Source organism: Amblyraja radiata, chromosome 2 (assembly GCF_010909765.2).
Source record: "Amblyraja radiata isolate CabotCenter1 chromosome 2, sAmbRad1.1.pri, whole genome shotgun sequence".
NCBI classification, from domain to species: domain Eukaryota; kingdom Metazoa; phylum Chordata; class Chondrichthyes; order Rajiformes; family Rajidae; genus Amblyraja; species Amblyraja radiata.
In genome coordinates, this window is record NC_045957.1 from 133,510,186 (window position 1) to 133,628,595 (window position 118,410).

At 42.0% G+C, this 118,410-nt stretch overlaps 2 protein-coding genes across 3 annotated transcripts; one reads left to right on the forward strand and one right to left on the reverse strand.

The window, feature by feature from the left end:
* Window positions 1-4,283: 4,283 nt before the first annotated feature.
* On the reverse strand, window positions 4,284-55,596 carry mastl (microtubule associated serine/threonine kinase like). 2 transcript variants are annotated; one of them, XM_033016102.1, is made up of 13 exons: window positions 55,303-55,596; window positions 54,818-55,005; window positions 48,843-48,980; window positions 45,252-45,391; window positions 40,680-40,768; window positions 40,408-40,514; window positions 35,087-35,231; window positions 34,627-34,799; window positions 32,016-33,371; window positions 28,347-28,485; window positions 14,331-14,444; window positions 9,915-10,016; window positions 4,284-5,356 (listed from the first exon to the last, which is right to left on the reverse strand). In XM_033016102.1, exons 2-13 carry the CDS (start codon window positions 55,001-55,003, stop codon window positions 5,199-5,201), a joined length of 2,847 nt encoding a protein of 948 aa, XP_032871993.1. In that variant the 5' UTR covers window positions 55,004-55,005; window positions 55,303-55,596; the 3' UTR covers window positions 4,284-5,198. The 2 variants fall into 2 exon arrangements, with proteins under 2 accessions (XP_032871993.1, XP_032871998.1); XM_033016107.1 differs by lacking the exons at window positions 9,915-10,016; window positions 14,331-14,444; window positions 55,303-55,596 and having other exon boundaries at window positions 54,818-55,247.
* Window positions 55,597-70,830: 15,234 nt separating this feature from the next.
* yme1l1 (YME1 like 1 ATPase) lies at window positions 70,831-114,886 on the forward strand. Its single transcript, XM_033016114.1, has 19 exons — window positions 70,831-71,049; window positions 82,378-82,506; window positions 84,059-84,227; window positions 86,340-86,441; window positions 86,537-86,643; window positions 86,724-86,874; window positions 91,020-91,103; window positions 91,346-91,428; window positions 91,510-91,600; window positions 93,686-93,838; window positions 93,944-94,076; window positions 99,856-99,918; window positions 103,252-103,364; window positions 103,445-103,600; window positions 104,967-105,118; window positions 106,479-106,605; window positions 110,249-110,322; window positions 112,207-112,293; window positions 113,955-114,886. The coding sequence occupies exons 1-19, from the start codon at window positions 71,020-71,022 to the stop codon at window positions 114,105-114,107; spliced, it is 2,157 nt and encodes a 718-aa protein (XP_032872005.1). The 5' UTR covers window positions 70,831-71,019; the 3' UTR covers window positions 114,108-114,886.
* Window positions 114,887-118,410: the final 3,524 nt, after the last annotated feature.

The window sequence follows — 118,410 nt, forward strand, 5'->3', positions numbered from 1 at the left end:
GGGAGGGCAGAGGATTGGGAAGCATTTAAAGGTCAGCAAAAAATAACTAAGAGATTAATTAAGACGGGGAAAATAGACTATGAAAGGAATTTAGCGAACAACATAAAAACTAATAGTAAGAGTTTTTATAGCTATATAAAAAGAAAAAGGGTGGCTAAGGTGAACGTTGGTCCATTGGAGGGTGAGACTGGAGAGTTGTTGGTGGGGAACATGGAAATGGCAAAGTCATTAAACGAGTATTTTGTATCAGTCTTCACCATAGAAGACACAAAAAATATTCCAACGCTGGATAAACAGGGGGCGGTAGGAATGGAGGAGCTAAATACTATTAAGATCACCAAGGAGGTGGTATTAGGGAAATTAATGAGACTGAAGGAGGATAAATCCCCTGGGCCTGATGGATTACATCCAAGGGTCTTGAGGGAGATAGCGGTGGGGATTGTGGATGCATTGGTGATAATTTTCCAAAACTCCCTGGAGGCAGGAACGGTCCCAGTGGATTGGAAAATGGCCAATGTAACACCTATATTTAAAAAAGGAAGTAAACAGAAGGCGGGTAACTATAGACCGGTTAGTCTAACATCGGTGGTGGGTAAAATGTTAGAGACAATTATTAAAGAAACACTAACGGGGCACTTGGATAAACATGACTTCATCGGACAGAACCAGCATGGTTTTGTGAAGGGGAAGTCCTGTTTAACGAATCTGCTCGAATTCTTTGAGGAAGTAACAACCCGGGTGGATAAAGGGGAACCGGTGGATGTGGTATACTTGGACTTCCAAAAGGCTTTTGACAAGGTGCCACATAAGAGACTATTGCTAAAAATAAAAAATTATGGGATTGGGGGTAATATATTAGCATGGGTAGAGGATTGGCTAACAAATAGGAAGCAGAGAGTGGGGATAAATGGTTCATACTCGGGATGGCAACCGGTAACTAGCGGGGTTCCGCAAGGGTCGGTGCTGGGACCCCAGTTGTTCACAATTTATATAAATGATTTGGAGGAGGGAACCAAGTGTAATATATCAAAATTTGCGGACGATACAAAAATGGGAGGAAAAGTAGGGGATGAGGAGGATAGGAAGAGTCTGCAAAAGGATATAGATAAGCTAGGTGAGTGGGCAACAACTTGGCAGATGAAATTTAATACTAATAAATGTGAAGTCATTCACTTTGGGAAAAAAAATGATAGGGCAAGTTATTTTCTAAATGAGGAGGAGCTGCGTTGTAATGCAACGCAAAGGGATCTAGGGGTATTAGTACATGAATCACTAAAAGTTAGTATGCAGGTGCAGCAAGCAATCAGGAAGGCCAATGGAGTTTTGGCCTTTATTGCTAGGGGGATTGAGTATAAAAACACGGAGGTCTTGCTGCAGCTGTACACAGTATTAGTGAGACCACATTTGGAATACTGTGTACAGTTCTGGGGTCCATACTTAAGAAAGGATGTACTAGCCCTGGAGGCAGTGCAGCGAAGGTTTACAAGATTAATTCCTGCAATGAGGGGATTGACATATGAGGAAAGGTTAAGTAGGCTGGAACTCTACTCTTTGGAGTTTAGAAGAATGAGAGGCGATCTCATTGAAACATATAAGATCATGAGGGGCCTTGATCGGGTGGATGCACCGAGGATGTTCCCAATGATCGGGGAAACTAGAACTAGGGGACATAGTCGCAGAATAAGGGGGGGCTCTTTTAAAACTGAGATGAGGAAGAACTTCTTCACCCAGAGGGTGGTTAATTTATGGAATTCACTGCCCCAGGGAGCAGTGGAAGCAGAAACGTTAAATATATTTAAGTCTAAAATAGATGGTTTTTTAGCTGCCAAGGGGATAAGGGGCTACGGGGAGAGGGCAGGGATATGGACCTAGGTATGGTTAGTATAGTAAGACCTGAGTGATCTCCTGGACAAGTGTCGATCGCCTGGATTGGGGTCGGAGAGGAATTTCCCGGATTTTTTTCCCGAATTGGACCTGGGTTTTTATCCGTTTTTTTGCCTCCCCCAGGAGATCACGCGGTTCTTGGGGTGGAGAGGGGTGATAGCGGTATAAAGGGGAGGGTAGTGTCTTGTGTCTACTGTTTGTGGGTAAGTGTGTCTGTTTAGTGTTCAGCCATGAGCGAATGGCGGTGCGGGCTCGACGGACCTGGTGGTCTACTCTCGCACCTACTTTCTGTTTCTATGTTTTCTGACTGACATCATGTAAATAAGTGATCAAACACACTTGTACTTTACACTAGTCTTTAATGAGAACACAGGATTAAACACACATCAGCAGTCACTGTCTCGTCAGAAGAAGAAGGCGTTATTATAATTGGTAACTAAGGCGTGGCTAGTGGTATTGAGGTAGCTATATTATTGGTTGCATGCATAAACCATCTACAGATGGGTTATCTATGGCTCCTTGAAAAGGAACCACAAAATCGGGAATCAGAAGAACTGTGATGCCGTTGCTATTAATCAAATGTCCAATGAATTAGAAAAGCCGGTGATGAAGCAATCCAATCATGACTCTAATGAAAGTACTAGCAAACCATCTGAAGAGATGTTGAAAGAAGAATTGAAGTTCATGGATGTTATGAACTATTCAGTGAAAACTGATGGACACTGTTGTGAGAACTTACCTTTCAAACAGGAAAGTGTTAATCTGCCAAATAATCGTAGTATAGCAGAGCAACGTACCCAGACTTTCAAACAAAAGTTTGGCGAGAAGAGTAAAATTCATGAAAGAATCTCTTTGAAGAATAACTTTTACAAGGATGATTGCTTAAAATCTAGACTTACTGAGCAGGAAGCAATTCTACCAGTAGAACATCTGACTTCTCTTTGCAATAAGGGAGGATTTATACTTTCGAAGTGGGACAGCGACAATTGTGAAGACATTCCACTAGATGACAGAGCCAATGAAACCAGAGAGTTGGACTTGGACAGACCCGATCTGCCAATGGAGAGAGCATTGGGAGTTACTAATGTGGTGCAACTGAAATACGTTGACTCAGAAGAAAATTCTGCGAATGAAATTTCCAGAGAACTGACAGTGAACCGTTTCTTAAACGAAAAGAAATGGATCAATGAATTAAAATCTCTCTGCAAGCCAGACAGAGAATGGCCAAAGCTTGAGCTGGGATCTGAAATCTCTGCTAAAGATTCAGACATTAAATCAAACTTAACGGTGAACATTATAGTTAAAGATCCTGTTATTCTTTTGAAGGATTTTCATATTTCAACATTGCTGTTACAACACATCAATGAGTTGATCGGAAATGGAGGAAGACGTTTCATGCTCTCAAAGCTTTGGACTATTATCTTTTGGACTACATACTGGGTACCATGCCTTATTTTAAGGGTGTGGTATGCACAATATGACTTTGAATTAAACCACTGTTGTAATAAGATTAATAACTAAGTTGTGCTTACTTCTAGAAGGCGAAAGTGAAGATGGAAGAGCCAGAAGAATTGTGATTGCAGATTTATAGTGCATGCTATTTTTTCCTCGTTAGTTTAGTGGTTTAGTATCCCCGCTTGTCACGCGGGAGACTGGGGTTTGATTTCCCGACGAGGAGCTACAGGGTTTTAGTCCCTAACCTTTTGATTTTGATGTATGTTAAGCCTTTATGGCCACTTTTTTGATGTGTATTAGTAATCGCCTCATTATGTATTCAGAACAATTAGGGGCCGGTATGTAGTGCCCCATTTGGCCTGTTTTGCATGTCATTGTGGATGGCATGTGCCTTTAAATTTTAGACTGCCCGTTATAATGTGGGTGGGATTTATGACGTGTCTTTGGGCGTGTTTGCAGCTTAACTGCTTGCGCAGAAGTTTAGTTTTTAGATTCGTTTTGGAGAGACGATGGAGAAGGTTAATCCTTTGACCTTGTCGAGCATGTCAAGGCATGTCATTGTTACGGAGACATGAGGAGCTTTCTAATATCTGAAGTAATGAGCTGGAGTTCGAAGAAGATTGCCGTAACAAGTCGGAAAAACCTTGGATGTATCTTACTGTTTTCTATCTACAATAAAGAAAATATTAATTAAAAGACTGTGCTGAAGCTTTATGAATGGAGAAGCTCTGAAGGTCTCTGAGGCAGCTTGCATGCGTACCGAAGATATTCCCCTTATCCATTCTCATCCAATTAGTGGCAAGGGTGCTAATTACCTGAAAGATATGAAAAATCTGCTGCTACACACAGTACTTTAGTGACAAAATTATAAATACCAAGGTAAATGTTCAAACAACAGGCATCATTTAAAACTTGCTCCTAAGGTTTACAGAAATCCCAATGACACCCATTAATATATTTTTTTATTTGAATCACCATAGGTTACATAATCTTACAAAAAGGTCCATTGGAGTAGATTGTATAAATATGTTATCAAAAATGATATCAGTAATTGGCAACGGTCATTTGCTAATCTGTATATTCATAATTAATTAAATAGGACAAGAGGAAGCACTCACGGATGCACTTTGTGATCACTATTGGCCAAATGTATTATCTAGGAACTTTGGAGAAAGATTTAAAGCAGCCGACAGGCAAACAAACATTAATTGGAATGAAGAAATTAGCAGCTTTAATTCTCATTTGAGGGGCTTCAGGCCAGCTAATGCACGGAGCAGTTAACTCCATCCTTTAACATTTATTCAGCAAGATTACTGATGGGTGACTGACCTATAAATGAATAGTTCTGACAAAATTTTCAATTGGACCAGATGCACAAATGAATTAAAACATACATTTTTTGGACATACACATACAAACATAAATTAAAACAACATAATCTGTATGTAAAATAAGTAGTATTTAGTTGTCAATCATATATATAAAGTGCATCTGCAAGATTTGGAGGGGGGGGGGGGGGTAAGAAGAGGGTATACGCTGGAGAGATTTTGGAGAGGATCTGAAAGACTTGTCAGTCTGGTACACAATAACCAAAATTGTCTGGCTGTATGGAAAATTGCTTTGAATAAATGTCAAGAAATAAGCCGACAAAGAATTAGTCTTTATAAATAATGGCTTTCAAAATAATCTAGATCATTTTGAATAAATCAGTTGAAAATTTAAATGATAAATGTAACAAAAGATAAATCTTACTATTACCAAAACAATAATTACTATTAGGTTTAGTATCAATTTTATATTCAAGTGTGTGCATTTTGCTCTCACTCCCACGTGCCATCTAGATTTACCCAATGGGTGTGCTACAAGCTGAAACCTGACACAGTAAGGTGTTGTGCATTATTCCTGGCTTCAAAATACGTAGTATCTGTTTCATCGTCTGGTTGTGGGACAAAGGGCATGGGACAATTCTGCAAATTGTCCCAGTCGATATTGTGGAAAAGTGAATGCTTCTTGAGGTCTGAAAGAAAATTAAAAACGTGTCACTCACTTATTTCATTGAGATGAAATTCCATTATATAGAACAGGAGTAAAAGAACAGGCCATGATTGGATGAGTGGCATGAGAATAGATTACCAACATGTAGAGCTGCAAAAACAAGCAACTCTCTTGATTAGCAAGCCATTCACCCAAAACCATTCCTTTTTTCCACCTATTGTGCAACTCAGCCACGGTGCATATCTTGTTCAAGATTATTACTGTTACTCATCTTGATTACTGGAAGGACACATGAACCAATGTGTGTGAACTCGCACAAGCCACTGGAGCCCTGGTTACACTCAGTGGGCTACGATGGCCAGGCCAAGTAGTTCATATGTCTCAGGCACTCTTCTTGAATTCTATTATGGGAAGTGCTCATTAATCAGGTATTATACATTTAAAAGGCATTATACAAGCTGTTTTGCAAAAAAAAGAGTAACATTTCCATTGACTGCAGACACTATGATCCTTCATTATTCAAAGTGAAGAAATAGCATTCAGGATGATATTGTGAACCTCATGCCTGTGCTTCAGGAGGAAGCAGAGCCTTGTGTAAGCAGCAGAAGAGCACACAGCTTCACAAACGGATCAGCCCGTTGGTCACAACAAACCCCAACTGTGGAAGGGTCAGCGTGTCCTGAATTAGCCACATCAAAACTGTAGTGGAAATCAGTCATCCTTGATCCAGAGGGGTCTGTCTAAGAACAAACCCTTAGCCCATGTCACTGAGGATGACAAAGACAGCAGATGCGTAATCATTCTTAACAGTATCACCCCTCACTCCATCCCAGAGAACAATCTGGTGAACCTCCATTACACCCTCTATCACAACTATCCTGACCTGAAAATATGAACACGCATTGGCATTTCTTTACTGTCACCAACCCCAAATCCTAGAAATCTTTACCCAACAACAGGAATAAAGCAGCTCAATATGGTTCCAGGACTGAAGTTTTCCAGGGATTCCCACATCCCCAAAATAATATAAATAGCAGTATTTTCAATTCTATCAGTAATAGGTTGGACAGAGCCCAGCATGGCCTTATGAACCCGAAATCAGGTTTGACAGATCTGTTAAAATTTGTAAGATTTCAAGGAGAATAGGCAAAGGGGAAATGAGGGACATACTCAAAAGGTCTTTGGATTGTTGCCAAAGCTCTCTTGGGAAGAGAATTCCAAAGATTAACCTGAAGATTCTTTTCATCTCAGTCCCGACTCCTTATTTGAGACCACCCCTGCCTGGGAAAACATATCCCTGGATCAATTTTGTTAAAGCCCATTGGAACCATACTTGGTTCTTGGTTTCTTGGTCCTCCAAAATATTCCAAATGGAATTTAAACTGGAGGTGGTGAAGGGAGGGCTTAAGCCAGAAAGGGTTATTGGGAAGAAAGAGCTACTTTAAATTTAGTTGCATCTGGTTGGGTAACTATAGTTGGGTGGAGATTATTCCATGCTTTAATTGTGCGGGGGTAGAACATGCTTGTTTTAAAGAGATCGTACAAACTCCATACAGACATCACACGTAGTCAGAATTGACTTAGAATGCAAGATTAGTCTGCTTAATCTTTCCTCGTAGCATAATCCCTAAAATCCATCCTAAGAATCAAATTGTTGAACCTTCATTAGACTTTCTGAATCACAAGTATATCTTTTCTCTGATAAATAGACCAAAGTCTGGGGATCTCACCTGGGCCCGATGTATTTACAATAGGATTTGTATACAAGTGTAAAGGCATCCTCTTCTAATTAAGCCACTTATTCTCTACCTGCAGTTTGACTTTCAGGTTGCATACAAGAACCAAGTTCTCTACATACCTTTCAATCTCACAATTAAAAAATCTTTAGGTTCTTTATGTTTCCTCCACCAAAGTGAATCAATTCACAAACGTTTTATTCTATCCACCTCGTCCATGCCCATTTTCTTAGCCCGCCTACAAGTCCTGAAGTCATTTTGTATCTTTCATGTAGCTCTCATTACAACCCAGTTAACTTGAATATATTTAGTTAGTTCTCAACAATATCATTGGTACACGAGCTGGGGCATAGCATCAATGCCTACAGTGTTCTGATAATCACGCCTCCCAAGCCAATACTGGCTCTTTTACTCCTGCACTCCATTTTATTTTCATTAATCAATCCCCAAAACTCAAATTTTGTTTAATAAACTTATGTGGCACAAATCTCTACCCAAATTTCAGCGAGTGTATTCAAGGCAAGTCAAAGTTTTGGACGTTAATTGAATCAAGTGCCTTGGTTTGGAACAGCAAAGTGTTGTCAGGATAAAAGATCAGCCACTGAATGGCTGTTTGGCTTAATTGTTCTATTTCTTATGTTCTTATAACCTTTTTACTGTGTCTAGAAATCTTATGTTCTTTGAGTTAAATAGCATAAGCATTACTCTTGCATTTCCTGAATTGGTGGATACAAGTTTGGATCTATATGATTTCTCAACTACTAAAAAGGACATGTACAATCATGTCTTGAAGACACAAGAGACTGCACATGCTGGAATCCTGAGAAACACACAAAGTGCTAGAGGAGGTAAGTGGGTCAAGCAACATCAGGACAGGGAATGGACATGCAACATTTTGAGCCGGGACCTTCAGACAAACTGAATGACCCCGATTTAAAACGTTGCCTGTCCATTGTTTGTCACTGTTCCTCCAAAAATTACAATCATGTCCAACTGACTTTGCTCTATATTCAGAAAAAAATACCAGATTAATAGAAAAACGTGCTTTTGGACTTTACACCCCCTCATTTTCATTATGCCCATTGAAACATACTGCAAATTTGATAGATTTTATACCATCGGCAAATAAATACACTTCTTCCCCTGGGCATTATATATAATATTCCTTCTCTCCAGAGATGCTGCCTGTCCCACTGAGTTACTCCAGTATTTTGTGTCTATTTAATGTTAAATACTGTTACCATCATTACATCTTTGGCTAGAAAAGCTGAGCAATTTTTCAAAAATATTTAGCACATCAGACTTCCAATTAATGCTCATTCTAACACTTAAGTTAAGTATTTTAACTTGTACAAATAATATTTCAAATTAAGTCAAGGTGCCCCATTTTGCTACAATAAACAATATAACAGCCTCTGTCCCAAATCAGACTTGACCTCTGCATATATTTGCCCTGCAAGTGTAAACCGAGATTACCTCAGGAAGATCCAAAGATATTTCCTCATTAACCAGTTAGGAGGATTCATATTGGAACAAAAGGGAAGATGGTGAAAATGGGTCAATTCAGGTTCAGAAAGCAATAAGAAGTGAAACACTAATTGGATTGAGTGAAATATGCAAATTAATTTTTTTGAATAGCCAATATTTGAAGAAATGAGGCTAAATACTTAATTTATTGTTTTGATAGAAGTTGATCCTGTAATGACAAGACAATTTGGTGCAATAAGATTGACTCAATAAAAAGGAAACTTAAAAAATAGAATTTTTTACTGAGTTTCAAGAGAGAGCTTGATAGGACTCTTAAAGATAGCGGAGTCAGGGGATATGGGGAAAAGGCAGGAACGGGGTACTGACTGTGGATGATCAGCCATGATCACATTCAATGGCGGTGCCAGCTCGAGGGCCGAATGGCCTACCCCTGCTCCTATTGTCTAGTGTCTATTGTCTAATTCAGAAATAGGGCATCATTGCAACTCAGTTGGGACTGAAAAATTCTAGAGGACCATGATTCTTTGGAATTCTCCACCTCAATGTGATAAGGCTGAATTATGTAAAAAATATAAGAAAATATGAATTGGTTCCTGGGCCAGCTTACATTTAATCTCAAATCAAGCTTTTCTCCAGTAGATTAATACAGAAAGGCAAGTCTAGGCTTGCCTCAGGTTGCTGTGTATTGAGATAATGATTGACTATAACATTTGTCTACCATTTGACGAAAGAGGAAGCCAGATTGATTTAACTAAGGGGTATTGACAAATGGCCGATGCCTTTGATATGTAAAGTCCTTGTACCATATGACAAGATGCCTTTGATGTGACGCATCCTGTAGTAACCTTTATTTTCTGTACCTCTGACCATGACTAATGTTTGCGGAATGTGCTAAGGTGACAAAAAACACTATATAATACGATGTGATTCTGTTGTTAAGGGAAGTGGAATGAGGACAGTGAAGTGTCTGTATTGCTCACTTGACCGTGGTTCCTGCCACTTCCATCGGCCTACCAAACGTATTTTGAGTTGTCTGTTTATTAAGAAGCGAACCCGTTTGATTGTTATAAAAGTAACTTTTTCATTGAATGGACAATAGATAGGGAGAGAAATTGAGTGGAGTTCAAGAATCAATCATAATCTGATAAATGGTGGAACAAGACTCCTCCTATTTCTTGTGTTTTAATGCTCAAGACAGTAAGTGGCAGTAGCCTCACTGCAACTAAACTTTGATACAAACCAATTTGATTCTTCAAAATATCCAGCATCTCATTTCTGATATTTCTTTAGCTGTGAAATAATGACAATACGACCAATGAAATCTCATCAATTGTTCCAGTTCCCTTAAATTCAAACCTTTTAATCCAGCTCTTTTGAAACATTCAATAGTCAATAGAATCTCAATTGCATTTTGGGAATCTTTGGACAATTGTTCTTCACCTCCTGGCCACGGGATATCTGTAGAAATAAGCCCATAATTAACAATATTTCATTAAAAAAATTTAAAATTATAAAAACTTTTCTAAGCACTTCATATGGTCAGTAAACAAAATTTGGCAAAACAAAAAGATACTTAAAACTAATCTCTTTTGACTTAAAGGATATCCTTCGAGGTGAAAGGAATGGTTAGAAAATTTGTCTTTCAAGAGGAAATGATGAAGTCGGGTTCATTAGGGAAATGGTTATTGGTGGTGGATGAACTGGTTCTGGAAGAGATTTCCAGAGCTTAGAACCATTGTAGCTGAAACATACACAATGATGGAACTATAAGAGGCTAAATTGTAGCAGCATAGGATATTGGATGATTGTAGATCTGGATGCATGATATTAAGGGGCAAAGGATTAGATGAAAAGAAGGATGAGAATAAACTTGAGTGGTGGTGGGACTGGAAGCCAATGCAGGTCAACAAGATGGGTAAACGGAACAGTGTGACATAGAATCGATATGGCAGAGTTTTGGATCACCTTATGTATGATCAAAATGTAATATTGAAAATTAGCTGGGAAAAGAGTGTGAAAAAGTAAAGATACAACAGAAGTGTCCTCTTGCTGTAAATAGCTGCTCTCCACCATCAGTACATTAAGGAAAATTCACTAGTCTGAAACATTAACCACGTTTTGCTCTCCTCAGTAAACATTTCGGAAATATTAAAATTTCAGGATTTCAACCTTCAAATATTTTGTCTTTACGGAATGGTTCAAGACTAACTCTAGATTTTAGTACACAATTGAAGTGGTATTTCGGTACTGAAAAAGTATTATCCTTCACTGTAAATGCTACCTTTTTTGCCTGCAATGGTGATGGAAGCAAAATATCCCATTTAAAAGAAAGAAATGTTGTTCCTTGTGAGCAATCTTTGCACGAAATGCTTAGTCTAAAGGTATACCTAATAATGAGCTTTCGGCCTCGGCTAATAAAATGCTAGGCTATAGACTCTCGTTAGATTTTTCAGGCTCCATAACAGTGAAGCGACACTGAATTTTCAAATTGCTGTGCCATCAGTGGCGAGCTTCAAGTAGCTCATTGCTTTGGATCACTTGAACATGTTATAGAGAATTTTGCCCGAACAGTCTGTGACCCATAGCGCTATGTTTAAAGCCCATAGCGCTGTGGCCAGTAGCGCTATATTTAGAACCCATAGAGCTGCAGCCGACAGGAGCTTTGTTTTAATCCCCACGTGCTAAGCTGACAGCGCTTTGTTTAAACCTCTGCGCGCCAAGTCTGTAGCGTGTGTGTATTGCTTTACGCACCAGTCTGCGGCCTAGCGCTTTGTTTCAAATGGGGGGGGGGGGGGCTTGCTCGGATGCAGTCCCCTGTCATTGATTGCAGTTTGAATTGGCCAGGACTTACCAGCAGTTAGTTCATGTACGAGGAGGGTTCGTCGACGGGCTGAGTGGCAATCAGCACGGCAGACGGAGGCAGAGAGAGAGGGAGATGTGCTGCTGTAAAACGGACCTCGCGCATCCCGAGACAAGTATTGTTTTTGTTCTCTCTTGCCAATAAATCTGATTTGTAACTAAACAGAGGAGTGTGCCTTTTTTCTGTTCTACTCGTCTTCCCTTGTAACAATACATTACATCATAAGAACATTACATTATTAGGATTCTATTACTTGGAGCGCAGGAGGATGGGTGATTTTACAGAGGTGGATAAAATTGTGAGAGGAATAGATCAGGTAAACGCACAGAGTAGGGGAATATAGAACCAGAGGACATAGGTTTAAGGTGAAGGGGAAAAGATTTAATAAGTATCTGAGAGGTAACTTTTTCCACGCAGAGGATGGTGGGTGTATGGAACGAGCTGCTGGAGGAGGTAGTTGAACCAGGTCCTATCACAACATATAAGAAACATTTCGACATGTACATGGATAGGACATGTTTAGAGGGATATTGGTAAAACGCAGGTAGGTGGGACTAGTGTAGATGAGGCAAGTTGGGCCGAAGGTCCAGTTTCCATTTTGTAAGACGATCTATACATAACTAAAACGCTGATCCTGTGCTCTTTCAGTTTGCGTGGTCTTTCTAATTGCGCAAAAACGGTACGCGATAGCGCTACGATTTTTCGCCACCTCACCATTCCCCTGTGCTGCAAGTTTTGTTCCGTTCGATGGTATACTTTAAAAGTTATTAAGGTTTAAAAATCTTTAAAACCGCGCATCCACAGATTGGTCTCCTCTTCTGTCAGTCTGCGCTGTGGAGATTGGTCTCCACTCCTGTCAGTCAACACCGCAGCCGAGACAGCGATGCCCCTTCATGCACTATGGCCTCTCCCACCTCACTCAAACTCCTCTCTCCCCTCCTCACAGTAACTTGTCTACCGTCTCCCCCATGACAGGCGGCGGCCGTGGGGGGTTCAGTGGAGACCCTGGTCCTGTCTCTCTCTCACTCACCCCTCTCCCCCGCTCACCCTCTGCGGCAATGGCGGTCCCGTCTACCCGTCCCCCCGGGTGAATGGCTGCGACTGTCCATCTCCTCTGCTGCGGTAACTCACCCTCACGGAGATCTCCTCCACCAGCTCGCCGAAACCCGTGGTGCCCACCATGACGAACACCAACTCCATTCCCCCCCCCCCCCCCCCCCCCCGTGGCCGGGTGGCAGCAGCGGCCGGTCGGGGACGGGCCGAGCGGCGGCTGAGCCGGATTGGGCAGAGGGAGGGAGGGTTGCAGGGTGGCCCAACAGTTTGCGCTGAGTTTGAGTAACTCACGCACACACGATGCAAACTGCTGCAATCGTCAAGTCAACGGGATCTAAACTGCAGCTAACAATGAATTACCTGTGAAGGAAGGAACTGCAGATGCTGCTTTTTATGGAGGGAGGGAGGGAGTGACAGATGGTAGGGAAAAGGGAGGGAGAGGCGGGGATGGTATTGGTGGAGGAGAGGAGGAGAGGGGAAAGATCTTGGGGAGGAGAGGGGACAGATCCTGGGGAGGTGGAAGGAAGAGTGGGGGATTGAGAGAGAGGAGAGGGTATGGAGGGAGAGGAGGGGGTAGGGAGGGAGAGGGTAGGGAGGGAGAGGGTAGGAAGGGAGAGGGTAGGAAGGGAGAGGGTAGGAAGGGAGAGGGTAGGAAGGGAGGTGAGGATGGAGAGTGAGGGAGGAGGGAGAATAGAGGGAGCAGAGAGGGGGAGTGGGGAATAGAGGGCGGGGAGGGCAGTGGGGGAGGTCAGGATGGATAGTGGGGGGGGGATAGGGAAGGTAAGGAGTGGGGGGGGAGAAATAGAGGGATAGGAGGGGGTAGGGAGGTAGATGAATTATGGAGTGAGAGAGGGACTAAGGGTATGGGGAAAGGAGATAGAGGAGAGGTGAAGGAGGGATTGGGGAGGGAAGGAGGGGAGGGGAAAAGAAGAGGGAGAATGAAGAGGAGGGGAGGGAATGCTGGGGGTGAGGGGAAATGAGCCGTGCCTACGCTGTTAGGGGCTATGGCTGAGTGGTGGAATATTGCATTGGGGGAACGGGCGAGTGGTGGAATATTGCATTGAGGGAGCAGATCCAACAGGTCTGCACTTCGTCTAATCTAACTATCTATCTATCTTCTATCCTATTACTAAAATTCTCATCTTGACCACTTCCGGTCTGCATTGTGTTTAAAGTTGCGCAAAAACGATCCCCCATAGCGCTACGATGTTTCGCCACCTCACTCGCCATTCTCCTCTGCTGCAAGTCAAGTAGGTTTTGTTCCGATTGGTGAAATAGTACAAAAGTTATGAAGGGTTAAAAATCGAAAAAACGCCCCTTCCGGAACCCGCTATCAATAACGCAGCGAGGAGAATAAAAAGCTGAAGAGGTGGAGTGTGTTGAGCAGCTCGCGGAGACTGTGCAGCTCGCGGAGAGTGTGCAGCCCATGGACTGCTTCTGCGGTGACCAGCCGGAAGCTGTTGAGTTGACCCAGAAGCCTCTGAGTTAAGAGTGGGACCGGGATCAGAATCTGCTGCAAGAGGCCGAAATCTGAAGTTGTGGGGTGAGCGGAGTGCGAGCTGCGTCTGCTACGACCACCCCCCTTTTCCCACGCCCCCTTCCCCACACCCCACACCCCACACCTCCCTCTCCTACTCGCCCTCCCCTGAGTGGTGGAATATTGCTTTGGGAGAATGGGTTGCGTTGAGGGGACCAGGCCTCCCGTGTGACTGGGACCCAACTATGTGAGAATTTTACACACTCTTTGCATAAATGTATATACATACTGTATTGCATAAATATTATGTGACGATATTACATATTGTTTGCTTCTTTACCTTTATTTGAAGATGAGCAAAATGCACCAAAAAAGGATTTACCTCTGTTCAAGATATTCTGAAAGACTTGTTGAGGTGTTTCATCATTGAAGGGAGGAATGCCCGTAAGAAACTCAAACAAACAGACTCCAAGAGCCCACCAATCCACTGCTGGACCTAGGTCATCAAAGAAGAAAGATTATATCCAAATAAACACAAATGGTAGAAGTCAAAATATTGCATTTGGTGAAAATCTGAAACATGGTGACAAAAATAAACTTAAAATCCTCTCCACAGTTACTCTATCAAGACACCTCAGTCTGAAGGATGGTCTCGACCCAAAACATCACCCATTCCTACTCTCCAGAGATGCTGCCTGGCCCGCCGGGTTACTCCAACTTTGTGTCTATCTTCGGTTTAAACCACCTGGAGGCTGCGTACTCTCCCCTCTCCTCTCCTCACTCTACACCAACGGCTGCATCTCCACAGACACCTGTGTCAAGCTTCTCAAGTTTGCGGACGACACAACCCTGATTGGACTTATCCAGGATGGGGAGGAATCTGCGTACAGAGGAAGTGTCACAGCTGGCGTCCTGGTGCCGTAGCAACAACCTAGAGCTCAATGCTCTTAAGACAGTGGAATTGACTGTAGATTTTACTGTAGACCGGAGAGCCCCCCCTCCCCTCACCATCAACACACCACAGTCACATCTGTGGAGTCTTTTAAGTTCCTGGGAACCATCATCTCCAAGGACCTTAAGTGGGGGGCTACCATCGACTCCAGTCAAAAAGGTACAACATAGGATGTACTTCCCACGGCAGCTGAGGAAGCACAATCAGCCACAGGCAATGATGGTCCAAATCTACACGGCCATCGTAGAGTCTGTTCTCACCTTCTCCATCATGGTCTGGTTTGGCTCAGCCACCAAGCACAACACCTGGAGGCTGCAGCGAATCGTCCGATCAGCAGAGAAGGTTATTGGCTGCAACCTTCCCTCCATTGATGAACTGTACACTGCAAGGGCCAGGAAGCAATCGGGCAAGATCATCTCTGACCCCTCTCACCCTGGCCACAAACTCTTTGAATCACTTCCCTCTGGAAGGCCACTCCGGATTGTCAAAGCTGTCACAGCCAGACAGTTTTTATCCACGAGTATTTGCTCTACTCAACAGCCAAAAATCTGTAGCCTCCCTTTGATCTGGTATTTTGTTGGTTCACATGCTTGATCAATGGTGTTTTATCATTAATGTTTTATTATTATTAATGTTTAGTGTTTTCTGAGTCATTCGTAACTGTCACTGTATATCATGTTGTTACTTGTGGGCAGAGCACCAAGGCAAATTCCTTGTATGTGAATACTTGGCCAATAAACTTACTTACTTATCTGCAGTTCCTTCTTAAACACCTCAGGTTCTTCTGTTTCAATCAAGACTCCTCTTACCTTCTAAGATACACCTAATATTGGTGTCCATGTGTATGATGGAAATGGAGGAACAATGCAAAAGTGCAGAGCCTTGATATACGAAGTATTCAAGTACATCTCTTGGGAAAAATATTTTTAAATGTCAGCTCTTTACAAGTGCTGTAAAGAGCAAATTACTCTAGAGCAGAATAAAGAATGTAAATGTAGGAGCCATTACGCTTTAGTCAGTATTATTATCATGTCTGTTTTTTTAGTTTAAATTTTTATCTGCCTGTACTTTTGTAGGTGGGATTTGATACCTAGTAGGGGCGTGTTCTTTTGTTAGAGGAGCCTGGCGCAGACTCTCAGATTAGAAGTTTCAGTTTTGTGTCAGAGAATGAGAGGAAATAGTTGTTTACCATGATCTGGATGTAGTACGCTGAAAAGCTCTAGGTAGAGCATCACTCAGCACTGGAAAATTTTACAAGCCAATTAACCTACAAACCTGTACGTCTTTGGAGTGTGGGAGGAAACCGAAGATCTCAGAGAAATCCAAAGAAGATCACGGGGAGAACGTACAATCTCCATACAGGCAGCACCCGTAGCCGGGATCGAACCGGGGTCTCTGGCGCTGCATTTTGCTGTAAGGCAGCAACACTACCGCTGCACCACCGTGACTGCGACACAAACGTTACAAGTCAAGAGAGTTTATTGTTATGTGTCCCAGATAGGACAATGAAATTCTTGCTAGCTACAGCACAACAGAGAATTGTAAGCATAAATACAGAACAGTTTGGTGTGTCTATATAGCATAGACCGTATATACACACACACACACACATAAATAAACAGATAAAGTGCAATAGGCTGTTATAGTTCAGAGTTTGTTTGATGGTGAGTTTAATAGCCTGATGGCTGTGGGGAAGTTGTTCCTGAACTTGGATGTACCAGATTTCAGGCTCCAGTACCTTCTTACCTGATGGCAGCAGAGAGACGAGTGTGTAGCCAGGATGGTATGGATCCTTGAAGATGTTGGCAGCCTTTTTGAGGCAGCAACTGCGATAGACCACTTCGATGGTGGGGAGATCAGAGCTGGACTGGGCAGTGGTCACAACTTTCTGCATTCTTTTCCGCTCCTGGATGCTCAAGTTACCGAACCAAGCCAAAATGCAACCAGTCAGTATGCTCTCTACTGTGCACCTATAGAAGTTCGAGAGAGTCCTCTTTGGCATACCGAATCTCCGTAATCTTCTCAGGAAGTTGAGGCGCTGATGTGCTTTCTTTATGATTGCATCAGTGTGCTGGGACCAAGAAAGATCTTCGGAAATATGCACGCCCAGGAATTTGAAGTACTTGACCCTTTCCACCATCATTCCGTTGATATAGACGGGATTGTGGGTCCCTATCCTACCCCTTCCAAAGTCCACAATCAGTTCCTTGGTTTTGCTGGTGTTGAGAGCCAGGTTATTGTGCTGGCACCATTTGGTCAGTCAGTCGATCTCACTTCTATACTCTGACTCGTCACCATCAGTGATACGTCCCACAACAGTGGTGTAGTTGGCGAACTTGATGATGGAGTTTGCACTAAGTCCAGCTACACAGTCATGAGTATTGAGTGAGTACAGCAGGGATCTGAGCAGGCAGCCTCGAGGAGCTCTCGTGCTGATTGTTATCAAGGATGACACATTTCCACCAAAACGGACAGACTGTGGTCTGTGGATAAGGAAGTCGAGGGTCCAATTACACAGGGATGCGCAGGGACCCAGATCTGATAGCTTGGCAACCAGCTTGGAGGGGATGATGGTGTTAAACGCCGAGCTGTAGTCAATGAATAACAGCCTGACATATGAGTTTCTGTTGTCCAAGTGGTCCAGAGCGGAGTGGAGAGCCAGTGAGATCGCATACACCGTTGATCTGTTGTGGCGGTAAGCGAACTGCAGTGGGTCGAGGTTCTTGTCGAGGTAGGAGTTGATATGCGCCATAATCAACCTCTCAAAGCACTTCACCACCACAGACATTAGTGCCACTGGTCGATAGTCATTGAGGCACATCACCTTGCTCTTCTTGGGCACCTGTATTATTGATGCCCTTTTAAAACAGGTGGGAACCTCAGACGTGAGATGACATAAGAAGTTTTTACGTGATTTATATGATGTGAATGGAACAGTGATTAAGAACGGAAAGTTATGAGTTATTTCTTTGTTTTGTATTACTTCAATAAAAAAGCAATTAATCAAGAAACCATGTCTGGAAGATTAATCTTTGCTGTCTTATGTGTAGGTATGTTACAAAACTTACCTTCAGCGGCACTGGATAATTTAATTGCTAGAGTGAATTAAAAATCATCTTCTAAAGCTGTGAACGCCAACAATGGGACGGATCTCACGTACAGGACAAAGCAAGGTACGCCGTTTATTTTTACATAAAAATGTGCTTAAGATGCCTTTAATCAAAATTTCACATTGCGAGAAGGTGACTTGGGCCCCATCCGAACCGGCAGTATTTTTCCTGCCGACATGGGGTTCAAATTCACTGCAACCGCAACGTTCCAAACGATCGCGTTCCACAAAATCCCACTCGCAAGATGATTTAAATGGCCGTTAATTTACATGTATTAAACACTAAATTCCTTCCATTTGGCCTATAAATTCATGACAATAAGATTTAAAAATCATGTTATATTGTGAATTCTTGTGTGAATGTTATTTGGACACTTTAAAAATGTTAACCTTTTCTTAAGAAATGGATAGATGTTTAGATCTAGTAATTGAATTTTATAATTAGCTACAATTAGATAACTAACTATTTATATGCTTTAATTTCAGGTCAACCAAGTAAGATTGTTTCATATTTGTTTCAGAATCCTTCAATCTATAATAACTGAAAATTTCATTCAGTCTCTAAATTTTTAAGAAAGTTATGGGCTTTTGACTGTCCTTTATCACAGCTTTTGAGTTAAGTCAATGGAAAAGCAATAGGGAACAAGATACTAATTTCCGAGTATGAAAATGGCCATAACTTTTTTAATACTGAAGATATGAAAGGGAATTAGGTGTCAAATTAAACTTCTTTTTATGCTTTATCTGATGGGATAAATTGCAGACTTGATTTTTAAAATCCCCAAATTTTGTAACATTGCTATTATGTGTGTCGTGAGTGCTTTAGGCTATACCTTCAAATCATCTCATATAATTAATGGCCATTGAAGTTGGACTTTGAGAAGGTTGTAAAAACTGCCATTATAATAAGCATAAAACTGTTACTACCAGGAAGAGTAGTAGCCAAAGTTAATTCAACAGTGGACTGAAGAAGCTGTACCTCTGCCAGAGATTACAGCCTGAATCTTGGGAGGAAGAACTGACACAGTTGACTCCTGGATCATTAGAGGAAGAGAAGACTTCATTGACCGAGAGAGCCGTGAGTAACCATATAACCATATAACAATTACAGCACGGAAACAGGCCATCTCGGCCCTACAAGTCCGTGCCGAACAATTATTTTCCCTTAGTCCCACCTTCCTGCACTCATACCATAACCCTCCATTCCCTTCTCATCCATATACCTATCCAATTTATTTTTAAATGATACCATCGAACCTGCCTCCACCACTTCCACTGGAAGCTCATTCCACACCGCTACCACTCTCTGAGTAAAGAAGTTCCCCCTCATGTTACCCCTAAACTTCTGTCCCTTAATTCTGAAGTCATGTCCTCTTGTTTGAATCTTCCCTATTCTCAAAGGGAAAAGCTTGTCCACATCAACTCTGTCTATCCCTCTCATCATTTTAAAGACCTCTATCAAGTCCCCCCTTAACCTTCTGCGCTCCAGAGAATAAAGACCTAACTTATTCAACCTTTCTCTGTAACTTAGTTGTTGAAACCCAGGCAACATTCTAGTAAATCTCCTCTGTACTCTCTCTATTTTGTTGACATCCTTCCTATAATTGGGCGACCAAAATTGTACACCATACTCCTGATTTGGTCTCACCAATGCCTTGTACAATTTTAACATTACATCCCAGCTTCTATACTCAATGCTTTGATTTATAAAGGCTAGCATACCAAAAGCTTTCTTTACCACCCTATCTATATGAGATTCCACCTTCAAGGAACTATGCACGGTTATTCCCAGATCCCTCTGTTCAACTGTATTCTTCAATTCCCTACCATTTACCATGTACGTCCTATTTTGATTTGTCCTGCCAAGGTGTAGCACCTCACATTTATCAGCATTAAACTCCATCTGCCATCTTTCAGCCCATTCTTCCAAATGGCCTAAATCACTCTGTAGACTTTGGAAATCCTCTTCATTACCCACAACACCCCCTATCTTGGTATCATCTGCATACTTACTAATCCAATTTACCACACCTTCATCCAGATCATTGATGTACATGACAAACAACAAAGGACCCAACACAGATCCCTGAGGCACCCCACTAGTCACCTGCCTCCAACCCGACAAACAGCCATCCACCATTACCCTCTGGCGTCTCCCATTCAGCCACTGTTGAATCCATCTTGCTACTCCTGCATTTATACCCAACAGTTGAACCTTCTTAAACAACCTTCCATTAGGAACCTTGTCAAAGGCCTTACTAAAGTCCATATGAACAACATCCACTGCTTTACCCTCGTCAATTTCCCTAGTAACCTCTTCAAAAAATTCAAGATTAGTCAAACATGACCTTCCAGGCACAAATCCATGTTGACTGTTCCTAATCAGACCCTGTTTATCCAGATGCTTATATATATTATCTCTAAGTATCTTTTCCATTAATTTGCCCACCACTGAAGTCAAACAGGTCTATAATTGTTAGGTTTACTCTTAGAACCCTTTTTAAACAATGGAACAACATGCGCAGTACGCCAATCCTCGGGGACTATTCCCGTTTCTAATGACATTTGAAATATTTCTGTCATAGCCCCGGCTATTTCTACACTAACTTCCCTCAATGTCCTAGGGAATATCCTGTCAGGACCTGGAGACTTATCCACTTTTATATTTTTCAAAAGTGTCAGTACTTCTTTTACTTTGAAACTCATAGTATCCATAACTACTCTACTAGTTTCCCTTACCTCACATAATTCAATATCCTTCTCCTTGGTGAATACCGAAGAAAATAAATTGTTCAATATCTCCCCCATCTCTTTTGGCTCTGCAGATAGCTGTCCACTCTGTCTCTCCAATGGACCAATTATATCCCTCGTTATCCTTTTGCTATTAATATAGCTGTAGAAACCCTTTGGATTTACTTTCACCTTACTTGCCAAAGCAACCTCATATCTTCTTTTAGCTTTTCTAATTTCTTTCTTAAGATTCTTTTTACATTCCTTATACTCCTCAAGCACCTCATTTACTTCATGCTGCCTATAATTATTGTAGATCTCCCTCTTTTTCCAAACAAGATGTCCAATTTCCCTTGAAAACCAGGGCTCTTTCCAATTTTTACTGTTTCCTTTCAACCCAACAGAGACATAAAGATTCTGTACTCTTAAAATTTCCCCTTTAAATGTCCTCCATTTCTCTTCTACATCCTTCCCATAAAACAAAATGTCCCAGTTCACTCCTTTTAAATCATATCGCTTATCATCAAAGTTAGCCTTTCTCCAATCAAAAATCTCAACCCTAGGCCCAGTTCTGACCCTCTCCATAATTATATTGAAACTAATGTGATCACTGGACCCGAAGTGCTCCCCAACGCATACCTCCGCCACCTGTCCCATCTCATTTCCTAACAGGAAGTCCAGCACTGCCCCTCCTCTAGTAGGTACCTCTATGTATTGCTGTAAAAAACTATCCTGCACACATTTTACAAACTCCAAACCATCCAGCCCATTTACAGAATGTGTTTCCCAGTCTATGCGTGGAAAGTTGAAATCTCCCACAATCACTACCTTGTGCTTACTACTAATATCTGCTATCTCCTTACATATTTGCTCTTCCAATTCTCGATCCCCATTTGGCGGTCTATAATACACCCCTATAAGTGTTGCTACACCTTTCCCACTTCTCAGTTCCACCCAAATAACCTCCCTAGATGAGCCCTCCAATCTATCCTGCCAGTAGATCGATTGCTTGCCGTATTTAAAAACTGCCAGAAGTTAAAGTTTAAAAGCCTGTGGGATATTTTTTCTAGTCAGAAGGAATGCAGCTTAAAGCTTGTTTATTTTTATTTGAAGATTAGTCAGCTAGCGTAGAGCGAACGGCCTTGAAATTAATTGGAAGTTTGGGATTTCTACGATAAGGCGAGCTTAGATAGTGAATATTTACAAGATTCTGGCTAAGAAAACCTTTGAAATAATGATTGTTTTGAAGAAGCAGTACAGGCTGTTTTTTAAACTTGTATAACGATCTGGCAGTGATGTCTAGAAAACACCAACCCACGGACAGGTGAATACGAAGAGATGCCACAAGAGGGAGCTGTGGAGCCAGAAGAGAGAAGATTATGGAAAGAGAGAAACCAAGCGCACTGAAAAACAAAGAGTAGCCTACCTGGAAAGAAACAAATTATGGAAGCAGATAGCCACGAAAATTGAAATCCAGAAGAAACTAATGGAATCAGATGAGAACGCGGAGATGGTGCAATCTAATCTGGAGCAAGTATTCAGCCTCAGCCACGAGGTTGGAGAAAAGCAAAACTCATTGCTGGGTTTACAACTGCCTGAGGGAGAACTCGAAAGGCACACCCAGTGGTTCCAAGAAAGAGTGGAATTTTTTGATGATTTTGTAGAGTATGTGAAGAAGTGGTTACTTGAAATCTTTCGCAACCTACAGTCGGATGTTCTATGCAACAAGTGCTATGAAACAAGGAGAAGAAATTGGACCACAGGATAGTATTTCAAACGTCTCAACATGAAGATCTGGACGAAAATCTGGTTCTGTAGCCAGTTCAACGACATGGGTGTCTGCTCAAATGGAAGCCGAAGCTGATTAGCTGCTCTCTCGCTAGAAGCTGCCACATTGGAGAAAAAATATGAGATTGAGGAACAAGAAGAACAGCTGAAAAGGCAAGAAGAACAGCTAAAGAGAAAGGCTGAGGAACGAAGTGAATAGTTAGAGAGAGGCTGAGGCATGAAAGAGGCAGTTGAGGAAGGAGAAGGAACGACTGGAAATAGCCACGAGGCTGGCAGTTGCCAGAGCAAGGAGGGAGATATTGGAAGGCCAAACAAGATGCGACACGAGAATATCTCAGAAGGAGAGTTCCTTAATCCAAGAAGGAGCTGCTAAACTGGGAGTAACAGCTAAATCGAACCCATAGCCAAAGCCAGTTTGGTCTCGCGACTCAGAGCTAACATTGAGTGGGTGGGCGGTCGGCAAAACTTCATTTCAGCAACAAGGAGCTAGAACGAAGCAAACAACTTTTGGGCTGTCTGTTAAAGCTCGTAATAAGCCAGCGATCCAGCATCCTTCTCAGAGGCCCAATACACAGGCTTTTACAAGCCAAGATTTTCAGAGGCCTGTTCATCATCCATCTGCGCCTAGCCAGGGATCTCAAAGTGAATTCTATGAATTAGTGAGGAATTAAATGAGAATCAGCGAGCTCCTAGCTCAACACATTCTCTCTTCCACCTTACACCCAATGGAAATTCCCCAAGTATGATGGTGATCCTTTGCAATATGAAACCTTCATAATAGCATTTCATAAAGGAGTGGAAATAAACTACTAATGAAAGAGATCGCTTACGATTTCTGGAGCACTACACAAGCGGATATGCAAAGCAGCTTGTAATAAGTTGTCCAAATTTACCTGCAGAGGAGGTCTATCAAATGGCAAGAAAATTGCTTTAAGAACATTTCGGTGACGAACAGAAGATTGCTAATGCATACATGAAGGCCTATGTTTGGACAGCTATCAAGGCAAAAGATGTGAAGGCATTGCATGAGTTCGCGATATTTATTGGAGGTTGTTGTAGCTTGATGAGAAATCTCGACCACATGGAAGAAATGAATGTTGTTAGTGATATGAGAATTATCATTCTAAAATTGGTCTAAAAGCTTAGAGATAAGTGGAGGGATAGAGCAAGTCTGATATTGGAAGTAGAGTAATGAGAAGCCATGATCTGGTGAGTTTCATGGAAAGGGAAGTATGGTTAATGTCAAATCTGCACCATGGGAATATTCAAGATTCTAAAACAGCAACTGTTAAAGGTTCTACCTTTACTAAAACACAAGGAAGATCAGGACCTTAGGAAAGCAGTTTTGCTAACGCTATAATACCTGTAGAAACGACAGGAGGAATGAATGGAGATGCATCTACTATTGAGCAAATCTGTTTGTCATGTGATGAGGTTGGTCACACCATAAGGGTGTCGAAAATTCAAGAAGAAGGAATATAAAGAAAAAGGTACACAAAAATGCTGGAGAAACTCAGCGGGTGCAGCAGCATCTATGGAGCGAAGGAAATAGGCAACGTTTCGGGCCGAAACCCTTCTTCAGACATATAAAGAAAAGATGGACTTCTTAAAGGAGAAGGGAATCTGCTTTGGATGTTTGAAGAAAGGACACGTGGTTACAGACTGCAAGAGTCGTATAACTTGTAGTAAATGCAATCAAGATCATCCTGAATTATTTCACACTGAACAGAAGAATACGGAAAAGAAGCCGGAGCAAATAGAACAGAAGGAGAAGCCAGCTACTAGTGATGCTGTTACCTCACCTCAAATAAATGCACATATTGGGGCCGGGGTAGAAACCTGTATTTTCTCCATTTTACCAGTAAAGGTAAGGAACGGCCAGGGGAATACAGTGTTGCAAACATATGTATTTTTGGATCATGGGAGGTCGGCTACCTTTTGCGCAGTAAGCTTGATGAGAAGGCTGGACATTACAGGAGAAAGGACTAAGATTTTCTTGAGTACCATGAATGAGGAGAAATGTTGCAATAGTCATCATATTACTGGTATGGAAATATCTAGTCTGGATGAAGACAATTTTATATAAATCTGTTTCTCATCTAAATATACCTAAGCAAGAAGACTTGAAACAATGGCCTTAGTTGGTCAATTCTGGTATCGACCTACTAATCGGAACAAATGATTCGAAGGCATTGGAACCTAAAGAGTTTGTCAGCAGTCAAGGGGACAGACCATTTGCTGTAAGAACCCTATTCGGATGGGTTATCTATGGCTCTTTGAGAAGGAACAACAGAAGCAGGAACCAGAATAACCACCCTGCTGCTGCTGTCAATCAAAGATCTACTGTTAAATTAGAGGAGCTATTGATCAAGCAATACAATCATGACTTCAGTGAAAGTACCAGTAAGGAATCAGAAGAAATGTCCAGAGAAGAGTTAAAGTTCCTGGATATTATGTAAAGATGATAGACAGACACTATTGTCTAGACTTGCTTTTTAAACAGGAAAGTGTTAGTCTGCTGAATAATTGTCGCATTGCAGAACAGTGCACCCAGAATCTGAAAAGCAAATTTGGCAAGAATACAAAATTTCAAGATGAATATACATCTTTCCTAAAGAAAATGATTGACAATGATGTCGAAATGGTACCAACAGACCAGTTGAATCAAAGTGATGGAGAGATTTGGTATATTGCACACCATGGGGTGTATCACTCAAAGAAAGGGACCTTGAGACCTTTGACTGTGCTGCAGCCTTCAAAAGAACATCACTTAACTGTCAACTACTGCAAGGTCCAGACCAGGGGTGGGGAACCTACGGCCTTAAGGCTGCATGCGGCCTTCTAGGCCATTACGTGCGGCCTTTTGAATGAATCCAAATTTTGCAGAACAAACCCTTTTATTTTTATTAATATGTTTTTGTTCGTCTTTTATTATGTTTATTTTAATCTTAAAATGAACGTATTTAAAATACCAAAGAGAAAAAGAAGATTCAACGAAATTAGCATTTTTGGTAGATCTTTTTTGGAAATGGTAGACAAGAATATTTGCCTCTAATCCAACAACGACAACGATGGTCAAGGGTTAGAAGAAATTTTATTCCAGGTGATAGCGTTTTGGTGGTTGATTCTACTGCACCACGAGGTTCTTGGTTGATGGGAAAGATACTGGAGATCCTGCCAGACGTTAAGGGTTTGGTGCGTACAGTACGACTTCAGTAAGACCAATAACCAAGATATGTCTGCTTCTAGAAGGTGAAGGTGAAGATGGAAGAATCGCTAAAGAAGTCTGAATGCTAATGTATAATGCTTATTACTTTTGATTTTTGAGATATGACAAGCTTTTATAGCTCCTTTTTTAATGTTTATTGGTAATTGCCTCATTATACACGCAGAACAATTAGGGGCCGGTATGTACGAGCCATTAAGCTTAAGTCAGTATTATTATCATAGACAATAGGTGCAGGAGTAGACCATTCGGCCCTTCGAGCCAGCACTGCCATTTAATGTGATAATGGCTGATCATCCCCCAATCAGTACCCCGTTCCTGCCTTCTCCCCATATCCCCTGACTCTGCTATCTTTAAGAGCCCCATCTTGCTCTCTCTTGAAAGTATCCAGAGAACTGAGGCAGAGAATTCCACAAACTCACAACTCTCCGTGAGAAAAAGTGTTTCCTCGTCACCGTTCTAAATGGCTTACCCCTTATTCTTAAACTGTGGCCCCTGGTTCTGGACTCACCCAACATCAGGAACATATTTCCTGCCTCAAGCATGTACAAACCCTTAATAATCTTATGCGTTTCAATAAGATTCCCTCTCATCCTTCTAAACTCCAGAGTATACAAGCCCAGCCACTCCATTCTCTCGGCATATGACAGTTCTGCCATCCCGGGAATTAACCTTGTAAACCTACGCTGCACTCACTCAATAGCAAGAATGTCCTTCCTCAAATTAGGGAATCATGTCTGATATTTTTAGTTTTAGTTTTTATCTGCCTGTACTTTTGTAGGTGGGATTTGATACTGGTGTGTTCTTTTGTTAGAGGAGTCTGGTGCAGGCTCTCAGATTAGAAATTTCAGTTTGGTGTCAGAGAACGAGGGGAAATAGTTTTTTACCATGATCACGACACGCACGTTACGAGACAACATATCTTTATAAGAAGAAGTTTTTATGTGATTTATATGATGTGAATGGAACAGCGATTAAGAACAGAAAGTTATGCTGTTTCTTTGTTTTGTATTACTTCAATAAAACAATTAATCAAGAAACAAAGTCTGGAAGATTCATCTTTGCTGTCATATGTGTCTTGTGTGCGTTAGGCTATACCTTCAAATCGTCTCAGATAATTAATAGCCATCGAAGTTGGACTTCGAGAACGTTGTAAAAACTGCCATTATAGTAGAATTAAATGTTAAATGCTTAAAATATGAAATACATTTTGCAAGCCGGCTATAATACCATCACTAATAAAGTTCTGAAAAGAGCTGATAACTGTGACATTGTTAATTTTAATGGTTCAGATTTATTGCAGCAAAACTGAAACAACAGTACATTGCCTCAAAATGGTCTAGCGAGCAAAGTACTGCAGCCAACAGTAATGTCCTTCACATTCTCAATTAGCTAAATTACTTTTAGGCCCATAAACTCTTCCTTGAAAATATCATTCCTTTGACGCAGACAATTGTGCACGCCCCAACCCTACTGTCTGCTCGGAATGCTAAATCCTTCCCCTGCACAGAACCACATACACAGTGTGTCCTTACTGAAACTCTGATCTTCATCCTCTCTGGTTTATTTCAAAATATGATACTGGAATCAAACTTTGATCCATCCTTCTAAATTCATCACTTCCAGGCTTTGCTGGCATTAGTTTTCTGTGCATTACCAATGTGAAAGTGGCAGTATGCAAACATGTGCTTCAAGAATCAGGAAACACGTGAAGCAGAAGATTTAACGTGAACCTTTTGTAGATTACTAGATTTTATTATAGTCTTCATGCATCCATTTTCCTGTTAATTTATTTAACCTTTGTCTTTTCTCCCTTTTGCATTTACTTTATTTGATCGTCAATTTAATCATTTTCAGATTTCATCGAATGTCTTAATTGCCTCACCCAAAATACATATTCAATTCTAAAATAAATTCATGCTTTCATACTTAAACAGTTGGCATGAGATTCAATTCATTAATTTTAGCTCAGGCTACTACAGGTTTAAACTCTGTAATCTGACACTATGTGGTCCAGAAACTGCGATGATTTCAATCTGTAAAATAGATCCATACTAAGCAACTAATTATAATTAAATTATAAAAAGATCTAAAATTAACTAAGATCTGTAGTAAATTAATCTACTAGTGCAATTTTTGTGATCTCAACCAATAGTATTTCCGATCATTAGATGACTTGAGGTTGTCTTACTTAAACAGAACATGTCTCCTGCTCAGAGGAAGATGATCAGCGGTCCAAATTTTCTGTGGTCCAGCACCAGCCAGACTAGGAAGACTTAGATTATATTTATTTGCCTTTTTTAATTTAATTAAGGACTTGACTGGCTTTACATTTAGCTGAGACTGGGTCTGTGTAAGCAGTTTTAACTACTTTCTTCTTTACAAATATCCATAGAGCTACCGAGTATTTCCAATATTTTCTATTTTGATAGCATCAAGTTTCATGTACAAGATATTAAAAATGGTCAAAAGACAAATTGCTGGAGGAAATCTGCGGATCACCCGCCAAGTTTCTCAAGCAGTTTGGGTTTTGCTCAAGATTCCAGGATCTGCAGCCGCTTGTGTCTCAATTTAAAATGGTCGCTTCTCTTACCATGTGGCATCCTCAGGAGAAGTTCAGGGGCCAAGTAATCGGGTGTTCCCAGAATTCTATCCCACTCTGCTGGGGCCGGACCTCTCCGCACACTTTTGGGAGTTCTATAAGGAGTTTGCATAATCGCTGGCAGTGGAGTCTGAATAGTTACAAAATAGGAAAAAAGAACGAGGATCTCAATTAAATGGAACATGCAGATTATGAAGAAGAATGATCCTAGCAACTCCACATATTAAAATAAATTACAAGAACAAGATTTTCAGATGGATTAAAAAATGCCATTTCTACAAGTCAGGATTCACATATAGAAACATAGAAATTAGGTGCAGGAGTAGGCCATTCGGCCCTTCGAGCCTGCACCACCATTCAATATGATCATGGCTGATCATCCAACTCAGTATCCCGTACCTGCCTTCTCTCCATACCCTCTGATCCCCTTAGCCACAAGGGCCACATCTAACTCCCTCTTAAATATAGCCAATGAACTGGCCTCGACTACCCTCTGTGGCAGGGAGTTCCAGAGATTCACCACTCTCTGTGGTGAAGCATGGAGGGAGCAGAAAAGAATAATCAGTTTCCATGTATGTAATAAACTTGAAAGAGTTTCCTGCTAACCTACAAATAGTATAGGTTGGATTGACCTGCGCCTTCAAATTCAAACCGTGAAGAAAGAGCATGTGAGCGTGTATTAAAATTGAATGTAAAACTGTTGTCTAAATGGGTTTAGTCAGATGCCTGTCATGGAACATTAGTGTAATGATATTTCTTGCAGACGTCAAATCTGTAGCATTGTAAATATGGCACAAAAGTGGGTGGTATTGTAAATAATGGTTGTCAAAATTGCAGCAGGATCTTGATCGGTTGGGCGGAGGAATGTTTGAAAAGGAATGCAGGTGTTGCATTTTGGGAGCACCAACATGGGCAGAACTTACACAATGAATGGTAGAGTTCTGGGGGGGTGTTGTGGAGCAGAGGGATATAGGAGTTGAAAGTGGCCTCACAGGTAGCTAGGGTGGTCAAAAAGGCTTTTGGCACATTGGCCTTCATCAGGTCAGAGTATTGAGAGTAGAAGTTGGGAGGTCATGTTACAACTGTATAAGACGTTTGTGAGGCCTCATTTAGAGTATTGTGTTCAGTTTTGGGCACTATGCTATAGGAAATATGTTGTCAAGCTGGAAAGGGTGCAGAGAAGAATTATGAGGATGTTGCCAGGACTCAAGGGCCTGAACTAAAGATTGAGAGGTTGAGCAGGCTAGTTCTCTATTCTTTGGAAGGCAGAAGGAAGAGGGGTGATGATGGTTTGTACAAAATCATGAGAGGAATAGATCGGGTAGAAGACAGTCTCTTGCCCAAACTATGGGAATCGAGAACCAGAGGACATAGGTTTAAGGTGAGGGGGAAAGATTTAATAGGAACCTGAGGGTCAACATTTTAAACAAAAAAAATGTAGTGGTTGTAAGCAACATGCTGCCAGAGGAAGTAGTTGAGGCAGGTACTATTGCAAAAATTTAAGAAACATTTAGACAGGTACATGTATAGGACACGTTTGGAGGGATATGGGTGAAACACATGCAGGTGGGACTAGTGTTGATGGGATATGTTGGCCGGTGTGGGCAAGTTAGACCGAAGGGCCTGTTTTCACACTGCAAAACTCTATGACACTACATGGCAAAACAAGTACACTCCTTGATTGTGGCAGCACAGGTAGACAAGATGGTAAAGGCGGCGTATGGCACAATTGCTTTCATCGGTCATGGCAAAGAGTATAAAAGTGGGGAAGTCATGTTGTAGCTGTATAAAACTATGGTCAGCCACATTTTTAATATGGCGTCCTGTTCTGGCTGCCACACTAGAGGAAAGATGTGGACGTTTTGGCAAGTGTACAGAAGATGCCCACAAAGATGTTGCCTGGATTGGAGTGCATTCAGGCTGGTTGTCTATGTGAACTAGAAGCACGAATGTCACCTAGTACCTGAAGCCTCATCCACCATTTTATAAAATTATGGCTGATCTGGCTTTAACCTTGATGCTGCATTCCTATCTGTCACATAACTTTTTAACTTCTTGTTCATCAAGAATCTATTAAGCTTAAATATATGTAAAGACACTTCCACTACCCTTAGATTGGTTCTCCTGCATCCATGTCAAGACCCCTCAGGATTTTGTATGTGTCAATCAAGCCTCTACTTCTCCATGAAACAAATTTATATGCTTCTTCCCCATCACACCGTCCCAGAGGTACTCAATTAAGTCCTCATTTAATCTCCTAAACTCAAATGAGCTCAATAAATAGCCGAAAGCCATTGTCTTACCATCAAAATCCAGTCAAATAAAAATACAAACTGTGTAGTTCCTTTGTGATGCTTTCTCCACTAGAGGGAGATTTTAAACTAATGGCCCACTGATAGACACGCACGATCACAAAAACAGTATTAATGTTTGCTGTGCCATACTCATGTTGCATAGAAACATGCCCTTCAGCTAAACTCATCCACACTGATCAAGATGCCCCATCTAAGATGGTCCCATTTGCCTGCTTCTGGCCTATATCACTAAACCTTTCCTTTCCATCAATCTGGCCGAATGTCTTTTAAAATGTTATTATATTTGCCTAACTACTTCCTCTGGCAGCTCATTCCATATACCTACCACCCTCCTATTGAAAAAGTTGCTGCTCGGGTTCCTATTCAACCTTTCCACTCTCACCTTAAACCTATGCCCTCTGGTTCTTGATTACTCTACCCAGAGAATCAGATTCGGTGCATGGACCCTATCCATTCTCCTTATGATTTTATAAAAAGTTTTAGTTTATTGTCACATATGCTAAGATGGTGAAAAGTTTTTTTGTTGTGTGATATCCAGTCAGTGGAAAGACTATATATGCTTACAATCAAGCCATCCAGTGTACAGTTACAGGACAAAGGGAACAATGTTTAGTGCAAGATAAAGTAACCTCTCAGCATCATACACTTCAAGGAATAAAGTCCTAGCCTGCCCAACCTCTCCCTAGCGCTCAGGCCTTGGCAACACCCTCATGAATTTTCTCTGCACTCTTTCCAGCATAATGGCATTTTTCATATAGCTGGGTAGCTAAAACCAAACAATATTCGAGAAAGTGCATAGTTCCCGCGAGTGGGGCCTAACCCTCCAGTTGGCCTGGATGCCCACCATGGATGTCGACAGGACCCATGCCATGAGAGTGTGGAGGGACCTGCGAGCAACCGCCGAGAGCGAGGGTGGCCTGGAGAGCAAAGGATGGGTCCCAAGAACAGGTGGGGGAGGGGGGTGGGCTGGAGGAGGTGGAGGCATGCTGTCGGGTGCTGTGTCAAGCAGTAGATAAAACTGTTTGGTGAACTTCTGTAACTTTGTCGGGGCCAAAAGGTCGTGACACTTGTGTACTGCCAAGGCGAGGTCTGCTGCAGGATTTTACTGGGCTGTATGCAAAACAAAGTATTTCACTGCACCCAGGTACATGTGACAATAAAGCATCATTGAATTTACCATCTGTACATAGACTGGAAGAAACTTTGTGGAACTTTTCACATATCGTACAATAACATTAGCTAAAAATGCATCTTTATCCTTTGCATTCAATCCACATTGCCATAAATTAATTAGAGTTTTCCAGGTCCATTATTCCATTATTCATGTAACCAGGAGATAAGTTACCTGAAATGATCCAGTTAGCTTGTACAAATGGATTCTTGACAGAGGTGTCACTGCTTGTGGGTAACTCCCAGTACAAAGGGATGTATCCATTTTTTCTCTCGACTCCAAACTCATCCCGGTTTTTACAGATAAATCAGATTCATATATTGGACTGCAATAACTTCGGAACAGAACATTAGATTTATTTTGGTTTGAAGCCAGTGAATTGACAAGGAGTGAAGGACGAAGATCATGGCATATTTCTGCTGAATGGTTGGTGCACTTGTTACTGTCAGCACAGATAGGCTGGTGCTTTGAAGCTGCACAATAAGGCAGTATTTTATGCAGGGTGCAAAACTGGGGAGAAATATGGTCTTTAGTTGTAACCTGTTCAAACGAAGAATCTTTTGTGCTGACATCAAATGCTTTCTCATTATGAATTTCCGTGAAAGATTCTTCCTGAGCAGAAGAAGCTGAATATAAACTTAGACTTCTCTGCAGACTCTTATCATTATCATCAATCTGAAAACTTCTCCTGAGTTCACCTTTACAATCCTCCTTTTCACATTGCTCATCTAATTCAGTAAGTAGGTTTTTGGCTAAGGACGTATCAGGTGTTCTCTTTTCAGAGTTTCTGGTATTCCCTTCAAAGCACCCATTAGCCGTATCAGGGCTTTCGCAATTATGTATTCCAGAACCTAATTCCAGTGCATTTATTTCTCTAGTTAAACCTGTGTGAGGAATCGGTTGGAATTCTGGTATTTCGTATCCTCGTTTATATTCAGAATTAGCCTTCTTACTTTGGGGGTTAATTGAAAATGGGCTATGATCTACCTGATCAAATGTCCTCTTTGACTTGTTTGGCTTAACACCAATTTCCTCTTCCATTCCATTCCCATAATCATCTTGGGAAGCACTCAATGATATATCCATCAGGCTTCCTGGGAGAGGTAAACTTTCAAATGGAACAGTTCCTTCTGATGTTGTGTGGCAGAGAAGTTGTCCTAAATTCATTGGGTTTTCCTTTACTTTGTTTCTCAAAGTAGATGAAGTGCTTTGGGTACATAGTCTTTTGACTGAGCCTTTGGTCATTTCGGCTGTGGGTGAAGTATCTTTTTCTTCTTCTTTTGCCACACATTTGTAAAGGCATTTTTTGACAAGGCCTTTAACTGCATTGTTAAGAGGAGTAGCCCGAATCTGGAGATGCTCAGTCACTCCACCTGGCCTTCTTCCTGGATGGCTTTCATTCTCAACCGGAGAGACATTCATCTCCAGATCGTCTTTATGATGGACATCATTCTTCCTAAATGAGCTGCTTATAACAAACTTTCCACTGGTTGCAATTACTTTTGCATCAGGCTCTCCGATTTCTTTTCTCTGGAAAGACAATAAAATTAAAATTGTACAAAACAAAAAAAACTTGCAGACTTTGTACTTTACTCATAATAGCCCAATTGCTTCAAATACCAAATCAGCTACTTCTCACAACCATAGACACGTGGTGCCTGAGAAGAATGTGTTCCCAGTCCACTTCTATATTCCCTACACACTCATGAATGCACGGCCAAATTCAGCTTTAATTCCATCAACGTTTGCAGTCGGCATCACGGTGGTGCCCACAGACTTTCCACCGTCTATATTTCATGCTGCCTCGGAAAAGTAGCCAAAAGAAAAGACTTGTCCCATCCTGTTCCTCCTTCTCCCACTCCACAGAAAGTACAGAAGCTTGAAAGCATGCACCACGGGACTCCAGAACAGCTTCTTCCCCTCTGAGATCAGGCTTCTGAACATTTTTTCCATAAGCTAAGGTGCTATTTGGTTCACCTTTACCCCATTGAAGACATTGGACTTTGTCCATCAAAGTGATGCTCTACAATGCAGAGAACTAGATATTCTGTACTCTGTACCTTCTCCTTTGCTCTATCTATTATACTTGAGTTTGAGCTGTTTGTGTCTATGCAAGGTATATCTGATCTGTTCGGATAGCTTGCAAAACAAAGCTTTGCACTGTAACTTGGTACGTTACAATAATAAACCTTAACCTTGAGAATTATTGTGGAAGAGTTGTGGCCACCCATCCTCAGATTATGGTCTGTGGGTCAGAGTCAAGGATCCAATGGCAGAGGGGTGTGCTAATTCTTAGGCCTAGGAGAAGAGTTCTGATGGGATTGTGGTGTTGAAGCATATCTATTGTCAATAGATAGGCGTCTAATGTACGTGTCCTTGTTGTCTAATTGTTCCACAAATTAGTTTAGGGCCAGGGCGATCGTGTCTGCTGTCAACCTGTTGTGACAGTAAGCAAACTGCAGTGGATCAATGCTGGTTGGGAGGCTCGACTTAATGTGTGCCACCACCAGTTTCTCAAAGCACTGCATGATGGTGGATGTCCGAGCTACTGGATGGTAGTCATTAAGGCACACTATCTTACTTTTTTTTGGAACTAAGATATATACATAGGACGACTGACAATAGACACAAAGCTGGAGTAACTCAGCCCTACACAGGACAGGCAGCATCTCAAGAGAAGGAATGGGTGACTTTTCAGGTCATAACTCTTCTTCAGAGTCAGTTCCTTCCTACACATGACGACTGAAAATGTTGAAAATTAACAACCGAACTGTAAAAGGCAAACCTGCTGTTCTTCTTCCCACAGCGGACTCTTTAAACATCCTGACTCGGTGCTCGAGGGAATCAGACGTGATTGACTGCTGGCACTTGACTCTGCAATCTTTGTACTTAATTGGGCAAAATCTGGTGTCAGATATTTCACTGGCATGCTCGGACTGCAAGATGAGCTGTCAGCACCTGCAGAAGGAAAATACTCAATTGATCTATGTCAAGACAAGAGGTGCACAATCCAATTAAGAAAAAATTGACCAAACTTCCAAAATCAGAAGTTTTCATTTCTGAAATCAACACCACATATTTTTATTGTAAAGATGCTTGCACAAATTAATATCTACTTATTTTCATTGGTTATACCTTCATACTTCTAAAATCTGAGTATTTGTTTAAAAATCAAATAACACCACATTGTTTTAGTGTGAACATGCTTAAACAAATTAATATCCACTTATTTTCATTAGTTATACCTTTAGTTGCAAGACCATTGTTACATCTTTTGGCACTCTGTGGCAGAGGAGAACAAAATGATCCAAGGGAAACATTAACGTTGTTACATATCATGGGGCTCAACAGTGGCGATGCATCTTTGGATTTTCCTCCCATTGGCGTGTTCTATTTAGAAAGACAGAAATACCTAGGCATTTAACAACTTAAAGGGAAAACTAAATGCAAATACTAAAAAAGTAACTATCTAGTAAAAGTATAGAGCTTTTCCAAAATTTACAATTTGCATAATCTCGAGAATTCATTGTCAATTGTTAATAGGGAATTCAGACATTTTGAGCCGAAGCCTAATTTAATTTAGTTTAGAGATACAACGCGGAAACAGGCCCATCTTGCCCACAGAGTCCACGCCGACCAGCGATTAGATTAGATTCCTTTATTGTCATTCAGACCTTTCGGTCTGAAAGAAATTTTGTTGCCTGTAGTCATACATATAATAATAAATAACAAAACATACAATAAACACAAATTAACATCCACCACAGTGAGTTCACCAGGCACCTCCTCACTGTGATGGAGGCAAAAGTCTTAAAGTCTCTGTCTCTTCCCTCCTTGTTCTCCCTCTGCGCTGAGGCGATCCAGGCTTCCGTTGTTGTGGCCCCGCCGGATGATGGTGAGTAAGTCCCGCGGCTCAACCGTGCTCCGCAAACGGGCCGGTTCAAGCTCCGTGGCCCGGGGTGATCGAAGCTGCCGAAGATGCCGCCATGCAGTCCAGCGGACGCAGCTGTAGTTGCGGGAGCTCCGGAAAAACAGGTCACCAACCTGTGACCTGCGAGCTCCCGACGATGTCGTCCACTGGGCCCTCGGCCGAGCCCCGAAGCCGGGCCACCACCACCGGAACGCCGCCACAGCTCCGATTTCGGCCAGCCTCGCGTTGGTAAGTCCTGGCTGACTCTGCCTCCGGAGCCTCGAGGTTGGTCGCAGTTGGAGACCGCCAGCTCCGCCCACCATTAGGCCTCAGCGCAGACGCAGAGAAGGGGGATACGACCAGAAGAGTCGCATTCCCCCAAAGGAAGAGATAAAAAAACATGTTTCACCCCCCCCCCACACATATAAACTAAAATTTAACTAAAACAAGACAAAAGAAAACAACAAAAAAAGTAATAACAGACGGACTGAAGGCGAGCCGCAGCTGTCAACAGCGCCGCCACTTCCGGATGCCCGCACACTAACCATATCCTACACACTAGGGACAATTTTCAATTATACCAAGCCAATTAACCTACAAACCTGCATGTCTTTGGAGTGTAGGAAGCACGAGCACCCTGAGAAAACCCACATGGGACACGGGGACAACGTGCAAACTCCTCAGCCAGGTCAGGATCGAACCTGGGTCTCTGGAGCTGTAAGGTGACAACTCTACCGCTGCGCCCCTTCATTAAAAAATGAAAGCAGAATCTGAAAATGTATTTCATATTCCCTTTTCAGCTGTTTTAATCTTTATATTTAACCTACATCTGTCACTAGAGAACCACCGTTCAAGTTGCAGAAGTATAACATACCATCTGCTGGTCTGTTGGAAATTACTGGTGTCTCCGTTGCATATTTCTTTTGATTGCTCTTTGCACAACTATTTTTAAAGACGCTAGATTACAAAAACCAAGAAATTTCTGTCTGTTTCTTTCTATGTTTCAGAAAACATATTGCATTGGGTCATAATTAAAACGGAAAGTGCTGGAAATATTCAGTAGATCAGCATCTGCAAGAGGTAAGGAGAGTAAATATTTCAGGTCCACAATCATTCATCAAAATGATCCACTGTCAGTCACCAATTGCAAATTAATTGTTTTCTTTTCCAGATACTGCCTGACCTGCTGAAAACATTTATTATTTTTTATTTTATTTCAGATATTTAGTATCTGAATCAGTTGGCTTGTAAAACAGTAATGCCTGAAACAAGGTTTGTTATTTTAGTTAAAAATCTTTTACTATGTTTCTCCTGGAAAACAAGAGAAATTTGCAAAATCACATATTTAATACATCAAATCAAAATAATGTTTCTCCACCGCAGACTGCCATTTGGTCATTGTGTATCATTGATCTTGCAGTCACCCCAGGGAATTGTCGAAATTAGATCTGTGCCACAGACTTATCAAGTAATAACCTAGCACAATTGTACATGATCTTACTTCAGAGTTAACATGCCAGACTCTTCCATCATATTGCCATTCTACCTCCTGTCCCACCAGGAGAATAGGTCCTCCAGATGTATTAGAACAGTGTTTATATGTGAACTGAAGTGTCCTCAACATTGGATCTAGATCTCGAAGTTTCATAGCACTAGAATAAACGCAGGCTGGAAAACAGTCTCCTGATGATCATTTGTCTGTTTATGGATCAAAAATCTTCCAAATAGCACTGGGAGGAAAAATGAAAATAACAAGTACCTGGGCTTCCACTGTTACGCCGATGACACCCAGATCTACCTCGGCACCAAATCCCCCCACAACACCCCCCCCACCCTCCCATATCAACACCTGTCTGTCAGCTATAAAAACCTGGATGCAACATAACTTCCTCAAACTCAACAGCGATAAAACAGAATTCCTCCTCATAGGCTCCAAATCCACTCAGCAAAATCAATAACCCCACTCTCACCATCGACGGCACCACTGTCTCCCCATCTCCCCAGGCCCGCAACCTTAGCGTGATCTTTGATTCCACCCTCTCCCTTGAGCCTCACATCCGCCATGTCATTAAAACCTCCTTCTTTCACCTCCGCAACATTGCCAAAATCAGACCCTCTCTCACACCTCCCGCTGCTGAAAGACTCATCCATGCCTTCATCTCCTCCCAACTGGACTACTGCAACTCACTTCTCCTTGGCATCAGCTCCACCTACATCAAACGACTCCAACTGGTCCAGAACGCAGCCGCCCGGCTCATCACCCACACCAAATCCTGGCATCACATCACTCCAGTCCTCAAACAACTTCACTGGCTTCCCATCTCCCACCGGATCACCTACAAAATCCTGGTCCTCACCTACAAAGCCCTCCACCATCTGGCCCCCTCATATCTCACTGACCTCCTCTCCCCCTACCAACCCTCACGGTCCCTCAGATCCACATCAGCCGGTCTCCTCTCCATCCACAAGTCCAACCTCCGCAGTTTTGGGGACAGAGCCTTCTCTAGGGGCGCTGCACTGGCAGCAGCCTCTACCTAACAGTCTGTTATTTCAATCTTTTTAAAAATTTTTAGTTAGTCTAAAGTCTTGTGTTAGGGAAACTTTAACTTTTCTATGTGGGGGAGGGGGGCAGGGTAAGGGGGAAACCGTTTCCCAGTCTCTTCCTGGCGGGGACGCGACTATTTCTCCGAGTCGCGTCCTCGCCCCCCACCTCGCGGCTTACCAGCTGGATCGGAGCGGCCTTTCCTGCCGGGGACCGGGAACCGGACCAGGGCTGCTACAGCGGCGGCGCAGCGCTGGATTCACCGCGGAGCGGGCTTGTATCACCCCGGCGAGCAGTCCTGGACATCGGGCCGCCCGTAGCGGCAACTGCGGAGGGCTTGGGGAGGCCCTGACCACGGGGAACAATGGAGGAAGAGACTGACTTTGGTGCCTTCCCACACAGTGGGAAACTTTGATTCTGCTGTGTGGGGATGTTTTATGTCAAACCCTATAGTGTGTTGCGTCCCTTTTTTTATTGTACGGCTGTATGGGAATTTCATTTCACTGTACCATCTGGCACATGTGATGAATAAATCTATCTTGTATCTTGTATCCAGGGCAGCTCCCAGGCTCTGGAACTCCCTCCCCCAACTGATCCGCAATTCCGTGTCCCTCACCATCTTCAAGTGTCCCTCACCACCTCCCGCCTCAAGACCCATCTCTTCACCTCTGCCTATCCTTAGCCCCACGTCCCCATCCCTTTTCATCTGTGCTTGAATTGCCTCATATTGTGTTTTGAATTGAATTCTGTCTTTAATTTGTGTACTAGTCATGTCTCTACTATTTATTTCATTCCGCTTACATGTTTTTCCTCTACTTGCTAAATTTTTGTAAGGTGTCCTTGAGACTCTTGAAAGGCGCCCATAAATAAAATTTATTATTATATTATTATTAAGTACAGGAAATGTAGTCTGGATGGCAGACTTCAAAGCCTTATCACAGAGTTGCTTGGCTGCATCCTCACTGATAAAGCTGGCAGAGTCATGCAGAACATAGCTGCAAGAATAAGTCTCGAAGAGACAGCAACCGTATGAACACAAGCGAAGGATTGCCACAGTCTGGTAGAGACATAATCTCATCCTTATAAGGAGGATGGCCTCCATCCATCATATTATGTGGCACTACAATCATGCTAGATATGATATAGTTAGAACAATCAAAATGGGGTATTGTGAGATGCTACAGACCATCAAGAGCACCCAAATTTTAATCCACCATAATCTGTCCACTACCTGTGAATGGTAGTGGCAAGAAAGTAGCTGACAAGAGGAAGAGCATGATCCTCCAAGAGTATACCCACCTTCAAAGACAGCAAGTTGCAGTATTTATAAAGGTGCGTCATAAATAATTATAATTATCATCAGGTCAAACTGCCAGTTGACTAATCTAGCTAGATTCCTCTGACGACGCAACTTTCACAGAAGCCACTACAGCTAATACAATTAAGTCCATGTTAATAAGAAACACCAAGGAAATTGACACTTCAAAGGCTTTGGGACCAGACTACATCCTTGAAATAATAAAAGCATTCATTGCAGTTCAAGACAAGCGGTTTCATTACAGCTGCAACACTGGCATCTACCTGAAAATGTGGAAACATGCCCACAGTGTTTTGCCCATCAATATTACCACTTACAATGTTTGAATGCAGCAATCCTATCCGAAGTCTGAACAGAAAAAAATATAGAGGGCTGGAGTAACTCAGCAGGCGAGGTAGCATCTTTGGAGGACAAGGACAGATGTTGTTTCAGGTCAGGACACTTCGTCAGACTCAAGAGGGATCCTGACCTTAAAACGTTGCTTGTCAACGTTCTCCAGAGATGCTGCATGACTTGATGAGTTACTCCAGCTGTGTCTTTTGTAAGTCAGCATCTGCAGTTCCTTGCATCTGAACACAAAAGGCAGTGCTAAGATGTTAACTATTTACTTTTAGAATTCTGTGCTTTCGTCTTGACACAGAAATCTGTTAAAGTATTGTCAATTTGAAAGAATCAGGAAGTAAAAAAGTTGGGAGAAAAGGAACATAGACCATCACAAATCATCTACACACATGACAATTTAAAAAAAATATGGCAATATCATTTCTTACTTTAAATAATGACAATTAGTACTTACTAAGCCCAGAGAACTAATGAGAGACAAGATCTGACCCGGAGTACGGTAGTAATCCAGTTTCGGATTAATCATGGAAGGTGTGTTCAGAATATCCATCATGTTTACTTCTTAAAACAGAAACGCAAAGTTGGAAAATATTGTCGTCAATTTGCCCTTAGTTGGAATATAACAATTTAATTTTTTAAGTTTATATAAAATCAGAAATTCGAGCACTTCAGTTCGACATTGCATAAGAAAATAGATTAATTTATATTACACAAATTCATTATTACCTCTGTTCAGAGCAACTCTGGAGAGACCAAAGTCAGTTAATTTGATGTGGCCCTGGTTAGAAATTAACATGTTATCAGGTTTCAGATCTCTGAAATAAACCACAAAATCAGATTAAATTGCAATTATATACAAAAATATGCCCCAATATAATCTCTCCTCAAAGGCCAATTTATGCAAAGAGACACACGTAAACATACGCAGAGGGACAATAAAGGAAATGTAGTTGTTCTAATAGATAGAAGGCCAATCGAACGAAGGTAGGATTTTCCCAGTCCTCACCCTGGTTCTTGATTTCCCCAACTCTGGGGAAGACGACTGTGTGCATTCACCCTATCTATATTTTGAAATTAATGTGTGGCTGCTGAATTGTTAGTGTGGACCCTGTAGCTCTACTAAAAGCAATATAAAGTATATCAATGTCAGTATTTAGGCCTTTAACAAATATTGCTTCCAAATATTCCCTGTTGAGCAGTATCTAAAACAAAACACAACCATTCAAGGCCTTAATGATTGTCTTGTTACAAGAATTAACGTATCACTTTTAAGGTAGAAATATATTACACAGCACTCTGGAGTGGCCTGATTAGAGAAAATTTGATGATAATTCAAATAAGGCAAACATCAGAAGGGACAGTTTAAAGAGTTAATACGAGTCAAGACAGAGGTGGGGGGTGGCGGAGTAATGGAAAGATAAAGGTTATGGACATGTACGTAGAATTGATAATAGATAACATAATTATAGAAAGAGTATATGAAAATAAATTTCTTGGTGTGATCTTAGACTACAAAATCTGCTGGAAACCACATATAAACCACGTCAAAGCAAAACTGGCAAAGTCTATAGAAATATTGGGAAATTCAAGATGCATTCTGGACGACAAATCATTACATACTCTATATAATACACTCATATTGCCATATCTGAGTTACTGTGTGGAGATATGGGGTAACTACCATAAAACCAACCGACAGCCGTTATGCACATTACAAAAAAGAGCAATAGGAATCATCAATAACGTTGGATATCTTGAACATACCAATTTATTATTCTTAAAGTCACATACACTGAAGTTCACCGATCTGGTTAAATTTAAGACTGCACAAATGATGTACAAAGCAAGAAATAATTTACTTCCGGGAAACATACAAAAACTGTTTATGGAAAGACAGGGCGGGTATAATTTGAGTTGTCAACTTAATTTAAAAAAACTCAGTCAGAACAACTCTTAAAAGTATGTGCATGGCAATCTGCGGGGTGAATTTGTGGAATGGTTTGGAACAGGAGATAAAACCGAGCACAAACATAATACAGTTTAAAAAGATGCACAAAAACACTTTTTTAAAAAAGGATATTTGGATGAGGATAGGTGATTTTGAGCGGGATATTTGTTATACTGATTGTATTGGGAAGGGTGATGGGTTGTATATTTGACTAAGAGATACTTTATAGTACATGAGGGTTTTTTTATTTTTGGTTTTTTTTCTCTCTCTTATTTTGTATGGCTTTGTAAATATTTGATTAGTGTATAAATGTAAATAATTTGGTGTACATATAGCTGCTGGTGTACATATGGTGTACATATAGCTGCTAAATTTGTATAAGATAATTATAAGCAGTTGAATACGGGGTGGGAATTAATAAGCTTTGGCTTCTTCCTGCTCCTTTTCAGACACATACGATTCATTTATTTATAAATATTGTTTATGACACTTTATAAATATTCTTGTTTTGTATTTTTGTATGCTGTTACTTGCATTTTATTTTTTATTCTGTTCGAAATAAAGAACTAAATAATTAAATAGACAGACATGGGATTTGTGCAGTGGCCATACACGTAATGTGGGAATGTGCAACTGGAGCTAGGATACAAGGAAAAGGACTTGTTGGCTGGGTGGAGATGAAAGAGATTATAGAAAAGGCCTTGGGGACAAGCAGTCAATACTTCAGGCAAAGGTGATCAGTGAATGGAATATAATTTAGCAGATGAGTGGCAACTTTTGGAAAATCTATATCGGAGATGAATGTGGCAAAAAGGGAAGGCAATCAGGAGGCCATAAATAACTAGATCATGAGGATAAAATCATGATCAAGATAGATAATGCTATTGAGATGCAAACAAGCAGTCGGTGCAATGGAATGAATAAATAGTTGGAAATTTAGTTCAGTATAAAATTAGGACAATACAATGTCTGTTTAACTGAGGGATAGTGGGAATAAATACAAATGGGATCAGTGGTAAAAATATAAATTTTGCAGCAGGAGCCAAAGGCAATGATTTGTCTTCTTGATACTTAACTCGAGGAGATTGTGAAGCTGGCTACACTAAGGGGGTAAGCCCAAAGATCCTTTAGAGATTTCATTGATTCAATTAAGACATAGGGGAGTGATCAAGACGAGGTCCTGGGAAAAAAGAGAAAGGGTTAAAGAAACAGGAGGAAGATATCAAAATATTAATTGATCAGGAGTTTGCCTCTAGACAGTCCAGGTAGTTTAGACAGATAAACAGAACAAAATACAGCCCAACGTTAGTGATGAGCATAATACTGCGATCTAATACCACAGAAAGAGATAAACTGCTTGCCTACATAGCCTACCATACTCAAGCCACAGAAGGCAAAGACTACGTTAGTGAGTCAATGGACATTCTATGGGGAAATGCAAAAAGCAGCAGTAATAAAAATCAATCTGATGAACAAACATCAATCTGTGAAATGTTAATCAAAAAGAGCAAAAGAAATAAAGAACAAGATTTAAAAGCATTCAGAGCTGTAAATTCATTCTTAATCTTATGTTCAGCAATTCAGATCAAAGCCAAAGGATTCTGCACCAGGTCTTAATATTTTCAAGTTAAAAAGAGAAGAGTGAGCCATCTGGATTTCCAACTCCATCTCAATATCCAATTCCTGTTACAGCAAAAGGAATGACATTGGATAAGAAGTAGAAAGGATTAAATAAAACTTTGTGCTGAGCTTATTATTGAATAGTCTGACAGCATCTCACCATTTTGGCTTATGTCAGGAGAAAAGTTCATTCAGGCAGAGACTGTGTCCCAAAATGCAACAGAGTAATACAGATTGGAAACAGGCCCTTCAGCCCAACTAGCCCATGCAAACAAACATGCCTCATCTACACATCCCACCTGCCTGCATTTAGCTGTATCCCTCTAACCTTATGCTGTCCATGTACCAACAGAAGATAACCAAAAAGACAATACGGGAAGAAAAGATGAGGTATGAAGGTAAGTTAGCCAAGAATATAAAGCAGGATAGTAAAAGCTTCTTTAGGAATGTGAAGAGGGAAAAATTAGTTAAGACCAAAGTTGGACCCTTGAAGACCGAAAAAGCTGGGTGGCAGTGTGAACTGTGAGGAAGATGCTATGAGAATGCAGGGTGACTTGGACAGGTTGGGGGAGTGGGCAGATGCATGGCAGATGAAGTTTAATGCGAATAAATGTGAGGTTATCCACTTTGGTAGCAAAAACAGGAAGGCAGATTACTATCTAAATGGCGTCAAATTGGGAAAAGGGGAAGTACAACGGGGTATGGGGGTCCTTGTACATCAGTCTATGAAAGTAAGCATGCAGGTACAGCAGACAGTGAAGAAAGCGAATGGCATGTTGGCCTTTATAACAAGAGGAATTGAATATTGGAGCAAAGAGGTCCTTCTGCAGTTGTACAGAGCCCAAGTGAGACCACACCTGGAGTATTGTATGCAGTTTTGGTCCCCTAATTTGAGGAAGGACATTCTTGCTATTGAGGGAGTGCAGCGTAGGTTTACAAGGTTAATTCCCGGGATGGCGGGACTGTCATATGCTGAGAGAATGGAGCAGCTGGGCTTGTACACACTGGAGTTTAGAAGGATGAGAGGAGATCGAATTGAAACATATAAGATTGTTAAGGGTTTGGACACGCTAGAGGCAGGAAACATGTTCCCGATGTTGGGGGAGTCCAGAACCAGGGGCCACAATTTAAGAATAAGGAATAAGCCATTTAGAATGGAGACGAGGAAATACTTTTTCTCACAGAGAGTGATGAGTCTGTGGAATTCTCTGCCTCAGAGGGCGGTGGAGGCAGATTCTCTGGATGCTTTCAAGAGAGAGCTAGATAGGGCTCTTAAAAATAGCGGTCAGGGGATATGGGGAGAAGGCAGGAACGGGGCACTGATTGGGGATGATCAGCCATGATCACATTGAATGGCGGTGCTATCTCGAAGGGCCGAATGGCCTACTCCTGCACCTATTTTCTATTGTCTGTTGTCTTACTTGTCCAAATGCTTTTTAAAATGTTGTGATAGTATATGCCCCAACTAATTACTCTGGCAGCTCGTTCCCTATACCTATCACTCTTGTGTAAAAAAAGTTGCCCTTCGGGTTCCTATTAAATCTTTCCCTCTCACCTTCAACCAATATCCACTGGTTCTTGATTCCCCTACTCTGGATAAAAGACCTCTCAACCTCTATACTCATGTAATCATGTAACAGCACATCAACCCATTACAGAGAAGTGAAATAAGAAATGAAAAATTCAACATACAGTCACACTTCATGAATGTCACTTCACTTTTACTGTACCTATGAATAATTCCATGTCTGTGCAAATAGTCCAATGCTACAGCAACCTCAGAGATATATTTTACTGTCATGTCTTCATCAAAATAACCATAAATGTGAAGGAGAGACTTGACATCCCCACCAATAAGATACTCCATAACCTAGAGAGAAAATAAAAGTTGAGTTATCTGGAAAGCATGTAACTTAGTGTATGTTTTGGAAACATTTAAATGAGGCTAGCATTTAGTACAAAATCATTCAGATAACTTAAAAAGATTTTAAATTAGCTCATCAGGCAGCAATTTCTGCCATTTCCCCACAAGATTCTTCTCCCAGTACAAGTAAAATAAGTCTGCACTAACAGCACACTCCTCAACTCAGGACATTCTTGCTATTGAGGGAGTGCAGCATAGGTTCACATGGTTATTTCCGGAATGGCGGGACTGTCATATGCTGAGAGAATGGAGCGGTTGGGCTTGTATACTCTGGAATTTAGAAGGATGATAGGGAATCTTATTGAAACATATAAGATTATTAAGGGTTTGGACACACTAGAGGCAGGAAACATGTTCCCGATGTTGGGGGAGTCCAGAACCAGGGGCCACAGTTTAAGAATAAGGGGTAAGCCGTTTAGAATAGAGTTGAGGAAACACTTTTTTCACACAGAGAGTTGTTAATCTGTGGAATTCTCTGCCTCAGAGGGTGGTGGAGGCCAGTTCTCTGGATACTTTCAAGAGAGAGCTAGATAGGGCTCTTAAAAATAGTGGAGCCAGGGGATATGGGGAGAAGGCAGGAACAGGGTACTGATTGTGGATGATCAGCCATGATCATATTGAATGGCGGTGCTGGCTCGAAGGGCCGAACGGCCTACTCCTGCACCCATTGTCTATAATGATAACAAATGACAGGACTCCCAGTGCAATGAGAGATTCGTTACATTGTTGTAAGGAGAGGGAGGGATGGGGGACAGGAGGAGAAATGTTATTTAAACATTGTGTTTAGTGGGGGAGTGGGATGGGGAGAGCGAGTAGTGGGGAGAGTGAGGAGTGGGGGAGCAGGGAGATAGAGGGAGGGTAGGGAGGGGAGAGGGGTTATGGAGGGAAGGAGAGAATGACAGGGTAGGGGAAAGGAGACGGAGGGAGAAGTGATGGGGAGGGGAGTAGAGAAGAAAGAAGGGGGAGGGAGTGCTGGGGGATGAGGGGGGATGAGGGGAAATGAGCCGCGCCTGCGCAGTGGGGGGGCTATGGGACAGTAGTGGAATATTGCGTTGGGGAATATTACTAAAACTCATCTTGTTTGTTTGTTTGTTTGTTTGTATGTATATATGGTTGTTTGTTCGTGAAACTCCGCAAAAAACGGTGCAAGCAATTTATGGCCAACCTTGCTTACCATTCGCCAGTAGCATGTTTCGTTCGATTTGACAAAGTAATTTCCTTTAAAAACTTTAACTAAACGTCATACAGGGTCACTTGCCGGGTCAGTCAGCCGTGCCTGCGCAGTTTGGGGGAGGCCAGTGAGCTGCGACACAACCGAAAACGGCACGGGTGACGCGGCAGTGAAGCAAAATGACGCCGTCTCTCCGCGCGTACACAGTGCATCCAGTATCCGCACATGCGTAGTTGGGGACCGCCATTTCGACTCGCATCATAACGGGGATCTTAGGCGTCACAACAGGAACGGGCGAGTGGTGGAATATTGCATTGGGGAAGGGGATCCAACGGGACGGCGCTTGGTCTATTATCTCTATCTCACTAAAACTCTCATCTTGTTTGTTTGTTTGTTTCGGAAACTCCGCAAAAACGGTTCACGATAGCGCAACAATTTTTGGCCCACCTTACTCACCATTCGCCTGGGGTGTGCAAGTTTTGTTCAATTTTACAAAGTAATTTATTTTTAAAACTTAACATTAACTTCATACAGCGCCCCCCACTTGCCGGGTCTGTCTGCCGCGCCTTCGCAGTTGAGGGAGGCCCGTCAGCCATGTCACAATTGAAAATGACGCCATCTGACGTCTGCCTTGCTGAAGGTACACAATGACCTACTCCTCACCGTTGATTCTGGCGACTGTGCAATCCTGCTCCTACTTGACCTCAGTGCAGCATTTGATACTGTCGATCACACCATCCTAATTGACCGTCTCCGGTATCGGGTTGGTATTGATGGCATTGCCCTGAGCTGGTTCATCTCCTACCTCAAAGGTAGGAGTTTCTCGACTAACATAGGCAACTCATTCTCCTCCCCAGCTAATCTCTGCTGTGGGGTTCCACAAGGTTCCATCCTTGGCCCCATTCTTTTCTCCCTGTATATGATCCCCTTAGGCCAAGTCATTGAAAGGCACGGCATTTCCTTCCATTGCTATGCAGACGATACCCAACTCTATCTCTCCCTGAAGCCCAAAAACCAATCTAATCTGTTTAACCTTACCCACTGCCTCGAGGATATAAAGTGTTGGATGGTCCAGAACTTCCTCCAACTAAACGAGAGTAAGTCTGAGGTCATCCTTCTCGGCCCCTCGGACTCAATCAAAATGATAGCAGGCAGCCTTGGAAGCCTTACCCCACTACTCAAACCTCACGTAAAAAACCTTGGCGTGATATTTGACTCAGCACTGAAATTTGACAAACAAGTCAATGCCGTGGTAAAAGCTAGCTTCTTTCAGCTTCGGATGATAGCTAAAATAAAACAATTCCTCCAGTTTAATGACCAGGAAAAGATCATCCACACATTCATCTCCTCCCGCCTAGATTACTGCAACTCCCTTTACACTGGCATCAGCCAATCTTCCCTGTCCCGCCTGCAACTGGTCCAAAATGCCACAGCGAGACTCTGACGGGCACCCGAAAAAGGGACCACATCACCCCGATCCTGGCCTCTCTCCACTGGCTCCCTGTGCGGTTCCGTATAAACTTCAAGATACTCTTCCATGTCTACAAAGCCCTCAATGGGCTTGCCCCCACCTACATAAAAAGTCTTCTCACCCACCACTCCACCTCCAGGCCCCTCAGATCGGCCGACTTGGGGTTGCTGAATATCCCACGGTCTAGGCATAAGCTCAGGGGCGACCGCGCCGTTGCGGTTGCAGCCCCTAGGCTGTGGAACAGCATCCCCTTTTCCATCAGAACTGCCCCCTCCATCGACTCTTTTAAGTCAAAACTAAAGACTTATCTATACTCCCAAGCCTTTCCTGACGTCCTCTGAATGAGGGCTACATGTATATATGTATGTAGTCTGTTTTGTTGTGCTATTCTTATAACAAATGTAAAGCACTTTGGCCAACGAGAGTTGTTTTTTAAATGTGCCATATAAATAAATGTGACTTGACTTGACTTGATCTCCCCGCATGTGCGCGGTGGGCCCAGTATCCGCACGTGCGCAGTTGGGGAAGGCTTGCCAGGCCCGCCGCAATTTTGACTAGCGTCACAACGGGAACGGGTGAGTGGTGGAATATTGTGTTGGGGAGGCGGACCCAATGGGTCTAATTTACATTAAAAATAGTACATGAATGCAAGTTGCTGTGACATTTAAAAAAAAAACTCCTTGAAGCACTTAATATTAAAGGACGATATTTTTCACAAAGCAATATAATCAAACAGAAATACAAAAGATACTTACGAGATAAACGTTGTTGGTAGACTGAAGAGAGTAATACAAGTGGACAATAAAAGGGCTTTTACTGAGAGCTAGTGCAGCTCTCTCTGCCTGCAATTGGTGCACCATGTTTTTATGTATCAGATCAGCTTTCTTGACAACCTTGGGTGAAAAAAAATAAATGAATGTAAATTTTCTGTGATTTTTTTAAAATTGCATACAAAAAGGATTGTGAATTTGGTAAATATAATTCCCTACATTTTACATCAATGTATCTAGCTGCTTTTTTCCAGATTAAGCTATATTATACACTAAATACTTTGGCTAACAAATACATTTATTTCCCTCAACTTAAAACAAATCTAATAATGATCAATGGGAAAAATATTATTCTGAAACAGAATATTTATGTTTGCAATTCGAGAGAAATAATGCTCAAGTCATGTAGTACATTTGATATACAAGCAACTGTTTCGCTGGACATACACTGCCCTCCATAATGTTTGGGACAAAGACCCATCATTTATTTATTTGCCTCTGTACTCCACAATTTGAGATTTGTAACAGAAAAAAAATAAAAATAAATCACACATGGTTAATGTGCACATTGTCAGATTTTAATAAAGGTCATTTTTATACATTTTGGTTTATACATAGTCCACCCATTACAGGGGACCATAATGTTTTGGCACAGCAATGTCATGTAAATGAAAGTAGTCATGTTTAGTATTTTCTTACATATCCTTTGCATGCAATGAATGCTTCAAGTCTGTGATTCATGGACATCACCAGTTGCTGGGTGTCTTCTCTGGTGATGCTCTGCCAGGCCTGTATTGCAGCCATCTTTAGCTTATGCTTGTTATGGGGGCTAGTCCACTTCAGTGTTCTCTTCAGCATATAAAAGGCGTGCTCAGTTGGGTTCAGATCGGGTGATTGACTTGGCCACTCAAGAATTGACACTTTTTTAGCTTTGGAAAAACTCCATTGTTGCTTTAGCAGTATGTTTTGGATCATTGCCTAACTGTAAAATGAACCGCCATCCAATGAGTTTTGAGGCATTTGTTTGAATTTGAGCAGATAGGATATGTCTATACACTTCATAATTAATTATGCTCCTACCATCAGCAGTTATATCAATGAAGATAAGTGAGCCAGTACCTTAAGCAGGCATCCATGCCCAGGCCATGAGATCCCCACCACTGTGTTTCACAGATGAAGTGGTATGTTTTGGATCTTGGGCAGTTCCTTCTCTCTTCAATACTTTGCTCCTGCCATCACTCTGATATAAGTTAATTTTCATCTCATCTGTCCACATTAATTTTTTTCCAGAACTGTGGTGGCTTTTTAAAGTACTTCTTGGCAAACTGTAACCTGGTCATCCTAACCAGTGGTTTGCATCTTGCAGTGTTGCCTCTGTATTTCTGTTCATGAAGTCTTCTGCGGACAGTGGTCATTGACAAATCCACACCGGACTCCTGAAGAGTGTTTCTGATCTGCTGGGTGATTTTCTTAATTATAGAGAATTATTCTGTCATCAGCTGTGGAGGTCATCCTTGGCCTGCCAATCCCTTTGCAATTAGTAAGCTCACCAGTGCTCTCTTTCTTCTTAATGATGTTCCAAACAATTGATTTTGATAAGCCTAAGGTTTGGCTAATGGCTAATGTCTCTAACGCTTTTATTCTTCTTTCTCAGTCTCATAATGGCTTCTTTGACTTTCATTGGCACTACTTTGGTCCTGGTGTTGATAAAGAGCAATACAAGTTTCCAAAGATGATGGACAGACTGGAGGAAAGACTAGGTGCCAAGAGCTCTCTTATACAGTACCTGTATTAAGGAGGCATTTAAACACACCTGAGCAATTACAAACACCTGTGAAGCCATGTGTCCCACACATTATGGTGCCCTGAAATGTGAGGACTATGTATAAACATAGCTGTAATTTCTACATGGTGAAGTGAAAATGTATTAAAATACCCTTTAATAAAATCTGACAATGTGCACTTTTTTTCCTATTACAAATCTCAAAATGTGGAGTACAAAGGCAAGTTCATAAGTACGACCACCAGGGGTGCCGAATGATTGGCAGCCCCCGCCAACAGTCTGTGGGTTTTTTCGTCTTTTTTAAAATTATTAGTGAGTTTTAAAAGTCTGTGTAAATGTTCACCGGTTTGTTTTATGTGGGGGGAGGGTGAGGGAGTCGAGGGAAACTTTTTTTGTTTCATACCTTGCCGGAGATGCGATTATTTTCCGGATCGAATCTCCGGCCGATCTGCGGCCTAGCTACGGTGGAGCTGGAGGCCTTCTCGGGCTGACTTGAGCCCCACCGCTGCCTGGGATCGCTCCTACCGCGGCCTGCGGACTTTACCATCATGCTCGCAGTCTCGGGAGGGGCTAGTCGGGAGGTCCAACGAACGCAATGGCTCGACCAGCCCTAATGCGGGTTTCGATCCACCCCCGATGCAGGAACTGATCGCCCCAATGCAGTGGGCCCAAACGCCGCCGGCTACACGGCTACACCCTGTCAACGGAGGGCTCGAGGCCCCCGACTGCACGAGAGCGAAGAAGGGAGAGATTTGGACTTTTCTTTTCGCCTCCCATCACAGTGAGGAATGTGGAGGAGTCACTGTGGTAGATGTTAATGTTAAAATATATTTTGTGTGTTCCGTTGCTTATTATTTGTATGACTGACTTGGCAAATGAAATTCCTCGTATGTTGCAAAACATACTTGGCTAATTATTATTGTGATTGTGATTGATAGGAGCAGAATTATGCCATTCAGCCCATCATGTCCACTCTGCCATTCAATCATGGCTGATCTATTTTTCCCTCTCAACCCGATTCTCATGCCTTCTCCCCATAACCCCTTACACCCGTACTTATCCAAAATATGTCGATCTCCGCCTTATAAATATCCATTGACAGCCTCTGCAGCCTTCTATGGCAATGAATTCCAGATTCACCACCCTCCGACTAAATAAATTCCTCCTTATCTCTTAATCTGAGGCTATGGCCTCTGGTCCTAGATTCTCCCACTAGTGAAAACATCTTCTCCATATCCACTCTATCCAGGCCTTTCACTATTCCTTAATAGGTCTCCTCTCATCCTTTGAAACTTCAACAAGTACAGGCCCAGTGCCCTCAAACAGTCATCATATGTTAATCCAATCATTCCTGGGAACAGATGTACTCGGACCACCAAGGGCTGCCGAATTTCCTAGTTGCTAACTATTCCAACTCATAAATTCAGGTCAAAGGAGCAGAATTAGGCCATTCAGCCTTAATCAAGAACTTGTCAACCTCCGCTACCCAAAGACTGGGCCTCCACAGCCATCTGTGGCAATGAATTTCACATGAATATCTTGAATTGATACATTTGGAATTATCCACTTTAAAGAGGAGGTGCTGGTGGTCTTAAAGTGTAGAATTGTCACATGTACTGAGGTAGTATAAACAGCTGTGTTTAGTATTATCCAATCAGATCCCATAACACTGTACATAAATACGAGAAATCAAGCTAAAGGACAATAGGTCGAGCAAAGGGAAAGGTACAGTGCAGAATAAGGTTCCCTGCTTTGTAACACATCAGTTCCACAGACAAAGTTCAATGTCCACAATGGGTTAAACCCTATGAAGCCTGATAACAAGTGGAAGAAGCTGTTCCAGAGGCTGGTCATGTGTGCTTTCAAGCTTCTGTATCTTCTGCTTGACGGGAGCAGTGAGGATGAGGAATACCGAGGTATTAAAGTAAATGCATTCTTGGGGCCTGATTGAGTATATCCTAGGACATTGTGGGAAATTAGGGAAGAAATTGCAGAGGCCCTGACAGTGATATTTGTATCATCAGTGAACCCAACATCAGTGATGGGCAAGTCGCTGAAGGAGATTCTGAGGGACAAAATCTACATCTTGGGCGGCACAGTGGCACAGTGATAGAGTTGCTGCTTTACAGCGCTTGCAGTGTTGGGAGACCTGGGTTCTATCCCGACTACGAGTGCTGTCTGCACGGAGTTTGTACGTTCTCCCCGTGACTGCGTAGGTTTTCTCTGAGAAAATGTCTGAGTGTAAAATGTCCCTAGTGTGTGTAAGATAGTGTTAATGTGCGGGAATCGCTGGTCAGTGCGGACCCAGTGGGCCGAATGGCCTGTTTCCGCGCTGTATCTCTAAACTACAGTATTTACAAGGGCAAGGACTGATTAGGGATAGTCAGCGTGCCTTGTGCATGCAAAATCCCGTTTCATAAATTTGATTTAATTTTTTGAAGAGGATTAATGAGGGCAAGGTAATAAACATTAACTTCAGCAAGGTCTCTGGCAAGGTCCCACATAGTCAGCTGGTCTGGAAGGCTAGATCAGATGTAATCCAGGGATCAGGCAGAAGGAGTAGTAAGATGATGGTGGAGGGTTGTCATTCAAATTGGATGCTTGTGACCAGTGGTGACCACAGGGATCGGTACAAGGTCCACTATTGTGTTTCATTTAATGATCAATGATTTAGAAGACATTGGTGTTAATGTGTTAGTACATGGTTAGTGAGGGGACACCTAAATTGACGGTGTAGCAAAGAGTTTATCTAAGATTACAACAGGATTCAGATGAATTGGTGAAATAGAGTGTTGTAGGGGAGACCCATTGATGGAGGTAGATCCCTGAAAGTTGTGATACTGCTGGACAGTACAGTGAAGGTGTATTGACATGCTTGACTTCATCAGTCATATCATTTATTACAGGGATTGGGAGGTCATATTACAACTGTATGTCATTGGTGAGACCACACAGGTCTCCCAGCTATAGGAAGGATGTTATTAATCCAGAAAGGAAGCCAAAAAATTCATGAGGATGTAATCAGGTCTGGAGAGAGTTTGAATTATTAGAGACCGAATACACTTTGGCACTTTTCAACTGGGCCGTAGGAAGCAAAAGGGAGACCTTATAGAGGTTTATAAAACCATATGGGGCATAGGCAAGATGGACGGTCAGTTTCCCAGAGTAGGGGAGTCTAAAACTAGAGGGTATAGGTTTAAAGCGAGAGGAGAATAATTTAAAGGAAACCCGAGGGCCAAGATTTTTCCCCCATATAGTGTGTGATGGTATATGGACTAAGGTGCTAGAAGTGTTGGGGCTGGTACCAAATACAATGTAGAAAATGCATTTAGAAAACTACATAGATAGGAAATGTTTAGAGGGATATAGGGAGGTTGCATGGCAGTCGTGTCACGACCCATGACCTGTACTGTTACTACACTGTTAATTTGCATCAAAATCTATTTGGTATGGGCAAGCTGAGCCAAAGGACCTGTATCCTTGCTGTAATACTCTATTAATCGAATCTCTTCCCTTTTACAAGTGCCAATCTCAAACCGTTTTTAGCAATTTTGAGCCTTATCCAGCTTAACTTTTCCAATCAAGATTTTATTTCTACAACCGACATTGTGGAATAGAGTTTTGTCATAATCCCCTTCCATCGATCTGCATTGTTTTTAAATTACTCAAAAGTAATTGAAGTAAACAATGCATGAAATCAAACTGTAAATTGTGCACCTGATGACCCAGCGAAGAACCTTTGAAGAAGCATTTGTTTCTAAGAAAAATTAAACCATTCCAACTCATTTGTCCCAATACCATGAAGCATGCCCATGTCATAAGTCTATCTTATAGTCTAAACTAAAGATAGGCACAAAATGCTGATGTAACCCAACGGGACAGCCAGCATCGTTTCGGGACGAGACCCTTCTTCAGAGTCTCTATGTACTAAACAACATAAGCCAAAGCTGGAGCAACAGCCCTGGCACCATTAGTGAAGGGAAATGACAGAGGGGTCTCGGTTGTAGTTTGTTTTTTTTTCTTCGCATCTGCGGTCACTCGTGCCTCCACCCAATAACATAACCCGGTGTAAACATAAACATTGGCGCAACTCAGCGGGTCAGGCAGCATCCGTGGAAGGGAATGGGCAAACAACGTAAACTGGCTCGTTCAGTCTGCCGCCGAATCGAGTACTTGCCTTGACAGCATACATCTTATGCTCGCCCTGTTTTTTGCGAGCCAGGTACACTTTACCGAACGCCCCACGGCTGATGGGTTTGATGATAAGGAAGTCCTCGATGCTGGGGGCGGTCGGCACCTTCACCGCCTTCACGTCCCGATACGAGGCGGCGGCCGGGGCTTCGCCGTCACTTGGAACCTCCATCTCTCAACCGGATCCGCCGCAGCGGGAGACACGGCGCGCGGACAGCCCCGACCAAAGATGCTGGAGGAGCTTTAGCCCCGACACCCGACACCCGCTCCTGGCGCTCGGACAGCCCCGACAACCGCTCCTGGCGCGCGGACAGCCCCGACCAAAGATGCTGGAGGAGCTTTAGCCCCGACAACCGACACCCGCTCCTGGCGCGCGGACAGCCCCGACAACCGACACCCGCTCCTGGCGCGCGGACAGCCTCGACAACCGACAACCGACACCCGCTCCTGGCGCGCGGACAGCCTCGACACCCGCTCCTGGCGCGCGGACAGCCCCGACAACCGACACCCGCTCCTGGCGCGCGCGCCGCTTTTCAAATCTGGTTCAAAAACTCAGCTGGGGTCCTTCGACAAACGGTCATTTGATTCACTCAGGCCAGCACTAGGGTTATAAAATTATAGATCTTCCAGCCCGTCAGAAGATATCGGGCTGGATTTTAGATACTGAATCTGAATTTTTTAAATTGCAATTCAAGAACGGTTCTTGTTCATTTTTAAATCATTTTTTTTGTTTAAACGGTCGGTGTTTTAGTGAAAAGTGTGACCAGGCACGGCTGAAGCTGCCCTCGTGGGTCCTGGGGCGGGGGCGGGAGTCGCTGAGCAGGATAGACCACGCCTACGGAATCCAATGGACTGACGTGTAGTACACAACGGAGCGTCACTTCCGCCATTTCAGTAAACCCGACCCGATCAGTGTTCAAGAAGGAACTGCAGATGCTGGAAGATCGAAGGTACACAAAAATGCTGGAGAAACTCAGCGGCTGCAGCAGCATCTATGGAGCGAAGGAAATAGGCGACGTTTCGGGCCGAAACCCTTCTTCAGACTGATGGGGGGTGGGGGGGAGAAGTAGCAATGTTACAAAATTTTGAGATTTTAAAAATCAAGTCTGCAATTTATCCCACCAGATAAAGCATAAAAATAAGTTTAATTTGACACCTAATTCACTTTCATATCTCAAGTATTTAAAAAGTTATGGCTATTTTCATACTCGGAAATTAGCATCTTGTTCCCTATTGATTTTCTATGGACATAACACAAAAGCTGTGATCGTGAACAGTCAAAAGCCCATAACTTTCTTAAAAATTAAGAGAACTGAATGAAATTTTCAGTTATCATAGATTGAAGCATTCTGAAACAAATATAAAGTAATCTTACTTGGATGACCTGAAATTAAAGCATATAATTAGTTAGTTACCCAATTGTAGCTAATTCCAAACTTCAATTACTAGATCTAAACATCTATCCATTTCTTAAGAAATGATTAACATTTTTAAATAGCCTAAGTGTCCAAATAATATTCACAAAGAATTCACAATAAAACATGATTTTTAAATCTCATTGACATTAATTTATAGGCCAAATGGAAGGAATTTAGTGTTCAATTGCTGTAAATTAATGGCCATTTAAATCAGCTTTCCAGTGGGATACTGTGGAACGCGCTGGTTTAGAACGTTCCCATTGCGGTAGATTTGTACCCCAAATGCCCAGAAAAATACTGCGGGATTTAATGGGCCCCAAATTAGCTACTCGCAACATTAAACTTTGTATAAAGGGATCTTAAGAAGCCCTTTTTAACGTAAAAATAAACAACCTACCTTCCATTGTCCCCTGTATGAGATCCGTCCCGTTGTCGGCGGTCGCGGGTTTAGAGGTTAATTTTTAACCTACTATAACAATACTATAAACCCATTAAAAGTAAAAATAGCTCAAGCGACAGAATCTTCCAGCGATTTTTCGTCACCAATTTACTAGGCTGAACAAGCTCGATTTGAACAGCCTAGGGAAAATCGGGTTTTAAACCCGCCCCCCTCTAAACGGCGCCAAAATCGCGCACACGGGCTGGGACAGATCTTCAGCGACGCTTCAGGTAGGTTTTGCAACATACCTATATCCTGTACCTGCCTTCTCTCCATACCCCCTGATCCCTTTAGCCACAAGGGCCACATCTAACTGCCTCTTAAATATAGCCAATTAACTGGCCACAACTACCTTCAGTGGCAGAGAATTCCAGAGATTCACCACTCTCTGTGTGAATTACACTCTCGCAGTGTAATGAGCATTGCGGGGGAACAGTTTGTGTGTTTTAAATTTTTTTTAATTTTTCTTTTTAAATGCAGTAAACTGGCATCAATTTCCCCCATCACTGTCAGCACTGCCTTGGTCACTATTTGCTGAAGTAAGTGTGTGTGTGGAAACTTGCGCGATTATTAATCTGACTGGACACACGCTAATGTACACGAAAACGGCACATACCTTGTACAGGGAAGAACTGCAGATGCTGGTTTAAATCGAAGACAGGCACAAAAGGCTGGAGTAAATCAGCGGATCAGACAGCATCTCTGGAGAAAAGGAATAGGTGATATTTCGGGTTGACTTTTTCGATAGCTCCCATGACCCGTTTGATGTCATCCTTCATCCTGCTCCTGGTCTCGGCCCACACCGATCTGCCAGACATGTGTGTGTTTGTTTGGCGGAGTCTGAGGGGAGAATTTTTAAAAAACTGAGGGGGAAATTAAAAAAAAAAACACCCAAAGGAAATAGATGTTTAACAAAAAAAAAAGGGGGGGGAGGGTGGGCGGTGATCGCTCCGTGTCGGAGGGAAGGGGGGGGGGGAGGAGGATGGTTTGAGTTCCTCTTTCCCCTGACTCAGTCTGAAGACGGTCTCAACCCGAAATGTCACCTATTCCTTTGTCCAGAAATGCTGCCCAACCCGTTGCATTTTGTGTCTATCCTGTAATCTCTCAGCCTGATATAGTAGAATCTCCCTGAATTAGCTTGACGCCATGACGGAAGCCGGTTACGGAAATGGCGCTGAAAATTACCCATCACCTATTACGGCCTTTTCGCGCAGTGAACCATCTTGCTCCGTTCTATGATCTTTGGTGTTTACGCTGCCAGAAACTGCGGCGTCTCAGTCTGATCAGCTTGGTGGGTTGACATCGGTGTGTTAGGCTGATGAGTTGCTGAACAGCCATACATCCGGAGCGGTGCGGCGAACCCTCCCTTCACCCAACTAACAATCATCAGAGATGCTGCCTGTCCCGTATTTTGTCTCGATCTTCAATTATCCATTTTCCTTGTCCTGCATCCCCTTTGATGTCTCGTTTTCACACTTTGCCCTTCCATATCTCTAAACTCCCTCTCCCATAACTCTCAGTCTGAAGAAGGGTCTCGACCCAGAACGTTACCCATTCATTCTCCAGAAGAGATGCTGTCTGTCCCGCTGTGAGCCCAGCACTTTGTGTCTATCCTCCCCTCCTGAAGCTGAGCTGAGTAGATCTGTGTTTACTGCTGAATGTTTGTTGCGAAAAGAACCTTGGAATAGTTGGCCGGTTAGGCACTTGTACATTTTTTTAAATAAAATGCTGAGCCCACGAAATTATCAAAGGTAATCTACCTGTCCTGCCTTAGATGATACTTCGAAACATTCATTAGATTCTTCATCTTCAAGTTCCTTTCTTACTTTCTTTAATCTTTAAGCATTTGGTTTTCATCATCTGGACTTGGTGTGGGAACCAGATACCGACAACTGAGAGTTTGTTTTGTTTGTCCGTGGTAGATCTTTTGCCAATTTAAAAAAAAATCCTTATTGGTGTTTGATCTTCCCTCCCTATTCCACTCAATGAAGGGCTCTCACCAGCATAAACATTCTTTTTTTTAAATCAAAATCTTTTTTATTTAGTTTTCAGGACATAACAAAGTGCAAAGTTGTCTATTTGTTACAGACAGAGTGTACGAAAAGAATAAATAAAAAACAACTTATGCTAACACATAACAAGACAACAACAATAAAAGAAAAATGAGATCCCAAAAATAATCCCTCCCCAGTCACTGCCAGTGAGCATATGCAAATATCAGCCTGTCACAACAATAATCCACGATAAATGAATGGGTAGACTGTTAAGCTGTAAAACTGTGCTTGATGATCAAGCATTTATAAAGCCTGGAATGCATTTAAAAAAGGTCCCCATGCTTTCTGAAACCTTCCATTTGAATGTTGAAGTGAGTATCTGATTTTCTCGAGCTTTAGGCAGGACATAATATGTCAGCCATTGAGTATGAGTGGGCGGGGTAGGTTCCGTCCACCTGAGCAGGATTGTTCGCCGAGCCAGAAGAGAAGCAAAAGATATAGTGCGGCGTTTATCTGCAGTTAATCTAATGAACATTCTGAACTGGAATCTGAAGATTCTGGAAAAGTTCAATAGATTAGATAGCTTCTGTAGAGAGATAAACAAATTTTGCTTTTCAGGTTATTGATCTGAAATGTTAACTCTCTTCACAGACTATATTTATCCTTAGCACTTAGATTACGTTGATGCTCGTTCTTATCTACATTACTGTGTTAAATATTGTGTGATCGTTAAAGTTTATAGTTCATCTGCCAATGTGCAGGTCTATTTAGATTATATTTAATTGCATCAAAAATTATAGTCAGATTCTTTTTCCATCATAAAGTCAGAGGTGGGAATGTGGATTGATGATAGCCCACTGTTCATTCCATTTCTGATTCCTCAGCAAAATAAGTAATCAAGTTCAAGTTACATTTATTGTCACATGCACCAATTGGTACAGTGAGATTTGAGTTACCATACAGCCATACGAATAAAAAGAACACAATACATGATAGGATTTAACATCCCCACACAACGGAATCAACGTTTCCCACTGTGAGGGAAGGCAATAAAGTTCAGTCATCTTCCTCTTGTTCACCCATGGTCGGGGCCTTTGAGCCCTCCGCAGTTGCCACTACGGCGGCCCGATGTTCAGGTCCTTTCACCATGTCTGCATGCAGTAAAATCTAAACAACATTCATGAATGGATAACTGGCAGGTAATATTCACAGCATAAACATGCCAGACAATGACCATCTCCAGCAAGATAGAACCTAACCTCCCAACAAACATAAACTGCTGGGGTGACTCTGGCAGCCATAACTCTCTAAACCCGTCCTATACATGTAACTGACCAATTGTCTCTTAAATATCATTATAGTATCTGCCTCAACTACCTCCTCCTGCAGCTTGTTCCATATACCCACCACCCTTTGTGGAAAAAAAGTTACCTTTCAAGTTCCTATTAAATCTTTCCCCCCTCACCTTAAATATATGTACTCTAGTTCTCGATTCCCCGCCTCTGAACACAAGACTGCATTTACCCAAACGTTTCCTCTCAGAATTTTGTACACCTCTATAAGATCACCCCACATCCTCCTGCACCCCAAGGAATAAAGTCTGAGCCTGCTCAACCTCTCCCAATAGCTCAGGCCCTCGAGACCTAGCAACATCCTTGTAAATCTTCTCTGCATCCTTTCTAGCTTGACAACATTTTTCCTATAACCTGGTGACCAAAACTGAACACAATGCTCTAAATGTGGCCTCACTGCATGGCCTTTACACTGATTCTCTTTCTTCCACTCTTGTAGGACCAAAAATTGTTTCTACCCAAAAGGTTGACTGCCCGTTCCCCCTCCCCCCGCCCCCTTCCCACACACAGATAATATATGACCTGCTGAGTTCCTCCGGTAGATTGTTTTTTTAATCAAACTTCAACCATTGCCACAAAAAAAGATTGGACATTTTTCTATATCATTGCTGTTTCTGTACATAAAAAGGTTGTCGTGTTTCATCATGATGTGACTGAATATCGTTTTACCTTCTTGACCAAAATATACCATAAAAATGCCGATCTTTGTTTAAAGCAGTGAAAATGATTAAAAAAAATATATGCATCCTCCCCCCCCCCCCCTTTTAGAAAGGACAATTAATCTTTATTTGCAATCAAATGATTTGTAAACATGCACCAAACCTTTTCACCTTCAAATAAAAATGTCCTTCACTTGTGTACACATAACTTTGATCTTGTGTAATGGGAAAACAGTCTAGATTCAATATCAGAAAATAAGTAAGTCACACCAAATAGGGACCATTCAATATATTTGAACCATGCAATGAATGAATATTTTTGTGTATGTTGGATTATAATTTTTCCATTAAAATGTGTTAATGTGTTAATACACCAACGTGTTAATCCATCAAGTATTAGGATTCTGATATGTGTGGGAGAAAATTGTGCCAAAAAGCCTACAATTTGTTGGTGGCTAATTATCATTACAATTGGCAGAAAATGCCTGACAAATCCATTTGGGGACTTGGGGGGGGGGGGGGGGGGTGCCCAATATATGGCTACAATTTTTGGTCTTTTTTTAATGAAAAAAAAAATGCTGCAGGACAACAGAGAAAACATAAAAATAAGACAACAGAAATTACAACATGGAACAAGGTGATTTATTTAACTGAATTTGTACTGGTAATAAATCTTCAGAAGGAATCATCCGCTTTATTAAGGTAGTTTTATATACTTAATTTTCACATAAAAACCATGTTGTAGTGTCCGATTTAAAAACTATTTGGGATAATCCAAAACAAATAAAATATATACAGTAACTAAATATGAAAATGAAGAGCTCACACAAGGAAAAATTAAGGATGTTCAAAGGAGAAAACAATTAAAATGGGAAATATTGCCTGCCACACACCACTTAGAAACATAGAAAAGTACAACCCAGGAACAGGTCCTCAGTCCACAATGTCTGTACAAACATGTACAATGATACCAAATGAAACTAATCTCATCTCCTTGCGCATGGTCTGTATCCATCTGTTCCCATTTTTTGAAATGCCTCTGAAACAATGCTATTGTCTAAGTTTATTGTCAAATCTAAAGAGTTAAGAGTATTTAATTGTGTTGAAAGGAAGGGCAGGTGCTGGTTTATACCGGCTCAGTCCGCCTAAACCTATATGATATCCCGGTTGCTAAACACTTTAACTCCCCCTCCCTCCTTCACTGTCAGATTGAGGCCCAACGTAAATTGGAGGAGCAGCACCTCATATTTCACTTGGGCAGCTTACAACCCAGCGGTATGAATATTGACCTCTCCGTTCAAGGACAAGCTTTCCCTGCAAGTAAAACTCCTACGCATGCCTAGAACCCCCGCGCATGGGTGGACTTTATTAAGTTGTGAAAGGCACATTACACATATCATAACATCCCCTCTTTTTCCAAAAGAGAAAAACATACATTTGTACAATGTATATATCTGTCGAAGTGAGAAAAGAACACTTTTTCTAAAGTAAAATTTCCTCTCCTTCTCATTATCTTATTTACATAAACTTATTTTATCATACTTGGAACCCCATACAGACATAACAATTGATAAGAACGAAATCAATGGGTCACATAGTCTCCAAAATGCTTAGGCGGCCTCACAGCTCGACCTGAGCGAGTTCTCACTGTTTCATTTATGTCCATGTCCTTGTTTTTGTCAGTTCGCTCAGTAGCCATTTTCTTTTCAGTTGGCGCTGGCTACCGTTTCAATTCCTGTGTCACGCTAGTTGTGGACGGTGTAGTAGATAGATTCGCACTGGTCTTTGATTGTCTGGCCATGCTAGGCGTGTTGACGTTCGACTAGCTCATCTGGTGGATTTCCGAAGGTCTTTTGGAGATGTACTCAAGGACAAGCTTTTCCAGTAAGTAAAACTCCTACGCATGCCTGGAACCCTCGCGAATAACATGCCTGGAACCCCCATGCATGGACTTTATTAAGTCGTTAAAGGCAAATTACACATATCATAACACTCTCTAACCTCAAGTAACCCTTATTTTCCCTCTCTATCCATTCCTCCCCCATCCTAGTTCTCCGACCAGTCTGACTGTCCTCCTGATTAAAATTTATCTTTGTATGCTTAGTCGTCACCTTCCCCAAGCTAACAATGATCTATTCTATATTTTCCATGCGCTTTGTCCTCTTTGATGTCTCATTTTCACATGTTACCCTTCCATATCTCTGTGTGTGTCTCTCTCCCCAAGTCTCAGTCTGAAAAAGTGTCTCGTCCAGAAACATCACCCACTCCTTCTATCCAGAGATGCAGTCTGTCCCGCTGAGTTATTGCAGCATTTCGTGTCTATCTTCGGTGTAACCCAGCATCTGCAGTTTCTTCTTACACAAAGATTTGGAATAAATGGGTCATTTTCATGATATTGGGATAAAACTAATGGAGGAATAGGCAGGGCGAATGCACAGTCTTTAACCCAAGATTGGGGAGTTGAGAACCAGAGAACATAGGTTTAATGTGGGAGCAAAAGGATTTAATAGGAATCTGAGGGGAATCGTTTTCAGAGGGTGGTCGACATATGGAAATGATGTCAGAACAGGCAGCTGAGGCAGGTACTATAGCAGCATTTAAAAGACACTGGACAGGTACACAGATAGGAAACATTTACAGGGAATAAATCTCACATTAAACCTATGTTCCATGTTTGCTAATTATACAAAATCATTCCATGTTTGCTAATGTTGGTGGAAGGGCATGGATAGATGATGTTTCTGGTTCAGACCTGGTTTATTCAGACCTGGTTTAGTGAAGGATCTCAACCCGAATCGTCACCTATCCATGTTCTCCAGAGATGCTGCTTGACCTGCTGAGTTACTCCAGCACTTTGTGTCATTTCATCCATTAACCAGCATCTGCAGTTGCTTGTTTCTACAGGTGGATTGGGCATATTGTGATGAAGCCATCGTAATTCTACTCGGGGATATCAGGTGAAAATCCAGCAAATTAAGTTTAATGTGATGAAGTGTTAGGTCATGCACTTTGGCAAGATGAATCAAACATTAAAAATTATTACCTAAATGGAGTGAGGTTGTAAATGAGTGGCGTTCAGGAGTCTAGGTGTTTCAGTGTATAAATCATAAAGAGTTAGAAGGCAGATCCTACAAGTAGCTGAGAAGGCAAACGGAATGCCTAGAGCCTAATATGTTCATTGTTGTCTGAAGAAACATTCCATGTTTGGTAATGATACAATAATTGGTGGAAGGGCTTGGATATGTGACATTTTGGGTCACCCATACATACTGGTCATCTATTGGGCAATGATTGAATTGGCAAACATGAGCTCATCCAGTTCCTGAGGGGCAACTTTTTTCACTCAGCAGGTGCTTGGCATATGAAATGTGCTGCCAGAGGTGGTAGGTATGACAGGTACAATAACAACATTGAAAAGATCTTTGGACAGGTACATTGAGATTAAGTTTAGAGTGAGGGACCAAATGCGGGCAAATGGAACTAGCTTAGATGGGACATCATGGTCGACGGGTCCGTTGGACTGAAGGGACGGTTGACTAATGACTCTAATACCTCCTATGTTCCAATGGAGTTGATGCATGCTTCAGGAATAGCATCTCCTCTGAATAAATTGTGGATACTGGATATCGGAAACAAAAGTACTGGAAACAGTCAAGAAATCAGGCAACATCTGTGGAAAGAGTTCATGTTTCGGTCAAAAACCCTTCATTAGAACTGGGAAAATGGGAAAACATTAGTTTTATGTTGCAAAGAGGGTGGGGGAGGGATGTGTAGAACGGGAAGGTAATGATAGGATGAGTCAAAATGGATTCATGACAGCATGCAGTTATCAGCACATTAAGCTTCTTCGTCAGTACATTATGTTGATTTTCATGGTCAAGTCATTCGGTCCTCTGACCACTGGTCTGCATCACTGTGAAAAGAAACTCTGTCCACATATGCATGTGAATAACAAATAAGAAATGGACAAAGTTTAACAGTGTGTACATTTCTATATTTTTGTACCTCAAAATATGTGACTTATTTTTTGGTATCCATGCAGATTACTGTACTCTTCATCACTCTTGCAACCTCTTCAAATACTTATATTTTGAATTCCTGAACTGTTACTACTCCACTTCACTTCTCCAATTTGCTTCTCTTTCTCTGTCAGATATTTGACACAAAGTTCTGCATCATTCCAATTTCATATCTTACAAAGACAATCCACATGGAATTTAGGAGGACTTCCACAAATGCCATCACCTCTCTAGATAATTGATGCACATGCTGTGCAGACATTCTACTTCTACAAATCTCTGCATAAGTTCTCATGCCAGTGGCTCCTATCGGCAGCTTGAAGTTCTGAGCCCTGCATTCATAAGCAAGAGTATGCACAGAAAATCAAGCTTTGTACCGAATTCTGGGTTTTCAATACTTTTGTGACAGAACTATTTTCCCTTTCTATTTCTTGGATATATGGTTTAAATACTTCCTGAGTGACTGAATGTATAAGAAGTCAATTTCATTGAGCTCTTTGAAAAGTTCATTAATTACATGGGGTGGTTTGTCCTCTGGTGAGACAAGACTTTGCCTTCCATCACAGTGAGGAGGAGATTCACTGTGATGGATGTTTGTGTAAATTGTGTTGGTGTGTGTCTTGGTTCTTTTCTTGTATGACTGCAGAAACCAAATTTCGTTTGAACTTCATGTGAGGTTCAAATTACAAATAAATTGTATTGTATTATTGTATTGTATTGTATTGGTGAGAAGACTGACCTCAGGGTTGAAACGAATGAAGACGTGTGATATTTAGAAGTGTAAACAACATAATATGTTGTGGGATAGCAATTTTCTGCATATAATATAAATTGCTCCCTCCGGTTCAGTTTGGACATATATATTTGAAAGTAGTAAATTTGTAAATATAGTTCTCAAAGTCAATGGTAGGCCAGTTATACATATGATTCAAAATGTGTCCTGTGAAACTTATGTGGATTAAGAATCATTGTGTTCTGGAATTCAATAAACTTTGATTGCAATCCACTGAATCCCCTCAGAATACTGAAATGCTAATGGCAATATTTTTATAGCAACACAATGGCTTCTACTTATAACCACTGGCTAGTAATGTATGTTATTGACTTCCATAAATTACAGAACAATGTTAATTAAATCAAGAAAAAGCAGTTAGATAATTATTTCAATCTGCACTTGAACCTTTAAATATTTTTGGAAATAAAATATATTTTTCAGAAAATGAAATTGCAGTTCATTAAATTGAAAACATTATTGTCATTCGAATGTGTAAAGTACTAATATGTTTTTCCTGCAGCAAAGACTCTTGATATGGATACAATTTTCATCAAAGATTCACAAAGGTTTTTTTAAATGTTTTAAAATGTTTTGCATTAAGCGCTCTGCTGGTATTGCCATCGTGTGCTTTTCAGAATGTATATGAACTTGGACATCAAAAACCTCTTTCTTTGCAACACATGCATTAACTCTACACTGTTCTCTCGTCTCCACATTATAATCAAAACATATTTTTGGGGGAATTCTAAAACGTGTACACTTTTGTTACAGCAATACATTTGGTCTTAATTGTTTACTGTGTATCGTGTTGTTACTTGCGAGCAAAGTACCAAGGCAAACTCCTTGTATGTATACATACTTGGCTAATAAAATGTATTCACTTCAAATTTATTCAATTCAATATACATTATATATACTACAGACACAAAAGGCAGGAGTAACTCAGCCGGACAGGCAGCATCTCTGGAGAGAAGGAATGGGTGATGTTTCCGATTGAGACCCTTCTACAGACTGAGAGTCAGGGGAGAGGGTCTAGAGATAGAAGGGTAAGATGTGAAAACGACAGATCAAAGCAGACGGTGATCAAGCAAATGTTGAATGGTTCACTGTTAGCTGAAGGGAAGGTGACAACGAGGCATACAATCAGTAAAATCGGTTAAGCAAGAGTTCCTTGAATTTAGAGAAATCAAAACTAATACAGCTGGTGGGTTTTAAGTTGACCAAGCGAAACATGAGGTGCTGTTCCGACAAAACATAGAAACATAGAAATTAGGTGCAGGAGTAGGCCATTCGGCCCTTCGAGCCTGCACCGCCATTCAATATGATCATGGCTGATCATCCAACTCAGTATCCCGTACCTGCCTTCTCTCCATACCCTCTGATCCCCTTAGCCACAAGGGCCACATCTAACTCCCTCTTAAATATAGCCAATGAACTGGCCTCGACTACCCTCTGTGGCAGAGAGTTCCAGAGATTCACCACTCTCTGTGTGAAAAAAGTTCTTCTCATCTCGGTTTTAAAGGATTTCCCCCTTATCCTTAAGCTGTGACCCCTTGTCCTGGACTTCCCCAACATCGGGAGCAATCTTCCTGCATCTAGCCTGTCCAACCCCTTAAGAATTTTATAAGTTTCTATAAGATCCCCTCTCAATCTCCTAAATTCTAGAGAGTATAAACCAAGTCTATCCAGCCTTTCTTCATAAGACAGTCCTGACATCCCAGGAATCAGTCTGGTGAACCTTCTCTGCACTCCCTCTATGGCAATAATGTCCTTCCTCAGATTTGGAGACCAAAACTGTACGCAATACTCCAGGTGTGGTCTCACCAAGACCCTGTACAACTGCAGTAGAACCTCCCTGCTCCTATACTCAAATCCTTTTGCTATGAAAGCTAACATACCATTCGCTTTCTTCACTGCCTGCTGCACCTGCATGCCTACTTTCAATGACTGGTGTACCATGACACCCAGGTCTCGCTGCATCTCCCCTTTTCCTAGTCGGCCACCATTTAGATAATAGTCTGCTTTCCTGTTTTTGCCACCAAAATAGATAACCTCACATTTATCCACATTATACTGCATCTGCCAAACATTTGCCCACTCACCCAGTCTATCCAAGTCACCTTGCAGTCTCCTAGCATCCTCCTCACAGCTAACACTGCCCCCCAGCTTAGTGTCATCCGCAAACTTGGAGATATTGCCTTCAATTCCCTCATCCAGATCATTAATATATATTGTAAATAGCTGGGGTCCCAGCACTGAGCCTTGCGGTACCCCACTAGTCACTGCCCGCCATTGTGAAAAGGACCCGTTTACTCCTACTCTTTGCTTCCTGTTTGCCAGTCAGTTCTCTATCCACATCAATACTGAACCCCCAATGCCGTGTGCTTTATGTTTGTATACTAATCTCTTATGTGGGACCTTGTCGAAAGCCTTCTGGAAGTCCAGATACACCACATCCACTGGTTCTCCCCTATCCATGCTACTAGTTACATCATCGAAAAATTCTATAAGATTCGTCAGACATGATTTACCTTTTGTAAATCCATGCTGACTTTGTCCAATGACTTTCCAAATGTGCTGCTATCCCATCTTTAATAACTGACTCTAGCAGTTTCCCCACTACCGATGTTAGACTAACTGGTCTGTAATTCCCTGTTTTCTCTCTCACTCCCTTCTTAAAAAGTGGGGTTACGTTTGCTACCCGCCAATCCTCAGGAACTACTCCAGAATCTAAAGAGTTTTGAAAGATTATTACTAATGCATCCACTATTTCTGGAGCTACTTCCTTAAGTACTCTGGGATGCAGCCTATCTGGCCCTGGGGATTTATCGGCCTTTAATCCATTCAATTTACCCAACACCACTTCCCGGCTAACCTGGATTTCACTCAATTCCTCCAACTCCTTTGACCCGCGGTCCCCTGCTATTTCCGGCAGATTATTTATGTTTTCCTTAGTGAAGACGGAACCAAAGTAGTTATCCAATTGGTCCGCCATATCCTTGTTCCCCATGATCAACTCACCTGTTTCCGACTGCAAGGGACCTACATTTGTTTTAACTAATCTCTTTCTTTTCACATATCTATAAAAACTTTTGCAGTCAGTTTTTATGTTCCCTGCCAGTTTTCTTTCATAATCTATTTTTCCTTTCCTAATTAAGCCCTTTGTCCTCCTCTGCTGGTCTCTGAATTTCTCCCAGTCCTCCGGTATGCTGCTTTTTCTGGCTAATTTGTACGCATCATCCTTCGCTTTGATACTATCCCTGATTTCCCTTGTTATCCACGGATGTACTACCTTCCCTGATTTATTCTTTTGCCAAACTGGGATGAACAATTTTCGTAGTTCATCCATGCAGTCTTTAAATGTCTTCCATTGCATATCCACCGTCAACCCTTTTAGAATTAATGGCCAGTCAATCTTGGCCAATTCACGTCTCATACCCTCAGTTACCTTTCTTTAAGTTCAGAACCATTGTTTCTGAATTAACAATGTCACTCTCCATCCTAATGAAGAACTCAACCATATTATGGTCACTCTTGCCCAAGGGGGCACGTACAACAAGACTGCTAACTAACCCTTCCTCATTACTCAATACCCAGTCTAAAATAGCCTGCTCTCTCGTTGGTTCCTCTACATGTTGATTTAGATAACTATCCCGCATACATTCCAAGAAATCCTCTTCCTCAGCACCCCTGCCAATTTGATTCACCCAATCTATATGTAGATTGAAGTCACCCATAATAACGGTTTTGCCTTTGTCGCACGCATTTCTCATTTCCTGTTTGATACCATCTCCAACTTCACTACTACTGTTAGGTGGCCTGTACACAACACCTACCAGCGTTTTCTGCCCCTTAGTGTTTCGCAGCTCTACCCATACCGATTCCACATCCTCCAAACTAATGTCCTTCCTTTCCATTGCGTTAAACTCCTCTCTAATCAGCAACGCTACCCCACCTCCTTTTCCTTTCTCTCTATCCCTCCTGAGTATTGAATATCCCTGGATGTTCAGCTCCCAGCCTTGGTCACCCTGGAGCCATGTCTCTGTGATCCCAACTATATCATAGTCATTAATAGCTATCTGCACATTCAACTCATCCACCTTATTACAAATGCTCCTTGCATTGAGACACAAAGCCTTCAGGCTTGTTTTTACAACACTCTTACCCCTTATACAATTATGTTGAAAAGTGGCCCTTTTTGATTTTTGCCCTGGTTTTGTCTGCCTGCCACTTTTACTTTTCACCTTGCTACCTATTGCTTCTACCCTCATTTTACATCCCTCTGTCTCTACGCTCACACATTTAAGAAACCCTTTCCCTTTAACTCCATCCTCCACTATCCCATTCAACACCCCACCCCCCTTATTCAGTTTAAAACCACCCGTGTAGCAGTGGCAAACCTGCCTGCCAGAATGCTGGTCCCACACCTGTTAAGGTGCAATCCGTCCCTTTTGTACAGTTCCCCCTTACCCCAAAACAGATCCCAGTGATCTAAGAATCGAAATCCCTGCCCCATGCACCAGTTCCTCAGCCACACGTTCAGGTCCCGTATCTCCCTGTTCCTGCTCTCGCCAGCACGAGGAACTGGAAGCAAACCGGAGATAACAACCCTGGAGGTCCTGCTTTTCAGCATTTTTCCGAGCTCTCTAAAGTCACGCTGCAGAATATTCATCCCCTTCTTTCCGACATCGTTTGTGCCGACATGCACTACCACTTCCGGATGTTCACCTTCGCCCTTGAGGATTTTCTGCACTCTGTCCGTGACATCCTGGATCCTGGCACCAGGAAGGCAGCACACCATCCTCGCATCCCGTCTGTTGCCGCAGAAACCCCTGTCCGTACCTCTCACAATGGAGTCTCCCACTACAATGGCGTTGCCTGCCTTAGGCCTTTTTGGTTTTGGCTCAACAGCCCTATTCGCATCACAAGCCAGTCCGCCGCCCAGTGTAAACACGTCTTCTGTCCCGACAGCTTCTAAGTGGGTGAACCTGTTCACAAGAGGTACAACACCCGGGGAAGTTGGCATTCCATGCTTCCCTCCCTTTCTCACTGTCTCCCACCTTCTCTCTTCCAGTACCTACAGTTTGCGTCGGGCCTCACTCTGACAGTGGAGGAGGCCCAGGACAGAATGGTCAGGGTGGGAATGAGAGGGGGAGTGAGCAACTGGGAAATCCCGGACTGAGCAAAGGTATTTCCCCCAAAGATCTTAGAGCAGCTCTAAGATCTTTGGTTTCCCCTGGTTGCATACGTCAGTGACGTCACTGGCGCGAGGATCGATTGCAATCGGTCTCAAGATCTTTGATCGGTGTGACGTCAGGTACAGGAGGCCGACGATGAGGCCGTAACCCGGAAGTGGTCACCGAGGTCCGGATGGAGCCGTGGATGAGACGTCACAGAGAGAAGGCCATCTTCACCAGTGGCTGCGCTCGGCGGCTGTTGTGAGGGAGACGGGTTGATTCACGAGGCGGAGACTGAGACTGAGTCGAGCCGAGTGGAGCCTCCGGCCGGAGCTCGCTTCGCACACGCTTGGAAATGTTTTCACTCTCCACTTTCCAGCCGCAGGTAGGCAAGTGGTCGGAGGCATTGATGCGTAATTCGGGTAGGCCATGAAAGGCAGACATATTGCGGATGTGGAGCTCGGACTGCGGGTTCCGGAGCTATATTGTTGTCTGTTTAGCGCTTCCATCCCAAGAATTTAATTATTTATATCGCCTCTCGTTGATGTAAAAACTCAAAATGCAACTTGAGAGGTCTCGAAATCCCGTGCTGCAAATATCCTGCAAACTTCGCTCAGATTCTTATGGTTCAGTAAGATCTTTATTGAATGCACCAGAGAGTCAAATATCCAACTTCAATATTCTCTTCATCACTCTGTCCATTGTATCCTTCAAGGGCTCTAAGTTTGTTGAGCATAATTTTCAAAGTCCATTCTGCTCAATTATACGATGGTCCCCCTCTCCCCCTCCCCGTTGTCTTGTATTACCAAGTTGAACAACAAAATGAACCAGAGTAACTCCGCGGGTAAGGTAACATCTGCTGAGGATTGTAGAGGCGATGGTTGGAGTGGGGGAGAATTGGAGGGTGGGAAAGGCTAACAAGTAATAAGTGAATATAGTTCATTGGGATTTGATTTACAGGATGGATGAGTAAGTGACAAAGCCTGGAGATACAAAGGGTGTCAAATATGGGCAGAAGAGAACGGAAATTAAATGCTGGGGGGTGATATTGGGGGAAATGGTTGTACACTGGGTTGGAGGGGCACAGTGAAGAGGGGGAATGGGGGTTGTTTAAAATTGTAGAATGCTTTGTTGGGTTAAACTACCCGTGTGTAATATGAGATGCTGTTTCTACAGTTTGACAATGGAATAGAAAGATTGGTATGGGAATGGGTTAAAATGATTCGGAGATCTGGCAGGCTTTGGTGGATTGAGTGCAGGTGTTTGGTGAAATGATCACAGACTATGCTTGGTATTGCTGATGTAAAGGAGGCTACATTGGGAGCACCAAATGGAGTAGAAAAGGTTTGAACATATTTATGTGAGCCTTGGTCTTGCTTGGAAGGACTGCTGGGATCCTGTGATGGAGGTGTATGAACAAGCGTTACATCTTGTGTGTAAAACAAAATACTTCTCATTTGTAAATTACTATTTCTCAATTGTATCTGTGCTCTGTAGTACTAAACTTTCCAGCAAGGGGAAACAGGCTCTTGAGAATTTATTGTCAAACTCCCTCAAATTCTATACTGAATCAACTCAATCTCAACTGTTACAACATTGTCATCATGCCAGCAATCAATCTGCTAAACTCTAAAGTCTGCTCTTTATAGATAAAGAAACAAACTGTACATAGTAGCATTGTTTTTTTGGCTGACCACAACAATGCAAATCGAAAAACTTGTAGCTGCCAAAACTTGTGCTGATCTTCCACATTTTCATGCATGAATCTCCATCTGTCATCTTTTGCAATTGCTTAACTATTATACTTCTGTAGCTGCTAAACATTTTAACTTCTGTGGGGGGGGGGAAGCTTGCATAAGTTTGCATAATGTCTGATTGAAGTTCTTGATTTCGTGGGATCATCCCCACCACTAGTTACCATTTTCCATCTTGTGAGAATCTGTTTATTGCTCTCTAACTAATTCTTAACTTGTTTACCTCTAATTTATTGAAGACTGAAAATGTGTATGGTATCCTCTGGAACTCTTTGATCTACTTTGTTGCATTCTGGAGAAATACTTGGATTTGTCAAAACTATTCCATTTATATTTCTATAATACCTCTGCTGAATTTTGTTGATGATTTTACTAGGTTCTCTTTTACAGCATTTCCACATTTTGAGCTGCTGCTGGGGTAATAGCTGGCTATATTGTGAGTCTGTGGAATTTGCTGCCTCAGAGGGTGGTGCAGGAGGCCGGTTCTCTGGATACTTTCAAGAGAGAGCTAGATAGGTCTCTTAAAGATAGCGGAGTCAGGGGATATGGAGAGAAGGCAGGAACGAGGGCTGATTGGGGATGATAAGCCATGATCACATTGAATGGCGGTGCTGGCTCGAAGGGCCGAATGGCCTCCTCCTGCATCTATTGTCTATTGATTATTGTTTATATTGAGTGACTTTTCGTTCTGTTTTGAAAGCGCATGTTTACTGCCCCTCAATTCATAAAATTCTGATAGATTTCCATCGGAGCTTACATTTTTTTGCAGCTCCCTTTTGTAATCCTCGGATGTGTGCAAGCTCGAGGAATTTGCATACTTTTGGTTTCTTTATTTTAATTGTGCTTTTTCTCTGCTAAAGTTATACTTTGTTCCTTACTCTCAGTTGACCCAAAATTTGCAATTGTGTTTGATTTGTCTTTAGTTGTGAAGCAGATGGTAATTGTTTTATCTTTCTGCCATATCCATCTTTTGCACTATTCCTCCATTCTCTACCTCTTAAAAAACCAGATGGATTTTTCAAGTCTTGAATGACAATGAATATCGTTTGAACAGATGATGTGCTCTGAATGTGAAAGCCATTTGAGTTTAATCCCTTTGGACAATATATCCTACCGCCATCTGTAAGCTTCTGTTTTGTTTGAGTCCCAGTTTTCTGCTACATCCTTTCAATATGCTGGATTTGAATCTGCATTCAGAGAATTTCTATGGTCGTCCTTTGTCAATGACTAACTACAGGAAAATAACCATTGATTCATTTAAGTGACTAGTCTTGTACAGCAGCTGTCCTTTTTATTGCAATATTTCTAATAGTTTTATCTTTGGAAAATGTTGATATTGTTTTGCAATATCAAAAATGTAGATATAAACTCGCACAAATGAGAGGGGGTAATCAGAAAATATTTATCTGACCTCCAAGTGAAGAGACAACCAGTCCACTCATTGGACAAACTTTATACAGGTCATGGACTGAATTGAGATATTGGATCTGTTTGATTCAGTTTATTTTATTGTCACGTGGACCGAGGTACAGTGAAAAGATGTGTGAAAGGAAAAGTAATTAGTATTCCCCAGGGGCACATATTTCTGTGAAGCATACATGGGGCTCTAGTTACTGTTATTTGGCTGTTGTGCACATCAGTGTGCCCAGTACAAGATTTCTAAAATGGATGCTTTCTCATGGGAAGTGGTTATCAGGTGGATAGAGCAAATGCTTCAATGATGTGTTCAAAGCTACTGAAGAAATGCAGCATCCCACCAGACTCTTGGTGAATCTCTGGTCTCTGGCCACCTCAAAAGGAATAGTATTCAGGATGATATTAGGACCAAATAATCCATGCATGAAAGCTCTGTCGAAAGAGCTTTCCACAAAGCCACCACATTATCCACTGTCCTGCCCTGACAGGCATCTGCTGCCTCATCTGTTGGTTCCTACATTTGCATCAATGCCCATCTCGGAACCCCCAAAACCATACTGGAGGTCTGCCGCCATCAATTTCCAAGGAACTTGAGGGAGAAGTCTTTGGTATCAAATTCAAGGAAACCTTTGAGTGGTTGAATGCGATGAGGTGAACAGATATGTTGTAATGTCTAGATTAAGTGAGCTATCAATGGATTAAAGAGCATCTGAAATAAACCCCAATATTGGATTGAAATAAGTCACAGAAATGGAGTATAGGCTGTCTCCGGTTTAAAAACTTTATCCCCATACTCCCAATTCATCCGTCTACGCTGTATCTGCACCCAAGATGAGGTGTTCCATACTAGAACATCTGAGATGTCCACATTCTTTAGGGAATAGGGGTTCCCCTCTCCCTTCATAGATGTGGTCCTCACTTGTGTGTCCTCGGTACCCTGCAGCTCTGCCCTTGCTCCCCTTCCCCTAGTCGCAACGGAAAGAGTCCCCCTAGTCTTTACCTTCCACCCTATCAGCCGTCGTATACAACACATAATCCCTTGAAATTTCCACCACCTCCAACGGGATCCCACCACTTGCCACATTTTCCCATCTCCACTCCTTTCTGCCTCCCGCAGAGACCATTCCCTCTGCAACACCCTGGTTAATTCGACCCTTACCACCAAACCACCCCCTCCCCTGGTACCTTCCCCTGCAAACCAAAAGGGCACCCTAATTCCCCTCTCCATTTAGTAATTATTGTTAAACAGTCTTGTGTGTTTTGGTGCCATCCATTACAATACTGTAGTGGTATGGTTACACAGATGTAATTTGAGGGCAGTAATCTGAAATTTGAATCAATTGCACATACGATGGAACTAATGACACAATTTGTGTTTTGCTGATCCCTTGATGGAAATTAATTCACTATTGACACAGGTTTCAGAGCATTGGAACATCAGCGTTACTAAAATTCATTGACAGCAATAAAAATGAGCATTCTTCATTATTTCTTAGTTTTATTTATAATCGAGTGTAACATGGAGAGTGATCTGGGGTTGTGTTTTTTCTCTTCAGAGCTGAAGGTTTAACTTAAAATATTTCCACAGCTCTTTTAAACCTGTACATAGCTGGGAAATGGAATCCTAGAATTTAGAGCACAGAAATGGGCCCTTGCCACCTACTGTGCCCATGCCAAGTGTGATGCTTATTTATGCTAATCCTATTTAACTGCATGAGATCTATTGACCTCTATTCCTTTCCTATCCAACTATCCGTGCAAATGCTTTAGAAATTGTCTGTCTCCACTATCACATTCCAAATATCGACTGCCCTCTGAGGGAAACATTATCCCTCGGATTTTCTTTAAATTTCCCCCCCCCCCCCCCCTTCTCACCTTCAGAGCATAGAAGTGAGATCGACCAACTGACCAAATGGTGCCAGCGCAACAACCTGGCTTTCAACATCAGTAAGCAAAGAACTGATTGTGGACTTTGGTAGGCAGGGCTCTCGCTTAACTTTTTTTCCCTGTTGCCAGCTGGGCAGCCTCGGCAGCTTTTTAGGTTGCCAAATAACAGTTTAGGTGGTCATTTAAGATGGCTTGCATGACGCGTGCGATAATGTGCTCGTACGAAGTGTGTAGTTACCAGTCGGAATTATGGTCAATGAAGCATTCACATATTATTTCTGCTTCAAATAAAGTCACAAACTAAACATATTCACCAATCAAGACATGACATATACCACAATGACATGCAGCAAAATTACAATACTGTATCTCATCTCTTTTTACACGTTGCAATGAATGCAATTTCTATTATATCTTTCCACTTCCAAACAAATATATGGTTATTCAGCGTATGATCAACCTCGGTGAGACCAAGCGCAGGCTTGGCGATCGCTTCGCACAACACCTCCACTCAGTTCGCAATAACCAACCTGATCTCCCGGTGGCTCAACACTTCAACTCCCCATTCCGAATCCGACCTTTCTGTCCTGGGCCTCCTCCATGGCCAGAGTGAGGCCCACTGCAAATTGGAGGAACAGCACCTCATATTGTGCTTGGGTAGTTTACACCCCAGCAGTATGCACATTGGCTTCTCCAATTTCAGGTAGTCCTTACTTTCTCCCTCCTTCCCCCCCATTCCCAGCTCTCCCACAGCCTACTGTCTCCGCCTCTTCCTTTCTTTTACCAGCCCCCACCCCTCCCGACATCAGTCTGAAGAAGTTCTCGACCCGAAACGTCGTCTATTTCCTTCGCTCCATAGATGCTGCCTCACCCGCTGAGTTTCTCCAGCATTTCTGTCTACCCATTCACACAAGTTCTGTTATCCCAATTTCCTTACCCACTCCCTGCACATTAGGGGCAATTTTACAGAGACAAGTTAACCTACAAAGCCAATGCGTCTTTGGGATGTGGGAGGAAACCCACACGCTTGCAGGGAGAATGTGCAAATTCAACACAGACAGTGCCCGAGAACAGGATCGAACACAGATCTCTGGCGTGTGAGGCAACAAGTCCACCAGCTGTGCCACTATATTTTATTTTCCAACACACAAAAAATTATACGTTGATAACTTTGGTTACTAAAAAAAAAGAAACTATCCATTTTCAGTCTTAAATCTCTAAGTGACGCTATGTCCCCCTTTACAGCTACTGTATGTTTTAATACCGATCAAGGCTATTCGGGCAGTACATTGGCCATAAATCTGCTGCCTAAAATTGCCAGAGACCTGGAATTGATCCTGAATATGGGTGCTGTCTGTATGGAGTTTTGTTTTCTCGTTTATAACATTGTTTACAAAGTACTATGTTTACATATTCTGTTGTGCTGCTGCAAGTAAGGATTTCATTGTTCTAACTGGGACGTGAGAAAATAAAACACTCTTGACTTACGTCACTAATGTGTGGGATAGAACTAGAGTACGGGTGATCGGTGGTCGGCGTGGACTCAGTGGGCCGAAAGGCTGTATTTTTAAATTAAACTAAAAGCACTAAAACCAGAGGAAACCCAATTTATTCTATCCAGAAATGCTGGCTGCTCCATGGAGCTACCCCGCACAATTAAAGCATGGAATGGTCTTCACTCTACCATAGGTACCAACCAGACGCAACTAAATTTAAGGCAGCTTTTTTCCCCCCAAAGAACCCTTTTTTGCTTAAGTCCAAGTCAAGAGAGTTTTATTGTCATGTGTCCCAGATAGGGCAATGAAATTCTTGCTTGCTGCAGCACAACAGAATATGTAAACATAATGCAGAACAGGAGATATATATATACAATAAATAAACAGATAAAATGCGATAGGCTGTTATTTTTCAGAGTTTGGTGGTGGTGGGTCCACCAATTTAAATTTCATTTCGAATATTTTTGGAGGATCAGGAAGCCAAGAAGCAAGCGTTACTCCAGGGAGTTACTGCAGCTCCAGGGAGTGATTCTGCGTTGTTTTTCAGCGGTCGGGGTGAGGCAGCGACCGGGCAGCAATGGTGGCCAGAACTCCCACAATGCAAAGGGAGGGAGAAAGTGGCCAACGCTGACCAGTTGCCGTGGCAGTGCGCATGTGCAGGGCCGCACATGCGCACAACCATGGCCGATGATGTGAGCCGAGAGCTAGCGCCGAGCGGAGACCCGAGAGCTAGCGCCGAGCGGAGCGCCGAGCCGAGAGCGAGCGGAGAGCCGAGAGCCAAGACCCGGACATGGATGGCGGGCGGGTGTCCCAGTTGCTTGTCAAGTCGGGCAAAATGGCATGGCTTTTAGGTTGCCCGGCGGGACTGTAAGTTGCCATTGGCACCCGGGCAACCGCTAATTTCGAGCCCTGGTAGGGGAAGGATGAGGACCCACAATCACTTCAATGGGACGATGGCGGAGAGGGTCAAAAACTTCAAATTCCTGGCCATGCATATTTCGTAGATCTTCCCTGGACCCTTAGTCGCTGCCTCAAAAAGGCAGCCAAAATCATCAAAGACCCACACCATCCTGACCACACACTCATTTCACCATTGCCATCAGGAAGAAGGTACAGGAGCCAGAAAACTCTAACATCCAGGTTCAGGAACAGCTTCTTCCCTACAGCTATCAGGCTATTAAATACGACAACATATAAGCTCTGAGCTGTGAACTGCAAAATACGACATTATTATTGCTCTATATTTGTTATTTATTTAACTTTTTTCCTCTTACCCTGTTATGTACTATGTTTACATATTTTGTTGTGCTGCAGCAAGTAAGAGTTTCATTGTCCAACCTGGGACATTTGACATTAAGACATTGACTCTTAAATCTTGACTCTTAAACCTATGCCCTCTGACTTTAGACTCCCCTGCCCTGGGTGAAACATTGTGACTATGTGTTTCTTCATAAGTTTGTAAACATTTAAGGTTATCCCGCGGCCTCTTCATTCCAGTGGAAATAAATGCAACCTATCCAAGCTCATAAATACAGCCCTCTATATGAGACAAGAGTGTGGTGAATCTATTCTGCATTCTTTCTGTGGCTATCACATCTGTTAATGTGGCAATCATAAATAAACGCAATACTCTAGATTCTGCCTGATCAATGTACAACTGCAACATTACAAACCCAATTCTTGTACTGAAAGCCTTGGCCCATGAAGGCACACATACCAAATACCTGTTTCACTATCCTATCCAGCAGTATTGGAGGAACAGCATCTCGTATTCAGCTTGGATAGCTTACAACCCAATAGTATGAACGTTGAATTCTCCAATTTTAGATAACCTCCTCTCTATCCCTACCCTTCCCACCCCCCTCCTTTCTCCCCCTCACATCCCCTTTTTTCTGGCCATTTGGCTTAATTTTGTGTGTCATAAATTATGGCATTTGCCTTTAAATTTTGTCTGCCTGTAATTATGTGGGTTGGATTTATTACGTAGTCGGAGGCGTGTTTGCTGCTGGGATTCTTGCGAGAAGCTTGTAGTTTTGGATTTAGTTCGGAGGAAGCATAGTGGGACGGTATAGCTTTCGACCATGGGTCTGAGTTTCCCAACATCAAAGAAATTTTCTAACGTTTTGGAGCCGCATGCGGAGCTTTCTAACATTGATCAGTCTGGATGAATATCTTAATGTTTTACTTTGACAAGAGACTGGTTTGAAGATTTATCTTTCAACGGCTTTGCCTCGTGGAGAGCTCCCATGCGTAAAACAACGCTATCTCCTTACCCCGTGTCTTCTAGTGGCTAGAGGGAGCAATTCCTTGAACGATATAATAATCTGCCACTATACTAATTTTATCCTTCCCTCTTTCACATGCCAACTCATCTTGGCAAAAATATGCCTCCGTGCATATTTTTGGCACAGGTTGAAGCCATTCTGCCCATTGTATCAGTGACAGTTATAAGAGTAAATCAACCTAGCTACACCTTCCATCATCAGGTCCACAGGTCACAGCTCCAGTTTACACATCCAAGTATTGTTTAAATGTGATGGGGGCATTGGATGTCTTCCACCCACCCACTCACTCATATCTTTCCACCTGCATTTTAATTCCTTTGCAAAGGAAAATAGATTTTAACTCTTTCTAGGCTCCTCAAATTTTCATTAAATCTCCCCTGTCTCCCTTGCTTGAGAGAAAATAACTCTAGTTCATGTATTTTTGTTTCAAAACTTTAATTTTGTTCAGCTTTAACAAAAAAGTTGTGGAAATGGGACCCTTTTAGTCAATGAATCTATGCTGACCATTTACACTAATCTACGTTAATCTCATTTGGTATTCTTTCCATATTCTAATCGGTTCATAGTGTACTGTCCGGTTGCAACACGGCTTGGTTTAGGAACAGTCTACCCAAGAGCACCAGAAATCACAGAGACTTGTAGATATAGCCCAGTTTATCTCACAGACCAGACTTTTCATAATTGACTCAATCTATACCTCATGCTGCCTCTGTAAAGCAGCCAACATAATCAAAGACTTGTCCACTCTGGTCATTCCTTGTCCCTGCTCTTGTCTGGCAGAAGTTGCAGAAGCTTGGCTGTGCGCATCACCAGCCTCACCATTACCTTCTTCCCTGCCATTACCAGGCTTCCGAATGGTCCTTCAATATGCTTGGGTACTGTTTGATTCACCTGTACCCCATTGCGGACATTGGACTTTGTCTTAGAACTGATGCATTACAATGCTGTGATCTATCTTCTGCACTCTCTTCCCCTTTGCTTTGTCTATTGCACATGAATTTGAACACGATTTAATGTATGATAACACGCAAAACAAAACTTTTCACTGTACATGTGACAATAATAAACCTAAATCTAAAATTCCCTCTAGATTCTACATTCAAAACTAGGAGCAATTTGTAATGGACAATGATCAGGATGAGAATTGAATCTGAATCTCTGGCTCTGTGAGGCAATGGTTCTACTAGTTGTGACAGTGTACATCCCTTATTTAAAAAAATAATCAAAGCAAAAATAAAAGGCAACTCTTGAAATGTGCAATAAGAGAAGTGCTAGAAGTACTGAGCAGGTCAGATTGCACCTCTGGATAGAAAAACATAATTCATTTCAAGCAGAATGGATGAAAATGTTCAGTATTGTTTCTTTGTCCACGGATGTCGGCTGACCTGAACGCTTCCAAAATTTTCTGTCTTCATTAAATTTGTCAGAGAACTTGAGTATTTCCTGCCTACCCCGATTCCCATACTGGTTGTCAACAATCTATAATTTAAAATCTCAAATGTTCACATTTAACAGAAAGTAACAAAATCCAGTGGTGCAACTAGTAGTTGCGGCCTTACTGCTTCATTGGCTGGATTCAGTTCTGATCTCTGCACTGTGCCACATTTATACTTCAAATGATTGTGTGCCTTTCCTCTGATTACTCCAGATTCCTTCCACTTCCCAAAGGTAGAGAGATTGGTAGACAGAAAAAACTGGAGTAACTCAGCAGGTCAGGCAGCATCTCTGGAGAAAAGGAATAGGCGATGTTTCAGGGCAAGACGCTTCTTTAGACCTGAAGATGGGTTTTGACCCGAAACATACCTATTCCCTTTCTCCAGAGATGTTGACTGACCCGTTGAGTTAAACCCTGTCCCACTAGCATGCGTCTAGCGTGACCAAACATGGTTGCTTGAGGCGTATGGCCTCGCGCGACCAAACATGGTTGCTTGAGGCGTACGGCCTCGCGGGGCCGGTCCCACTTCGATCGGCGGAGGCGTATAGAGTTGTGCGGGGCCGGTCCCGACATCGCGCGGGGCTCGACTGGCGTACGCAACGTCCCGACGGCGTACGCCTAGCGTGTGGCGTTGTGCGATGATGTCACCGCCCGATGCAGTGCGACGTCCAAATTCAGTCGGCCCGCCTCCTGCCCAGCTGATTGGCGAGTATGATGTCGGGATCAGCCCCGCACAACTCTATACGCCTCCGCGGTTGGAATTGGGACTGGCCCCGCTAGGCCGTACGCCTCAAGCCACCACGTTTGGTCGTGCTAGACGCATGCAATCGCATGCTGGTGGGACAGGCCCTTACTCCAGCTTGTTGTGTCTATCTTTGATTTAAATTAGCATCTGCAGTTCCTTCTTACACATCTACAGAATGGTAGTTGATTACAGGCCACTGTAAATAATGTTGATAGGAAGGTGTGGAAGAATACAACTTATTAGTGTATGATGCCAGAGGATTGGTAGGTACTCGGTGGGCTGATCAATGATATTTAACTTAGTGACCTCCACTTAGATTTCTTGTATAGCAGTAAAGGTCAAAGTCCTCCTTTTGGTCTCAATGCTTTGGGTAACCCTGATGTTGTGAAATACTGTTCGTGCTTTTGACTATCGAAGTTTGAAAAAGTTACCAGTCTCAGACTGACTTTCAGTATCAAGCATTTGGCAATAGACTGGTGCAGGCAGCAGATATGATGAGAGCATTCATTAAAATCTGCCACTCGCTCCTGTCTTTAAACAAAATCCATTTGTTTTCAGCAATTCAAATTATTAAAATTGATATTAACTTGTGTCTTGAAGTAAAATTATCATTAATAGTAAACTTTAATCTTTGTTATGCTTGTTGAAAGTTTAAACATTTTTATTAATCTCTTTTATAATCACAATTTTTTTAGGTAACAGTTCCCCTCAGTCAGCTGATCAGCACCTTTCATTCACTTAAAAGCTCAGCAAGCTCGGTTAGTTCTGCGTCCATACAGTGTCTCCAACGTGAAGTACCCCAAGAGCATGATCAAGTTAATGAGGTGATGTATATAATGAAATATAAATGTATAAAATCAAATGCTGTATTCTGTAAATATTTTATTCAATCATTCCTTTCCTAAAAGATAAACATGTGTTGCAGTATACAGCTACTTGTTGCAGGGGATGGGAAAACTGGTTTCCACTGTGATACCAAAATATATCAATACCGTAGCAAAGATGTAAGAACAGAAGATGCTTGATTTCACAGGCATGAATTCTGCAGTGTCCAACAGGATACAATTAAACCGTGTACAGCACAGTAATGGGCTCTTGCAGCCCACCATGATGGGCCGTGCTGACAGTGATATCTCTCTTTGCAAATCCTATTGCTTGCACTATGTCTGATTCCTTCTACGCCTTTCCTATTCAAGTACTTTCCAAATGTCTTTTAAATGTTCATGTAATTTAATTATATCTACCTCTACCACCACCTCTGCCAGCTTATTTCAAATATTCCAAATATGGACAAACCTACCTCTCAGATCTCTGTAAAATGTATCCCTTTGTACCTTAAACCTGGGTGCTATAGTTCTGGACTCTCCTCCCCCTCGAATTTAAAACCTCACACATTCCAGTGAGAATAAACCCAGCCTGTCCAATCTCTCCTCATAACTTCAGATCTCCATTCTAACAACATTCTGATGATGCTCTTTGCTCTCTCTGTTTCTGTTACATTATTCCTGCAGTGTGGTGACCAGTGTTCTTTGGGATTAGTAACTATATTACTGCAGTAGTCCTTCATTCTGTTCACCTTGCAACTGCAAACATGATCTCCACATAAAACACTTTCATAGTATAAAAACGCTCGCCTATAGACTTGCCTTTTCTGATTAAAATAAACTTGTTCAATATTTCCTGAAAGGTTTAGTGCCATTTCTGGTTATATTGTAGAATTTTACCTGCATGTGTAATGTATGCAAAAAGATTTTCACTGTGCAATTGCATATGTGGCAAATAAAGCACCCATTGAACAGTATTCTGTTTGGTATAACTAACAGTCTGCTTTTTGGCAGTTTATTTATGAACACTTCAAGAGTTCAGAGTCTTTCCTTTGAACATCACAGAGGACACTATCAAGGTGTCCTATTTTAGGCCAACATAAACATTACAATTCGTCAGTATAAAAATTCTCATTAGAAACAAATTTGTGCTTTTTATTGCCTTGGTGATATATTGAGTGTTTTTATGTCCACATTTCCCCTTTTTACTTTATTTAGAAAATATTTTATTCATTAAACATGTTAACCCATTCATATACTAGTATTTTTATTTTGAATCTCATTTGTATTCCTGTGCCAAACTAATGTGGTGCCAAATCTCAACAGTTAATTCTAATTAATAGATACTTTTTTTCTTACCAATATATAAAGCAGGTTACATTTTGTTTTTAAAGTGGGTATGCATCACTAAAAAGTGGGGTTTTAAAAGTAATCCGATCAGTGTGAGCAGGGGTGGATTACATCAGATTTTGTAGGTTTTAAATGATGTTGGTCTAACAGTAGTCTTAAATTTGTTTTAAGATGTTAAGACTTTTTTTGTTTTTACTTTCAGCCTCTGTATAATTTAAGGGATTTTGGGCTGTCTGATTTAAAACCCAGCCAGCTGGATGAATTGGTAGACAGATTACTTCCATGCCTGTCTCCAATTAACTCAAACTCTGGTTCATCCAGATGGCAAATATCCCATGTTTCATCACAGTCCTTCTTTGAAAATAAACATGGTAAGTAACTTATTTCTCTTTATCAAAGTATGTCAATAGACAGTAGGTGCAGGAGTAGGCCATTCGGCCCTTCGAGCCAGCACCGCCATTTAATGTGATCATGGCTGATCATCCCCAATCAGTACCCCGATTGGTTCCTGCCTTCTCCCCATATCCCCTGACTCCGCTATTTTTAAGAGCCCTATCTAGCTCTCTCTCCAGAGAACCTGCCTCCACCGCCCTCTGAGACCGAGAATTCCACAGTAAAGAAGTAACTTTCTGTATTATTAAATGCAGCACATCAAATTTTCAGTTAACTTGCCACTTTTCATTACCATTAGAAAGGACACTGAAAAGGCAATGGAGGTTGACTTACCAAGATATCCTGTGTCTCTGTTTAATCACTGACTTCAACTGTAAGCTATTTTATGGATAATTAAGACTCCCAGTGCCAGAGATTCCAAGGAAATCTTAATGGTGCTTAAACCTAAGCAGAAGTAGAATGTTTGGTATGCCATGTATAAAAATCATTCAAATGTCAATTAAATAGCATGAAATAAAGGAAGTGTATGGATGAAATTCAAAGTTAGACATTGGATAGCAAAAACAATATGGGAGGAAAATCCAAATAAATAAAATCAACTAAAATCCAAAGACGCGGGTTTGTCAAGACAATCAGTACGGGATTTGTCTGAGTAACTTTCGGAGTAAGTTGCCAAGTTGATGGCAGTGCCTTGTTCTTGGTTCTTGGTTTCTTGGTCCTCCAAAATATTCCAAATGGAATTTAAACTGGAGGTGGTGAAGGGAGGGCTTAAGCCAGAAAGGGTTATTGGGAAGAAAGAGCTACTTTAAATTTAGTTGCATCTGGTTGGGTAACTATAGTAGGGTGGAGATTATTCCATGCTTTAATTGTGCGGGGGAAGAACGAATTGCTGTACACATCTGTCTTTGTAGCTGGGATCACAAATTGGATCGAATGCCCTCGTCTGCTACTAATTGGTTTGGGTTTGGTGTAGGTCTTGTAGTCTATGTCGAGCTGACCATTTAACATTTTGTAAAAACAGGTCAAACGGTGAGCTTCACGTCTGGCTTGGAGAGGGTTCCACCCCAGAGAATTCAGAAGTTTGGTGACACTCGCTTCTCTCTCATAGGTGTTAGTAACAAATCGAGCTGCCTGTCTTTGGACACGTTCGATGGAAGAAATGTTTTTATTTGTGTATGGGTCCCATGCTGCAACTGCGTAGTCCAAATGAGGTCTAACGAGGGTGAAGTATAGCTTCTCCTTGACATAAGTTGAACAATGATGGAAGTTGCGCCTCAGAAGGTTTAGGACACCTGTTGCTTTCACCGTTGCATGATGAGTCTGACCATTTGATGTAGGTTTCTTGGACGTCAACAAGGTTTTTAATAATTTGTTATATGCTGCACCACTCAAAGTTAAAGGGAATGGGAATCCAATTGAGTGACCTATTTGATTCTAAATTGGTACATTGCTGAAAGCAGAGGGAATGGCTCATGGATGTTTTTGTGTTACCAGTGGAATACCACAGGATTTATCAGTACTCTGTTCCTTGTGATATGTCTGCATGGTTTAGACTTGCATGTAGTAAGCTTAATACAGATTGTTAATGGTGGAAACATTGTCTTGTGGTTGACAGTGAGGAGGAAAGCTGTTAACTGCAAGAAGCAGTAATTAGTCAGGTTAAGGCAGAGCAGTATGAAGTAGCCCATGGGAGATACATGGAAAGGGGAGTATTCACTGAGATGAGTTGGGTAAGTTGCAATGTCAAGAGAATAAAATAAGTGGAGGTAAGTTTAGTATAAAATAGGAGTTAATGGTTAGTGTTATATCTCTCTGAGGAGGATCTAAAGCTTTTGATTGGGAAAACCAGGTGGCATAGATTTAAAGTGATGGGTAGAAAATGAGGGAAGAAATGTCTCACCAGAAGGTTTTGGGGATTTGGAGAACTTCATCATATTTGAACATTATTTAGATGTGTTCTTGCAGGGGCTGTGATCCATATAGATGTTGCCCAGTGCTGGAAGGTTGCATCAAGCTGAATAACTGATCAGTTGGATACATGAACTGAATGGTCTCCTTCTGTTTTGTGAATTTTCTGATTCTGTTTTTAGGATTTTCAAACAATGTCTTCAAAGTGCTGCGTGCATCTCAGTTTTCTCAACTACATCCAGCGTTTCTACCAACCTTGTGTTCCAATCTTCATCTATTGCCATGTATGTATGCTGGCCATTATAGTCATTATGAGTTGTACTTGCATTAAAATAATTAGTTGTGTGAAGCAGTATTAATGAGCATAAATCTTCTTAAGTCCAAGAGCAAAGGCGAGGCTTTAAAACTCTGAGATTAAGAGCAAGGAGACCTGTGGCAACTGAGAATACGGTGGAAGCAGAAAGTATTGCTCCTTCTTTTATGAAGGTAAGCAGTTATTACTTGCATTGCGGCAGTAGCAATTGTTTGGAAATACTATTATAGCATTAACTCATCTTTATTTGTAGGGACTTCTGTTGAGAGACCGAGGCAGAGAGGTTGAAAATTTGGACAGTTTGATTAAAACTAAAAATATTCCTGAAGCTCATCAGGATGCCTTTAAAACTGGTTTTGCAGAAGGCTTTCTAAAAGCACAAGCTCTCACACAGAGGACAAATGGTAAGTTAGTGTGAAGTATTTACCAAGTAAATTTTCATTATGTAATAATGAAGCTTTTTGAAAATGTCTATTCTGCTATCTCTGGTCTTCTAGTATTGGCTGCTGCTGTTTTGTGTTCAAAGCTTCAATTGACGTTGATGTGTAGACTTATGAATGCTATCATGTTTTTTGACCCTGGATGATGCTATAATGACAACAGCCCCGATCTCTCTCATGGTTTCGCACTTCTCACTTGTCTTGGTCCAGGCAGGACCATGGAAAATATGATTAAAAGTACCCTTTTGAGTAAATTGTTGGTTGAGAAAAACAGCAGTGTAGAATCCTTGTTGAAATTTTTATCAGAGTGAATTTGATAATGGACAATAGGTGCAGGAGTAGGCCATTCGGCCCTTAGTGCCAGCACCGCCATTCACTGTGATCATGGCGGATCATGCACATTCAGTGGCCCATTCCTGCCTTCTCGCCATATGGCCTGACTTCGCTATCTTTAAGAGCTCTATCTAACTCTCTCTTGCAAGCATCCAGAGAATTGGCCTCCACTGCCTTCTGAGGCAGAGAATTCCACAGATTCACAACTCTGGGTGAAAAGGTTTTTCCTCACCTCTTTTCTAAATGGCCTACCCCTTATTCTTAAACTGTGGACCCTTGTTCTGGATTTCCCCCAACATCGGGAACATGTTTCCTGCCTCTAGTGTGTCCAATCCCTTAATAATCTTATGTTTCAATAAGATCCCCTCTCATCATTCTAAATTCCAGAGTATACAAGCCCAACCGCTCCACTCTATCAACATATGACAGCCCCGCCATCCCGGGAATTAACTTTGTAAACTTACGCTGCACTCCCTCAATAGTAAGAATGTCCTTCCTCAAATTTGTAGACCAAAACTGCACAATATTCCAGGTGTGGTCTCACTAGGGCCCTGTACAACTGCAGAAGGACCTCTGCTCCTATATTCAACTCCTCTTGTTATGAAGGCCAACATGCCATTAGCTTTCTTCATTGCCTGCTGTACCTGCATGCTTACTTTCAGTGATTGATGAACAAGGACCCCCAGATCTCTTTGTACTTCCCCTTTTCCCAACTTGACACCATTCAGATAATAATCTGCCTTCCAGCTTTTGCCATCAAAGTGGATAACCTCACATTTATCCACATTAAACTGCATCTGCCCACTCGTCCAACCTGCCCATGTCGCCCTGCATGCATCCTTAGAGCATCCTCACAGTTCACACTGCCCCCCAGCTTTGTGTCATCTGCAAATTTGCTAATGTTACTTTGAACCCCTTTATCTAAATCATTGATGTATATTGTAAATAGCTGTGACTAGCAATAGCTAGTCACTGCCTGCCATTCTGAAAGGGACCCGTTAATCCCTACTCTTTGTTTCCTGTTGTCTATCCATGTCAGTACCCTACCTCCAATACCATGTCCTCTAATTTTGCCCACTAATCTCCTATGTGGGACCTTATCAAATGCTTTCTGAAAGTCCAGGCACACTACATCCACTGGCTCTCCCTTTTCCATTTTCCTAGTGACATCCTCAAAAAATTCCAGAAGATTAGACAAGCATGATTTCCCCTTCGTAAATCTTCAATCCCATCAGTCTACCCAACACCATTTCCTGCCTAATGTGAATTTCCTTCAGTTCCGCTGTCACACTAGATCCTCTGGCCACTAGTACATCAGGGAGATTGTTTGTGTCTTCATTAGTGAAGACGGATCCAAAGTACCTGTTCAACTCGTCCGCGATTTCTATGTTCCCCATAATAAATTCACCTGTTTCAGTCTTCAAGGGTCCAACTTTGGTCTTAACTAAATTTTTTGCACTTCACATACTTAAAGAAGCTTTTCCTATCCTCCTTTATATTCTTGGCTAGCTTACCTTCGTACCTTATATTTTTCTCCCCGTATTGCCTTTTCAGTTATCTTCTGTTGCTCTTTAAAAGTTACCCAATCCTCTGGCTTCCTGCCCATCTTTGCTATGTTATACTTCTCTTTTATTTTTATGCTTGAATTCCCTTGTCAGCTACGGTCGCCCCTTACACCCCTTGGAATCTTTCTTCCTCTTTGGAATGAACTAATCCTGCACCTTCTGTATTATGAAACTAGAAGGAACAGGATTAAAGCATTGTCAGGTCAGGAAGCAACTGTGGGACAAGACAGTTATTATTTCAGGTTAAGGTTCTTTCATGACTATGAAGAAAATATTCGAAGAGCAAACTAGTAACTGGAACCACAGCTTGCATTTATGTGGCTCCTTTGTATCCCCAGGCAGGAATATTATCCCAAAAATAGTGCTGCAAAAGGCATGGAATTAAAAATATGGTGTAAAGGGTTCATTTTAAGAGGGAATTTTAGTTTTTGGCCAAGACAGCTGGAACTGCCAACAGCGATTGATTAAAAGGAGCACAGAGATAAAGAAATAAGAACAATGCCAGTTGTGATTCCAATGAGTTTGGGTTTGACCCTGTTTACGGGTGCTGTCTGTACGTAGATTGTGCGGAAGTTCTGCCTGTGGTTTTCTCTGGGTGCTCTGGATTTGTCCCACATTCCAAAGACGTGCACGTTTGTAGGTTAATTGAGTTCTATAAGTTGTCCCTAGTGTGTAGGATAGAACTAGTGTACGAGTGATCATTGGTTGATGCAGACTTGGTAGGCTAAAGGAGCTATTTCCACGCCATATCTCTAAACTAACGTGTTTTGGATGACGGCCTGCAAAGCAAAACTAGTGAATAATTAAGCTTGAGATATTTAATGGCTTGAATCAATGTTTCAATTGACATAGTAGGGATTTTTCTTCCTGTGAATTGCCCCCAAATTATTCTGGGTGCAAATGGGTTTCGAAATGTAAAACCTCTTTCATTTTAGCGCTTGTTGCTGCAAAAATATTCATTTCTCTAGCTGAGCACTTGAATTGCTTTTTAAAAAAAAAACAAAAAAAAACAGCTGATAGAAGCCTACTTTGTAAGGCAAAAGAAGAAAAGAGCTCAAGCCAGAAAATGTATTGGTAAAACATCTTGTCAATAGTTCAATAGTGTTTTATTTGTCACATGCAACTGCACAGAAATTATTTTTGCATATACTAAACATGCAGACGCCACCATTTTTGGCGCCATTATTCAAAGTCTGGTTCACTTGCGCAATCGATCTATATAACCATTACAGCACCGAAACAGGCCATCTCGGACCTTCTAGTCCGTGCCGAACACTTACTCTCATCTAGTCCCAACTACTTGCACTCAGACTATAACCTTCCATTCCTTTCCCGTCCATATACCTATCCAAATTATTTTTAAATGATAAAAACGAACCTGCCTTCACCACTTCCACTGGAAGTTCATTCCGCACAGCTACCACTTTCTGAGTAAAGAAGTTCCCCTCATGTTGCCCCTAAACGTTTGTCCCTTAATTCTCAAATCATGTCCTCTTGTTCAAATCTTCCCTACTCTCAATAGAAAAAGCTTATCCACGTCAACTCTGTCTATCCCTCTCATAATTTTATCCCTCTATCAAGTCCCCCCTTAACCTTCTGCGCTCCAAAGAATAAAGACCTAACTTGTTCAACCTTTCTCTGTAACATAGGTGCTGAAACCCAGGCAACATTCTAGTATATCTCCTCTGTACTCACTCTATTTTGTTGACATCTTTCCTATAATTTGACGACCAGAATTATACACCATATTCCAGAATTGGCCTCACCAATGCCTTGTACAATTTTAACATTACATCCCAACTTCTATACTCAATGCTCTGATTTATAATCTACTGGAATATTTCCAGCAAACTAACGTCCCTCTCCTTGCCAGGCCATCTTTGTGTCCCGGGAGTGCCTCCTGCAACCTACCTTGAAGGTGCTGGAGGCATTACCCTGGTTCATCCTCCATTCCTAGTGACCAGTCTCCAGCTCCCTCTCCTGGTTAGGCTGTCCAAGCCTTCGGGCGACTTACCGGTCCGGACAAGCCTTCGGGCAGGTGCCCCAGCCGTGGCACCTTGGGATTGCCTCCACTGCGCAGCACCGCAGGATGTGTTGTAATCTAGTTTTCTCAAATACTCTCTGCTGCAAATACTCTTATAAACCGTTCTATTGAATCATTGATTTGTTTATATGTGACTTTTTGGACTTGTTTATATTCAATTCTTCCAGACTCTTTAAGGAGGACAAGATTAGTTCTTCTGTTGCTGCTGTTGCTTGGAATTTATGGTCTATCCAGAACACCATTTTTGTCAGGTAAATATTTATTTATGTACTATCCTTTGGTTTTCTTGTGCAGTGTGAAGCTAAAAGGGAGAATTTGCTTCATTCATTTCAATAACAAAATATTGTTACTATGTAATGATTTTTGTAAGTGGGGTGAAAATGATAATTGAACACCACTCTCTAATCTATTTTACACGTGGGATTCAATTAATTTGAAATGGGAAGTTTAGGGGGCTAGCATTTCAATTTTTTTTAACCAATCTCTTCACCAGTGCGATTTCGTACTACATCAGGACTGGATGCAGCAGTGGACCCTGTTCAGATGAAGAATGTAACCTTTGAACATGTGAAAGGGGTAGGTGGAATTCATATTGACTTGATAAATATTTTACATTTTGAGATCCATTTGTGATTACTTTTGTGATTTTGTTTTCAGGTAGAAGAGGCAAAAAATGAGCTACAGGAAGTGGTAGAATTTTTAAAAAACCCTCAGAAATTCACTGTGTTAGGAGGCAAGCTGCCTAAAGGTATGCCATTGTGTCAAAATGACAATTTTGTCATGCATCTTTTACAGTTCCAAATGTGTTTTACAGCCAATCTTCAGAAAATATTACCAAATCAAATTTCTTAAGGAAGGACTTGTTCTGCAATGACCATTGTTGAGTGTTAATTGATTGTGAGTTCCTCGCAGGTGTTTTTAGAAATAACTGTAAATGGGGAATGTACATTTTAAATAAAATGCAATATGTTGGATTAACAAACCATTGCAGGCCATTTCATAAAGTTGTACTGATAAAATTGGAGCAGTCACTGGAAGTGTCATGAGAGCAGTTGGGGTTATCGTCGAGGAAGTACTGAAGGTACTGTCGTGTATGAAGGTAGACAAATCTCCGGGGCCTGATCAGACATATCCGAGGACATTGCAGGAAGCTAGAGAGGAAATTGCGGGAGCCCTGGTTGAAATTTATGAGTCATCCTTAAATACAGGAGAGGTGCCAGAGGATTGGAGGATGGCAAATGTTGTGCCTGATTTCAAGAAGGGCTGCAGGGAAAATGCTGGGAACTATAGGCCGGTAAGCTTAACATCTGTGGTTGGTAAATTACTGGGGAGTATTCTGAGGGGTAGGATATATAGGCATTTGGATGGGCAAAGGCTGATTAGGGACAGTCAGCATGGTTTTGTACGCGGGAGGTTGGGTCTCACAAATCTGATTGATTTTTTTTTTGAAGACGTGAGCAAAAAGGTTGATGAAGGCAGAGCTGTAGATGTTGTGTACATGGACTTTAGTAAGGCGTTTGACAAGGTGCTGCATGGTAGGCTGCTCTGGAAGGATAGTTCTCATGGGATCCAACGAGAGATAACAATGGATAGCAAATCCATGGAAGGAAGCCGAGGATGATGGTGGAAGGTTGCTACTCAGAATGGAGGCCTATGACTAGTGGTGTGCCATGGGGTTAGGTGCTGGGCCCGTTACTGTTTGTCATCTACATCAATGATTTGGATGAGAACATACACGGCAAGATTAGCAAGTTTGTTGATGATACAAAAGTTAGTGGTTTTGCAGACATTGAAGATGGTTGTGAACGATTGCAGCAGGATCTGGATCGATTGGCCAAGTGGGCGGAGGAATGGTTGATGGAATTTAATACAGAGAAATGTGAGGTGTTGCATTTTGGGACGTTGAACAAGGGCAGGACCTACACAGCAAATGGTAGGCCTATAGATAGTGTAGAGCAGAGGGATCTAGGAGTACAAGTGCATGGTTCCATGAAGGTCGAGTCACAGGTAGATGAGGTGGTCAAAAAGGCTTTTGGCACTTTGACCTTCATCAGTCAGAGTATTGAGTATAGAAGTTGGGAGGTAATGTTGCAATTGTATAAGACGTTGGTGAGACCACATTTAGAATATTGTGTTCAGTTCGGGGCACCATGTTATAGGAAATATACTGTCAAGCTTGAAAGGGTTAAGAAGAAATTTACAAGGATGTTGCCAGGACTAGAGGAGCTATAGGGAGCTATAGGGAGAGGTTGAGTAGGCTGGGTCTCTATTCCATGGAGCGTGGAAGGATGAGGGGAGATCGTAGAGGTATACAAAATCATGAGAGGAATAGATCGGGTAGATGCACAGTTTTTTACCCAGAGTAGGGGAATCGAGGACCAGAGGACATAGGTTCAAGGTGAAGGGGAAAAGATTTAATAGGAATCAGAGAGGTAACTTTTTCACATGGATGTATGTATGGAACAAGCTGCCAGAGGAGGTAGTCGAGGCTGAGACTATCCCATTGTTTAAGAAACAGTTGGATAGGTATATGGATAGGACAGGTTATATGGATTGGATGGTTATGGACCAAGTACAGGCAAGTGTGGGACTAGGGTAGCTGGGGCATTGTTGGGCCAAAGGGCCTGTTTCCACACTATTAATCCATGACTATCAAAAAAATTTCCAAGTCTAATTTTAGTTAGTGCATCATAAATGCTTCTTTGTGCAGAATAGTTTTTGTTAGATGTTTATTATAAGCATCTGAAGTGCTATTTGTACAATTTCAGTTAAGTTTACAAAATATTTATATGTATCTCATTTTAAATTGAAGTGCCCATTTGTTTAATTTTAGGTATTCTTTTAATTGGACCTCCTGGAAATGGGAAAACTCTTCTTGCGAGAGCAGTTGCTGGTGAAGCTGATGTACCATTCTATTATGCATCAGGATCAGAATTTGATGAAATGTTTGTCGGTGTTGGAGCTAGTAGGATAAGGAACCTATTTAGTATGTATTCTGGTTTTCAAATAGAAATGTGATTTTTTTTCTCTTTTTTTTTCTCTCAGTATTTATTTTATTTAACTTGCTCTATTTCCCTTGTGTGTGCTTCAGGGGAGGCAAAAGCCAATGCACCCTGTGTCATTTTTATTGATGAACTGGATTCTGTAGGTGGAAAAAGAATTGAATCACCCATGCATCCCTATTCCAGACAGACCATAAATCAACTTCTTGCGGAAATGGATGGGTAAGCCAAACACTAAAAGCACATTTTATTGTGAATCATCTGGTTCAAAGGGCACTGGATCCCCTTTTTGTGGCTGAGTGTAAATGCTAGAGCTCCCAACAACACCTTAGGAATGTCTTCACCATAAATGTACAACAGTTCAAGAAGGTGATACACTTTCTTATGGGCAATAAAAACTAGCCATGCCATTTTTTTTGTGAAGTGAAAGTTTACTTATCTGATTTGAAAACTGCACGGAGAGCTGTTAGGAGGATGGTTACACCTACTGTATGCAGTTTTGGTCACCCTTTTACAGGAAGGATGTGGTTGCTTTGGAGAGGGTGCTGAAGAATGTTGCCTAGATTGAAGTGTATTGGCTATTCGGAGAGGTTGGGCAAGGCCTATTTTCTGTGGAGCATCCGAGGCACCGAGGAGATGTGATAGAAGTTTATAACATTGCGGCATAGATAAGATCGACAGTCAAACCTTTTCCAAATATGTAGATGTCACATATTATAGGGCCAAGGTTTAAGATGAAAATGGGAAAGTTTGAAAGCGATGTGCAGGCATGTTTTCTTTACATGGAGTGGTAGATGCCTTTAACCTGCTGCCAGGAGTGGTGGTGGACGCAGATATGATAGTGGTATTAAAGAGGCCTTAGATGGACATAAGACCAACATGGAGGGAAATGGAACAGGTGCAGGCAGAAAAGAAAATGTTTCAGTTTTGATGAACAAGAGGACATAACTCTAAAAGTGTGCAAGGGCAGTGGCTTGGGAGTATATGTGCACAAGGCATTGAAAGCAATTACAATTTGGGGCATTGTAAATAGATGCCAAGAGTACAAGAGCAAGAGTTGGGATGAGCTTTTATAAAACACTACTTTGGTCCAACTGGAATATTACATCATGCCCTGGGTGTCATAATTGCATGCATACTTGTGTTAGGAAAAAAACTACTGGAGGAACAGCTGTTCAAGTAGCAGCTACCAAGAGGAGTGACAGATGGCATTTTATAAGATCATAAGTGATAGGAGTGGTGCAACGTGATGTAAGTGATGCAACGAGACCTGGGTGTCATGGTGCACCAGTCATTGAAAGTAGGTATGCAGGTGCAGCAGGCAGTGAAGAAAGCGAATGGCATGTTAGCATTCATAGCAAAAGGATTTGAGTATAAGAGCATGGAGGTTCTACTGTAGTTGTACAGGGTCTTGGTGAGACCACACCTGGAGTATTGCGTACAGTTTTGGTCTCCTAATCTGAGGAAAGACATTCTTGCCATAGAGGGCGCACAGAGAAGGTTCACCAGACTGATTCCTGGGATGGCAGGACTTTCATATGAAGAAAGACTGGATAGACTCGGCTTGTACACGCTAGAATTTAGAAGATTGAGGGGGGATCTTATAGAAACTTACAAAATTCTTAAGGGGTTGGACAGGCTAGATGCAGGAAGATTATTCCCGGTGTTGGGGAAGTCCAGAACAAGGGGTCACAGTTTAAGGATAAAAGTCTTTTAGGACCGAGATGAGAAAATCATTTTTTGCACAGAGAGTGGTGAATCTGTGGAATTCTCTGCCACAGAAGGTAGTTGAGGCCAGTTAATTGGCTGGATTTAAGAGGGAGTTAGATGTGGCCCTTGCCAGGGGGTATGGAGAGAAGGCTGGTATGGGATATTGATTTGGATGATCAGCCATGATCATTTTGAATGGCGGTGCAGGCTCGAAGGGCCGAATGGCCTACTCCTGCATCTATTTTCTATGTTTCTAGGAGCAGAATTGGGCCACTTCATTCCTACCTCCTTGCGTATAACCTACTTGAACCCCTCCAATCTGGCTTTCGCCCCCTCCATAGCACAGAAACTGCTCTCCTCAAAGTCCTCAACAACCTCCTCACTTCTGCTGACACTGGTTCCCTCAACATCCTCATCCTCATACAGTGAACCATAACATCCTGCTCACCAGACTCAAAGACCTCGGCATTGAAGGCTCTGCACTCAGCTGGCTCCGTTCCTACCTTTCCAACAGATCCCACTTCATCTCTCTCCACAACCACACCTCTGCTACAGCCGCAGTCACTCAAGGCGTTCCCCAAGGCTCCGTACTCGGCCCCCTCCTCTTCATCAACTACATCCTCCCCCTTGGTCAGATACTCCGCCACTTCAATCTGGACTTCCACTGTTACGCTGATGACACCCAGATCTACCTTGGCACCAAATCCCCCCACAACCCCCCCCCCCCCTCTCCCATATCAACTCCTGTTTGTCAGCTATAAAAACCTGGATGCAACATAATTTCCTCAAACTCAACAGCGATAAGACAGAATTCCTCCTCATAGGCTCCAAAGCCACACTCAGCAAAATCAATAACCCCACTCTCACCATCGACGGCACCACTGTCTCCCCATCTTCCCAGGCCCGCAACCTTGGCATGATCTTTGATTCCACCCTCTCCCTTGAGCCTCACATCCGCCATGTCATTAAAACCTCCTTCTTTCATCTCCGCAACATCGCCAAACTCAGACCCTCTCTCACACCGCCCGCTGCTGAAAGACTCATCCATGCCTTCATCTCCTCCCGACTGGACTATTGCAACTCACTTCTCCTTGGCATCAGCTCCACCTACATTAACCGACTCCAACTGGTCCAGAACGCAGCCGCCCGACTCATCACCCATACCAAATCCTGGCATCACATCACTCCAGTCCTCAAACAACTTCACTGGCTTCCCATCTCCCACCGGATCACCTACAAAATCCTGATCCTCACCTACAAAGCCCTCCACCATCTGGCCCCCCCATATCTCATTGACCTCCTCTCCCCCTACCAACCCTCACGGTCCCTCAGATCCACATCAGCCGGTCTCCTCTCCATCCACAAGTCCAACCTCCGCAGTTTTGGGGACAGAGCCTTCTCCAGGGCAGCTCCCAGGCTCTGGAACTCCCTCCCCCAACTGATCCGCAATTCCGTGTCCCTCACCATCTTCCAGTCCCGCCTCAAGACCCATCTCTTCCCCTCTGCCTATCCTTAGCCCCACGTCCCCGTCCCTTTTCATCTGTGCATTAATTGCCTCATACTGTGTTTTGTATTGAATTCTGTCTTTACTTTGTGTACTAGTCATGTCTCTACTATTTATTTCATTCCCCTTACATGTTTTTCCTCTACCTGCTCAATTTTTGTAAGGTGTCCTTGAGACTCTTGAAAGGCGCCCATAAATAAAATGTATTATTATTATTATTATCAAGTCTACTCCGCCATTCAATCATGGCTGATCTGTCTCCGTCCTAACCCCATTTCCTGCCTTCTCCCCATAACCACATTTCTGGTTGGGACCCTTCCTGACTGAAGTAATGTGGGCACTGCTGTTTCATCCTTCCGGTTTGAGAACAGCACAGGAAATTGTAAGAGGGTAGTTCTAAACTAGACTGCTATGAAGAACTTGGGAGGATGTAATAGGGATTTCCTATAATGATGCTAGGGAGAAAATACTTCTGTTACAAGTTGGATAAAATGTGGAATCTGGATTTCTTCTCAAGTTTGGGATTGTTAAGAGGGAATACGATGAAGATATTTAGCATTGGAACAGTCAAATACCAGGGGATTTAAAATGAAGCGAATTGGCAAAAGAACCAAATGTGTCATGAGAGGAAAACATGAGAATTTAAGAAAAATATAAAGGAATAGGCCTTTGGCTTCTTATATCAGTTCCACTGTTTGATCCAATCATGGTGTTTTTTGTACCTTGTTTTCAGTTTCTTTCACTAGGCTAATAAGCGAGTTCGGTAATCCGACTGCGCATGCCCAGGTCATTGGTCACTCTCAATAAACATTCTTGGCAGCTGTAATACACTTATGTATTATTGTATTGCATAGTGTAACAAGGTCTTATATTGTATTATGTCACAATATCATGAAATAATATATCATGTAATAATGTTGATAGTATGTATTAACGTACGATGTATGATAGGTGGTATATGGTATTATGCATCAACATTATGCTGTAACACATAACTATTATTATTATTGGATATGTAAAGCCAATTAACAATTGTTATAAACTATAACAAGTGGGGATGGAGGGGTTTTGGGATTGGTGTGTGGGTAGGTGGGTCAATGAGAGCCTCTATGTACGTTATGTCTTGTGCTGTATGTTCTATGTTGGACCCCCTCGAAAACGAGATGACTGTCCATCTCAAGGGGTTATCCATGAATAAACTTGTTTCAATACAGACCTGCATTTGATCCGTAGTCAGGATCGAACCTGGGTCTCCGGCGCTGCAAGCGCTGTTGAATTGCTAATGGACCATCCCTGTCCCCTCCCGAGTGTCCCATCCCTGTTCCCTGTCCTCGGGCGGCTGGAGATGTCCGTTGACCCTGGACTGACGGGATACCGGCCCGTTGCAGTGGCGGTCCAGGCTTACAACCAGCGCAGAGATGAAGCACTAACTCCAGCTCAACTCTGCCTGTCCCGCCTGGTTAACCAACAGCTCTGGACTGACGAGACACCGGCCCGGAGCTATGGAGTTAGCTTCTTCTCCGCGCTGGCTGTAAGCCTGGGCCGCCACTGCAACGGGCTGGTGTCCTGTCAGTTCAGGGTCACCCCGGACATCTTCGGCTGCCCGTGGACAGGGATAGGGCACTCGGGTGGGGACAGGTACGGTTCAGTAGCAATTCAACAGCGCTTGCAGCGCTGGTTCGATCCTGACTACAGATGAAACGCAGGTCTGTATTCATGCAGCAACACAGCAGCCGAGAATGTTTATCGTGAGGGACCTTTGACAAATCTCATGATTCCTTGCATTTTCCAGAATAGCGAACTCGCTTATCTGAAAATCTCAATCTTTATCGAGGATACTTAACAGCTGAGTCTCTATGGCCTTCTTTGTTGAGAAATTAGTTGTCTTTCCAGAATGAATTTTATTCTGAGATTGGGCTCTGATTCTAGACACTCCAATCACAGGGGATATCAGCTCTGCACCTACCATTTCAAGTTCCTTCAGTTTTGTGCTTTGCCTTGAAATCACCTGAACACCGAGTATGCTTAGTCTCTTGCTGTTTAACAAAGTGCAAATCCCAGCAATCAATCTCGTTAGATCAAGTGCAACAATGAGGGATGTGTCTATCCATCCTTGTGTGCACTTCCAGAAGCACTCTCAATGTAATGATGCAAAATTCCTCCACTCTGTAACTGGAACCTGGAAGAAAATGATTGGGCAATGGGATTGCACTGCAAACCAGCATAGATTTTGTGGACTGCATTGTCAGAAGGAAAAGTGAAAAATTATGCCCTGCTTATTTCTTATCCAATTAGCTGACCTTGTTTTTAATTTGGCATATCCTTGTCCAATCACAGCCTGACTATATACACCAATACCTCTGCATCCTACTCGTCATTCACCCTGCCACCTAGTTTAGTATCCTTAATGATACTAAACATGTTATTATTATGAATTATGAATGGATGGACCTCTAGTAACTATCCTTATCACCCAGAAGTCGCGGCTTACCAACCCATATATTACCTATCTATTTAAGATTTGTAGGTGAAGGGCTTGAATATACAGCATGGGTCTCAGGTATAAAGGAAGCAGATAGCTTTGCTGTTCAAAAGCAGCCTGGGTACATTTTTCAAAGAAGGGGTGGCGAATACTTCAAGAGCACAGGTGGTTGTATGTGGTGAGCTGATTGGGTTTTGTCTGCAGCGGCAAGGGCATTGAGCCAAATGGGTATCCTCGCATGCTTTGTGTTTCTGTGAATTACAAAAATGTTTTATCGTTAATAATATATTTTGTTTTTCCATCAGTTTCAAGCCAAATGAAGGTGTCATCATTATAGGTGCCACAAATTTTCCTGAAGCTTTGGACAAGTAAGATTATATACTTTCTTGCTCAAATAGAATAGCGTGTATTTTGAGGGGACTAGAATACAAAAACAGGGATGCAATTTCTGAGGCTTTAAAGGCATTGGTCAGATCTGGAGTATTATGAGCCGTTTTGGGCCCCATATTTAAGGAAGGATGTGCTGGTATTCTGTCCCCTTGCATGTGTGGCTGTACACGAAGTGACAGATAGCTAAACAGGTGTACTTGGCACTGAAAGGGTTAAGTGATGACTTAGACGTGGAAATAAAGTTGAATTTCATTTATTAGTTTGTCTTCATCAACTTGCTTTTTACAATGCTTCCATAACTCTTTTTTGTGAAACTGAAATTAAAGACAGAAGAAAACTTCCTTAAACCATGTAAAAGATGAAGTAAATACACAAATAGCTACTTAACATTACATAATGGAGATGTATGACTACGCTGCACATGGCAAAAAAAGCTTTAGGGAATTATCTATTATTTTCTTAAAATATGAATTAAAACAACATAATATGCATCAATAGTCATCCCTAAACAAGAAACATGAAATGTAAACTTACAACGAAGATTCTCCAAGGCTCAACACGGGCAGATGGCAATGGATTTAACAGAGAGGGCTTCAGAGCACATTGCTGTCCTGGTCAAAGATCTTATAGCGGAGCAAGATGGGTTACTCTCACGCAAACGTGTAGTACGTTCATGGGTGGATTCATGGGCGATTTTATGACTCATTTTAGCAACCTGCCCCCGCCATTTTGCTCCGCCCTCTTGCTTCCGGCCAAAGATTGGATCCGCAGCGGGGAGAAGGAGTGCGCGGCCCGGGGCAGCGGGGAGAAGGAGTGCGCGGCAGCGGGGAGAAGGAGTGCGCGGCCCGGGGCAGCGGGGAGAGAGAGTGCGGGGCAGCGGGGAGAAGGAGTGCGCGGCCCGGGGCAGCGGGGAGAGAGAGTGCGGGGCAGCGGGGAGAAGGAGTGCGCGGCCCGGGGCAGCGGGGAGAAGAAGTGCGCGGCAGCGGGGAGAGAGAGTGCGCGGCCCGGGGCAGCGGGGAGAAGGAATGCGGGGCAGCGGGGAGAAGGAGTGCGCGGCCCGGGGCAGCGGGGAGAAGGAGTGCGGGGCAGCGGGGAGAAGGAGTGCGCGGCCTGGGGCACCGAGGAGAGAGAGTGCGGGGCAGCGGGGAGAGGGGCATAGGAGGGGGGGGAGACATTGAAGTGAGGGGGCAGGCGAGGGAGTGCCGGGGGGGAGGGGGGAGATAAGGCCTAGTGTGTGTGTGAAGTTGCTGGGAGGTTTACAATGTTTCTTATTTACAATGTTTCTTATTTAATGTCCCTTGTCTAGTCTGAAATAAAGTTCATTATTGGATCAGAAGAAATATAATTGTGTGTGTTATATGATTATATACATTTATATAATTTTCATGTATGTGTGTTTATAAACATTTTATTCTTTAACAAGAATTAACAGAATTATGAATCTAACCCTATATCACGCACAAAAAGTTCCCCCGCAATGTCAATCACCCTGCGAGTCGGGTCGGTTCCGGTTACTACAAAATCAACTCAAACACTGCTTGTGAACCATTTAAAAATAAATGATTTAAAAAACATTAAAAAAGACAATTACCAGAATCAAATTTTATTGTTGACAAGAAGTATGAACTGACAGATTTATGAATAACCCACACAAACTGTTGCCCCACAACATTGATTACACTGCGAGTCGGGTCGGGTCGGGTCAGGTAGGCTCAGGTTACTAAAATGGGCGTGGAAAAATGCCCATGATCCCCTCCATAGCGTACTACACGTCAGCCCATTGCATTTCGCAGGAGTAGCCTATCTTGCTCCGCTATAAGATCTTTGGTCCTGGTCCCAATACAAAATGGCCTGTCTCATCCATGAGTCCAATCATGTGATCACAAGCAACGAATGGAGAACAAGAGTGAATTTAGGTGGCCGCAATCTTTTAAGCAACCACTAGGAGGGGCTAAAATACATGTAACATCACAGCTGGCATTGCTTACATGTAACATCACAGCTGGCGTTGTAGTGGGTCCAGAGGAGGTTTTCCAAGAATGATTCTGGGGATGTGTAAAGGAGTTAAGTCTGACACACTGTAACTTTACTGAGTCTTTAATAAAGGCACATGTCAAACACGTCCCAGTACTGACTGCATCTAGTCTTCAGGCGTACTGGAACCAAGGGAGGAGCAAGGGGAAGATATCACAGTTATACTGAGATGGCTGGGCGTGGTTAGTGGTATTGAGGTAGCTACATTATAGGTTGCATGTGTAAATCATCTACAGGATGGTTGAGTTAACATATGATGAGCGTTTGAAGGCACTCGTCCTGTGCTTGTTGGAGTTTAGTAGGATGAGGGGGGGACCTCATTGAAACATACCGAATAGTGAAATGCCTGGATAGAGTAGATGTGGAGAGGATATTTCCACTAGTGGGAGAGTCCAGAACGAGACGGCATAGCCTCAGAATAAAAGTACGTACCTTTTAGAAAGAAGATGAGGAATTTCTATAGTCACAGTGTGAATCTGTGGAATTCATTGCCACAGATGGCTGCGGAGTCCTAGGCATTTGGTATCTGCAAGGTGGAGATAGGCAGATACTTGATTAGTAAGGGTGTCCAAGGTTATAGGAGTAGCAGAGAATGGGGTTGAGAGGGAAAGCTGGATCATTGTTAAATAGCGACATTGGCTTGATGGGCTGAAGGGCCTACTTCTGCTCCAAAGACTTATGAAGGCCGGATCTTGCTGGTCCAGTTGCCCATTCAGAATAGTTGCTGGTGCCAGCGAATGGCCACCACCTTCACCCACATTAGTTCTGATGAATCTCAGCAGCTGGATTCTGCCATTGGACCATGGAGCACAGCAGGAGAGGCCCAGCAGGAGAGGCCTTCTGTAATTATTAAAATCTTATGTATTCAACGGCATGTGAAGAAGTTTGGACTTTTAGACAAAATTGTTTTTAGAATTTTTTGCTGCTATGACTACCATCTTAAAATGTGGACCGACATAATTAGTGTTTTTTTCTTCAAATAAAATGCATAATTGCAAAAAGAATGTTTTGGTCCTCTTTAATATATATTCAAAGATTTTTTTTTTTTTTTTGCATAATTAACCTGCATAATTATGAAAAATGTTAGTGTAGCTTCTAATATTGTCATGTTGAATAATGAACAAAAAACTGCTTTAAAATTGAAAGTATCAATCTATCTTGAGTTAACAGCTGTGATCTAATTTTAACTTTGCAGTTGTACATTAATGACAAAAGAAAATATTTATATATTTGGTCGTATCACAAATTGATGCCCAGCTTCTTTTGTTTTTCTGCAGTGCTCTTATCCGCCCAGGTAGATTTGACATGCAAGTTACCGTTCCCAGACCAGATATTAGAGGGCGAGTAGAGATACTTAAGTGGTATCTTGCCAAAATTAAAGTTGATCCAGGTAAGCGGCAGATGTTCCATAAATTAGACAATTATTGTGGTGATATTTTGTTATGATCTGACATTATTATTTTTTAACAGCAATTGATCCAGAAATTATAGCCAGAGGCACAGTGGGTTTCTCGGGGGCAGAACTAGAGAATCTGGTGAACCAGGCTGCTCTGAAAGCAGCTGTAGATGAAAAAGATCAAGTAACAATGAAAGACTTGGAGTTTTCCAAGGACAAAATCCTGATGGGTAGGTTCTAACTGGCTATTTGAATTTTGACTTTCTCATAATGATGCTACCTGTAATGTTACCTTGTTTTTAAATTCTTTGTAGAAGGAAGATAACATATTTCAATTTTCCCAAACCTGTGTGGTAAAGTATATTTGTTGTATCAGTGTTTAATAATTTGGAATGTAAACCGTACCAGGTCAATAAATTGAGCCCGCAATAAGATGAATAAGGTTTTAACATAGAAACATAGAAAATAGGTGCAGGAGGAGGCCATTCGGCCCTTCGAGCCAGCACCACCATTCATTGTGATCATGGCTGATCGTCCTCTATCAATAACCCGTGCCTGCCTTCTCCCCATATCCCTCGACTCCACTAGCCCCTAGAGCTCTATCTAACTCTCTCTTAAATCCATCCAGTGATTTGGCCTCCACTGCCCTCTGTGGCAGGGAATTCCATAAATTCACAACTCTCTGGGTGAAAAAGTTTTTTCTCACTTCAGTCTTAAATGACCTCTTTATTCTAAGACTGTGGCCCCTGGTTCTGGACTCGCCCAACATTGGGAACATTTTTCCTGCATCTAGCTTGTCCAGTCCTTTTATAATTTTATATTTTTCTATAAGATCCCCCTCATTCTTCTAAACTCCAGTGAATACAAGCCTAGTCTTTTCAATCTTTCCTCATATGACAGTCCCGCCATCCCAGGGATCAATCTCGTGAACCTACGCTGCACTGCCTCAATCACAAGGATGTCCTTCCTCAAATTAAGAGACCAAAATGGTACACAATACTCCAGATGTGGTCTCACCAGAGCCCTATACAATTGTAGAAGAACCTCTTTACTCCTATACTGAAATCCTCTTGTTACGAAGGCCAACATTCCATTAGCTTTCTTCACTGCCTGCTGTACCTGTAAGCCAAATTTCAGTGACCGATGTACAAGGACACCCAGGTCTCGCTGTACCTCCCCTTTACCTAACCTAACCCCATTGAGATAATTTTTAGAAATTTGTTTTGGAAAATTCTGTTTACTAACTTGTGTATTGTGCAAAACGTGCTTGGGAGAAATCTCTATCTCCCAAGATACCCTTTCTATAAAGATGCTAAAATCCGAACAGCAATCAAGGGGGACTGGACTTAAAAAAATAAGTTTATTCTCAAGATTTTTCCAAGCTATCAGAATTTTAAGCCTCAAATTGTAATTTTGATAGAAATATTCAAAATAATTTGGAATAACAAATTAAAATACACTGAAATTAATATGTTAATTAAAAGCTTTTTTATTTGGCAGATGCTCAAGCTGATTTTGTACTACATGGAGTTTGAGCAAAGTATGTCTTATTTGAAAAGCTTCTATTTGCTTACGGCTGTTATCAATTATTAACAGGTCCAGAGCGCAGAAGTATTGAGATTGATGCAAGAAACAAAACAATCACAGCGTTCCATGAATCGGGGCATGCCATAGTAGCTCATTATTCAAAGTATGCTATGCCCATTAATAAAGCGACCATAATGCCAAGGGGACCAACACTGGGACACGTAAGTGTTATTAAAGTATACTTGGAAGATCGAATAATGATACAAATTTCTATTCATAGGATGTTTTCATGATGTCTGGATGTTCTAACTTTTTATTACGCAAGATGTTGGATGGCACAGCTAAAAGAGTCACTTCCTTATAGCTCCAATGACCAGGTTTTAACACTGGCAACTAGTACTCTCTGTGAGGTGTTTGCACATTCTCTCTGTGACCAGGGGGGATTTCCTCTTGAGTGCTCTAGTTCGCTCCTATGGGTTGGTAGGGCAGCACCGTGGCGCAGCGGTCGAGTTGCTGCCTTACAGCACCTGAGACCAGAGTTTAATCCTGAGTACGGGTACTGACTAGGGAGTTTGTATGTTCTTCCCGTGACTTGCGTGGGTTTTCTCCTGGACCTCCGGTTTCCTCCAAAGACTCACAGGGTTGTAGTCTAATTGGCATGTTAAAATTGTAATTTGTCTCAAGTGTGTGTAGGATAGTGTTAGTGTGTGGGGGTTGCTGGTCGGTGTGGACTCGGTGGACCTAAGGGCCTGCTTCCATGCTGTGTCTATAAACTAAATTGGCTGTTTTAAGTTTTCCCGGGAGTGTTGATAAATAGTGGAATGTGGCTATACTAAATAAATGTTTGATTGCCTGTGCACTGAAGGGCATATTTTCTCTTTGTATGATTCTGACTCGGTCCTTCTAAAGTGGAGTAGCTGTGTCTGCAGAAAACACGTATCCATTATGTGGACTAGAAACTACTGCAAACAGCCATATTTTAATTTGCCAGATATCCTGGTTTAATGATAACTAATAAATATTGGTTAGTTCAGAGTATTTGGAAATTTCCATCTGTGGGAGCGGACAGAATCTCTGTTTAATCTAAAAGATGGGCACTTGTTGCAGCATAGCAATTTCACAGTAATGCACTGGAATGTCAATGTTCATCACTTAACATCACTGTCAGATTTATTTGGAATACCAGCTTATATTTTGTGCTAAGGTTCCTAGAATTATTCTAGTAGCTGGAACTTTGAATTGGTTTCCTGATGCCTTTTTCAGGATTTGTATATTACTGAACTGGGAGTCTAAATTCGCTTAAAAATTAAGATTAACTTAAACTAGAGTTGGAGTGAAGGACTCGTAAGCGCTCGAATAACTCAGCGTTCAGGCAGCATCTCTGGAGAACAAGGATAGGTGATGATTCGAGTCGGGACCCTTCCCCGAAGCTTCGCCCACCCATGTTCTCCAACAATGTTGACTGAGCAGGAGTTGCTCCAGCATATCCTGCATCTGCAGTTCCTTGTTTATTTATGTGCATGCGTTTTATAACGGTTGTTTCCTAAGAGTTTTGTCTTTCCTGTGCAAAATTCCTCGCAGGTTTCATTATTACCAGAAAATGACAGATGGAGTGAAACCCGAGCTCAGTTACTTGCTCAAATGGATGTCAGCATGGGTGGAAGAGTAGCAGAAGAGCTCATCTTTGGAACAGAGCAAATTACCACTGGTTTGCATTTTTTATTTAGTTATTTTAGAACACAGAAACAGGAATAGGCCAAATGATCCTGTGCTTTGCTCTCTCACTCAATGTCTTGACTTCTTTACTTTTTCTCCCTGGGCCCTTGCTTTGCTTAAAGTTAAAATGTATGTATTGCTTGATCTTTAGTTTTATAAAGTCCCACCAGAGGTAACAATCAATTTTAGGTTTATTATATTGTCATGTCTAATGAGGTACAGTGAAAAGCTTCATTTTGCAAGCGATTCAATCAGGTCAGATAATGCTATACATAAAAACAATAAAATCAAAATCGAGTACCATAGATACAGCAAAGTGCAAGATACAGTTCTCAACAAAATATGGTTCTCATCATTGACGCACCAGTTCCATAAAGTTCAATGTCCGCAATATGGTAGAGTTAAATTGGACGGTATCCGGGCTTATGGAAGGACAACTCGGAGCTATGTTTACAGGTAGAAAAGACATGAGAAGAATGAATGTATTGGATGGTGGGTAGATCCTTCTCTGGGAATGCACACTGTCACCATGCTCCGGTGCCATCAATATCTACCTTTTATGAATCCCTTCAAGTTTTTGTTTCAATAAGAATCTGGCAGCCTGTGAAGCAAAGTGATTCTATATAGTTTGGAATTCAATCTTTCCTCATAAAATAGCCCATATATCTGGAATTTAATAAATCACTGCCACAAAGAAACCATAACTGCACAGTGCGATTAATCTAGATGTGGTCTCGCTAAATTCCTGTGCATTTGGAATAAAACGTTGCTGCTTTGCTGCCACAGCAATGTATATACAGTGCCCTCCATAATGTTTGGGACAAAGACCCATTTATTTATTTGCCTCTGTACATCACAATTTGAGATTTGTAGGAGATAAAAATGTGGTTAAAGTGCACATTGTCAGGTAATAATAAAAGGCCATTTTTACACTTTTTGGATTCACCATATTACAGCAGTGTTTATACATAGCCTCCCCCCCATTTCATGGCACTATAATGTTTGGGACACAGCAAATTCATGTAAATGAAAGTAGTCATGTTTAGTATTTTGTTGCATATCCTTTGCATGCAATGACTGCTTGAAGTTTGCGATTCATGGACATCACCAGTTGCTGGGTGTCGTGTCGGGTGATGCTATGCCAGGCCTGTATTGCAGCCATCTTTAGCTTATGCTTGTTTTGGGGACTAGTCCCCTTCAGTTTTCTCTGCAGCATATAAAAGGCATGCTCAATTGGGTTCAGATCAGGTGATTGACTTGGCCACTCAAGAATTTACAATTTTTAGCTTTGAAAAACTCCTTTGTTGCTTTAGTATGTTTGGGATCATTGTCTTGCTGTAGAATGAACTGCCGGCCAATGTTTTGAGGCATTTGTTTGAACTTGAGCAGATAGGATGTGTCTATACATTTCACAATACTACCATCAGCAGTTGTATAATCAATGAAGATAAGTGAGCCAGTACCTTCAGCAGCCATACATGCCCAGGTCATAACACCTCCACGACCGTGTTTCACAGATGAAGTGATATGCTTTGGATCTTGGGCAGTTCCTTCTTTCCTCTATACTTAACTCTTGCCATCATTCTGATATGTTAATCTTCATCTCATCTGTCCACAAGACCTTTTTCCAGAACTGTGGTTGCTCTTTTAAGTACTTCTTGGCAAACTGTAACCTGGCCATCCTATTTTTGCGGCTAACCAGTGGTTTGCATCTTGCGGTGTAGCCTCTGTATTTCTGTTCATGAAGTCTTCTGCGGACAGTGGTCGTTGACAAATCCACTCCTGAAGAGTGTTTCTGATCTGCCGGACAGGTGGTTGGGGATTTTTCTTTATTCTAAAGAGAATTCTTCTGTCATCAGCTGTGGAGGTATTCCTTGGCCTTGCCAGTCCCTTTGCGATTTGTAAGCTCACCGGTGCTCTCTTTCTTCTTGATGTTCCAAACAGTTGATTTTGGTAAGCCTAAGGTTTGGTTGATGTCTCTAACAATTTTATTATTGTTTCTCAGTCTCATAATGACTTCTTTGACTTCCATTGGCACAACTTTGGTCCTCATGTTGATAAATAACAATAAAAGTTTCCAAAGGTCATGGATAGACTGGAGGAAAGACTAGGTGCTTAGAGCTCTCTTATACGTGTGTTGTTGTTGTTCGTCCTTCGTAGTCGAAGAAGACCATAACTTCAGTGTTTTTGTTTGTGTATCCGGAGGTGACTGGTGAGACCAATCCAGGCCCGGAAGACTCGCCCGCATATGGGGCACAGCTGGGTGGGCGCCGCAGCAGAAGCCGATGTGGCCTGAGCCCCGCGTGCGGCGCGCTTCCTCTGAGCTTCTGCGGTGCGTCCCCTTCCCGTGGTAATTCTGCTTCGCCCAATTGGGCGGTATGTGGCCTGAAGTCATGACTTGTGCTTGACTTGGATTAAAGTGAGGGAAAGTTGCGAAAATCATCAGCCTCACTCTCTCGTCCAGGCCTATCAGGATCCAGTGGCAAGGCATGGTTAAGACGGCTGGCGATAGGTCAGGATGCAGTGTTCCACCAGTGTTCTACGTGAACATTGTGCCCTAATTGCGCTCCACGACTCTTTGCTGGGTCCACCTTCCCACCCGTTGGACCGCCAAATGGTGGTCTCTGCGTATTCCGCTGGATCCAGTCTTCACCTTTCCGTGGATTGTCACCTTGTCGTAGAGAAGCTCGTGTCGACCTGAGATCCTGAGAGTGATGCCTTCTGGAGCTATGCTCCTGGTAGGGCCACCCATGGCGGTAAGGTCGAGTTAGAGGTCTCAATCCAACCAAGACCTCAACGGTGGAAATACCTGCATTAAGGAGGCAATTAAACACTCCTGGAAAAATTGCAAATGCCTGTGAAGCCCTGTGTCCCAAACATTATGGTGCCCTGAAATGGGGGTACTATGTATAAACATAGCTGTAATTTCTACATGGTGAAACCAAAATGTATAAAAATGGCCTTTAATAAAATCTGACAACGTGCACTTTAACCACATGTGATTTTTTTTTTTCTTTCTATTACAAATCTCAAATTTGAGACTGTAGTCAATGCCTACTATGTTCTGTTGTGCTGAAGCAAAGCAAGAATTTCATTGTCCTATCAGGGACACATGACAATAAACTCTCTTGAATCTTGAAATTGTGGACTACAGAGGCAAATAAATAAATGACGGGTCTTTGTCCCAAACATTATGGAGGGCACTGTACCAGGACCCGTGATTGGGCAGGCTGAGACTGTATTCCTTGAGATGAAATTGGTTCAGCCTGGACAGGTGTTTGAATTGGCTTCCTTTTAGTTTTCTTTACCACCCTCTGTACCTGTGACCTCACTTTCAGGAAACAATGTACCTGTGCTTTGAGATCCCACTGCACTACAATGCTCTCCAGGGCCCTCCCATTCACAGTGAAGGTACTGCCCTAATTTGACTAATAATCATCAAAGCATTGCTGATTTTAATTTTTTGCTATTTAATTGGAATTATTTTGATGCTTGTAACTTTGCTGATAATTGACCACATTTGCCGTACATATGTATTTGAGGAACATGCATGACTAACACAATTTGTTAAATAAAGTTTGTCGGTTTGAATATTCTGCAACTGAACTACTGTGCTTTTTTTTTAATAAACTTAGGTGCTTCAAGTGATTTTGACACTGCCACCAAAATAGCTAAGTTGATGGTCACAAAATTTGGAATGAGCGAAAAGGTAATCTCATTTCTTTTGCTATTAAAAAAATTACGATGCAATATTTTAAATAGTGGTAATGTAAATATTGCTTTCTCAGTGGGGAATGGTCTGTTATACACATGTTCGATTTGTAATATTGGCTTTAGGATGCAACTAATCCACGTTATAAACTAAGCTATAAAATCTTCATCTTGACCTTTGTTGCCATTAATTTCCATTTCACGATTGTCCATTTTAATTTATTCCCTTCGTGTTTTTATTTCACTTTGAGCTTTTATGTCCTCTTTCTAATTCATAATCAATAAATTCTAGCAATGCCCATTAATCATGTGTCATTCAAGCATTTTTTTTCCTCCATTTTCAGTGAATCATATTACCCATATGTACTAAACTCAGACCCCACTTAACAACCTAATGTAAACTTTTAAAAAGAGATAAATTAATCATCTACCTTTTAATAGACACCAAGTGCTGGGGTAATTGAGTGGGTCAGCCAGCATCTCTGGAGAAAATGGGTGGGTGACGTTTTGAGTTATTCTAACATATCTTTGGTATAAACCAGCGTCTGCAGTTATTTCTATCTTTTCCTGTTTGAATCTTATAGACAGGTTCATCTATTACATGAGAAATGCAAGAAATTGCAAGCAACTACATTCTACTTTTTCAACAATTTTTTGTAATTGATCCTTAGAGCTATCCTCGATTAAACAGTTAAGCTTGGCAAATTAAAATCTGTTGTAGGATTTTGCAAGTGTGTACATTTGATTTCCTGAGAGCCTTTTGCTGGAGAGTCGGGAGGAAGTGTTCAGGGGTGAGTGCTCATATGCACTGGACTATGGCTGTCTTGGCTTGTAACCAAGTATATTGTGTATTGCTCATCTTTTGTGTTTTGGATCAGAGAAAATAAGTTTGGAACTCTTCCAATTTGGGTAGGAATTCCAATTTGAATAACCAAGTTATTTGGCAGTAGGCTTTGTGATCACTCGCGGTATATTGAGTTAAATCAGAATGCACAAGGAACTGGAATTGAATGAACACTAACATCAGATTTATAAATCTATAAGAGGTTACAGAGATGGGAGGGGGCAAGCCGGTTGTGAGAAATTATAATTAAATACAAGGATGAAAAAGTTAGTTTCCATCACTTGAGCTATAATGATTTTCCTTGTGCCATTTTGCTGTAAATTGTAATGTGATTAAAACTATAAATATTGTTGTGCTTCATTAATATTGATCCTCCCTTTCCTTATCTTAAATTAATCTATTTATATATTGGAAATTTTGCTCACTTCTATCTTGTCTACAACCCATTGTGAGCACTGAACTCTTATACATGTGCATAATTGAACTATGATGGAGCACATCAAGGTGTGACCACTTCTACTGTAATCCAATGACTGATCTGTGCCTATTAGCACTGTACTCCATTCAATGGATCTGTACCCAGTATGGTATGCCTCGTGTAGAGTGAGATGCAGACTTCTGTTCAGATCCCAGGCCCTGTCGTATATCTGCTGTGATTGCTGGCCACCGGTCCATTCCCCAACATCAAGTGGGAATGGTAGGTGGCTGGACTAGAAATAAGTCTTGTCACTGGTGCTTCTGCAATGTGTTACAGGCTGTTATTTTGTAGTTGGGAACTGCTAGAGTAGCTGGTGTGGTTGCGGGTGTGAGACGGAATCAGACTTTGTGGGGTGGCTGGGATGATGCTTGTAGGCTGCACAATCCCGTCTATTTTGAGCCCTGCAGTTCCATTTTGATTCTTCTTTCCCACCCTTGAATTACTTTTGTCATTTTTCTCTCTGCTCCAAAAATGTATCGCTCCAGCAATTCATCTTGAGTGAAGAAATACTTTTCTAACTTGGGTTCTAAATAGCATGGTGTTTTAATGTTTTATTTTAGCTTGGAGTAATGACTTATTCAGATCCAGAAAAAGTAAGCCCAGACACTCAATCAGCAATTGAACAAGAAATCAGAATATTATTGCGGGTAAGTTTTTTTCAAACATTACTAAAACAGTACATTGAGCCACTATGTTAAGTGTGGGGAATGTCCTTGTCTAATATGATTAACTCTGACCATATTTACAATACGATAAAACTTTATTCATCCCCGGAGGGAAATTGGTCTGCCAACAGTCGCAATACACAACAAGGTACATGAAAACTTGAAATTACACCGCGCCTTCACCGGAACAAACGAGCAAACAAACTAATCCCCTGGACAGAAGTTTGTTCCCACAGCGGTCTCCCGCAAGCTGGGTCACCATTGTTCTTCATGGTGGTCACATCATGCCAGGTTCCCATTGTTATTCATGGCGTTCCCTATTGTCTTTCTCCCCCCCCCCCCCCCACCCTCGTCGACCGCGAGTGTCCCCCCGCCACCAAGGCTCCACCACCGTCGAGGCTCCCGTTGCCGCCGAGAGAGATTTGTGAGAACAGATACATATTTTGTTAAATACTTCCAGCTTTTTCCTTTTTATTTTGGATCTCTGCAATATTTCAGTTTTGGTATTATCCACAACACTATTGGGTCCAAAAGCTTGAGCATAAATATCTTGACCAACGTGACATTACTGGCTCTGCAAATGGGTTTAGATATGGAGATTCCCAAGAGATTGTTTCTGTAGAGTGAAGCAGGATTTTCCTTCTACCATGTACAACTTGTACAACTGTAACATAACATCCCAGCTTCTATACTCAATATATTAAGTATAGAAGTTGTTGTTGTGTTACAGTGTCTAAAGCATTGGTGAGGTCACATTTCGAGTATTGCATTCATTTTTGGTCACCATGTTACTCGAAAGATGTTATTAAGCTGGAAAGAGTGCAGAGAAGCTTTGCGAGGATGTTGCCATGACTGCAGGACCTGAGCTGCAGGGAGAGGTTGAGTAGGGTTGGACTTTATTCTTTGGAATGCAGGAGGATGAGGGGTGATCTTATAGAGGGGCACAAAATCGTGAGGAATAGAGTGAGTAAATGCACAGTCTTTTGCCCAGGGAATCGAGAACCAGTCAAAATAGGTTTGTGGTGGTGGTGGGGGGGGGGGGGGGGGGGGGGAGAGGAGTGATTAAATAGGAACCTGAGAGGTAGTTTTTACACACAAAGGATGGTGGGTGAGAGCAATTATGCACTTTAACTTGAATGTTCAACTTAAATTGCCTCCTTTATGCAGATGCAACAGATTGTTGGCATGTTTTCTTTTTGTGCCTGTGCTTCAGAAGTTGTTACCTGCAGCCTGACCAAAACAGTATAGTTTTGAAAATCCTGCACGAAAAATAATTTTGTTATTGTGAGTCTGAAATTCTCTCGCCCCAACCCATCTTTTTCCGACTAATTTATTTTTTTCTCTTAACTGTATTTTCTCTAACATGAGGTTACGTAGGAACTCAACTATCGCGTTACAGCAAAACCACATATGTGTTTTTAGAACTTTGCCTCTCATTATTTATTAAGTATTTAATTGCGTTGAACATTTGGCAAAATGCTCATTTATTCCAGGCATTTTTGTCAGCTGCTTTTCAGTCAAATTCTGAAGTAGAATTCTGAAGTAGAAGTAGTCTGTGCAGAGACTAGAACATAGATCATATGTAAATAGTGCAACAAATATTTTTAAAGATTGTTCTCTTTAAAAAAAAAAAAAAAATACAGGATTCTTATGACCGGGCAAAGCACATCTTGAAGACTCGTGCAAAGGAACACAAAAATCTGGCAGAAGCTTTACTGAAGTATGAGACACTGGATGCCAAAGAAATACAGATTGTTCTCGAGGGAAAGAGGCTAGAAGTAAAAGAACCTCTTTAATTGGAACAGACTTGGTCTGGTATAATAACATAGATGTGTATATTTGTGGAAGAGCAGTAGCCCACTAAATAAAACCATAAGCTTTAATTCTGAGGACATTATTGGTATTTTCATAGTTACAAAATGATAATGTAAACAATGGAATTGCATATTGTGTGCTCAGGATTATTTTAAATCCCAGTTAAACTGTTGTTTTAAATGATTCTACATAATACTCTGCTTAGTGTAAGGTGTAAAAACATACAACCAGAAGTGAATATTATTCCCTCTAACTATTTTTCTTTTTGCTTGTTTTGTATTTTAAGTCTATTTATATAAACCATTGAGTTGCAGTTTGGTGTTTCCCAAAACAATTAAAATTGAATGCAATGTTGCAGTGTCATCATTGGATCATTTAGGTACTTTGTCCATATAACCATACAATCCAATGTTCCTGGGTTGTTGCTGGGTATTTCTTTCTTGTGTTCTCAATTTTTGCGTTAGTAATAAATAAATTGTCCTTCTGAAGGTAAGTGCATAAGTTACAAAAATAAATACAAATATAATTACCACCGCCAATGTCTTGAGTAGCCACAGGGGCATGGATATGCAGACTGAAAAATGTGCTCCCCAGTCCCTGCTGTGGTGCAGGACAAAGTGTACTGTAGAATTGGAAACCAGAAGATGTATAGAAAGTTTATTGGTTATCCTTATTTTGAACATAAAGATCTTGCTGTTAACCTTAAAGCTTTTTGACATTTTTATTGACAGCTAAATAAAGAGATCTTGTGTGAATTTTATGCTATTGTATATTATTTAAGTCAAAAACGAGTGTACATAAAAATTTGTGGCTTTGCCTTTTCCCTCCCATTTGCCAACTATTTGCTACTTTTTAGTTTAGAGATACAACATGGAAACAAGCCCTTCGGCCCACCGAGTCCGTGCCAACCAACAATCACCCGTACACTAGTTCTATGTTATTCGCATCGTACACTAGGGGCAATTTTACAGAAGCCTATCACCCTACAAACCTGTGTGTTTCTGGAATATCATGTAGACAGGGTGGTAAAGAAAGCTTTTGGTGTGCTGGCCTTTATAAATCAGAGCATTGAGTATAGAAGTTGGGATGTAATGTTAAAATTGTACAAGGCATTGGTGAGGCCAATTCTGGAGTATGGTGTACAATTTTAGTCGCCTAATTATAGGAAGGATGTCAACAAAATAGAGAGAGTACAGAGGAGATTTACTAGAATGTTGCCTGGGTTTCGCAGAAGGTTAAGGGGGGACTTGATAGAGGTCTTTAAAATGATGAGAGGGATAGACAGAGTTGACGTGGATAAGCTTTTCCCACTGAGTGTAGGGATGATTCAAACAAGGGGACATGTCTTGAGAATTAAGGGACAGAAGTTTAGGGGTAACATGAGGGGGAACTTCTTTACTCAGAGAGTGGCGGCTTTGTGGAATGAGCTTCCAGTGAAGGTGGTGGAGGCAGGTTCGTTTTTATCATTTAAAAATAAATTGGATAGTTATATGGACGGGAAAGGAAAGGAGGGTTATGGTCTGAGCGCAGGTATATGGGACTAGGGGAGAATACGTGTTCGGCACGGACTAGAAGGGTCGAGATGACCTGTTTCCGTGCTGTAATTGTTATATGGTTATATAATATGGGAGGGAAACAAAACACCTGGAGAAACCCCACTTGCTGGAAATCCTGAGCAGAAAACTGTTTCTTGTGCCTTCATCTTATTTATGATCTTAGCCATTTAGCTGGATTGTTTGATATCTGGTATCCTTGACTATCAGTGTTGTCTTAACAGAGTCATGAGACGTGTCTTGAAGCTTCTTTAAAACCCTGTTCTAGAATTACTGAAAACATTATTTATAACAAAAAAGGCAGCAATATCAGTTGATTTTTGCTGGTTGATTACTAGAACTGTAGTCATACAACACAGATGCAAAGCACTTGGCTGTCTGTGTCCGTGTTTATCATTGTACAGGAAACCTCCAGATTGCGGCAGAACTGTTCGTAAACCCAAACCGTTCAAAATTCAGAAATTAACACGACCTATGCGGGACTGCAGAACAGAACCTTTTGAATTTGTGGTCGGCAGGGCAGTGCTCAGCATATCGTCAACTTGGACGTGTTGTGCATACTAACGTGCTGTTAGTGCCCCCTTAAACTGTAGTGAAGGTGATTTGACTATATTGTTGTCTAGTTTGTTCCATTCCCTTAAGGTTCTTACAAAGAATGAGTTCTTATAAATATCTGTCCTGGCGAATGGGATTTCGATTTGCATACCATTTCTCTTTCTTGTTCTCCTTTCTGTTGAGTATGTTATGTATCTATCTGCAATTATGCCCATGATCCCCTTTTGAATCTTGTACAACATGTCTGTTCCTTGCCCTTCTTGTTTTCAGCGTTTCCCAGTCCAGGTCGGACAGCATCTGGGTGACACTGCTACCTCTATTGTAGTTCCCGATGCAAGAGTGCTGCTTTCCTCTGTACCCCTTCTAGTTTGTTGATATGACTAGTTTTGTATGGGTCCCAGGCGCAATAAGTGTATTCCAGTAAGGGTCTAACCAATGTTGTATCTGCTGTGGCTTTCACTTCCTTTGGGCAGAACCAGAGGTTTTGTCTAAGGAATCCCAGTGTCCGTGTTGACCACGTGTTCCCTCCCCGAAAGCTTGCTATCAAGATTAACTCCTAGGTATGGTTGTGAACTTGTACGATGAAGTATTTGTCCACAGAAGACGTAGTCTCGAGTAGGTGGTTTCTTGTTTGAAATTACCATAATTGAGCATTTGGTTGGGTTGAAGCTCATCTTCCATGTGTTTTGCCATAATTCCAAGGACTTAAGGTCTTCTTGTAAGGAGTTCATATCCTCTACATCAGTGACAGGTGTATATACAAGACAATCATATACAAGCCAATCATCAGAAGTCACTGTAATGGGAGAGTGAGCAGTCACGGGAGGAATAGCCATCAGCTGGCCTCACTGATTCTTGAGTGAGTCTGTCAGTGCACCCTGTGCTGCTTGACTTGATCTAGTCCAATTAATACCAGGCAAAAATGATTACTATGAAGAAAATGTCTTGGTTTCCTAGCTGTGCATAAATTCTTGTGATACTTCCTGTGCGCCGTGTAGATGGCTGCACTGACGAGAGCTCAGAGTCATCTCAGCAAACTTGTGTGTATTATTTTTTATTACTTGGTCTTTTTGTACATACTGGTCTTTCATGCATTCAGTATGATCGACAATCACGTTTGGAGGTAAGAAAGGCATCCAACCAGGTTATTGCTATCACGGACGACAGCCTCCCCTGGGTGCTTTGCTTACCTGCACGGCGGCGGCAGAGGAAAGCAAAGAGGGAAGCAGTGCCGGCGTTCTGTGCAGATGCCGGCGAAGAAACAACAAACCTCCACTGACCAGCATCCTGCTAGCGAATGTGCAATCCCTGGACAATAAACTGGCCGAGTTGCGCGCACGGATCGAACACCATCGGGACATTAAGAACTGCAGTGTTCCGGTGTTCAGAGACGTGGCTGGAGACCAGCGTACCCGACTGTGCCGTAACTCCGGAGAGTTTTTCCGTCTACCGTCAAGACAAAACGAAGGAGTCGGGCAAGTCGAAAGGAAGGGGAGTATGCTTTATGGTTAACTCTTCGTGGGCCACTGTTGTCCGCGTTTTCACTACACACTGCTCCGCGGTTCTGGAGCTGCTGACCATTAAAGCTAGACCATTCTACCTCCCGAGAGAGTTCAGCTCAGTCCTCGTTACAGCTGTTTACATTCCCCCACAGGCTGATAAACCCCTAGCCCTGCACGAACTGTATAGGACTGTAAATTAGCTGGAGAACTCCCTCCCCGAGTCTGCAGTCATCGTTCTGGGAGACTTCAACAGAGCCAACTTGAAGAAGGTTCTCCCAAAATATTACCAACACATCACTTTTCCCATCAGGGGAGAGCAGACCCTAGACCATTGTCACATCCCATTCAGAGACTGTTACAAGCCCATCCCCCGCCATGCTTTTGGGAAGGCAGACCACTATTCCATCCCACTGCTGCCTGTATACAGGTAGAAACTAAAACAGGGAAAACTGGTTTCCAGGGACATTTACAAATGGAACAATGAGGCTGATGAGACCAGAGATAATAGGTGCAGGAGTAGGTCATTCGGCCCTTCGAGCCAGTACCACCATTCAATGTGATCATGGCTGATCATACCCAATCAGTGCCCAGTTCCTGCATTTTCCCCATATCCCCTGACTCCGCTATCTTTAAGAGCCCTATCCAGCTCTCTCTTGAAAGCATCCAGAAAAGCC

Excerpts from the sequence above, each read along its gene's own strand:
- mastl (XM_033016102.1), bottom strand. The coding sequence starts at position 55,003 with ATGGAGGTTCCAAGTGACGGCGAAGCCCCGGCCGCCGCCTCGTATCGG. Across the intron at positions 28,486-32,015 it reads AGCTAACTGGATCATTTCAG|ACTCCACTGCCAGCGATTAT; the intron begins GTAACTTATCTC and ends GTAACTATTCAG. Across the intron at positions 5,357-9,914 it reads CAAAAGAGCTGGATTAAAAG|ACCTCAAGAAGCATTCACTT; the intron begins GTTTGAATTTAA and ends ATTTTCTTTCAG.
- yme1l1 (XM_033016114.1), top strand. The coding sequence starts at position 71,020 with ATGTTTTCACTCTCCACTTTCCAGCCGCAG. Across the intron at positions 86,875-91,019 it reads TCTCACACAGAGGACAAATG|ACTCTTTAAGGAGGACAAGA; the intron begins GTAAGTTAGTGT and ends CAATTCTTCCAG. Across the intron at positions 91,104-91,345 it reads CAGAACACCATTTTTGTCAG|TGCGATTTCGTACTACATCA; the intron begins GTAAATATTTAT and ends TCTCTTCACCAG.